This window comes from Vigna unguiculata, chromosome 7 (genome assembly GCF_004118075.2).
Source record: "Vigna unguiculata cultivar IT97K-499-35 chromosome 7, ASM411807v1, whole genome shotgun sequence".
NCBI lineage: Eukaryota > Viridiplantae > Streptophyta > Magnoliopsida > Fabales > Fabaceae > Vigna > Vigna unguiculata.
The window spans coordinates 25723105-25845316 of NC_040285.1; the positions used below are offsets into that span (position 1 = coordinate 25723105).

At 30.9% G+C, this 122212-nt stretch overlaps 13 protein-coding genes across 24 annotated transcripts; 4 read left to right on the plus strand and 9 right to left on the minus strand.

Moving 5' to 3' along the window:
• Window positions 1–3334: 3334 nt before the first annotated feature.
• On the plus strand, window positions 3335–13024 carry LOC114190712 (sucrose nonfermenting 4-like protein). Of its 2 annotated transcripts, none has more exons than XM_028079693.1 (15): window positions 3335–3591; window positions 3702–3745; window positions 3821–3977; window positions 4227–4314; window positions 6843–7025; window positions 8705–8812; window positions 8930–8989; window positions 9100–9189; window positions 10397–10528; window positions 10859–11003; window positions 11070–11243; window positions 11780–11843; window positions 11961–12030; window positions 12507–12624; window positions 12711–13024. In XM_028079693.1, the coding sequence occupies exons 3-15, from the start codon at window positions 3853–3855 to the stop codon at window positions 12803–12805; spliced, it is 1452 nt and encodes a 483-aa protein (XP_027935494.1). In that variant the 5' UTR covers window positions 3335–3591; window positions 3702–3745; window positions 3821–3852; the 3' UTR covers window positions 12806–13024. The 2 variants fall into 2 exon arrangements, with proteins under 2 accessions (XP_027935494.1, XP_027935493.1); XM_028079692.1 differs by having other exon boundaries at window positions 3839–3977.
• Window positions 13025–17709: 4685 nt separating this feature from the next.
• Window positions 17710–31418, minus strand: LOC114191618 (protein ALWAYS EARLY 2). Of its 6 annotated transcripts, none has more exons than XM_028080911.1 (20): window positions 31169–31418; window positions 30213–30323; window positions 29750–29845; window positions 29527–29589; window positions 29019–29096; window positions 28519–28681; window positions 27601–27863; window positions 27054–27426; window positions 26822–26899; window positions 25414–25673; window positions 23380–23430; window positions 21648–21929; window positions 21364–21542; window positions 20984–21266; window positions 20240–20434; window positions 19436–19567; window positions 19159–19299; window positions 18861–19073; window positions 18249–18542; window positions 17710–18119 (listed from the first exon to the last, which is right to left on the minus strand). In XM_028080911.1, the coding sequence occupies exons 1-20, from the start codon at window positions 31175–31177 to the stop codon at window positions 17955–17957; spliced, it is 3429 nt and encodes a 1142-aa protein (XP_027936712.1). In that variant the 5' UTR covers window positions 31178–31418; the 3' UTR covers window positions 17710–17954. The 6 variants fall into 6 exon arrangements, with proteins under 6 accessions (XP_027936712.1, XP_027936711.1, XP_027936715.1 ...); XM_028080910.1 differs by having other exon boundaries at window positions 27054–27423; window positions 29750–29848; XM_028080914.1 differs by having other exon boundaries at window positions 19192–19299; window positions 20279–20434; window positions 29750–29848.
• A 2635-nt stretch (window positions 31419–34053) lies between these two features.
• LOC114191620 (probable linoleate 9S-lipoxygenase 5) lies at window positions 34054–39398 on the minus strand. Its single transcript, XM_028080915.1, has 9 exons — window positions 39107–39398; window positions 37003–37298; window positions 36666–36906; window positions 36189–36527; window positions 35980–36065; window positions 35722–35829; window positions 35317–35621; window positions 34962–35225; window positions 34054–34884 (listed from the first exon to the last, which is right to left on the minus strand). The coding sequence occupies exons 1-9, from the start codon at window positions 39297–39299 to the stop codon at window positions 34131–34133; spliced, it is 2586 nt and encodes an 861-aa protein (XP_027936716.1). The 5' UTR covers window positions 39300–39398; the 3' UTR covers window positions 34054–34130.
• Window positions 39399–47691: 8293 nt separating this feature from the next.
• Window positions 47692–50651, minus strand: LOC114192353 (F-box protein At1g55000). 2 transcript variants are annotated; one of them, XR_003606097.1, is made up of 3 exons: window positions 50115–50651; window positions 48215–49141; window positions 47739–48140 (listed from the first exon to the last, which is right to left on the minus strand). XR_003606097.1 is itself a non-coding variant. In XM_028082051.1 (2 exons), exons 1-2 carry the CDS (start codon window positions 50538–50540, stop codon window positions 48767–48769), a joined length of 801 nt encoding a protein of 266 aa, XP_027937852.1. In that variant the 5' UTR covers window positions 50541–50651; the 3' UTR covers window positions 47692–48766. The 2 variants fall into 2 exon arrangements, 1 of the variants encoding a protein (XP_027937852.1); XM_028082051.1 differs by having other exon boundaries at window positions 47692–49141.
• Window positions 50652–51037: 386 nt separating this feature from the next.
• On the minus strand, window positions 51038–53079 carry LOC114190527 (microtubule-binding protein TANGLED-like). The gene is made up of 4 exons (XM_028079451.1): window positions 52725–53079; window positions 52495–52637; window positions 52213–52268; window positions 51038–52094 (listed from the first exon to the last, which is right to left on the minus strand). The coding sequence occupies exons 1-4, from the start codon at window positions 52803–52805 to the stop codon at window positions 51217–51219; spliced, it is 1158 nt and encodes a 385-aa protein (XP_027935252.1). The 5' UTR covers window positions 52806–53079; the 3' UTR covers window positions 51038–51216.
• Window positions 53080–54462: 1383 nt separating this feature from the next.
• Window positions 54463–58772, minus strand: LOC114190177 (kinesin-like protein KIN-14S). Its single transcript, XM_028078971.1, has 12 exons — window positions 58619–58772; window positions 58470–58544; window positions 58183–58325; window positions 57956–58052; window positions 57570–57833; window positions 57193–57472; window positions 56688–56849; window positions 56191–56406; window positions 56070–56107; window positions 55790–55953; window positions 55595–55708; window positions 54463–55502 (listed from the first exon to the last, which is right to left on the minus strand). The coding sequence occupies exons 1-12, from the start codon at window positions 58623–58625 to the stop codon at window positions 54702–54704; spliced, it is 2361 nt and encodes a 786-aa protein (XP_027934772.1). The 5' UTR covers window positions 58626–58772; the 3' UTR covers window positions 54463–54701.
• Window positions 58773–61067: 2295 nt separating this feature from the next.
• LOC114191122 lies at window positions 61068–64372 on the plus strand. The gene is made up of 9 exons (XM_028080305.1): window positions 61068–61483; window positions 61820–61907; window positions 62242–62355; window positions 62582–62664; window positions 62843–62957; window positions 63234–63325; window positions 63490–63555; window positions 63775–63868; window positions 64033–64372. The coding sequence occupies exons 1-9, from the start codon at window positions 61218–61220 to the stop codon at window positions 64135–64137; spliced, it is 1023 nt and encodes a 340-aa protein (XP_027936106.1). The 5' UTR covers window positions 61068–61217; the 3' UTR covers window positions 64138–64372.
• A 139-nt stretch (window positions 64373–64511) lies between these two features.
• Window positions 64512–70059, minus strand: LOC114191121 (mannosylglycoprotein endo-beta-mannosidase-like). Its single transcript, XM_028080304.1, has 11 exons — window positions 69830–70059; window positions 69590–69728; window positions 69225–69452; window positions 68960–69018; window positions 68425–68473; window positions 67792–68022; window positions 67267–67436; window positions 66961–67165; window positions 66017–66688; window positions 65686–65913; window positions 64512–65513 (listed from the first exon to the last, which is right to left on the minus strand). Exons 1-11 carry the CDS (start codon window positions 69964–69966, stop codon window positions 64707–64709), a joined length of 2925 nt encoding a protein of 974 aa, XP_027936105.1. The 5' UTR covers window positions 69967–70059; the 3' UTR covers window positions 64512–64706.
• Window positions 70060–82910: 12851 nt separating this feature from the next.
• Window positions 82911–85481, minus strand: LOC114192715 (probable rRNA-processing protein EBP2 homolog). Its single transcript, XM_028082507.1, has 2 exons — window positions 85376–85481; window positions 82911–84117 (listed from the first exon to the last, which is right to left on the minus strand). The coding sequence occupies exon 2, from the start codon at window positions 84110–84112 to the stop codon at window positions 83243–83245; it is 870 nt and encodes a 289-aa protein (XP_027938308.1). The 5' UTR covers window positions 84113–84117; window positions 85376–85481; the 3' UTR covers window positions 82911–83242.
• A 3638-nt stretch (window positions 85482–89119) lies between these two features.
• Window positions 89120–97643, minus strand: LOC114191573 (mitochondrial Rho GTPase 1). Of its 2 annotated transcripts, XM_028080820.1 has the most exons (15): window positions 97465–97643; window positions 97143–97382; window positions 96452–96584; window positions 96034–96183; window positions 95738–95914; window positions 95324–95572; window positions 95135–95203; window positions 94969–95024; window positions 93338–93419; window positions 92652–92863; window positions 92497–92566; window positions 92227–92339; window positions 91470–91620; window positions 90889–91075; window positions 89120–89518 (listed from the first exon to the last, which is right to left on the minus strand). In XM_028080820.1, the coding sequence occupies exons 2-15, from the start codon at window positions 97358–97360 to the stop codon at window positions 89445–89447; spliced, it is 1941 nt and encodes a 646-aa protein (XP_027936621.1). In that variant the 5' UTR covers window positions 97361–97382; window positions 97465–97643; the 3' UTR covers window positions 89120–89444. The 2 variants fall into 2 exon arrangements, with proteins under 2 accessions (XP_027936621.1, XP_027936620.1); XM_028080819.1 differs by having other exon boundaries at window positions 97143–97625.
• A 4030-nt stretch (window positions 97644–101673) lies between these two features.
• Window positions 101674–105435, plus strand: LOC114189912. 2 transcript variants are annotated; one of them, XR_003605746.1, is made up of 10 exons: window positions 101674–101780; window positions 101956–102159; window positions 102248–102340; window positions 102418–102510; window positions 102602–103277; window positions 103377–103466; window positions 103546–103603; window positions 103680–104237; window positions 104343–104403; window positions 105127–105435. XR_003605746.1 is itself a non-coding variant. In XM_028078638.1 (9 exons), the coding sequence occupies exons 2-6, from the start codon at window positions 102064–102066 to the stop codon at window positions 103257–103259; spliced, it is 867 nt and encodes a 288-aa protein (XP_027934439.1). In that variant the 5' UTR covers window positions 101684–101780; window positions 101956–102063; the 3' UTR covers window positions 103260–103277; window positions 103377–103466; window positions 103546–103603; window positions 103680–104212. The 2 variants fall into 2 exon arrangements, 1 of the variants encoding a protein (XP_027934439.1); XM_028078638.1 differs by lacking the exons at window positions 104343–104403; window positions 105127–105435 and having other exon boundaries at window positions 101684–101780; window positions 102602–103076; window positions 103150–103277; window positions 103680–104212.
• A 7664-nt stretch (window positions 105436–113099) lies between these two features.
• LOC114189562 (protein YIPF1 homolog) lies at window positions 113100–114964 on the plus strand. Its single transcript, XM_028078160.1, has 6 exons — window positions 113100–113156; window positions 113256–113289; window positions 113495–113581; window positions 113679–113865; window positions 114326–114593; window positions 114689–114964. The coding sequence occupies exons 1-6, from the start codon at window positions 113100–113102 to the stop codon at window positions 114893–114895; spliced, it is 840 nt and encodes a 279-aa protein (XP_027933961.1). The 3' UTR covers window positions 114896–114964.
• A 1346-nt stretch (window positions 114965–116310) lies between these two features.
• On the minus strand, window positions 116311–121074 carry LOC114191661 (serine--tRNA ligase). 3 transcript variants are annotated; one of them, XM_028080983.1, is made up of 10 exons: window positions 120833–121074; window positions 120675–120745; window positions 120423–120584; window positions 120220–120325; window positions 119653–119846; window positions 119048–119151; window positions 118778–118961; window positions 118172–118351; window positions 117196–117386; window positions 116311–116681 (listed from the first exon to the last, which is right to left on the minus strand). In XM_028080983.1, the coding sequence occupies exons 1-10, from the start codon at window positions 120963–120965 to the stop codon at window positions 116555–116557; spliced, it is 1452 nt and encodes a 483-aa protein (XP_027936784.1). In that variant the 5' UTR covers window positions 120966–121074; the 3' UTR covers window positions 116311–116554. The 3 variants fall into 3 exon arrangements, with proteins under 3 accessions (XP_027936784.1, XP_027936786.1, XP_027936785.1); XM_028080985.1 differs by having other exon boundaries at window positions 117166–117386; XM_028080984.1 differs by lacking the exon at window positions 116311–116681 and having other exon boundaries at window positions 116896–117386.
• Window positions 121075–122212: the final 1138 nt, after the last annotated feature.

Consider the following 122212-nt stretch of genomic DNA (forward strand, 5'->3'; position numbering starts at 1 on the left):
ATAAAAATTATATTATAATCCATGCTTATCTACATATTATTTATTGAAAATAAAATTTTATATAATTTTTATAAAATACAAAACTATATAGATAATATTTTATAATTTTAAAAATAATATTTTTATACTATTTTTAATAATTAATATGTAAATAACAGATTATAATATAATTTTTATATGTTATTTTACATAATTTTTTTATAAAATATAGTTTCTAAAATAATTTAATGAAATATTTATCCTTTATGAAGACTTTACCTTCCATTTATCTTCTGCTCATATAAAAAACGACAACAAAGGCACGATTCCATTCTCTTATGATTCTTCATTCAAACCACATCAAATACATTAATAATCCAAACACTCTCAACTCATATTTCCTTTATGCACAAATAATACATCTTAAAAAAAAAAACGTGTAAATGTTAGAATCACAAAACTTAACTTTAAGAGTAATAGTTGAACATTATATATATTATATATACTAATAATCATAATCGCTCAAAACAAGAAAATTACATCATCATTAATGGCTGAATCACATGCATCCAATAAAAGTAAAAGAAAAAAAAATCTTTTTTATTTTTATATCTACCCTAAGAGCTAGAAACTATAACTATACCAGTGTGACCAAATCAAATACTCTGCGTCATAAAGCAATGAAAGGACTAACAACAACAAAATAATAATAATAATAAATAAATAAATAAATTTTATCTAAATCTTCATCTTTTGATTTAGGCAATCCCTTCATGAAAGACTATGCGTACTAAATTTATAAGTTGCATAATCTATTTATTATAATAAACATTAGTAATATAATATATGAAATCTCCACCAAAAAATATTACATTTAAATTTAAACAAAAACTCTGCATTAGCCATTATGAAATTAACAAAATTTATAGACACTCTTGTACTCAAGGTTGAATAGATAGTGTGCATGGGTGCCAGCGTGAGCATGCATGTACTATGTATGTATTAGCACCATTGGTAATTGTAAATTTAGTTAAAATAAACTGCATCAGAAAAAATAAGTCAGTTATTGATGAAGTGTTAAATGTTACTGTACAAAAATTAATTATTCAGTGCTACAACAAAATGAATTATTCCATGTTATATAAAAATTAATTGTTAAATTAGAAGGTTGGTAGTGCATAGTTATTTAAACGAGTTACTTATTTTAATTTATAAGTATTATGAATGCTGATTTAAATAATTTATATAAAATTTATTACAATGTTAAGGTTGTTAAAGTGAATGTTTAAATTACTTTTGCATATCTTTGCATTAATATGTAATGTTTAAATTATTACTATTATTTTTTAAAATATTTACTTTAAAAAAATGTCCTTCAATAATGTTTATACAATTAATAACATCTTAATATTTAAAATACTATTTTCTTGTTGTTTGTATTCCATAGTAAACATTTGATTTGAAAGATCTGTTATAAATCACAGCATTAAATTTTAGCTTACATAAAAGTAATGCTAATTCTACCAAACTTTTACACCAATACTTATATATATATATATATATATATATATATATATATATATATATATATATATATATATATATATATATATATATATATATATAATCTCATCACATATTTTTTCGATCTTAACTTATTTTTTACTTTTATAATATTTTTCTATCTTTCTTTTTGTTTTTTCAATTTAGGAGTGAATCTTTTCATTTTTTTTAATAAGTTACAATAAATGGTTGTATGTTATGGACCCCGAAATTTTTATGTTGAAACATCATGAGATGACATAAAATTTAATATTGAAGATTTTTTTGAACAAGATCTTGAATCATAGTAATAAAATAATATATTTCTATCTTAAAAAATATAGTTGTATTAAAGAAGTATTAATGAAGTGTAAGTTTTGTAAAAAATTTGTAGTAAAAGTTAGAGAACAGTTAAAAAATAATAACAGAATATATTAACATTTAAAGTTAACATGTTGATTTAATAACTAAAAAGTCTTGTTTATATTGAAAAGTAATTATAGAGAAGAATTCAAAATTACAAAACAGTCATAACAAGGGTTTGTCTAGAATAATTCATAGTTATTTTTAAAATAAAGAAAGAAAACATGACATTAATTTTTTTTATAAAATAAAACTATTTGATGCATGAAATAATTTGTAGAAATTATTCATATTAGCTTCTATTAAACTTGTTTTTTAATTTATATAAAAAGTAGTTCAAATTTATAATTTATTTTTTTCATTATTTCTTCCATAAGAGTATTATAGGGATAATTTTTCCATATCCTAAGTCATTAATCTCATTAATATTAAGTTTAGATTTTTGTTAGTAATATTTTAATTTTGAAGTGGTGAATGAAAAATAAACATAACTAAAAAAAGCTATCCAATGTAATGGGTTAATTCTCCATAATAGAAAAAAAAAAAAAAAGACAATAAAGCTACATAAACTTTTAGCTAAAGATAACTTGGTACCAAATTTGAAGAGAAAACGGTTAAAAAAAACAGTACTATTTAGCAAAAACGAAGTAAGTTATATTCATTGTCAGAGTTAAGTACACCAGCTATCTATCCAATCCAACATATACTATCAAGACCTGCAAAAAATGTAGTTTTTAGTTATTAGCAATTATGACTAATCAAGCATTGAGATGATAACTAATTTATGATTTACTTTTTTTGATGGGTTTAAAGTATAGTTTGTTTCTGACATTAAATTAGACAACCTTTCATTTTCTAAAACTTTGTTGTGAGACATTAAACATGATTCTATACTCAGTGTTGTTATGTTTTGTTGTTAGAGAGAAAAAGCAAACCACAAAACTAGAATTCTCTTATTTGAGGGAAATAAAAAAGAAACTGAATTGTGCCATTGAAGGAATCCCCAAGGTGGTCACGAGAAAAGAACTTGCAGCAGAGGTCTGTGGGGGACGCCATGAACATACCGAGCTGTAATGGTGGTCACATTACAAACGCACGTACTCCAAAATAATAACTTCATACTTTGAAGAAACAAAACTCTGATACGTTTGAATTAAAAAATAATATGAGCAAATGCAGACGAACACATAATTAAATTGAAGTTATTAGTGTTAACAGGAACACCAATGATTAAAAAGCTCTCATTAGATGGCAATAGCAACAGGAATAGCATGAATCCGACGACGGTTAGGCGTTTTTGTTTTCATGTTTGAATTGTAGTTTTCCGTTTTAAGAACGGTGGCCTGACAGTGGCACGCAATTCTGGCATTGGCACGCAATTTAACTAAGGACTGTGTTTTTTTCTCTGTTTCCTACTCTGTCCCTTTATTCTCTCCCCATTTTATGGTGTTTGCCCTTGTGATTGTATTTTCTTCATCATTACTATTTTCAATTTTATTTGGCCCGTCACGTTTTTCTACTCTCTTTCTTCTTCTATTCTTCAGTATTTAACCAACACACAATCCACAATGCATTCCCATCTTCTTCAACCTCTCTCTCTATATATACCAAGGCCTTGTGATCTAAACTAAATTCAATCCAACTTTAACATGCTTTAGTTGATTGCTGCATTATTTGTTTAGTTCGATTCAGTTTTTTCTTTTACTGGTAATATAATTTTTTCTTTTCGGTTGTTTATTCTGTGAGAGTGAAGTTGTCTGTATCTATTTTCGTGTCTGTGTTGCTTGTTTGATGGCACTGAGTTTTGTTGATTTCAGGTACTGAGTTGTCGTTTTTGTGATTTTTGATCGCGGCGGAGAAGGTATGCTGCACTGCATGCGTTAGTGTTGAGGTCGTTTCTGCTCTGCTTTGGTATATATATTGTTCCGATTGTTAGTGTTGGTTGAGTTTGCAGGTTTTGGTGTGGAAATGTTCGGGGCTGGGACGAGTAGAGGGCAGGGGAGCGGTGAGCCGGTGGGACCCGTTTTGGTTTCGAGGCGTTTTGTTTGGCCTCACGGTGGAAGAATGGTGTTTCTAACAGGTTCCTTCACGAGGTAACGACTTGAGTTATTGAATTGTTTATTGCCACGGTGGTTCTGTTGTAGCCGTTTTGATCTTTTAGATACGCGTGTGTGCGTTATTAAACATGGGGAAGTGTGACCGTGCGATGGTGTGTGTGTGTGTCACTGAATGTCACTTTGATTGCTTTTTTTTTTTGGCTGTTTTCTAACTTTTTGGTAGTTCGTTTTTTTTTTAACTGCAGAATATAATTAATTTAAATACTTCCCCTTTTTTGTACTCAGATGGCAGGCAATTGTACCTATGTCACCCAGGGAAGGATGTCCGACTGAATTTGAAGTTATTTGCGCCTTAACGCCTGGATATCATAAGGTTGTTTGGCTTGGCCTCTATGAATTTTCGAAAACCTGAGGAAACTAACTTATAATAAAAAGAATTGTCTTGTTCCCATATATGGTCAATGTTTTAGGTCAGAATGCACCTCTTTCTCTTTATCAGAGTTGGGGATCGGGAGGTCACTGTCACTCACAGAGAAAGGATAAACAAGGAGCTTGCTTGTGAACTAATTGCGTTAAACAACTGAGATTTTAATGTGATAGAATAGTCAAAGAAACAAGTAAACAACTTCATGATGATATTTATCTTTCTTAACCAGTTTGTTTAACTTATAGTCTCATTTTTATTTTTATGCTGTAAATATGATTTCAAAATTAAATGTCAATGGTTGAAATTTAAAATCAAGTACTTTTTGGTAATTTGCATCATTCAAGAAAGTCATATATGCAATTTTTTCACAGACAACATGACCATCTAGATTGTAGGTTAGATTAAAAGGTATTGTTGATGTTATCATGTAATGCTTAAAGTTCTGTGTCTTTGTGCTTAGTCCAGATGGAAGATTAGACCACCTTCTATCTAAAACTTTAATAATATGACTATGGAGAAAGACACATTGCTGTTCAAGCAACCCATTTAACAAAATCTTTTATCATGTCATGTTGATTCACATCAATTAAAAACTTGTATTAATTTTTTTCTTACTGCATGTCATCCGATAAAAGGAAGAATTAAAATAAATAATCATGCCCTTTTTAAAGACACATTGAGGGTGCAAGTACTTGAGTGGCCTATTGGACGATTGAACCAGATGGTATATAATTTCAGTGAGAATTAAACCTTTTTTTGTATTAAATTTGATTCATTTGAAGGTGCAATTTCTGATGCGATTAATTTTTCTAAAACTTTGTTTTGCTGATGCTTTGGCCTAGCTTATGTAAAACTTCTATTCAATCCCTTATAAAGCAAAAAAAAAAAAGGAGAGTAAGCTTTATGAGATTTTCTACGAATTGACACGGGTAAATATACACTCTTGATCAGGTATACAATTTTTCAGTAACATATAGCTTTATTATGATCTTTCTATTTATATTCTTTCTTTGCTTGAGAATCAGTTTCTTTATTGTTGGTGTAAACATTTTTATAGTTACATTTATGGACTGTTAGAATGTAAGAAGAATATGTAATAGTATCTTGATTGTTCTTAGCATAATTTAGCGCATCTTTGATTATCTTGAAGATTAGTTTAATATTTCCCTGTTATATGATGATTTGTTTCCTGATATAATTAACATTATGATCTAGTATTACGGTATTAGTATAAATAAGTGTGCTTTATATTTTATATCATCCCGTAACTCATTAAAATTCACCAGATTTTTATTCAAACTTGCTATTCTGTCAACTTTCTCCTTCAATAATTAAAAACTTACAGTTTCAATATGATATCAGAGTGGCAATATCCTCCTTGACTGGTCATGTCACTATAGTATTCTGCGGTGGCGTTCCCATAAAATCTGACTACTCCCTTTTACCATTGTTGTTTGCCACTGCCGGCAAGTTTTCCTGTGGCCGCAAATTTTTTTTCTGAGATGTAACTCAAGCTTCATTCTTAGTCCTTGTCATTGGCCATGGTCACTTTTGTTTCTATCCTAAACCATCTGATGTTCGTCATGATGTTTTATGTTCACTGCTGATTGTCTGGGTAATTTAGTTTTTCCAATGAGTTAGTGATAGACTGACTGATTCATACCAGCCTCTTACTGAATCATTCTGATGGCGATTTCTCGAGTCTGACTGATAAGTCATGCACCTGGTCATGCAACATTCCAGCTAACTCTCTAGGATGATGATCATTCCAGATATGATAGAGCCCATGTTATATTGAAAGAATTTATTTGTAACAACCATAAAGCTTACAAGCTAAACTTGAGTGGGTGTTAGAGTATATATGAAAATATCCAATAAGCTTTGGATTATTAACCTCAGTAATCTTTAACTGCAGGGTGAGTAATAGAATATATGAAAATTTACCATTAGTGTCTTGATTTATCTTGGAAGAATTAGGAGTATCCTAAATCATCTCTTCGGATTAGTTTCCGTTTTCTTTATTTAGCTTTAGGACTATGATCAGTTATCGGTATAAAGAAGGGTCAGCACTTTGTGCTCTGTAAAAATATTGAACACATCAAATATTTCATAATTCGATTCTAAATGACCATTCATCCTCAATACCTTAAGCCCTATATGTTCAACAAGGACATTAGTAGATTTGGTTCTTATAATTTAAACAGGATTACAAATTTAAGTCATTGCATATTTGGTATGAATATTTAAATTTTGATAACATGTTTGTTCTACATGATGACATAGTTTGTAGCTTTGCTTTTGCTTTTTCTTTGACGTTTTTTACATTTTGGCCTGTAATAATCACTAATTTGTTGCTATTGTTTAATATAATACAACTGTCTTGCACAGTAACTGATATTTACGGGAAAATTGTGATATGGAAAGTGTATTTCTTTCATTATTACGTTTATAACATTGTTTCCACTTTTGTGCAGTACAAATTTAATGTAGATGGTGAGTGGCGGCATGATGCGCATCAGCCATTTGTATATGGGGACGATGGGATATTTAATATTTTTTATGTAGGGAGACAACCAGTTATTTTTCCTCCTATCTTAAGTGCTGAAACACCTGGTCGATCCCACATGGAGGTTGACAACGATGTCGTTGGGCATGTGGTAAGTTTTTTCTCCAATACGATCTTTATCGCCTTGACTGTTGCATATATGTGTTTGGATAGTATTCTAAAGAATATAGAGTATTACAAGTGAATGAAACTTACAGCTATCGTTATCCTTAAAGTATATTTTCTTCTGTTAACTTAAACTAGCATGCATGCATTTTAGTCCTACTTGGACATTTTTATCATGTGTGTGTGAAACTACCTATGTAGCTGACGTTTCTGATTTTGATGAAAGGCAAGAAGATGCTGATGTGATATAACTTAAGATATTAAATGATAAATTCATGACTACTCTCATTTTTCCACAAATCCACCCAAAAAAGTGCAAGAACCTTCTTTGCTTGCTTACCTGGAAGTGGATAGGAATTTTGAGCTTACTTGTAACGCCATGTATGTGACAGTTGTTGCTGCTAGGGTCAAGACAATTTGTTGCTAACAGGGTCATGTCATGGCAGTAGTAAATCCCATTTCCTTAAATGACCGAACTTAGAATTTAAGATGAGAATCATATATTGATTAGAAGAAATAATGAAGATTTATTTACTTTAAGGCGACTTCTTTTCCTTTTATGATGATATAGAAGCAATCTTCAGCCTTCATCTTTCATAAGCGTTTGGAATAATTGGTATTTGACATGGTATCAAAGCCTCTTATGAGTTTTGACCAAGTGGTTGGGATTTCAATCCTTCACACCCTCACTTTTCAAAATAAAAAGTTCAATGTCAGCAAACAGTAGAGTAGACTGATGCATGTCAGCATTTCAAGCTCAAAGGGCACTTGTGTAAGGGAGTTGTAGCAGTAAAAAACTATAAAAACAAATTAAGACTAAAAATCTAGGTAAGAGTCTTGTTCAGCACTCTATGTACCCAATCTTAAGCATTAAGTTAATAACCTAAGTTTTTGGAACAATTAATATTTGACGGCCTTGTTCCTCTTACCACAGTGACACAGCAAAAGGAAATCATTAGAAGAAACTTATTCTTAAAGGATTATTTTAATAACTTTCAAGGTCAAATGTGTTTACCTGATTCCCTTAAGGAGTTTCCTTTTCTCGGTGAGAGATAATTTTTGTGGACATTCCCTTGCCCATTTTGTGGAACAATGTCTTTTGTTTAGCTTCAAAGGCTATGGACTGAGTAGGGAAAGTCTCTATAGTGATGCACTGGCTATGCTGTTCTATGTCATGTCTGGCTCGAGAGATATGTTGTATGTTCAAGAACTCTCTTCTAAGCCTCTAGATCTAACAAGGGACTGTCATTTTTCTGGCATCTCTTTTGGGTAAAACCTATAATCTATTTAACTGATTCTTTATCACATATGTACAAAGGGGTTGGAGAACCTTATTCTATTGACAATTTTGTTTTTGTTTTTCTTGTTTCTTGTTTCTTTCTTATATAAGATGTTGTTAACTTGTACTCTCTCTCTGGGGTGTGTGTGTGTGCACACTTTCTTTCTTTCCTGTAGTAATATTTCTTTTTTACTCAAATAAAAAAATTATGCTGGAAATTCTTGAATCCTTTAAGCATTAATGTTTGCTCGAAAGAAAGAAAGAAATTTTTTGTATTCTATATCCTTTTCTTAAAATGGCGTCAGAATTAGTTTGGTTCCATAATCCTTTTCGTCCTGAAATTATGTTAAACTAAAAAATCTACCTTGACATTGAAACTTTTTCAGGAAGCTAAACCCAGGATGTCAGAGTCTGATCTGCAGGTCTCACAACATCGTATTTCGGTTTTCTTGTCTACACATACTGCTTATGAGTTGCTTCCCGAGTCAGGCAAGGTATGAATACTTCTTCTCTCCTAATCTTTTAATGTGTCCAACTGGCCATTCAATAATAGTTTCTGTTCTTATGTGGAGCTCAACATCAGCTATAGATTTGATTTATTGAAATTTCAGGTTGTTGCCTTGGATACAACTTTACCAGTTAAGCAAGCATTCCATACTCTTTATCAAGAAGTATGTTTTTTTCTTCCACTCTTAAAACTAATAATGAATAGGTGTTTATCTCTTTTTTTTCAAATCAGAGAATACACCCACACTCGTTATGTATGTTTATCTGCTTTCAGGGAATATCTACAGCTCCTGTGTGGGATTCTAGCAAGTGCCAGTTTGTTGGAATGCTTAGTGCTATGGACTTCATTTTAATACTAAAAGAGGTTTGTCAGGAATAACATTTTATTAAAACATCCTGTGTCAGGTTCTAGTGTAAGTAACTAAAAAAGAAAACTTGTCAAATGGTAATTAATGACAAAAAATGAAATTTCCAAAATGTATATCTTGAACTATGCTTAGACTATTGTGAAGTTGAAAGAAATCACAAGGAACGTGATAATACTTGATCTATTCTTTGGTTTATTCATGGCATACATTAATGTTGCAAATCTTAGTTGTACTTTGCCATCACTGGTAAACATGTATTTTGGTCCAATTACCAATCATTTTGGCTTTACATGCGACTAGTTAATCTCATGAAATATTTTAGTGAATTTTCTAAGGAGAACATTGAATATGTGCCTGCTGGATCCTTGATGCTTTGTTCTTGTGAAACTTTTAATTCTTTTTCCCCTCTCCTCACTGTGTCCTTGTTGCAGCAGCAGTTGTATATCTTTTCTTGCTTCTGTTCTGTCCTATTTGTCACTTTTGATGCCAAACAAAACCATAAGTTCTTCCTAAATTCTTTAACTTAACACGGTATTGGAGCTGAAATTGATGCCCTCTCCGTAGTTCCCAGTGGTTTTTTTCGCAGTCAAATTCAAACCTTTATTCTTTTTTCCCTCTCCTTCTCATTGTCCTTGTTCTAGCAGTAATTTTCCTATAGATATTTCTGGACTGCATCCTGGCTGCTGTTCTATTCTATTTTCTGTTGTTGACGATCAAGAAAACCCTAATTTCTTCAACAAAATCTTGGTTCTATTGTGACCCTATAGAGCTTTTATTAATGGAATTGTTTTCATCTTCACAAACGGCGTGCTTTGTTTAGTCACTTGATGGTTTTCTGACAACCTGGGTGTAATGCTAGATATCTACCATCCTAAGTTATTATAGTGTATACCTGTCCAGAAGATTTTCCATTCTCTGATTGCTCTGATTTTCTTTCTCCTAGAAAGCCCTCATGAGCAAATCAATGGAATCTGTCATGCCTTGCCCTGTTGGCATGTGAAGATCGTTACTGGCCCTATACTGGTCTACACTTCTCGTGATTCAGTTACACGGATAAATTTTTTCTCTAAAATACCATCTGATTCAACATCTTTGATTTTTATAGCACTCTTATAGAGAAATACACAGCTATATCACTCTTATAGAGAAATACACGGCACGTTTCTGTAAATTCTGTGGCTCATCTAACATGCTTAATTTCAGTTGGGGATTCATGAAACAAACATGACTGAAGAACAACTTGAGACACATACTATAGCAGCATGGAGAGAGGCAAAGGAACAAGAAGGCGCAATTGATAGCAGAGGGAAAAAATACCCTCAACATTTAGTTCATGTAAGTGCTTCTGAGCAGTTGCGACAAATATTCCACGTATCAAATTTATTTTCCAATTTCATATATTCGTGATATTGTTTACATTTTAGGTAAGTTCAAAAGGTCGTATGCTCTAGAAATAGGGAATTAATCCGGGATTCCACTACATATGATTGACTAAAATTATATTTATTAATCGATAGATAGATAGATAGATAAATTAAATGTGATTTCAACATTATAACTTTGATGGGATTGCTTGTTAGTCATGTATTTCCTGCTGATTGTGATTTCATGTTATCTTTTATGATTGTATAGTATTTCATTGCTATGTTTATACATATTCTGCAGGCTGGGCCCCTTGAGTGTCTAAAAGATGTTGCTTTAAAAATTTTGCAAAACAAGGTGGCAACAGTTCCTATTATCCATTCCTCTTCAGAGGATGGTTCATTTCCTCAGCTGCTACACCTTGCTTCCCTCTCAGAAATACTAAAATGTAAGCTTCTAGATTTATTGGCTAAGCATAAATGGTTTGGAACTAAAGTATGGACTTACTTTTCAGGTATATGCAGGCATTTTAAGCACTCTTGGGATTCCTTGCCAATTCTTCAGCTACCAATTAGTATGTTACCTATAGGTACATGGGTGTCAAAATTGGGGGAATCCAATAAACAGCCACTTGCTATGCTATGGCCACATGCTTCTCTTAGTGAAGCTCTGTCTCTGTTGATTCAAGGTGACTATTCTTCTCTTTCAAAGCAGGTCAAGTCTTTTGTTCTGGCTAGATGTTGAATGGTCATTAAGTTTGTTTCCTCAAGTTACAGTTATTTTTCCTCCTCAACAAAAGGAATTCTTTCAAAGCCTTATATTTAAAAAGTGTGTATCACTAAAGGAAGGGAACAGAAAATCAAAGATAGATTTTTGGATAGATGCATCTGATGCACCATTATGCACCGAGTGTCTAAACCTATAGAAACAAGTAGTGAGTTGGTCAAAACAGCATGATGGGACTCAAATCCGAAAATATCATGTCAATTGTCTGTTTTTATTATCCAGCTTACAGAGAAAATGATATACCACTTCTACCTTGGTATTTTCAAATTTGGAGTTTTTCATTCTTTGATACGGGAATAATTTTCCCCTTGCAATAGGAACTAAGAACTTCATAATTCTTGATTTATTATATAGTAGTGGTATTAATGTTAGAAGCAAAATAAATCCATATTAATTATTCTGTATCTTGTGGTATCTTATGTTTGCTGTCGTTTGCAGCTGGAATTAGCTCCATACCAATTGTGGATATTAATTATTCATTACAAGATATCTATTCTAGAAGGTAGAAAATCTCATTTTTTTCCTGTGTTCACATTTGTGATTCTCACTTTTATGCTTAAAAGGAGATGTTCCATAAAAATAAGCATCTATGTGATTTGTATTGATATTTTCTTCTCAGGGACATTATTGCCTTGGTTAGAGATAAAATTTATGCAAGGATAGATCTGCATGGGTTTAGTATCCATCAGGTAATTCCTCTCTCTCTCTCTCTCTAAATTCGTGTGACTCTATTGGTAACTTATCCTTAATTATTGTATTTTTTGTAATGAAAGCTAATCAATAATGTAATCTTTTGTTTTGATGACTCTCAAAGGTCACCGCAGCCTTTAGTCCTCTACATCTAAAAGTGAATCATTCCTAACCCACTAGCAATGATCATATTTTAATGAACTGTATCTCTTGTGTGTTTTTCTTTCCTCCTAATCACTAGTTGCACACGTATCTTGTGGTATTTGAACCTGAACCATATAACATGCCACTTCTACTTCAACCTGAGACTGAGTCAGCATGAATGTTGTTTAGTTGAGCATTCTTGTATTGAAAATATACCTAAGGTTTGGACTCTAGTTTTGGCTTATTTTAGAGTGTGCTTAATTGATGCCAAAAGAAAAAAAAATCGTTTATTGTGTGATGAACTTGTATAAATTGGGCTTTATGGTTGCAGGCATTGCTTTTGGGACGAGATGCAGGTTTTCCCAGCGGGCTCCCGAATGGGCCGAGATGTCATATGTGTTTGAGATCTGATTCATTATACCAAGTGATGGAGCGGTTGACAGACCCTGGTATTTCTTCTGCACTCACAAACAATCCCCTCCCTCCCCCTTTCTTCATCAAAAACAAAAAACCAATAAATAGATTCTCTTTACAGGTGTTAGAAGACTGGTGGTTGTGGAGGCGGGTACCCTGCGTGTGGAAGGTATCATTTCCATTGGTGACATCTTCAGATTCTTGTTATGCTGCTAGTTGGGGAGATATAGCTATCATTTTGAATAAAGGGAATAATTGCAGTGCAAGCCCCGGAAAGTACTTGTTCTATCAAAACTATTTATTTTATCTCAGTTATTTATGAACCTGCCATCGTTATTTGCTTCATTTTGGTCTTTGGTTACTTACACGGGCACCTTCAGCTGTGACCCGAAAACTACTCTAAATTCAGGGATTAGTTATTTATCCTTTAAACAACTTCACAGTGTCATGATTTTCTCCTTCGTGCTGTGCTAACAGAAATCAAGGACGAACAAAAAAAGAAAGGACCTGTAATAGGGTAAATATTTTGCTGGCACATCACTGGCTGGCTGATCCTATGCGACTAGGATTAAAAGTGGATTAAAAAGGTTTTTAGCCTCTAAACATTGACCTCAAATTTGAATTGAATCTCAAACCAGATTTTGATATAATTTAATTTCTAAATTTTAAAAAGTAAATTAAAATATTCTGACCAGGTTAAATTTTTTGTTTTGACGTGTAAAATATTATTTTAGACTGATGTTTGAGCTATCACAACCGTTCGACACTTTTTAAGTCAAATACTAAGATATAACACTATTTAACATGAAAAACTTAAAGTTTGGGTGAAGAAAGTTATATCTATCTAGTTTCAAAGTTTGAGAATAGATGAGTTTTATAGACCACGAACATGTTTAACTACAATAATGAATTTTAATTTGATATCAAATTTAGAAACCACGAACATATTTAACTACAGTTATATCTTATATGTCATTCATGGTTCTGAAAAGTCATTCTCTTAAAAGAAATCCTCAAGCTCAAAGTTGAATGATTCTTTCTCTGTTAATATTTAGCACACACCATAAGCCTGTTACTTTGGTGCATTTTTTTTTTTTTTACTTAGTGCAGGTGGTGATTGAAACTAGGCAATTACTTTCTCACTTTCATGATTCCTTCTTTAACTATACTTTTTCAAAATTCTTACATTTTTTTTCTTAAAGAAACTATCTGTAATATAGTTAAAAGTTCATAAATAGAACTTTTAAAGGTATTTCAGAAAGTTTTATTTGAAAATTTGGAATAAATTGTATACTATAGAATCTGAAATTAACATTTAACAATTTTAAGGTGAACATTAACATTACAGAATTTATTTATAAAGTGAAGTTCATAATTTCATATTTTTTATGTATAAATTATAATTTAGTTTATTTTTAGTTAAATATTTTTCAAAAGTAATGATTTTAGAATATTGTTTTCCTGGAGCAAGTAAAACATGGGTGAGAAAAGAATTGGTGTGACATACACAGGTTGAAGTCCCGCGAACTCTTTGAATGGATTAATTCAGAGTCCAAAATTTCTAATGATGTTTTTGGTGTTGATTTTTATTGAACATTAAAAATATATCGTATTAATATTTTAAATATTTTTTTAATATATTTTAAAACGTTAAAATTAATAATAATCAATATATTATAAAAATACAATAAAGAAACAGTAAAAAAAAAATAGCATAGAGAATTCAAATTCGTAAATTCAATTTGGTCCAATGAATGGAGTTTACATGACTTCTTAATGGCGACTATTTTGATTTTTGTCTTTTGTCAAGATCGTATTTTGATTCAAAAGTTTTGAATCTTGTCTCCTAAAAAGTCGTAATATACAAATGTAACAAGTTTTGATTAGAAATAATTGAAAACGCGAAGGTCTTTGATCAGTTGTTAAAATATTTAGTCTATACAACCTATATTGTGTTATCGGTTGATAAATGATCTAATTGAATTCCATGAATAAAAACTCTCTTTTTAATGCTTCTTCCTAAAATGCTTCCTGTTTTTTTCTCAAATTATTATTGAAATAGTATTTTTGTGATGTTATCTAATAGTAATTAGTGTTGGTTTTTAATGTATTAGATCTTAATCTTTAGAGGAAAACTTTTTTTTTTAGCATTGAAGACATTTTTCTTAATTTTCTTCAAATTCTTAAGAAAATGTGATTAGATATAGAAGAGTAATGAGATACAAGGAAGATAGTATGGAACAAGTGCAAATAGAATACCTCAGCTGTTGGCTAAGGCTAGTCACCTCAAATGAGTGAATTTTCCTTTTTCATATGAATTAAAAATTTTATTTAATTTCTTTACATTTTTATTTATAATTTGTGTATAAAAAAATAATTTTATTTTTTATTTATATTCTTCGTCCTATAAATATTTTTAAAAACTGTTTGTTCAAAAACATATCTCAAAGTTAAGTAACTTAAGTAGTTACTTAGGTCTTGTTTGTTTCCAACGACGGAAACACGTTGATCACAGAAATGCGATAATTTTGATTAGATCGATGCAGATATTCAAGGAAAAAGTTGTGTAGAGTTTTTTTTTTGCTGGTAAGGTGAAAAATACGAAGTTAGTGAGTTATTTAAATGTTATATTAATTTTTATTTATAAAATAATTTTATATTCAATTAAAAATAATAAACAAATAAAATTTTTATTTATAAAATAATTTTATATTCAATTTAAATGTAGTGGTTGTTATGTTAATCTCTTATCTTCTTTCCCTTAATTCAAACACTCTTACATTCATCTCATTTTCTCTTCAAATTTACTTAAATCCAGTCTTTCAAATCCATATTCAAATCTATATAGTGTTTTATGCTGTGTTTGGATTAGGGTGTGAATTTGGGAGAGTGAATTTGCGTTGATTTACAAGTAAATATGAGATTGTTTGAATTAAAGGAAAGATGATATGATTTGAGTGGATATAAGTGAAAAGTTTATGAAAGTTTATGTATGACGTGATTGATAAAATTTAATAAATAATAATTATTAAGAGAATAAATTGTATGATTATCATTTTATCCTTCAATATAAATAGAAGAAAAGATATTTAAATAAAATTAAAAATGTTATTTAAAATTACAAAAATAATATTTATCCATATTATAACCAATAACTTAGAATAATTATTATTATTCTCAATTATAACTTCAAATAATTTATAATATAGGTAGTTTAATTTTAACTCCACATTTATTTAAATATATTTTATTTTATACAATTAATTCATTTACAAAATATATTTATTTAAATAATAATAATATTATTATTATATAATACTAATTATTATAATAATTAAAATTAAAATTATATATATAATAATAATAATATACAGTGTTATTAATATCTATATAATTATTATATATATTATTTATTATATAATACTAATTATTGTAATAATTATAATTATAATAATAATAATTGTTATTATATATATATATATATATATGTATATTTGTTATAATATGTATATTTGGAAAAAAAGAAACTAATAAATATAATAAATATAAGTAAATTAAATTGTTAAAAGAGAGAGACAATAAAGTAATTTTAATACGATGATTTGGCTTTCTCCGCACTTCTCTTCATTTTAGAGAGTGTCAAAATTAGCAACTCACTTACAAATCCACACTCAAATCATCGCAAACAAACAGGTCCAAACACGTTTTGAAGTCACTTTCCATCCACATGAACAATATTCATGCGGATCCAAAGACAACATTAGTGATAATTTAAAGAATGATGAATTTTTATGATCACAAATTTAGTTTTCTTTAAGAGTTGAATTTTCAGATAATGATCTGTGTATCATTAACATACTATTTTTAAGTGTATATAAACTACAATAAAAATAATTTTATGATTATCAAATTGATAAAAATAATATATTAAAAAATGGCATTAAAATTATTATGGCTATAAGTGATTCAAGTTTAATTGACTTATTAATTTTAACCCAATCTAGTTAATATTATCTAAATTTATCTTCTATTTTAATTTAGCATCTTAATTATCATTAAGTTATGTTGGATTATTAGATTGAATGATCAAAAAAATGTCAGCTTTTATTAAAGTAACCTTTGCGCAAAAACATGTGTATTGTACTTGTTAATGTATGTAGACAACATCTTTATGGTAAATCAATATAAAGATGAAAAGGCTTAAAAGACCTCGGTGAAGTAAATACTTGGGATGAATTCATACAAATTAGATAATGAAAAAAATTACATTTATGTCACTAAGTTATTTGAAGGTGGATGAAAATTTAAGATGCATCAATCTAAATCAGTAAGTAACAATTCTTTGTTATCCAAATTTGTGGTTTTGAAACACGTGTGCACGAAAGATTATTATTACAAGTGACTTCAATTAGAATAAGATCTTTCAAAAGTCAGATTAATCAAAAAATTCGACGAGGATAAACTATAAATAAACCCATATAAGAATTTTTAACATCACACCCAATGTAAAATGTGAAAAGTTAATATTATATCTTGACCATTTTCTATTACATTTGAATATTATACAAAAGTTTTGTTTTGATAGTTTTATTATAAATAATTATCTGATGTGTAAGTGACTTTTTTTATTATAAGTGGTTATTTTAAGTTTAAAATAAATAACTATTTAAAGATAAAATTGAAAAAATTATATAAAATAAAAAAGTAGTTAAACATAAAATAATATGATTTCTAAATAAATAATAATATTTTGATTCATTTTAACCTGTCACTTTAATTACCCTTTAATTATCTATTTTAATTTCTTTTAAAAGTGTAATGTGATGATCTCAAAATGAATAATGAATTAAAAATAGATAAAAATAAATAAATCAAAATATCACCATCCTTTTTAAATACTCATCGCCAACCCCCAAAAATGTCTACTTTGACCACCGAAGGTTTATTTTTCCTCCGGCGCGCAGTTACAAAATAACCCATATCAAAGTTTAAAAGATCCAATTCCCATCAAACCGAAGCTTTACTAGCTTGTCTATCTGCAGATTAAGATGTTTCCCTAAAACAGATAAGAAAAAAGAAAAACATAGTGTTTTTTTATTAATTACTTAAAGAAAAGTAGATTTTGAAAATAATGAATAATTTTTATTGAATATTTTTTTATTAAGAAGCAGCATTTGACGCAAGATTAAAAAGACAGGGCAGTGAATTGCTTGCATGATTTCTACTACCACCGTTTGACCTATTGGTGTGGAGTAAAAGAAATTATTGTAGCTCAATAAAAAGACATGACAAAGTGGGCAAAGAACCCGTATGTGATCTGAACAATATTTCAGATCATATGTACATCAGCTACATTGGATACAAATCAAGTAGGAATCAGAGCTAAAATCTGTGTTTTGATTCTTCCCATGCACATTTGAATTTCTCTATAAATAGGAAGGTTTTGAGGACAGCATGGATGCAAGCTGCTAACTGCAGAATCTAATATCTGAGCCACGTCAGCTGGAGGGTATTGCCGTTCAGTACAAGTCTGCGAGTCAAAACAACATTCCTGTTTCGTTAACAAGATTTGTTCCATAAACTTGAAATCTTTAGAAAACAAGTTTGGCCGGATCAAAAATATATACAAAATAATCAGAGAAAAGAATACAAAAATTACCTGAATCATGATTAATGTAGCAACACATGAAGTGATAAGATCTGATGGAAGTTCAGTATCAAATTTGTCAGAATAATTATGTAGTTTTGCACCAGATGGATCATTAAGTATAGACTCTGATACACTGCAAGTTGAATTATTAACGTGATAGAAACTGCCATTTGCGTTCACTTGCTCTTGAGACCTGATCACAGGTAACCTAGACTTGGAGGCCAACTGCTGATGATTAATAGAATCCAATGCTTGCCCAATCTTCACGAAAGCATCTTCACCTTCCTTTGTCAAAGACAATGCCTGAATTATAGCATCCAAAAGGGTCAAAAGTTTTCACAAAAATTAGAGTTCGAGAAAATACTTGAACGATGCTCTATTGTATAACATGTTTCACTAGTCTAGAGCTACCATTACATCTGACTTTCATCAAATATGGTTTAAAGATCTGCGGCTAAGCCAAACAACAAATCATCGTTTGTAAATTTGTAACTAGTGATGCAATGCTGGATCAAGAATAGTGGGAGAAAACTTATACAATACATTTAATGTAAAGTTCATAACAATAAATACAAAAATATGGAGATGGGCAGCGGCAGAAGATCCATAGACAGGACATACCTTAAATGCAGCATCTACCATTGCATGTGCCCTTGACCTGGATCCTTTAATAATTTGAACAACAGTTGACCCAATCTCTTGTGTAAGAGAACCATCCAACATATTGGGAAGATCGTCATGAACACTAAAACCTGCTTGTGGCTTCATCCATGGTGGCAGAGAGTTTCCTCTGTAGGTATTGCGCTGCCTCAGTTGTAACATTGCATCAGAAACCTGTAAGTTACAACCAATCAAAATTTGGTTCAAGATTGATGCAGAACGTTGTAATGAAAGAAATAATCCATTGGAAGCCACATGCCTGCCCACTGGCTTCCTTTAGCTCTACCAGTACCGTGGCATAATGCTTCTTGAAAACCTCAGAATCGTTTAAGCATTCTATGCCATTTTGGTTTTCCAATATATCGCTATTTGAACTTCGAAGTTCCATCAACAATGTCTCCTGTAAGAGCAGCCAACAGAAAAGTAGGTGCAAGTTCACCCATAGCAATGTAAATTTACGTATAGGATAGACTAGCGCAATTAATATTAAGAAAATAACAAATTGATAATAATTGTCTACTTCAAAAAGTATAAACCTTTTTATCTAGAGCACGCTTTAGTTCAGAAAGTGCATGTATGTCAGCTTCCCTAGCTTGATGGTGTGTTACTTTACATGGTTGAACACAACCTGCTTGTGCACAGAAGTTATCGACGGTAGCAACCATAGCCTGGGCAAATAACATTATTAACAACGTGCAAATGAAAAAATAAATTCGTTTGCTTATTGGTTAAATGTTTCAAGCATCAATGTTTCACCCATTAGTGGTGAAATCTGGAGTGCCAATCCAAGCAAAACGGATGAAAATTTCAATAACCACTACAACACCTGTATTGTGAATTCCTTCAGCCAATTTTATTTTAACTTCAGAAAAGTATTAGGCAGGTAAATCCATCCAGTTAACCACAGAGCAGAACAACAGGAATATATGTGAATGTTTGTCCACTACTCAAAAAAGTCATAGTGAAATAACTGGCATCAATCATCAAAAGTAAAAACAATGAAGCTCTACCATCAACTGCTCAAGCTTATTTTATTTCAGATAAAAGGGCAGAAAAATATTATATTTCAATGAAAAAAATTAAGCGCTTAATTTTGATGCACTGTTATCTTAAATATTTTTAACACTACTATAAAGTGATCTGTTAACAGATGATTATATGTTGAACCTTTAGAGTAGCAAATATTACAGTTAAACTCCTTGAATAAGTGAAAATTCATGAAGATAGCTGAATCAAATTAAACCTAAATTCTAATGTCAGTATTTGAATGTATAAAATAAAAGGGTAAGCACCAAATTTAGGTTTAATATCAATACATTGATACGTGTTAGCAATCTAACCTTTCCATGCATTACTAAAGCACTTGATGAAGTATGTACCTTCAAAGGTGAGGAATGATTTTCGCACCCCCCAAAATTTGAATTTCCATTAATATGTGGCTCTATAGGCATAAAAGATCCTTTTCTGTCATCAATATGCCTCCTCAGAGCTTCTGGCATATTATCTAATGGATTGAAAGGCATACAATCAATGTCCTGAACCAAAAATCCACTCATCAAAAACAAGAAAACGAGAACCAAGTTCATGCTTCAAAATATCAAGCTAGTTTATTCATCTGGAACAAAAATCTTTAGTTAAGCCTTTCCTTATTTATTTACAGCATGTGGCACACGAAGACCATTTATATATTTTATAAATACCAAAACAATTTCCTTCATTTGGAGTTGCCAAAATGTGACCTGTAGAACACACTGTCTTGAAATCGACCTATTGAAAAATGCAAGGCTACCTTCAATACACACATTGGGTCCAACCTTTCCCTAGACACTCTGAATTGCAGGAGCCTTACAGCACAAGGTAGTTTTTTTTACTGTTTATTACAATGGCACGCATATGGTTCAACTTATTTTAAGGAAACAATGACTTTTCGGAATCAACCGAAGAAGCTTTTGGAAAAACAAAGTAAAAGCAAATTTTCCCCCACAATTAAACTGAAACAAATGTGCCACAAACTGATTGAAATGTCCTATGGAAGAATGGCCATAACATTTAAAAAGCAGCATGATAATAAGAAATGTCATTACCATTACAAACTCAACACCTAATTCAGGACGGTCAAACTGAATCCTGCACTTGTCATAATCAACAGTAAGCACGCTACCATCATGAATCTCTCTTGTTTTTGGATGAACAGCAATTACTCTCTGTCCAACACATAATGGTCTAGCTAAATCAGTTGGAAGTCCATCCCTAATACCAGTCCGCAGTTCAGCATAATGCTTTCTCACTGATTCCCGATACTCTGCAAGTTTTTGCCTTTCATCACGAAGAAAATGTTCAGAAAGCCGCCGAGGTTTGCCAAGGGAACTGCCAAAAACAAGTACAGTACGGCAATTTAAAATAAATCCTAAACTGTTCACAAGGTTTAGCAGAAGATCATAATAACCTTAACTGAATTTCATACCCTCTAACAACACTCCACTCAACACGAGTTAACCTTGGGATATTCCCTAGTCCGACATGATTTAAGTATTCCATCAATTCCCTTTTGGCAAACCATGGATAATCAATTGCACTATAAAACCATTCAAACATAAACCATCTGCGAACCATATTAGATGACAAGCAACTAGAAAGCTTTTCCTGCAAGTTATAAAAAAGATATTATTTAGACAAAAAATATTGAAGTCGCTCAAAGAATCAAAGCACACAATCAATTTAAATTTAAAAAAAAAAAAACTGCTGTACCTTTAGAGCAGAGTGCTTGTTAGCTTGACTTTTCAATATGGAATCAGAAGACTTTTCCTTAGCAGAGGAAGTTCTCTGTAAATTCATCTTCCGTCTACTTCGTTTAGTTGGTAAACTAACTTCGTTCAGAAGTGGAGTCTCCACCACTGGTACTGTCAAATCTTTCTGATCAATACACAAGGAACTCTCTGATGATTTAACGGTCTTCAATTGCTTTGGTAGGGTAAAAACCTGATCACCATGTTTTCCTTTAACTACTGGTTTTTTCTCGTCATCTAAAGCCTACAGGAACACAACTTTGATGAGTAGAATATTTCCCAGCATTTTCTAAGATCAGGAAATAAAATAACTTCTACAACAATTGGACACATTACTATATATTCAAAAAGAAAATACAAAAAATTGGATTTTCTAGCTTCACATGAATGTGATTTAATGTTTTCTTCAGATACTTTTCTGTATCTATATCAATATAAACAAGGTGAGCATATCTAACGATACCAAACTTAACGTGGCTATCCACCAATGGATTTCTTTAAATAACTAATTGTGCCTATACATCAATGAATTACAGGGCACAAGAAATGAACATCAAACTTAATGTGGCTTAACATACAACAAACTATAGACCTATATTAGTGGCCAAAACAGAGAAAATTCTTGTTGAAGCTAGCCAACAATTAAACCTCAATCCAAATGCACCCAAACACTTCATGTGACTGACTGGCTATTGATTTTATAACATATATATGTAGTGAATGTGATCCTGGAAATATTGGTATTTTCCCTTGTTTCGACTGCATAAACTCCTTAAAATTCCTAGCCAGGCCACACCTCAAGCATGCCCGATTAGATCACACTTCCAGCCACACCCAAATTAAATACAATGCCGCTTTACAGAATTAGAAAAAAGTTGAGTTGAATGTTTTATCAACTGAAAACTTAAATGGCGTTTTAATCAAGAATTCCAGATCATCTGTCACAGACCCAGTAACTAAAGTGATCTCCCATTCACATATGAAACTTTCCTGTCATGCTTTGGAGGGTGGGGAATGAGGGATTTATGCCATGAAAACGTAGGCAGGAAATAAAATTGAAACTCAAATAGAATGAACATGTTAGGAAACAACCCATTAATAAGGTCTATATTAGAAAATGGCATAGGCATTTAATAACTAATGTAACAGACTGAACTGCATAGCTACAAGTGATTTACAAAAGGAAAATTGAGTGATTTATCCAAACCAATAAAAGGAAATCATGGACGAAAGTTGACCTATATAGTTACAACAAAGGAGTTAGGAAGAAGAAAAACATGTACGAAAAGTTGAGAAGCCAGCGAGGGTCTCCCAAACACCCTGTACTACCTTTCGTGTATGTACTTTTGGTTCTGGTACTGCCATCAATTGGTACCAGAATTAAAATAAGAATAAGAAAAATTACCCCAGTGCAGAGTGTTTTGATCCAGTCTCTAACAAAACATACTTTGATGTGAAGTTAAATCTGACCAGAATTAAATTAAACTATAGTTTTAAACATTTGTAAACCTTTAACAGATAGAATGCACAATTCCTGAAACTATTTTTTAAAATTGACTAGGCTATCCACACTATATTAATAGTCAAGCTCCACTTCTATCTCTTGAAAGGGAAAACTAAAATTTTAATAACATTAAACTTCGAAACTGCAGAGGTTTACATATATAGTCCAGAAAAAAAAATGACTTGCATACCTCATCTTTCAAGGGACCAGTTGGACAAGAATCAAGCTTTGCATTTGCAACCTACAGCCAAACAAAACCTTCCCTCACTAATTGAGTTGTTACAAAATGTTATGAAATTAAATTGACAATTTGAATTCATTGGATACATAGAAAAACAGACCAGAATTAATTGGATCAGAAAAAAAAATTGAGAATGCATAGAAAAACTATCATGACGGTCAGAATACATTATTCCGCAATGCAATAACAATATGAAAAGTGTCGTGGCAACTATCACTTGCATACATACACATGATTGGCCTTGTAAGAGACAAGGCCTAATCAGCCAAAAAAATCATCACAGCAAGACTATCAGACACCCACACATGTTTATAGCAATCTTCAACCTTAGTTAGCTTTAGCTTAAGGGGAAGAGTTGAAATATCTCTAATGTCAATATTATATTAAAGTTATCATAGGATTATTTCTTAAGATATTTTCTTAGTTTCCACATATTTTAGAAAGTACAGCATAATTTTGCACATGATATAGTGTTGATTGGGGAATCAAGAGGAGCGATTAACACTAAAATTGAGCTTTTGAGACAGACTCGGGAATCAAAGAGTTTTTCTTTTGTAAGAGTAACAGAGTATATGTATTGCAATTTCAATAAGAAACAAGAGAATGACTCGAATGTAAAAATAGGAGAAAATGTCTGTTAGTAACAGGTCTCACATTAGGAGTTTATGTAAGAAGATTTAGGAAGGAATTGGGCCCAAAAAGCTCAAAGTTCAGTAATTAGTGAAGTCCATAGTATACAGTAAGAAGGAGGAGAAGATATGATATTATGAGGGTTTGATCAGGCTCTTGAATTCCAGTAAAACATTCTTCAATCATTTTACTGCAGTAGGGATATTATGTTCCCAAGTAAGTGAATAAAATAAAGATCTGTTATTTCTTCTATACTTTCTATTATATTCAATCCTTTCTATACCACAAGTTTTTAAAAGTTATCAAAGATCAAAATTCAAAACTTAAAGGAAAATTATCTAGTTGTCACATAAGAAACAAACTAGAAAGTTAAAATGGAGAGTAAAGGAAACAAGGATTATTTGTGATTGCAAAGTACCTACCAAGCACAAAGGAAAGTTTATTATAGTGATATGCATCCAGTATTTCTCTATGATAATGAATGTTGAACTTTAAAGGAACAAGATAAAAAGGAAGGAGTAGCATAAATGAGAATTTTAAGGTGGGTGCATGGCCTTCATGAAAGAACAAGATACAAAAAGATGTATATACTGGTCTAACACCGAGGTAAAGATAATAGAAAAAATAAAAACTAAGGTGGGTCTGCAAATGTAATGTAAGCTACTACCAGAACCAGTGAGGAGAGTACAAATAATGTGCTATTTCTAGTTTTATGAAAACGAAAAGGGAAAGATCAAGTAGGGCATTGGTGGCAGCTTGCTAAGAGGACTTTTGTAGTGAGTAATATCTCAGAATTTGATATTTAATGAAGTCCTACGGTATTGCGATCCTTGTAATCAACCTCCCTTAGTACAATAAGGATTTTGTTTTTGTTGTTTTTCATGTCTTCTAATATTTTGTGATTTGCTTTTAATTTTATTGGGATAATTAGTATCAACAAGGATGAGTTTATTAACACATTATGTTTATTGAGGGTACAATGGCATTTATTTCCAAAACTTCTAAAATAATTTTAAACAATCACTTTCAGGAATATTTTTGTCAAAAAGCTAGAGCACCAGAATTTTTTGCTAGAATTGTTTGGCATGCTTGTTGACACCTAGTAAGGTGATTGATCCCTGGCGCTAACCCAATATCCATAGCAGGGTGATATAACAATACTATTTGTTTTAAGGCTAGAAGTTGATATTATTCAAAAAGCAATTAAGTTTCTGCAACAACATTTATTTTATTAATCCAAGTTGTTCAAGAGAAAATATTTTCTTGACTAGAAAGCTGTTTTGAAAAGAAAACAAAAAACAAAAAGACTCTATATAAAATATGTTCAAAAAAGCATACAAAAGATGTATTTACCTTCGAAACCACAGACTTCCGTTTTCTTTTCCATGTTGCATCAGCAAAAGGAAGTTGTTCTTTTGATTCAGAAAGCACGCTAGTATCCTTTGTTGATTCCTTTCCAAGCTTGGACTTTTTGGAGGTTGAAACCTCAATTTCAGGCACTACACTGTGTTTATGTTTATGTCTCTTATGGCTTGTTAATGTTCCTTCAGGTAGAGCAGACTTACCATCTTTATCAGTAGAAATCCTGTCTCCCTTCAATTGGATAGATGATTCTAGATGGGCAAGGGGGAAACAACAAAAAGAAAAGAAAAAAAAGACCTTAGATTTGTCTGATAAAGAACTGATTTTTTTGTTAAATCTCACTAATGACTACAACAACAAACATGATCGAGGGCAGAAACAAAAAGTAGACCCCAGGCTGAGCGTTTGAGTTGAATAAGGGAAAAAGGCAGTTCAAATAACACTTTTTACATTTCTTTTTGAAGTGTCATTTAAGGTTCTTTTGGAAAAAGCAATAAACTTTCTTGATCTTAGTACAATATTTGTAAGAATTTTTTTAGTTTACCACTTTCATTTCTATATCACAATAAATGCATATATACAATATAATATGAGAGTAGGTGAAAAGTAAAGGTATAGATGAAAAGAGTTATTAATGTTATCTTGAACTTCGAAAAATGACAGTAAAACAAAAACAAAAGTCTTTCAAAAATTCAACAGTCAAAGAGAAACAGAGGAATATGAAGTGAGGAGTTAACTTAAAAGTGCAGCTAATAACATTCAAGGAAGATGAACCAAAATAAGGTAAATCAATCTCAACTAGTACTGAACACAGAGAGAAAGAAAAACTGTATGATTGAATTTTTGAATATTGAAATGTGAATACTAGTCAGTTTGTATAGTTTATAGATGCCTTTTGTACAACTGTAGGTTTACCTGTAAACTACTTAACTACTTTGTACAGCTGTAAGTTCCTATACAGCTACTGGTGAATCACATCTATAAATACATGTTCTACTCATCTTTTTAAAAGTGTGATACAAAATAAAAATATTCAGTTCATGTTTGATTCTCTCTCTCTCTATTTTCTAATCAGCTTCTCTAAGAGAATGATTACAAAAAAGGGCACTAAGCTTCAGTGCACCAGAAATATATTTGAAGTGTCTAGCAGAAAACTATATCTCCATGAGGTGACAACTGTGACGGTTATTACCGTCAAAATGCCAGTTACAATTGTCCGACAGAACTAAACAAAAAAGAATGACATAATATCCTACAATTGTGCAATAGTGTTGAATGTGAAAACAATAAAGTTTGGATTTTTTTTTTGTCTGGTTTAGATATTGCTCTGTGGCACATGCATGCAAAAGCCTCTTACAATTACATTTTATTGAAGATAAATATATCACTTTATACTTACCAGAATCTATTGTAGATATTGGCATCATTAGAGACAGGTCTGCCAAAGTTTGCAACGCATTCAAGGCAGGGGTTTCATCTGTCAAATGAAGTAATTAAATATTGTAAGTACAAAGATGAAAAGGAAAAGTCAATTTCACAGAAGTCCAACCTCACCTTGACCAAAGGCTAAGGGGGGGAAGGAACTAAAAGTGGCACAAACAATTTGCATACATGTCTAGTGACAGAATTACCTCCAAAGAAGAGTTTCTTGTTCCGTTTCCTCCCACCTTTTGGAGAGATTTTTTCAAGCTTTTCATTAGTAACCTCAATATCAACCATTTCCTTTAGTGAACAACTAAGCCCTTCTTCAGTGCCGCTGCATGCTTCCCCGCCATCATCAAGCTGATGGTTTCCAACATTTTTCACTCTCTCTTTCTTTCTGTAAATTTTCCCCCCTTTCTGAAGAACTTCAACTGTTCCTGTGCCCTCCATATCTATCAATGAACTATTATCTCTTGCATATTCTCCATTGTCAGCTCCCCTGCTTTCTATACTACCGTCTAATAACTCTTCATCCACTGAAAGATTGTGTAACTTGGCACGAGCTGTCTCTGACAGTTGCTGCTAGTTGACAAATTGTAAAATAATAACATTATCAAAATAGAATGTATCGAACACAAGCATATCATTCACAAAGATTACCATTCCATTGTATTGTAACATGCAAAGTTTGAAGTAATAATAATACAGCCAACAAATACAAGATAATGGAAGAAATGGGCATTGAACAGTTAATACCTTTCTTTCCCAACGCTGGACAGGTGAGGGTTTTTTTTCTGCTCTTCTACATGGTGATTGAGAAACTTGGGGAGACCCTCCTCTCTGTGCAGCCTCAGTTAAGGCCAAAGCTACAACATGTGCAACTTCATCATCATTAGCATCAGTAGTTGACTTTAGGCTTCTTCTATAAGGCGAAACATAATTTTCTGTATAATCTTTCTTATAAGAATAAGAAACTGGGACGCGAGGAGTCCTTTTACCAACAGCATGAGGCACAATACCTGATTAATTGATTAATCGTTAATACTGCAATCCAGTGCAGAATATTTTGCATAACATGATTACAAGGAATGTGGGCAAGATTAACAATTTAGAATAATCAATAATGTTACTATATAAATATTTGGGTTTAAAGAAGTTGAAATACGATAATATTCTTCCTGTGCATTTTGTACCATTAGAAATGAACTGGAAAAAGGAGGGGTAGTTCAGGAAAGGTTTAAAAGCATTATCTGAAATTCAATTTAGATGAATGACAGCAGCAAGGATTGAACACTTGGCTACTTGGTTGTAAAAGGCTTTGATAACACGTTATAGATCAACTCTCCTTAAAACTTAAGCTATTACGTAAAGAAACTATTTGATGAATTTAATATCTTGCAAGTGACCTTCTACTAGCATAAAAATAAAGTCCAAAAACATATATTAAATCTGTCATAAGAATCCTTATTGGAGTTTTTGTATAATATGAAAGAACTTTGCTGGTATCCATTTGTTACATAACCACTAGTCTACTACTTTCCGGTTGCAAGGATAAAAACCACAGTAACGTCTGTCACCTGGGTGGAATAAAAGCAATTTGTAGAAAGGCAAACCAAAAATGGTTCTCTGGATGAGGAAAGAACAGAGGAAGTGGTACCACAATGGGTATTTTACCATCTAAGCGTCTCTTCTTCAATAAAGAGAGGCAACCATCACTGGCAGCAATTGAATGAGACTGATCTTTAGAGACACTAAGCTGAACTTTTTCCCGCTTTCGTTTTACAAATTTCCGAGATCCTAGTGCATCATTGCTCTCCATTTCACTGTCACTCTCTTCCTGTCAAATTTGAGTCCAGAAAATGACAACTCACAAATGCATAGTCAAAGCCAATATAACATACCATGAGGAAGGGAGCAAGAAAAAAGGATGTAACTAGACAGAGAAGAACACAGCTTACACAAATACTAATATGTTCCAATAAATATAAAGACAAATGCAAATCCAAAAGTGAGCATGAAATACATCAATTGTAATGTCGCGATGGAAAAAGAAATTGAAAAGATTATAATATAACAAGAGATGCCATGGCAAATAATGAGAACAGAATTTTGATTAAGTTTTCACCTTCTTTCTAGCAAAACATATCTACTAAAAAAATCAACTTTTAACTTACCAGGACATTGTAGTGATCAGTCATCATTGCTATGAGGCCAACAACAGAAGCCGTGCCCTCTGGCAGAGAGAGGTATGCCTGTAGATTACAACTTGTAGTTTCAATGACACTTACAACAAAATCTACACAAAATTAATAAATCAATTTGTGATAGCTAGAAGCAAGAACTTGTACATAAGCAAGGACCTAAACATGTCAACTAGCCTTATGGGAGCATAACCATTACAATTTCATGGACTGAAAGCCATAGCTTGATATCACATAATGTCCCAGTTAAAAATGGTTATGAAGAAAATAAGGGTAGAGTAAGATGGAGCAAAAGAAGAGGAAGAACAAAAGTTTTAAGTTCCATTGGCAGATTCAACATATATTGTCATCTAGGCTTTTAGTCAACTCAGTTACACCAAAAAAAGCATGCACACAAAGGAAAAATGTCAAACAAAAGGTAGAATGTTCAAAAGAAAAATAAATTACTACTATAGATTAAGGCTCAATAATATTGATTTACCCTATTCATATTGTAAAGAGCTTCTACCGTTTCAGTGGTTCTATTTCGTACAACACTAGCCACCTGCAAATCGAAATAAATAAGAACAGAGAACAGTAACAAAAACTCTACCTGTAATTGACATGATAATGATAGGAGAAAAGGAAAGAACAAACCCAATTGTCCTCAAATATCCTAATAAACAAGTATGATGGTGAGAAAAAAGACCACAACAAAAGCACACCTTCTTCCAGTCTTTCCCATACATTCTATATGCTTCATAAAATCTCTCTAATTCTTCCTTGCTCCACTGAGATCCCAGTTTATCAGTCAACTTTTTCTTCTGTGCAAATGACACACATTAACAAGGATTCAAAATTTCAAGACTAAAATGATAAATGAAATCAAAAATAAATTTGTATTTCATATAATATATGCAGCATCTCATGTCATAATTTTCAAAAGATATAATTATATCTGTGTATCAAGTCTTATCATTGGTACCTGTGCAACATAGTTCACAACTTTTCAAGTTAAATGCAAAAATACTGACACCAATATTCTGAAACTCAAAAACTGCCACTTTAGCATGTTTGTAAAACTATTCTAAAAAATAAGCAAGATGCAGTATTGTATTCATATATTTTAATTTTTGTGTCCTACTACATCTAGTTTCAGAATGAAAAAGTCATCTGATCATGACATACCCGTTGCTTGTTTTTGTTTGAACTAACTCCATCTTTCTCAGGAGAAAGATCATTTGAACTTGAAATCCGCTTATTAACACTTCTAGATTTCCTTGTTGGTGCCATTGAGCCCTTATGTCGTTGAACCCAAAAACAAAGCCACAATCAACAATGTTAAGTTCAAACTCCGCTAATGAACTAATCAATAATGCAATAGAAACAACAATAATTCAAGGCAATATAGAAGCATAGACAAGAGCTAAGTTCTTTTTTGTGGACCAATGAACATCAACTCCCCAGCTGACAATTAGGCATTCAAACTTTTCAAAAAAAAATCAAAAAAATACAGACACTTAGATCATATTGCTACTCTTTTTAATTAAGGCAGCAAATTCCAAACCAAATTAGGAAATTACAGTTATTTACCCCCCACCACCCAAGAGAGCCGAGCATCAGTTAAGTCTATACTGACAGCAAACTAACATATATGCGGCAAATTCAGAATGCACCTGAAACATTTTCAAACTGTCAGGACAGACAGCAAATTGAAATAGTTGCAAGCTACACACAACTACCTGACAACAAAGATCCGCATCTTCCAAACTGAACTCACAATCACATTGAATTTACTAATTAACAACATGCTTCACAACATTGAAATCTCCACCGGTTAAAACATAAAACCTTCACCATGGACCACCTCAAATATTTTCTAAATGATCGAAATAGAAGGCAGATTCAAAATTTAGAAAGAAACAAATTCAATCATCACACGACCGGCTCCAACCAGCTTGTTTCTTCAGAAAAAGAGACAAAAGAAAAGCAAAGAAGCAAGCAAGAACAAAAACTACCAATAGCGAATGTAAGCGGACAAATTACTTCTAATTAACAAAAAGATTAACCAAATTGTATTTTCCTTTCCGAATTCAAACCCTAGATTACAGATCGGAATGAGGAGATGGTGACGTGACACTCACCCCTCTCATAGGGTTCCGATACCCGTTGAAGCACGATGCAAGAAGAGAAAAACGGGAGTGCCAGGGTTTACACGGAAAGAGATAAAGAGTAACGCATTGCCGCGAAACTTGAATAAAACGAGGGCATTAACCAATGGGATTTTTTGCTCTCCGCATCGTCCACAGCACGGTCGAGGAGGGAGAATACGGATCCGTGTTATCATATCACTCACCCTACACGTCAGTAGCTACCTCCCATCAATGATCAACATTGTGCGTCTCAATGGGGATGCATAGTTTCGTTCGTACAGGATTATATTTGAAATTTTGGAAGAGAATCTTGCACATGTTTCCCGTCATTTTCTGTAAATTTGAATTGAGTTTTAATTTATGGTTGGTGTAAAAAGAGTAAAAAGAGTAAAAAGATGTTATTGTTATTTATTATACTATAAAGGGAATTTTTCTTCTGCTATATATATATTTTTTAATTTTATTTACTAACTAATATTTTTAAATTAAAAAAATATATTTTACTAATTTTGTTTTTAAACTAATATTTTAGAAATTTAATTATTTTTATTTGACTATTGTTTTAAATTAAAATAATTATATATAAAAATGTATTTGTAAATTATTTAATGAAATAAGGAAAATAATTTATTTATTTTTATAATTAAAATAATAAATTTATTATTTATTATTTATTATAAAGAAATAAATTCACGTGCATGTACATATTTTCAATGATTTATAATAACAATAATTTATTTTATTTTATCTTATTATTCAATATCATATCTATAGAAGAATATTACTAAAAAAATAATATTGATTAAGGGATTATTAAATTATACCAACCGATCACAGGTTGTGTTTGCTTTTTTAATGTTATTAATAGCAACTTATTTGCAAATATATAATGTAATCTTTTTTTAAAATAAAAAATATTAAAATAGTTTAAGAAAGTGATTCTTGTTAAATAACTAAAAGATTGTTGAAAAAACAAGGATCAATTTGAAAATTTTAGGACTAATATAATAATTTATAGTTAAGAAATTAATTGTAAATTTTTGCATGGTTATTTACAGTTTGCATAAGAAATTTATATTTTATTTTTGGTTGATAAATTTTCAAACAATATTTTTTATTCCAATATTTTCTGGAAAAAAAAAATTCTAAAAACTGTATTTTCCTGCGTAGTAAAATATAGGTAAATATTTTGCATACTTTTTTTTTACAAATAATATGTTACATTTAAGGAAATAGAGGGAATAGTAATATCAAATTAAATATTTTATAGCATTTACATTAAATCATTTAAACTCCTTCTTTAATGTTGTTTTTATTGCTTATTATTTTATCACTTGAAATTTTAAAAATGTTTAATTACCGATTACTGTTGAGTAAATTTTTAATTTAATAGATAATCAAACATGTCATATACAGCTAAGATGATGTTGTCAGTTCAAAACGACATCATGCGGGGACACATCATCTTGGAACACACATATAGATTGTGACAATTCATCAATTTATAATGACATTATATCGATAGACACATTTCAGACATAGGAATAGCACGTATCTCAATCCTGTTAAGTGACACAAATATTAGAACATGAGATGAAATGGTAAAATCTTAAGCAGCCTAAGAAAGATAACCACCTAGTTGACTTAGGTGAGCGGATAAAAAGTTGATGAAATTATTATAAATAACATTGTTCATCAGGTCATTATTATGAATTCATTATAACATTACGCACAAGTCAGATTACACTAATGATTGAGAAAGTACATCTCAGTCTCGAAACATAGAAAAAGTCATAAGTATTTTATGGGAATCGTCAAAGTTATATTTCAATCCTACAAAAACATCAAAATAGTTTATATACTTTTTTTTATTTAAAAAAAAAGTTTTTTACTATCTCTTTAGAGTTTGATATTCAAAATCTTGAAAACATTTTTCTCTCTCAATGTTCTCAAAAGTATAATATGTTATACTTATCATGAAATTTTAGTTACATTTAATTGTTTACTCTCGTATATAAAGTTAAATAAATTATTTAATTCCAACATTTGATTAATTTTTCAATGCAATTGTGATAATTTTAAAACTTTTTATTTAATCTCTAACTTAATTCAAATAAGTCAACATGATCCATTTTATTATATTCATGTGGAGTGAACACAACTTGTAATAAAGTGATGACGTGAGGCTATAAACATCAAATGAGAGGAATAAATAACTAAAATTATTAAAAATGCATCAGTTTTTGCTGTATATCCTTCTGATTACTTGAAATTCAACTCGTTACACTTATAACCTCTCATTTCATTACCTTTATATTCAATAAAACAAACATGTTTAAGATGACTTATAAGTTATTTACACTTTTATATTCAATAAAACAAACATGTTTAACGAGTCTATACAAATTAATGTCATTAGGTTAAAAAGACTATATTCAATTATTTTTATATTTAATTATTTCTGAAGTTTTAAATCAAGATATATCAAAATTTGAAACAATGACAAATTTTAATTTCATATTTAAATTTGAGACTAAAAATCTATTTAAGCTTTTATTTTATTTATAATGAGATTTGAATATCAAACTTTTAAATATGCAAATTTCAAAGGAGCAAGGAGATTCCGTGTAGACAAATCTATGGGGGAACATCGTGAAGATAGTCCCGAGTGAGGTTAGTTACATTATACTACAAATACTAAACCTAACTACCATTCTGTTTATAAGAAAGAAAAAAAGAAACGAAAGTTAAAAGGTTCATATGTCAATGAGAATGAGCGTTAGAGTGTTCATCTTTTTCTTTATTTCCCGAATGCAGTTTGCCTAAGTCCAAATAATTAAAAAGTTCACGGAGCCAAAGAAAAAGGCGAAACAATCTACAACATAAATCATGATTCAAATTAAGCAAGCCCCGAAAGTTCATTATTATTTATCACAACTAAAGACAAGACCCTTCAGATTGAGATACTATTAGGAACCCCCATGCCAGTTAGTCCACCTTTACTTGTTGGATAAAGCAAAGTGTATGGCATCTTAACCGGACCAAACCGATTTCTGAATTTCTCATCACTGTTCATTCTCAAGATCCTTTCCTCAATGCTCGCGAGTTTTTGGCCAAATTTCTCAAACGCCTGCAATGGCTCTGCATCAGATGACCAATCTGGAGTCTCTCTCTGCCCAAGGTAAACCTCATCACTAGAATGTTTGGACAAGATTTCTACAAGTGAAATGCCAAGAACAGCCTGAAACTGTGAACTGATTGTTTTCAGATAACCCTTCACAGGATCTGCCACCAGTTCATCGTATTCTGGAGTTCCTTTTTCTGGCATGAATCGCCGGCTTATAGCTGGGCGACTTGGTGGGAAACCCCCAAATGGATACTGTCCGAAGTTGATTGCAGCATGGAGAGCTGAGGCAACCCATATGAGAATAGTGCAGGTCTGAATCAGATCTTCACATGTCTGCATCTTTGGCCACCAAGGTTCATTTTTCTTGTCTCCATGACCCACCTCTCTTATTTCCTTCCACCAAGATTGAAGTTCATTATCTTTCTTCACTGCGTCATCCTCCCTGTAGTAAAAGGAGCAGTAGTCCTGAACCCATGTTCTGATAGCAAACCAAATCTCTAACCCATCAACCGCAAAAGGGTAATCCTCAATCAGTAACCGAAGACCATATTGGGAAGTTGGGTCCTCCACAGCCACTCCTCTGAAAGAAGCAAATATTCAGAAAATGAAAAACAATTGATGATTCTAAAGGGTGTTTTGCTTGAATGGTTTAGTTACCTCTTGAGAAGATCTTCAGGCAGTGCCTGCTCAGGGAAAACCCAGTCCTTGTAAAGAACAGATGAAAACTCCATAGAATACCTAGAGGGGCAAACCGTTGATTCTAGAGCACCACCTGCATTAATGAGAATCTGTCTTCCTAGTGCATTTATATTCATGGTGTCACGAAAGTGAGGCTGCAGTAGTTTATGAATAGGGTGAAGCACACTAAGCTGTCTATTTGTTGCTAGAATGAATGGCTCAATGACTGCATGAGTATGCAACCTGTGACAGTGACACAGGTGTGACATCTAGAGTTAATTTCAATAGTACACAAACTAAGATTGTATTTAGTTTTTCTCTGATAGAGTTATACCAGTGGCTGATAAGTTGATGATAGCCTGAGTCCACTACCACTACATAAGCTTTGGCTAATTGCCAGAACGATTTTTCCACGCCTTGCTCCTCTGGAGTGTAAACTTTGCTGATTGCACCATATTGATCTCCTTCAGGATGAGGCAAACTCAACTCAATGGCTAGGGGCTTTAAAATTCCATTTTTTTGCAAGAACAGAATTGTCCTGCTGGCATATGTCTTTGTAGAAGTAGAGTTTATCCTTCTAATGTATGGTATCACTGCGTCATGGAGATCTAAAATGAACAATCTCCTTTCTTTAATTGCCTATTCAGCCAAATGCAAATAATTAGTATGCATCTCAACATTGGCTAAGAGTAAAAAACTATGTTTTAACAACATCTTAATGTGAAGACTGAAAAATTACCTCATCTACAGTGAGCCCTTCCAGGTTACTTTCGATGTGTTCCTTGGTTATTGTACTGGTTTGATTACCATAGAGTTTAGGATCTAACTTGCTTGCAGGTGGGAACTCCTGCAGTTATTTAGGATGACAGTGAGTGGGACAATTCTTAATTGGATACTGATTCTGAAATACATTAGAAATGGTAGATTTGACAATCATGACAAAGATCCTATTCTTTATACCAATCATTAACAATTAATTGAAAACACTTGGACTTACATGGAGACCACGAATTATGACAGGATTTATACCAGCCAGCATTTCCCTAGCAAATTCTTCATCTGTTTGCCATGCAGATTTATCCACTGTTCCAAAAACCCACATCATAAGAACACCACTTTTAAATAGTATTGGTTTGCAAAATGCATGATTTGGTTTGTTTTTACTTGCAAAAAACATGCTATATTATCCATTTATTTGTACTACACCTGCAATCACTTGAGGCACGGGAAATTTGAGGAACCTTTCGCCATCAGATCGGAAAATTTCCTTAAGCATCTCTGCCGGGATGTTATCCCTAACTTCAGTAAGTATACCCTCGGGCACCTCAATCCCTCCTTCATAGAGTTTGAATACATCTTCAAAACTGTCAAACTCATTAGGGGTGCTGTCAAATAGAGATTCCAACTCCGGTTTCAGAACTTGAACAATGGATTTCAGTGCATAGGCAAGAAAATCTGCCATTTTCAAGTGACCGAATCTTTCATCCCTAGGAACATAGACGTCTAAGCTTGACGCAATATTCAGCCTACTCTCACATTTAGGATCTGCCAAGAAAACAACAAAAGAAATTGACATCTCTATATACAATATTTGAAAGTTACAACAAATGAGTCCCTTTTAAGATATGACAGTGGTTAATAAATATTCAATGAATAAGAAAACAACAAAAATAAAAGCCTTACCTGATTTTGTTGGTGGTCTACCAGTTCTTCCCCTACGAGGGTAGGGGTATTCGTTAGACCCTCCTAGAGTAGGACGAGCATGTTGTGGACCCTTATCTGGATTTCCCAAATCATTGTAAACATCATAATCATAGACCCTGTCCCATTCTTGGAGCTGTCCCTTCCCGTTACCTCTTAAATTCTCCAGCTCTTCCTCTCTGTACTTAAGTAGTGGCACTGGTGTTTCACTCGGAAGATATGCCTGCAATAGGTACAAAATATGTAACTTGCAACAAGTCCCATAATGAACTACAATGATTACTAATAAAAATGTGACATGCTGTGTTTGTAAGTGTACCTTGTTGGAGAAGAAAATGCGATCCTTTTCATATTTATCAGCAGGGTATACCCAAGAGTTACAGATAAAGCGAATGACACCTTGGCCAGGAACATTTTCAAGTGTGAGACTTTTGAGGTAGAACTCACTGTGATGATTGTTCCTTATAATAAAGGCTCCTGGTGTTCCTATCTCCTCGTCCCACTCAAATGTAACCTTGAATGCTGTTTCTCCCACAGTCAAAGGTGCTAGTGTTGTAATCCAGTCTTCTAGAAAAGCAGGTTTCCCAAGTTTACCCTTCAAGCCATTGCTATTCCCTACAAATTATTCATAAATAACATTTCAACTTTGGAATAAATTTGTGATAAATGATAGGAGTTAAATATGATTTTATACTATAGGAGAGAGTTAATCCTTAAAAAGAGAATGATAGAAAAGTTTTACTTTTTATGGTGTAGAAGATGTAAACTGACTAAACAATATAAGATAATATCCTATCAGGTTGTTTGATATAAAAAGACAAACAATGGTTTTAGTCGGTGGGAAGTAGGATGTCATGTTCCATGGCCCAGGTCTTGACAAATGACCCTTGAGATTTCATGCTATGGAACTTAATAGATGACAACAAAGTTAACCAACAAATTAAATTATACGTGACAAAAGAATGTAAACTCGGCAAAACCAGTAGAATAGGATAGAACAAATTAATGTAAAGTTTATATGAAAAAGAGAGATAACAGAGAACAGAAACACTGCAGTAGTATTCTTGTTTTTTCTTTTTTTCTTTACTTTTTTGTCAACTTGGTGGCATTATTCTGAAAGTAATTTTCTTTCGGTCTACGTCACTAATCACAAATCCACTGTTTTATATTTTTCTTATTTTACGTTGTTTTTGCTTCCGGAAAAAGAAAAAAAAAAGAGTAACTTTGGAAACCCTATGAGATCATAGACACATATTGATATAATATTTCCCACCGTACACCGACGAATAAATAAATTTAGAAGCATATTTATTTACACCTTGTCATTGACAGCTAGGCTAGGTATATGCAAAGTTTCTAAACAAGTATTTTCAGAAAATAATCTTATTCAAACTTAAAGATTTTACTATGTTTTATTCTTTTATTTTTTCGCCTCTAAGCTAAACAATTATAAACAAGCAATTATTATTTGGTTTAAGATGAACTGAAATTGAAATATTTATAATGATATTATTAAGCACAAGATAAATTGTTATATAAAGCCATTGGCTGAAGACTACGGAAGTTAACCAGCACTACGAATCATTCTTTATTCCAGAGTCCAGCAAAATCCCAAATCCCATGCAAGCCAAACATTTTGTGATAAAGAATTATATTATTATATTTTCAGGAACTATATTATAAAAATAGTATATTTTAAGATATTATTTTCGTATAAACATACTTGTTTGGTTATTAATATACTTTCAGAGAAAATAAAAAGTGAAGAAAAGGTATTAAAAAATAAGTAATAATGTATAATTATATTATTCAAACCGTGTACTTATCCTATATGGATCTGATCTAGTGCGACCCTCTTTTCTTTAGGTAAATAATATTTTAGTTCGTTTAAAAAATTAATGTAAAAAATAAGAATTAAGTTAACAAACCTAATATTTTTTTTATAAAGATATTTGATGTCACTGAAATCGAAAAAGAATTTTTCAGTTTTTAAAATAAATATCCAGAATATTTAAAGTTTCTCTTCCTTCCTCTGAATTTCTTTCACTCGTGTTCATGCATGTACCCCACCACCACACCTAGTCATCTTTCAAATCTATAATATCTTTTATCATCTAATTCTTTTTAGAAATATTTGTAAAACATAAACACACAATCAAACCTAAGTTCCACTCACAATTTCAGAGTTTTAAACGAAAAGTTTGTTAAAAAACAGTACTATGTTAGAAACTCTGTCATCACTTGAAAAGTATAGAGCTAGTACGAGATGTGTGTGGTGGTTCATCGAAGCTTGTGATTAAATGATTTTGTAAAAGAAAAGAAAAAGCTACACAAGATGTTTTGAAGATGAAAAGAGTAAAATTTGAAGTTAGAGATGAGGGAAATGAAGAGATCCAAGTCAAGCAGAGAGGAAGTGAACTGACCAGGGTCGACGTTGACGGCACTTACGAGCTGAAGAGAAACTCGTTTACCCACAAACTCGTGAAGACGATCGAGGAAGGAGGCACTGAAATCGTTGAAGTCCAACACATTCTTCTTCATCAGCACCACCGTTCCTTTCACCCGGTGCCGGAGTTTGTCTTCGCCGGCGAAGACTTTCACGATATTCTGAAACATTATGCGGAATCGAACTCCAAAACTAACACAAAGAAACAGTAACCTTGGAGGTAGATGTTTTGTGAATGAGTAATAATAAGTGATGTTTGCCTTTTATAGACACAGTGTTAACAAAATTAACCCACAGTGTCTGTGCTCAGAGACCATGTTCTGTCTGTTGTACAAGTTAACTTTCTTGACTCGCTAATTCACTGCTTTATTTGCCAATTATATCTATGAATAAGTGGTTTTCTGCAATTTTACCACTAAAGTTTCTATTTCTGTGAATCAATTAAAAGTACCTCTTGTATATTTTTTTAAAGTCTTACATTTTTTTTTACCTAAAATTTTAATGAAAATTTTAATTAATTCATTTTTAAAATTTTGATTCGATTTAATTCTCGAACTTTAAGACAGTGAATTTAGTATTTTTAATCAAATTTTATTAAATTTATTTAACGTTTCAAATATGTTTCATAATAGTTTTTTAGTTAAAATTGAAGTAAAAATGTGTTAAACGGAATAAACAACTCAAATGATATCATAAAATATGTTTGACATATCAAATAAACTTAACAAAAGTTAGTTGAAAGGATTAAATTCACGCAATTCTAAAATTGGGGGATTAAATTGAATCAAAATTTTGAAGAAGGATTAATTCCAATTCTCATTAAAAGTTGAAAACAAAAAACATATTTAATCATTTTTAAAATAGTTTCAGATTCCCTTTAAAAATTGTTTAAATATATTTCAAAATCGGTGATCATTAATATATTTTAAAGACACAAGAACCATACAAGAAAATCAAAAAAAAAAATCCAAATTCGAATTTATATACGGTAACATGCATAGATACACAGATAAAATCAAACGTTCTATAATCCATGAATTTATATTTTTTTTATGACTTTTTTTGTATTGTTTTCATGTTTTAATGATCATTAATTTTAAAATTTTAAAATGCATCAAAAAGATTTTTAAATTTTTTTTTAAAGTATTAATATAATATATCTTTAATGTTGAAGAGATGACAGTACCAAATAAATTCAGTAAAAATTCTGAACTCATAACTAATAACTAATGCTTTAAAATTTAAAATATCAGTACAAATATTAGTTTAATCACTTGCTTATCTTAATTTTTAACCTCGATTATAGCATTAATTAGTCTTGTTAAAAATAATATTTTTGTTGCAAAAATATACTGATTTAAAATAATCGCTTTGAAGCTTTAACCTGACATCACGTCTTTAAAATATAAACTTATTCTATAGCATGCATAATGCTGTGAAAATGCACAATGTTTTATGATAAAGAAACAATGAACATTAATTTTCCGGGCATTTTCCATAAAGTTAATGAATAGGGAGTAAATAAATTATAAATTTCAGAAGCGTACTATATAGTTTTTCCGGTTTTCGTGTTTTTTCTCCGAACCCATCAGCTAAAAAAGTTGCGATCGAGAAGCTACTAAAGAGTTACATCATGTTTAAGGACTTCAAGGCCTCCTCTGACCTTTCATTATTTATTTATAATATATATTATTTTCGAACTAAAAAGGTATTTCTATCTGAAAATAATAATGAGTTTATTAATGTATTTTTTTATATCTATATGATAGTTTAATAGCTAAAAACTATATATTAACTTTGTTTAATCATTACAAAATTTACGTAATTATTCACAAAATTTTAAGAAAAAAAAAATTCGTTGACGAATTTAATCATCATTTTTTGCAATTTATATTATAGAAATTGTTAAATTATTTTTTTTGTCTCTCTATTTGTCATAAAATTTTATTTTGGTCCTCAAAATTTCCGTTGTCTCAATTTGGTCCTCATTTTCTTAAAAATGACTCAATTTGGTCCTTACCGTTAACTTTGACCAGACGGTGTTAAGTCAACGACACATGTTAATTTCTGATTTTTTTGAATTTTTTTAATATTTTTTGAATTTTTGTTTAATATTTTTTTTTTATTTTTGACACGTGTCACTTCACAATTGTGTCACATGTCAAAGTGACTCAATTTGGTCCATATATTTGTTTTTAATTTCAATTTAGTCACAATTTTTGTAAAAATGAAGCAATATTGTCCTCCTTGAGACTCAATTTAATATTTGTATACAATATTCTTAATAAAATTGATATTTTTATTAAATATTTTTAAATAAGTTCTTTTTTTAGTTTTATTATTAAACAAAGTTAAACCCCAAACTTAATTTCAAAAGTTAACAATTTTGTCGTCATATATAAAGACATCAAGTGTATCATATTATACAAACTTAGTAAAAATTAAAAATCAAATAATTTGTCACAGATAAGTTTAAGAACTAAATTTCAAGTTCAAAACAAAATCAAAGTATAATGTTTTGTGTAGAATTTAAAGTTAATTTAAAATAGCTATAGAAATATTTAATAAAACATTAATTTTAGTAAGAATATTACCATAAAATTTATAAAAAAGTAAATTTAGTGTCAATTTAAGGAAGGACAATATTGCTTCATTTTTACAAAAATTGGGACTAAATTGAAACTAAAAACAAATATAGGGACCAAATTGAGTCACTTTGACACGTGACACAATTGTGAAGTGACATGTGTCAAAAATTAAAAAAATAAATAAAAAATTTAAAAAATTAAAAAATATTAAAAAAAAAAACAAAAATTGACATGTGGCATTGACTTTAACACTGTTTGGTCAAAGTTAACGGTGAGGACCAAATTGAGTCATGTTTAAGAAAATAAGGACCAAATTGAGATAACGAAAAACTTGAAGACCAAAATGAAAGTTCATGACAAATAGATGAACTAAAAGAGTAATTTAACCTATAGAAAAAATATCTATTGATTATGAATTTATCGAAATTTTTTTGATAAAATAAGCTGGTAAACTATAATTTTTGTGTACAATGTCTGATAATAAAATTTATAGGTAATTTATAGTCTTTATTTTTGAAAAACATTTTTAACAAATTTTATGTCAAGGTATATATATATATATATATATATATATATATATATATATATATATATATATATATATATATTTCTTTTTATATTAAAAGGTGTTTGACCAGAATAAGAAGAGAAGGAAGAAAAAGTGGGAGAGATACCAAAGTTCTTGGCAATGACGATAATATAGAGACTCACAAGCAAAAGAAAGAACAAAAAGTAGAAGAAAAAAAAAGAACTAAATTATAACATTTATTAACAGATTTTATCTACGATTAGAATTTATCAATAATTACTGATTGATTTATTATTATTGATAATTATTAAAAAAAATTATCATGGATAATTATTAATGAATTTTGCATTTTATCAATAAATTTTTTTATTATCGATATAATCTATCAGTAAACTTAAATTATTGACAAATTTTTTCTATTGTCGATAAATTGTATCTAATTATAATTAACAATTTCTTAGTGAATATTCATGTAAATATTTTTGAAAATTTTCATATCAATAATGCTACTGTTTATTTTATTTTCTCTTTCTTCTTTGTATTTTTGGTGTAAATTCTAATGCTTTAAGATTTAAGTGTGATGGTTTAGTTGTTACAAAAAGAAATAACACAATTTATTTGATTTAATTTATTTTTAAAGCTTAACTTTCAAGTTTACGAGTTTATGTTAATTTATTTTTTACTGTATATCTATGAACAAATTTTGTAACATGTGAAACTAATAATTGATTAACTTACTGCATTTACATGTTATATATATATATATATATATATATATATATATATATATATATATATATATATATATATATATATATATTCTTATATTATTTTAAATATTAATTAGATCTTTTTTATAAGATAAATATAAATAACAGTAAATAGTAAATAATATGATATTAGTAAGGATTCAATGATAAAATAACATATATTTCTTTCTTCCCATGAAATATTAAGGAGTAAATTTACATAAAATTAAAATAAAATATACATAATATTAAATAATTATAAAAATATAATCAATTACATATAATTAAAGTTTTATAATAATTAAAACATAGAGAATTCTGAGTGAAATTTGTAGATGTTGAATGAATTAAATCATTGAAAGAGACAAATGAAAAATGATGTAATAAAAAAATATTCTTCAAGTGGAACGAACTAATAAAAAGAAAAGAAAACAAAATACAAATTTCTTAAATTATTTAATAAACTAATAATTTATGTAATATAATGCTGAAAATTCAAAAACAAACAGTAAATAATATAAATAATTTGATATAGTAAAATTGAGGTTTATATTTTTTAAATATAATATATCTTTTTAGTGGAACTGCATGAAATATAGAATTGAGATTGTGATGAGAAAGAAAGTACTTTTGAGAAATTTAGTATATTTGATGAATATCATAAATATTAAATAAGTTGAGTAATTTAAATAAAATAAAAAACGTGTTGAAATAAAGATTCTTTATAGTATAATAATATTAAAATTATCAAAAGAATTTCTTTTAAATTACCAAATTAACTAAAGTAAAAAATAAATACCGCTTTCTCTCTGAGTAACAATGATAACCTTATCCACGAAATTTACTCTCACATAATTGGTTTTCAATAACCCAACTCACTAACAAACGAAAATTTCCTGAAATATCATAATTTCGGTAAATTTAGTATTTCTAATAACAAATTACCAAATAAACTAGAGTTAAAAATCAAAATACTACTTATATTTAACATTACCGAAAGTGGAAATTGAGTTGTTTTTTCTATATATGTTCCACTATGATAATTAAATACGAAAATGTGAGAGCAAAGACACTTAGTTTTGTAACTTGTGGTGTAAGTTTTGTAGAATTAAAATTTGTTTTTGGTTCTTCTATGATGTTCCCACTTCTCTCTCCTTTACAATATTCTCAAGTGCTACTTTTTGTGCAACTCTTTAATCTTTTGTTTTTACTCTTTAATCGTTAATCTTCGGTGCTTCACTTCACAATATCCAACACTTTGCCTCTTTACAATATTCTCATCTCATACTTTTCATTTTCTGTAGTACTCATCTTCGCACTTTACAATGTTCCACGCTCTTTAGCAATGTTCTTTTCATAGTGGAATTAATTCTGGAATTAAATTCTCACTCTTTCTAAATATTGGAGCTTAAGATTTTTGTAAATTTCTCTGCTTCACCACTAAATGGTAACTGGCAGAAACATTACCACCCAAAAAGAACGAGCATAATTTCGAAGGAAATTTCAATCAATGGATTCTTTTTGCTTTTTTGAGTAAGTTTATTTATAATAGGTCTATTTAGCATTGATTACGAAAGTACTTGGAATAATTAATTCTTACGAAATTTCTAGTGAGGTTCAAATATGAATCAAGTTGATGGTCATCTTACGAGTTAGTCAACTCAACGTTCATTCCTAAGACTTTCGTTTGTAGTTATCAACCTAAACAATACTTCTTCATGTTCAGCTATTGATTCATGCAGCAAACATGAAAAAAAAAATGTAGGGTCTAAGTAGGATCAACACTTGACTCTCGAGTACTCTAAGTTTTATTTACACTAAGTAAATATTAAAAAGTTGAAAGATAATCTTTCATCCTTCTTACTTTTTCATGCATGATTAATAGATAAAAAATTAAGAAACGTCTCATTTATTAACTTTTAATACTTGATTGATTTTTTTTAATCTTGATTTACTTGTTTTTATTTGATTTTATATTTTTTTTTAGTCCCTCACTATTATAAATTCTCATATTACATTTCTTGCAAAATTGTTAAAAAAATTTACAAGAATTTTTTTTTTCTGTCATTTTTTTTAAGAATTTTAATTGATAGGTAATTCTTTTGTGGGTAATCATTTCCTACAAAATTATAAAATTTATAAGTATTTCCTACAAAATTTGTTGCAAAAAGTGTTTTATACAAAATATTTTACAAGAAAATTGGTAGCAATTTCTTGCAATTTTTTTTTCTCAACAAAATTTGTAAGTATTTTTTACGAAAATTTTTTCAAAACAAAATTAACGGAAAATACGAATTTTTTTAGAAATATCTGATCTTGATCATAAAAGAAATGGCATACCAGAAATGGAAAACAAAATTGATGTTTCCTAAATAAAAGAAACTAAACTTCATTAGAATTAAGACAATAATACAGGATTACAGAAAAAAACAACGTATACCAAAAGCAGAAAAAAGGACTAAGGAGACAAAGCGAAAAAAAAAAAGTTTTACAAAACCTAAAACTGTGTTGGAGAAGATACAAACTTCACTTACTACATTAGAGCCTGACAATTGGTCCTACTTTTCTACTTTTGAGTTGATTAGTACTAAAAGAAGACACGTAGTGCTTTGGTGAATTTATAAGGCTATGGTAGTTGTTAGAAGGTATAAATGAGTTAGTTGAGTATAAAGAATATATAAATTTGGTTGCCTTGGTTGTCACACGTAAGTGTGAAGTGAAGTTGATTATTAATGGTGTATTGAAGGATTGTAAGCCATAAACTTATAAATTCTCATATGTTTATGAGGATAACATATGGGAGATTAACAACCATAAGCAATTGAAAGGTTGTGAAAAGGTTTATGAGAATCACACCAAACAACATGAAAAGATTATTTTATCAATCAGAATATGATCTGACGTGGGAACCTAGAAAGATCAGAGTGAAGTTGAAGTTTCACTTATTCACTATATAAAAAAAAGGGTCAATAGTGTTTTTTCTCTACACATTTATATAACAAATAAATTATTAGATTGTAGTACAAATATTATGTCCTACTTTGCATAATTTAAACACCACCCATAAAGGGAATGAGAAAGGAGATTAAGTATCAATACTTAGTGAATTTTATTTGTGTTTATGAGATAATAATTATTCATAATTTGAGAGTTATTGAACCTAAACATATGTTTCGGAGTCTTGAGATAAATAAAGTTATTTGATCTTATTTTGTTGTGTGCAAATTTCATGTAATCAAATTTGAGAAAAGAATAATCTTTACCATATTTTTTCTTAAGCAAAAACAATTTAGATCAAGCGATAATTGACTAAACCGACATGTTTTACCAATAGGCATTACTCAAACCAAAATAATCTAATTCAAGCGAGAATTGGAAAAGATGATTGTTGCTTTTAATGAGATTTTCACTCAAAAAAAAAAATAGTGTAACTCAAACGAGAATTGTATAGAGAAAAAGAATTTTTTTTAACAATATTCTTACTCAAACAAAATGGATTCGTTTAAGTGAGAAGACATTTCTTCATATTGAAACACTCTCCTTGCTTGAGTGAGAATGAACTGACTCAAGCGAGAATTCATCAATCTAGTGAAAAATAAGATCAATATAAAAGGAGATACCAAAGAAAAAAAAATCAATAAGAAACACTTCATATTAAATATACTAGAAGTAGTGAAAAAATTGGATATTGAGATGCCTTGTCACAATAAGTTACCAACTTAAAAAACTTAATGTGATACTTCAACAATGTATTTTTTTTTTTCATGTTGTGACTATTTTTAATAATTGATCTTTATCATTATGGATACTTGAATGGTGCTTTTTTTTTTGTCATTTTCCTTTTTGTATTTTGCTTTAATTGTTGTTTTCAAATTTTTCTCAAATTCTTCATTTCCATTCACATATGCTCCACATTGTGCATTACCATTTGAAATCAACGTTTTCAACTCCTTAACTCTAACCCCAATCTGTTTTATCTCACAAATAAAAGCAGTTCATCTATTCTTTCGTTTTCTTCCTTTAGTGAAAACTTCTACAAAATCTTTATCCCAAATGAAGACATTACACTTCTTATTTGATACCAAATAAAAGAAAATCATATTAAAAAACTTTAAATAAATCACCAGAAAAAAGATAATTTTGTTACTGTGTAGTACCACATTAGTGAGATTAGTATTATAAGTGCAGTTCCACATCCACAAATTGTGTTGACACTGTAAATTGACACCGAAAAAGCACCTGCAGAGGCTATCCTCGCCTTCTCTTCGCTCTTTCAGTTTTCTTGCAGCAATGAACAAAAACTATCTGCTAATAGAAAATAATCAATTGCTAATATAGAAGAAGCAACTCCTTCGAGGGATACCATTTGATCAAAATCACAATGTTAACAATTCTTATATTGAAAGAAAATTAACCTTAAATAGATTTCACATCAAGCCAAAAAGTGGTTAGATGATGTGCCAACGTAAAACTCACGTTACTGTCTTATTGAAAACTCACTTTACTGATAGTTAATAAAAATTCAAATGTATTGGAACTCGACAAAGTATGAGAAAGACCTAAGAAATTTTGAACTAGAGCTCAAAGTCCAACACTCATTGAAGTTGGAGCTAAAGACGCCATTAACCTGTACGCATAAATATACAAAATAAACAAAGAAGAGTTGAGAAATATTGTTTTTAAAAAGCCCTTCAAATGTTTTTAACTTTCAAGAAATAAAACTAAGATGTACACTGCATGCTCTAAATCATTCAAAGATTAATGTACTATTAAAGAAAAACAGTCCACCTGTTTCTTCAAGTTACACACACCTTTTCCCTTGCCGCTTGCTGACAATCTCTCCATCCCATTAAAATTGCAAAATAATAGCATGAATACTTTCAGTTCAAAAGTTCCAACATTTTCACCGTCGACCAATCAAGAAAGATGGAAGCTTTCTATGTTCATCTCATGGACATTCCTTGGTTACCAGTCGTACTACAATAGCAGGTAGGGTGGCTGACTTGAAATCAATCAAATCAAATCACCATTTTGATATTGGAGGATACAAGTTAACAGTACCACCGATTCAACATTCTCCATTCAAAGGTTCTTGCAACTGACAGCACAAGGCTTTAGAAAAGGCAGTAATTCATAAAGGCATAACTGTTACAAAAAGACAGGATGAGAATATAATATCAAACATTCGTTTCACAAATAGATTCTGATTCCTCACACACCCTTATCTATTAAGTCATTGGGTAGTATCAATTTAGCTTCTGAAAGGCTCGAAGTCTGCACTGGTAGGAAAAGGGAAAACAGGTCATCCTCGTATCCACTTTTTGTTCGAACAGCTTATTCTTGGCATAAAATTCTGCTCTGGAGTGGTAAATGTGAATGCTTACAAATGTGAACAAAATCAAACCTTTCCGCGCCAAGCATATAATGACTAGACTAAAATAATGCATCACTTTCTGTTATAAAAGAGTAATAATAAATTTTACACATATTCTGAACACACTTCACCACATGAGTGGCTGAAATCTTTTACACACGGCAACAGTATATGACTGTAGTTTTATAAGCAAATATGACAATCTATTTAGAACTCAAGCAGTATTCAATCAGAGGAGAATGAACAGATTTTTTAAGAGGCAACCTACTGAAGCATATACTTGCCTGCAACACATTTTTTTTAACTATTTATCTATTTACCTGCCAAGCAACCTCTTAAATAATTTGTTTTCCACTTGCCATCAACCTCTCAAATAACAAGGTAACCTTAAGAAAGACTATGAATGCCCTGCTTGCCTATCCCAGTTAAGGTCTGCAGAAAATTCGGCAAATGCCGCTCGTGGATCACCATTTGAAACAGACCAGTAATATTGAGCTGTTTCATTATCAACATGCATGCTTCTCTTCAAGGAATCAACCACCCTTTTGTTGCTTTCTTCTGAGGAAATTCTGTTTGACACATAGGTAGTCCTCGTGTCTGGTACATCATTAGGATACAGCACTGCTACTTCTCGTTTTGCATAGACATCCAGCTCAATAAAGCATGTTCTGTTGATCAGAATATCAGGATTACTAATAGGGATCAATAACCTTTCCCTTGAGTATATGCCATGGTCGCTTATCATGTTGTTCAGGCGCTTTATGCCCATTACCTATCAAAACATAAAAATATCATCCAATGTCAATGTAAACACAAGTTCCTTTTCTTTTTATTAATGGCATGTACAATCTCTGCTGTGTTTGAAGGAATTGTCCTAGTTCTAGAATGGGGGTTTTTGGGTCTGGTGTGGTGGGTTGTTGCGTCAAGATGATATTTCTTTTAGGATTCGTGACCGATGGTTTCTTGAATTTTTCTTTGAATCTGGCTAGTTTGCTGAAGTGGGGTGGCTGTTGTTTTTCTCGGAGCTGTTTTGTCATTTACTTGTTGCTGAAATGTGTTCACTTATAGTAGCAGATATTACTATTATTTGCCTTCCAGAAAAAAAACGTTTTTTTTTCACACTTTCACTCAATCAGAAATCATAACATGCTAGATATCACTTTTAAGATAACTATTGTGAAACTCAATAAGGTACTCTATATCTGATTCGATGATGTTTTATAATTTTTACCTTAGACGGCAAAAATGGTTTTTAAGAAAACTTCGAAAATACGATTTGTCTTTTACCCGTATAATTATTGTAAAGTTAAAAGAAAGATAAAGTATATATGTCAACTTGCGATTAGATGATAATGTAAAAACCTTTTACCCTACTACTAGATAGACTAATACTTTTCTATTTCACTGCAAAAATGGTCTCTAAGAAAACTATAAAAATAGGATTTGGCTTTTTACAAGCTTATATATAAACTTTGATTGAAAAATCAAGGGAATCATTGTTTAAATTAAGTAAATTGCTTTGCAAAAATGCTCCATAAAGTGAATGTGAAAATATACCAGCCTCAAAAGTCGCATACAATAACTGTGATTCCCGTAATTCAGTTAATAAATGAAAACCTAGCAACTTAGGATTACAGCATAATATGGGTGAATTTAGTGTTGTGGAAACTACTAAAAAATTTGATCCAATATTATTTTACTAAGTCAGGAAAGATGATAAACCCTTGTTTACAGGTGGCACGGACCTGAACAGAGTACTTGACGGCGAGGCTAGCGACGGTGTCGCCGCGCCAAATGTGATGGGAGATGGCGAATTTGGCTAGAGAATTGTCTCTCCAGAAGCTTCCAGAGAGCGGGTCGCCGATAACGTCATTCAATTTCCAAGGGGCGACGAAGGCTCTGGTGAGCATCTCCCTCTGGGAGGCGACGGAGTTCCAGAGACGGCAGACGCAGCTGGCACGGGCGAGATCGGGGATCGGAAGGTTCTGGAAGATGAGGCGGAGGATGTCGGTGGAGGAGAGTGCCGGGAAATGGGAATTCATGGGGGAGATCACAGTGGTGGCAGTGGTGGTGACGGTGACGGTAGCGGTGGATGAGGACGAAGAGGAGAAATTGGAATTGATGAGTTGCCGGAAAATGTCACCGTCGTCTTCGTCGCAACAACAACCCATTAATTGGAGTGAAATTGAGATATAAAAAGATGGCGTATGTGTAGGGGATGAAAGGGCACGTCTTATCTCACTGCCACAATCACAAACCCTTCATCGACTTGTCCACAAAGAATGACCCTAGATTTTTTATATCATCATTATTGCTTTTTAAAAAAACATCTTAATTCTATTTTATTGAAATTCACAAGACCATTTTCATAAAAAATCTTTATGACCCCTCTACAATTGCATGTCTTAATTGATTATTTTTTTTTTCCATAAATATCCTTAATTAGTTATACTAAATTTTAACTAAAAGGTTGAAGATTTATTTTCTTTCTCTTATTCATATCTAGTCGCTAATTACATAATCATTATTATCTCTACATATATTAATTAATTATACAATTTAACTAGAATGACAAAGATGATTAATTTATAGGTATTATAGAGTTTCTTTCTGTAAGAAAATATAAAAGCTATTTTATAAGAATAATATATGAATTGTTATAAAAAAATTTATACAAAGGGATGGAGTGACATTAAAGAAATGGTATGAACAACCATTAAAGAAAAATCCTTGCACCTTCTGTGAAAGCCAAAGAGGAAAAACCATAAGAGCACAAACAATTATGGACATAAAGAATTGACATGGTGATAAACAAGTACAAGAAAGTAGCCAGAAAACAGCGAGTTCTTAAATTCCTCTAACAGGGAATTGCATCGACGAGGCTGGGCGCTGTTTGAGTCCACTTACAATCCCATCATTTTTCTGTACAGTTTTCCTGCTCCTCAACGGTGAAAGTGAAACCAATCTGGAAGCAATTCTTGAAGGAGAGAAAGATCGACGGAATTTAGATGCAGTGGATGATGATGATGGTCTCTTGGGAGGACTCAATCTGCTCAATCTTACAGGTCTTGTGGGTGAAATAGACAGAGTTGGTGGGCCTTTGGAAGCTGACGATGGAGACTTGATCAAAAACTTGTGAGGCGTTCCACCCCTGTTTCTTGATACGCCAGGGGACTTGGTTTTGCAAGATTGTTGCTGTTTTTGTGGTGGTGAAGGTGGAGACTTGATAAGAAATTTGTGTGATGTAGTTGCTCTATTTCTTGAAATGATGGGTGACCTTGTCTTGCAAAACTGTTGCTGTTGTGACTGTGAAGAGGAGTGAGTGGAAAGGAACAGAGGGTTGGGGAAAAGAACTGTTTTTCTTGCCCATGGCCTATTCCTGGGAGACACCCTATTTGCCATATACCTGTTGCTTTCTTTATCAAATTCTCTGACCTTTGGAGGAGAAACCTTAAAGTTAATTCTGGAGCGAGCCCTTTGAAGTGGCGGGGTACCATCATTCTGAGCTCTTGTTTGCTTCTCTTTCTTCCTTCTGATCCTGAGCTGTGTGTTTTCAAGTTCTACTTTCTTGTTGCTTCGTTCAGACATTGGAGTTTTTGGGTCATCTGGGACAGTTTTCTTACCCACTGCTGAGACTATTTCCCTGGCAAACTGACTTGCCTGCAAAATTTCTCCGACAGTTTCGCCTACAAGCATTGCTGGCAGTGACATTCTTTTCCATTCACCTGCATAAGGGTTCACATAAACGATCACAATAATTAAAGATATCCATGTTGTCCTTCATCATGCCCAAGACCAAGTAAAGATTTCTCTTTGCAACTGAACAGAGAGAACAAACAAAACCTGTGTTTGCTGGAAACTTTCCCACTGGAGATTTCCTCGATGCACCATTCTTGATCCTTCATGACGGCAATAATACACAAAATTACAAATTGCAGCAACAAATGGCAAAACGTTTAAGAATAGTGATACATGTCATTCAAGCACAAAGTACCACATATGTGAAGTCTGTTAACTTAACACCGTTCACAGTGACTACCAAAGATGACTTTTTTTGATTGATTGTTACATGGAAACTAAAAATCAAAGTGTAAAGCTGCAATATGAAGAAAATCAAAAGCATACCTGAGTGACTCTTGCTTGCATCTGAGACTTGTTCTGAGATAACCTCTTGTGCTGCGAGGGCTGAGAGTCACCCCCGACACCACCTTCGTTCCACCGGTCACAGTGTACTGAAGTTCCTGCAGCCGAGCGACGCATTGATCCACCTTCAAACACCCACAACAATTTACTCACAAAGATTCAAAATTTATCTGGTGTCATCAGGGAACATCACTGGCATTAGCATGCATTACCTTGTTTAAGGTTTCTTTAATCAGAACAGGATTGAGAGCAGCCAAAAGCTTCTTCTGTTTTGGTGGGGTTCTTGCAACCATCTTCGGAATATCCGAGGAATGAAATCAAACACACACACAAGGTGGGTCTCAAGAATTTCACTCAGACAAACAATCTCTCCAACTTGTACCTAGTGCCCACCCAACCAAAGATTGGATCTCAATCTCTCTCTCACTCTATCACTCTCTCACTCTCTCTCTAATAGGAAGACACGGTCCCAAACCCTTTTGCTTTTGGTTGCAGGGTTTGGCTCCTAGGTGTTGTTGACGTTGAACAAACACGAACTCTCTGTAACGTTTGTTTTCCAACGGTCGACTAAATCTATGTATGTCTATCATTCTATCTAAGGAAGCTAATTCAACGCCAACGGCTATATGCAACTATTTTTTGTCCCTATTTTGGTTGGGCCCACGGGTGCTTACGTGGGACTGCTTCCATTAGTCAACAGTAAAGCTTCATAATACAACGTTATAAAGCTGACTCTAGAAAAAGTTTAAAAGTTAATTTCCTTTCGATACAAATTAAACAATATATATTGAAATATTAAATAAACTTTGAAATGTTACAGTTTTAAATTTCATATGCCGTGGGTAGAAAATTATTTACATTGTCAAGAAATGTTTTTAAAATTATTATTATTATACAATAATAATACTTAATTATGTCGTAATTTATTGTTATTAATAATAGTTTTTAAAATATAAATATGACTTGAAGTGTATTTTAATTAAATTCGATGTTAGAACTTTGCTTGATGGATCCACGTTTAAATGTGATAAAGATTTACTTATAATTAACAATTCTCCTTACAATACCCACACAGTACACATGTAAAAGTATGTGAATTACAAAATAGGATTATTTTTTATCGTAATTGGTTAAAAGTAAATGAATCTGATTGGATAAATAAAAAGGATATTTGGTAGAAGAATTCTCTTAGTTTATGGAGAATTCGAATTCAAAAAACATTGTTTCATGTTTTGTTTATCTTTTAAAAAATAACATTTAATTTAAAAAATGATTTTTAGTCATGCTTTTTTTTTTTGCAAATATAATTTCTTATGGAAGATGTGGGAACTTAACTTCGTAAGTTAAAAAGTTTTTTTGTTAGAAATAATACAAATTACTCTTGTCAAATTATTTAAGGTGATAACGAATTAAAGATTTTAGTAAAAATAGCCCTGCTTTCTTATTTCTAACAAAATTATAAGTATTATCCAAATAAAAATTGTTCAATAATTATCAGAAGATTTATGGGCATTAAACTAGTACCGTTATAAGATTATTGACATTTGACAATGATTAATTGTGTTTCATAATAAAAGTATATAAACGTGTTTATATAATTACTAATACATATTCGTAAACTTTTAATAATTAAATAAATCTCTGCACTGCAGACAATCCCTCCCATATCAATTCTAAACAAGTTAACTCATTAGGGCAAGTTAGTTAAATACCTTTAGATATTGGTAGTTCAGTTAATTTAAGGTTTAATAGTTTTTTTTCTAATATTTTTTAATTATTCAATACGATTATTTAATCTTTTTCCATCTTAATTCAATGTAATTTTTATTCTCCTTGTTAGGTTAGTGTTTATACTATTTTAAGAGTGGAAAAATTACAAAAAAAAAAAAGACCACGAGTAAAGAAAAGAATTTGACACTTAAACGGGGGATCACATGCACAACAAACACCACGAGCCATTTGGCTTGAAATAAGATCACATGCATTATAATTTGTTCAAAGAGCAAGAATTTGAAACTTAAATGTGAGATCAGAAATTTGATCGAACAACATACACAAGAGTATTGCATGACATGTTTTTGAGAAAAATTTAATTGAATCTCGGTTGATTCATAAACCAAACGCAGCACACTAATTTATACATGTTGGCTAAAAAACTCCACTGTTTCACATTGTTTGAGAAAACAATGTTACTGCATTTGGGTTGGGCGATACGGCAGGAGTGATGTCTTTCTGTTCATGGTTCTTAGCTTAAGAGGACTCCAGACCACAGGTTTACGTTGTAGAGCAAGACCAGGTTGATTCCTAGTGGGCCCCATCATTCTGGAACTTTCCTGTGTTGGACTGTTCATCATAAACTTGCTGCTGCTGCTCCTTACAGACATTGGTGTTGTCAAGACTGATTCTCTCAACTCTGGCAATGGGGCAAACAAACTTGAATACCTATCTTTCCTTTGGCCTCTTATCCGTGATTGCTGTGATTGCTGACTGTTTCCACCGGTAACTCGGAATGCTGAGGTACGAAGTGGAGTTGAAATGCCAGAAGTTGTGTGAGGAGGTAGTGTGGCAATGGAGACCCTCCTCCTTGGCTGAATGACCGGCGCTGTTGATGTTGAAGGTGGTGGTGGTCTCATGGCAATGGACACCCGCCTCCTTGCCTGAAAGAACTGCCCTGTTGTTGGTGGCGCAGCTTGCCTCACGGAATTGGTCGCCATTGAAGCCCTTCTCACAGAGTTTTCCTTCCCGTTCGTGAATGTGGTGTAATTCTTTGATCTTAGAGGAGACTGTGGAGGCAAGGAATTGGTTATTTTTCTCAGTGGTTGTCTGAATTTGGAAGGATTCAGTGGTGGCTTCTTGTCAGTCATTGTTTTCTGAGCTGTTGTATGTTGTGATGAAAATGAAGGTTGAGCCGAAGCAGCAGCAAGTGCTCTACTTTCTTGCTTTAGTCTGTGCTTTCTTTCTTCAGAGATCTGGTTCTCCAGGTCCCGAACCTGTCACGAAGTATATAAAATTATGAATCACTTTGAATAGAAAAAAGGCACTGATCATCTTGTCTGAGTAAACTTGCTTCTGAAGAATATACCTTTTCCTGAAGGGATCTACAATGGTGTTCTCTTGCAGCAAGCCTGAGTTGAACGATTTGCAAGTTATCCTGTAATTTCTTTGTTTCCTTCTCGTCTTGTTTGAGCTTTTCTACCTTTAATTATACAAAATTTCTGAGTTTCAGGAATTGAAAAATCACGGTTGTGTATATTAGAACAATTTCATGCTAGCTTACCATTTGTTTGTACTTAAACAGCTCAGTGTGGTCTACTTGCTTGCGAGCTGGGCCACCCTCGATTCCACGGACTCGGGTGGCGAAATTCAGTGAGCAAAGTGTCTCTCCCAAGTCTGCTGCGCTTGGACTTACCTGCACAAACATTAAGGTTTTGCAGTCTCCACCTGCATTTCAGCCACATATCAAACATTAACAGTCATATAAAACTGCAGGCATGAAAGAACATCGCAGTCATTTTCAAAGGATTGGATAAATTCTTGATGTTGAAGTCGAGTCTTACCTAACGAGCTTTGCAGCATATGAGTGAGTTTTGAGTTCCTGTCAAAACCAGAGTATACAGATAATAATTAGAAAAAGCATAATTCAGTTCTAGTTTATTTAAGAGAGGAAAAGAGACTTGCCTGTAAGGAATGTGGGCTGATTTAGAAGCAAGGGCAGAAATAACATCACCAAGCGCCGAAAGAGACTTATTTATGAATTGAGATTCCTTCAGTCTTTCTCCTTCAGCTTCAGTTTTTCCCACTCGCTCACTGCCAGCTAAGTCTACTAGCCAAAGGTGACTCTTTGTTCTCTGGCCATTAATTAAATTTTCCCCCATTACAGTTACTCGCAACAAGCTGCATGTAAAAGCACCTCATGATCATTTGTCTATAATTTTTAATAACTTCTGCCAAAATCGTGAGTGTCATTGACAAAATTATATTACACTCTACTGCAAAAAGAAAGTAACTGCCTCAGCTTAAAACATGATCTATTCACGGAAAATAGCTAATATTTAGTTTAATATGATTAAAATATTTAAGAATTAAGGTCTTCAAAGGTATAGAATACAAATAAGTTTAGAAGTAAATATGAAGTACAAGCAAGAATTAGTCTATCTGTAAGAATGTAGCTGTACCAGTGAGAACGGCTACTAAGCTCATTAGCGCTGGTGGATCCAACTGATCTGACTCGATTTCCAGTCTTAAGCATTTCCCACACATCTTCTGTTCCATAAACACGAGCTTCAATAAGTCCAGGGACATCTTGGGTTCCTTCGGCAGCTTGCTTTATCTCCAATCTAAAGTTTAGAAATTTGTTTTCTTCGTCAGTTACCAACATTTTATACAACAAAATTCTGTGCATCTAGTTGGGTAGAGTGTGAAGGAAAACTGGAAACTACATTAATTAGTTTATTAGCTAGTTTAAGATGGTTAGAAAACTATGCATATCAAAAGAGTGCCTTGTAGAACCACAAAACTACAGTGTCATTTTTCTATCCTTTCACACTCTTCATTCAGCACAGCAATGTGTCAAACGAATTCTCATATTAGCACATTAACATCATATACGAATTGACAGCTAAATTATTTTAAAGAGCAACAGACAACAACACTAATTACTCGGGGGATCTAAGCACTCACTTCTTTGTAGGTTGAGTTGAATTTTCCACCAACAGATCTCTTATCTTCTCATTGTAAACCTCCAGCATGCTGACAGATAATTCATACTTCATTGTGCCATTTCTCTCTTCAGTTATCCGAAATAACTCTTCCAGGGTTCGGTAGTTAACTCCCCTGTGTTCTGGTGTTCCTTCCATAGTGAATGTTTTCCCAGTTCCAGTTTGCCCATAGGCAAAGATGCAGACATTGTACCCATCCAATACTGATGTAACAATGGGTTTGGTCTGTTGAAAAACAGCCTCTGCATAACAAAAAAATGCATTCAGTTTCAATACTTTTTCATAAAAAAAAAAACTTTCTTCATTGCAAAACCAACAAAAGATGCAACTTCTCGTTACCTTGGTTATCTTCTGGCCCAAATACATGGTCGAATTTAAATTGCTTTTTAGAAGATTCTGCACAAATGACTTGAAGCTCATTATCTGAAGACGACTCAAAATTGACAACAGAAGCAGACCCATTAGCAATTTCACTCTCATTTAATGGTCTGCATCTGCAGAAAACTCTAATATTCCCCTTGAGTTCAATTACTTCATTGTAAAGCCGCCTTCGCTCAGAGGACTCGTCCAGGTACTTTCTTTTCAAGAGTTCATATTCAGCACCTGATACCATAAGAAAATCCCAAAACCTATTAAAATTATAATTAAATTAACCCTGGACAGAGAGAGTGAGAGAGAGTATTCAAATTTTCATGTATTTTTGTAGTTTTCTACTAGAAGCATACCGAGAAGCTGCACGGACTTCAAAACATCAGTGCCCGGAAAAGATTCAACCGTGAGCTTCACTTCATCAGACAGTGCTATATGATGCTTCTTCAAATCCTAATGCATGAACCATAAAACCCCGGTAAAATAAAGTTTGCGAAAGATAAACAGAATGCGAGCGAACAGTAAATCCAGAAATTTAAGGAAAAGAAAGAGACAGAATTCATTGTGGATTTTAAAGATTTACCTGAATTTTAGTGTCGAGATCAAGTATTTTCTTCAATATGGGAAGTGTGTGACCCTTATCCGGAGAAACTTCGTGGATTCCCTGTGAGATAGTGTTTTCATCCATGGAGTCTGAGTTCTCGTTCGCTTGCTTCGATACATCCTCTGTTGAAATTCCACAAATCGAAAAACCATCCAACGTCAGAATTAACAACGTATTTTTGGCTGAGATTAAGATCATTAATTTTCTTTTGGTCGATCCAAATCGAAAAGGGAAATTGAATAGAGAGTAAAGAATAGAAAAGGAACCTGGCTCAGAAGGAACGTAGTCAAGAACAAAGCGGTGGAATTTTTCAGCGAGCATTTGGATTTGAATGGATTGATCTGCAAGAACGGGTGCTTTGTGTTAAAGAAGAAGTGGTTAATTCAATTGGTTAGTAGAGAGAAAGTGAGATTACCGTTCATGGTTCTCTGATTCCAAGATCCAACTTCCTGAGCAACAGAGCAAGAGAGCAATGGAGCGCAAGAGAGTAACGTTTTTTTCTTTCTGAGATTTAGCAATACAGCGCAAGAGAGGAATAGAGTACTGTTTTTTTCTTTCTGAGATTTCAAAGTTTGAAATCACAACGGCTAAATGCCAATATCAAATTCTCAAGAGCGTCTACCACACCGTCTTCTATTTTGGGCCTTGAAATTTCAAAGCCCAACCTTTTCGTGGGAATGGGCTAGGCTGCTTTTATTAAACACCTGTTAAAATATATTAAAATATGTTTCAAATTTTCGTTATATATAAAAATTATGAACTGAAAATAGTATATATTAAATTTCGAAAACAGTTAAAGTATTAAAATATTAAATTCATAAATAAATGCAATAATTCGAAATATCTTCTTTCCTTTTAAATTTAGGGTTACAGAATCTCCTTTTGAGCGCGTCAATTTATCTAAAACATTTTTTCCTATAAAACCTCCACATTTACATGTCAAACTTCAACTTCAAACAAGTTAAAGATTTGGAGATTTGACGTTATATAACTCATAATTTGAAAATTGATAAAGTCTATGATGTGTTCCTTAAAAAATGTCTGAGGTATGACTTAATATTAATATCTTTTATCTCAAAACCTTGATTCCTCTTTTTGAAAATTTACAGATTTTAAAATAAGATATCACAATTGCCAATAAAAAACAGTAAATTTGTATTTTGAAATACATGTTACTATAAAACACATGTAATGTCCAAATTCTTATATATACACAAGCGAATACATAGACACGTATATGTGTTCGCATTTTTTAATTTTTAAGAAATTTAAGTTAAGATTAATAACAAATATATAATTTTTAAAATAGTTGTTAAATATAAAATTAAAAAAAAAATATGTAAAAAAAAATTTAAATAATAATTTAAGATAAAAGAGATTTCTAGAAAAATGATTAAAAGTAAATTATTTATAAAATAATTAATTTTTAAAATAATTAAAGGTAAAACGGATATTATGAAATGTGGATACAAAAAGAGTAATCCTCTTTATTGTTAAACAGTTGGAAATCTTTTCTTTCTACTGGCGAATATACAGGCGCGACAGCGCCTGTTCGTATTTTTTAATTTTCAAAAAATTTAAGTTAAGATCAATAACAAATATATAATTTTTAAAATAGTGGTTAAATAATATATATATATATATATATATATATATATATAAAATTAAATAATGATTTAAGACAAAAGAGATTTCTAGAAAAATAATTAAAAATAAATTATTTATAAAATAATTAATTTTTAAAATAATTAAGAGTAAAACGAGTATTATGAAATATGTACACAGAAATAGGAATCCTGTATATATTTTAGGTTAAAATACTTCATTGATCCATGTTTTTGTTGAAAAATCTCAAATAGGTCCTAAGATTTTTTTTAGTCTCAATTAGGTCCATATTTTTTAAAATGTGTAACAATTAGGCCCATTCGGTGTTAACGGTGTTAAGGATGTGCCACAGCTTCTCATTTTTTTAAATTTTTAATTTTTTTTTTTTTGAAAATTATTCATGCCACGTGTCACATCACTATTGTGCCATGTGTCAAGTCAGTAAGATGACACATGTCAAGTCATTGTTTGAATCTCAATTTGGTCCATATATTTGTTATTTTAATTATATTTCAATCCATTTTTTTTTTAATTTTCAATTTCATCCTCTCCAGATTGATATCAAATTTAACTTTTTTTATATACATTTTATAATGATATTTTTATTAAATATTTTAATAATATTAAGTTTATTTTATATTTTGTTTTAAAATTTTAAAATATTTATTTTAACTTGTTATAAAATTGTTTTAAATAATTTATATACAAATGTTAGAGTTGGTTTAAAATTAACAATTTTATAAATTTAAATATAAAATTTTAAAACAATTTTTTAAAAAGTTAAAATAAATATATTTAAAAAATTTTAAAAAAATGGACTGAAATGTAATAAAAATAACAAATATATGGACCAAATTGAGATTCAGACAATGATTTGACACGTGTCATCTTACTGACTTGACACGTGGTACAATACTCACGTGACATGTGGCATGAATAATTTTCAAAAAAAAAATTAAAAAATTAAAAAAATTATTCAAAAATATTCAAAAAAATTTTAAAAAATATGGAGCTGACACGTGGCACATCTTTAACACCTTTAACTTTATACTAACGAAATGAGCCTAATTATTACACATTTTCAAAAATATGATTTAATTGTGACTAAAAAAAATCTTAAAACCTATTTGAGATCTTTTAACAAAAACACGAATAAGGTTGTATTTTAACCTATATTTTATTTAAACACCAATATTCTACTTACTGTTGCTTCTACAAGTGAAAAATAGGATTTAAAATGTAAAATGATCAGTCAAATAAATATCTGGTTTTGTAATGGAGTAAGGATGAGGCTATCGAGTCTGAAGGCATGGAGCAAAACTGTAATTGTGGTTGATCATACCAAGTTGGAAGCAATTTGCAATATTGATGAAATTATCCATGGCCTTTGGGCAATGAACGACACATAAATGGCTTCTTCAACCATAGCCTGCAACTTCCGCTGTAACTACCATCCTTCAATACCCCCTCAAACCTCAGCCACTCCTTTTTCCTTATCTTTTTCACACCCTCTACTTTGCTCTTACAATGGCCTTTCCCTTCGCCCTTCAACCTCCACCTTCAGAGTTTTTGCCAAGTTTGAGAAGTTCCAAACCGAATCCCCAGAGCCTGACCCACCATCCCCATTAGAAGAAAATACTGTGACTTCTGTTAAGGTTGATGAGGAAGATGACAGGTATTACTACTTTACAATTTGGACTGTGTAGATTATTATTTTTGTCGCAATTTATATTTTTTGTAAATCTCAGGCAACAGTGGATGGATACTGTCAATATTTTCCATACATAGGACTCTTGTCTTTGTGAAGGATGTTTTGTTTAGTTCTGGGTTGTGTTCTACCAACTCAGACAACATGTCTCCCATGCTTAGGCCATTTAAGTGTGTCCATCAATTTTGAGCCACACCATATTTTGAATCACATAGGGATATAGGAAAAAGGTAGGTTGATGAAGTTAGATATAAATTCCAATGGGTGTATAAAAGTTGTTCACTTTTTTGCTTTCTGTTTCAGTTGCTTGCCTTCAGACTTGGAGGGTGCAGTGAGGCAATCTGGCGAGGCCGCAGGCTTGTTTGTATCTACAGGAGGGATGAGAGCCACAGTATGTAGTAGAATTTTGTTTTTCTTCCTGTCTTTATTTCACAAAAGATTGTCATTTGTTCCAAATTCTGCTCTGATAGTTTAGGTCACGCAGCAGTTCCAAATTCAAAACATATTTCTTTTATATTTTTTTGGAGGATGAGGATTTTATATTTTTTTCATCACTTTTCATCTGATGTAACTAAATGTTTAAGCCGAGACAGCTTGAAAATGCTGCTATGGAGAATGCTGTTTACTGAGCTGTTGCTTTGTCAATCAAAGTTAATAATTGTTTTCTTTCAGTTTCTTAGCGCCATATGCATCTTGCTCTAAAAGTATTTTTAACTGTCTTACAGGTTGAACTTTTAATCCCGCAACTGCAATTTTTAGATGACGAAGGTGCGCAGGTTGAACTCTGGGACTTGTCAAAGATTTTTTTGGATACACTCATTGAGAAAACAAAATCCCAGGTTGGTGGAATGTATTCCGGTAGTTGCAAACTTATAACACATGAAATTATTAAGGAATGTTTGAATTTGAAATGTTTTTCTATTCTCTATTGTTGATTGCAGTATGACATATGGCTAAAATAGAATATTTTAGTGGTTATGAATTCAACAAAGTTTTATGGTATGTGTAGTATTTATTTTGGAAGTTGTAAACTAGGTTGATAAGCTTCACGAATTTGATTGTTAGAGAGTTAAAGCCATATTTCCAGATGCTGGTGCAGCAGCCCTTCTGAAGTTTCGGTGGAAAGATGCTATATTTAGATTTGCAAGGTAAGTTTCAGAGCTTAGATTAACGTTTTGTGTTTTTTTCTGCTGGAAAAATTTTCGTAGGGTGTACCATCATGTATAAGATTCTGACTTTTGCATTACACTTAGCTGCTAAAGTACTTGTTGGCTATGCGGTTGTAGTTTCGTCCATAACATTTGAGTTCTTTTGCTATTTATCCAGCTTGAGTGACCGGAAGCCTGTGGAAGGCGATGATGAGATTGTGGTTATGGTTGTTCCAGATTATCAGATGTTAGAGTATGTGGAGAGAATTGCATCCAATCTCTCAAATGATCCAGTAAATCCCTTGACTTTCATGATCTTTTGAAATTTAAACATCCAACTGCTGAAAAATTTGATAAACTTTCCTCATCATGAGGTGAAGCAGTATGTGAAAGCTGCTTTTATGACAAGGGTTTGGTACTTCTCATATATGCCTTTCTAGAGAGCTATCATAGACTGGGAGAAAGATAGCCACCTCACTGCCATTTCAGCAACTTGCATTTAGTTTAGAAATTGTCATGTATGTTTGTATTATTTACAATTTTCTTTCGAACTACACATATAATGGCAGCCTAGACCCCTCATCATGTGGAATCCACGCCTGATTAGTGAGGATGTTGGAGTTGGCTTTAATGTCCGGAAATTAAGGCGCTTCTTTCTAAGGTACCATTTCTGAACCATCACATGGTTCACTACTTAGGCTTCAAATAAACTGCAAATGGCATTTGCATCAACTTGGTTTTTTCTACTATTATGTGTATTAGGTTCCTTGAGTGCTTTTCATTCTTAATACAAGACTGCTAAGCCCTGGTCTTTTTATTGTACAGTACTTTTACAACTGTCTATTTTATGAGACCTATGCCATTTGGAGCAATCTTCAGGTGTTATCCAGGGTAAGGTCTTTCATCCCATCTCATAAGGCTATTGTTATATAAATATTGTTCTTGTTGACATTCTATCTCGATTTATAAAGAAATAACTTTTGAGTTTAGAAGTGGATTATCTGGTTCACTTGAAACCATACAATGTTAATTGGCTCCTTGACATATTAATTGGAAAGCTGAAATTATTTATGATTTTTTGTTTGCTTCCTGTTCTGTTGATGTACTCAGAGAGTGGAAAGTGTTCAGTGATGACAAGGAAAGGCCAAATAGATATTTGCTTGCCAAGGAATTCGAGAGCCGTCCTGATGCTGAAGACATTGAGGTTAATAGCTTCAATTCTAGACTACCTTACCTGATCCAACCATTTTCTAAAAAAAGAAATTGAATTGAATGAAAATATCATTGGAAAAAGGAAAGAGAGCATATTTGTTTGGTCCAACTCCTAGTGATAATCAATATAACAATATATTTTCCTTCATGTTGCAGATTCTATTTGCCGAAGAAGAACAGAAGTCAGAGCAAGGACAAGGTTTGCTTGACAAAGCTGCGGGCATATTCTCTTCAATTAGCCGGATGATGAAGTCTATATGATGATTGATGATCTTGCATGCTAGTTCTCTTCATACCACATCCACACCCATTCATTTCAATTACATGTTTGATCCTTCAAAGTTAATTTTAGAAACCTTGCAACTTTCATTACCATATACTATGATGCAAGTTTACATGTTGTGATGTATTCTAATTTGTGCCAGACCACCACTTTTGTAGCTCAAGTGTTTATCCATCCCTACTCTGTATAGAAGAAATGTTTTTGTTTTTCCTAGTTCTTTAACACGATTGGCTAGAAGCATAAGACAATTGCCAAATTTGAATCGTTATTAAATTACAAGCCATAAAATGATCGAGGCATAACCTTCACTCCATTCCGAGGAGCAGCCTTAGCTTTCAAAAGATTATTCTCATTGAGACAATTTCCCCTTTGCTTTTTATTGCAAAATTTAATAAACAAAGTACTAGAAATATTGATCTTAGCAACATAAGGTGGGAAATATGAATTCCCGAATGTTGTATTAGAATGCCAACTTTGGCAGGTTAAAGGAAGAAAGTGATAAGCTCATGAAGTTCTCTCGTCATGCATTTGAAATACTCAGAATTGATCAATTCACAAGGTTGCCTGTGACATCACTGAAAACCTTCAAGGATGGCTTGTCGTCAAAATTCCAGCCATGCAGAGAAACTCGAGGACTGACACCTGGAGGGACCTCAAAAGAAATTTTAACAGTCATGGTCTCTCCTGGCACAAGTGAAAAATAGTTATCTGAGTAATGAACAGGGAGAATTCGTGTGTCTTCCCCTTCCTTGTGGTCTTTATTCGAAGCATGGACAGAAAAATGTAGAAAGAATGCAACACCTATATCTTGCCCATTAATTTCAGAAACCTTCAAACCATCACTTTTCCCTGCAAAGCATTTGTGTATCCTTGTAAACCAACCAACTTCTTGCTCTTTTCCCTTCACATTGTCTACGGTTCCCGGTTTTTGTCTAGCCGTTGAACCGTGTTCCAATGTCAAACTGTTAGAGTCTGGTTTCTTAGATGTGTTTTGCACATGCATTCTAAGTTTGTAGGTAGATCCTTGAATGAAAACCTCGGATGTTATCTTGAGGGGTATTTTCTTCTCCCTATACGGCTCTAGTAGTTTATAATCTCCACCAGGAAGATGCAACCAATAAAAGTTTCTAGATAAAATTTTATTATCTGACATGTTGAAGAGTTTGAGAAGAAGAAAGTAGACTGGCTTAGGATTTTTTGACTTAGGATACTTCATCTCAACAATAGGTGTTACATTTTTTGGCAGTGCAGTGAGATTGTCATGAACTTTGTAGTGTGGACATGTGCCTTCGAGGTCCCACACTGAAACTTCCATAGCTACATTAGACAATTCTTCTGATGTAGTATTCACCACCTGTTTAAAGAAGAAAAGTAAAATGATATAAAACCTTGAAGAAACAATTCACCATTGGATCATCAAATAATTTGCAGAGGAAATTGTGATTATTCCAAGTTTCTCATTGTCAAATGATATTTCTATTTATATTCCCGATTCATAAAAATAGAAGTTCAATGTCGATGCTTACCTCTATAAAATATGTAGCCAGATTAAGCTGTACATGAATTGGCTCTGCAGCGGAACGACAACCAAAGAAACCTGCAGTTTGGTCAAGAAGATGATCATAAAATTGGCCTCTCAGACCAGTCCAAGGATTTTGTGTCTTCCAAATTAAGACTCCTGTATATTTTTTCCACATGTGAGAGGTCCATCCCTCCAGAAGAGCTCTATATTGTATGTAGTTAACTAGTTGAGCCTGGGAAGATTATAGTATAAAAAATAGAGTTAGCAACAGAACAACAAATGTAAGAGGATTGAAAGTGTATAAATAATGATCCACCTGGATAAAGTTTTCACACCTTCAAACAAAAATCATCAAGATCTTTCACATCACCATAAAGCTGAATTTGATCAGGAACCTTCTTGGTTGGATTTGAATATGGAATGTATTTATGGTATTTCCACAAGGGGTTAGGAACTTCTTCTACATAACCACTGGAAAGTTTCTTAAACAGTGGTATTTGCCATCCTTCTGAAGGCATTGTTGCTCTTATGGTAGCAGCAACTGGCATTCCTACAGAACCAACCTCAGGGTTGAATCCATACTTGTAAAAATCATCCTTGAAGAAATCTTCAGGATTTTGAATTTCATAAGGTCCATCAGTGAAGCCCCCTTTCCCATCTGCAAACCCATCCCATAATGATCCTTCTATGTAAATTCGTGTGCCATCAAGATATTGGCTAGGATCGCCCAACCTTTCGGACAAGCCACCGACAGGTTTTTCCTTTTCTTCTGCATGTCTGAAATAAGGATGAAGTTTCAGATCATTTTTCAGCGCTTTATTTATATCATCCGGTGGAGTTTGTTCATTTCCACCCACCCAGAGGGCAAGACTAGGATGATTTCTCAGAAGCTTGACCGTGTCCCTTGCACAAAACAAGAAAAGGTCATGATCCAGGGGACCATTTGGATTTGATACTGGGATACCACGTCCATCCACATCCCCGGTAATCCAGAATTCTTGCCATACCTACACGATTAGCAGCAATATGATCAATTATCAAAGCTAAAACTGCCACTGATGTAAGTCAAGTTGTATAGAACCAAACAGTGGTAGAGACTGTGATTTGTGTTTATTTCTCTTTCTTAATTATTATGCAAATTGATCTAGCAAAAGGAAAGAAACACAAATAAACTACATAGGCACACAGAAAAACAGCAGCAACGCAGTAAGGCATAAAAAGTATAGCAGAATATTAAGAAGCATATATAAAATAAGAATGAGTGTCTAGTATATCTTACCAGAATACCATAATAATCACAGTAATGATAAAACTCTGGCCTTTCAGTGAGGCCACCAGCCCAGCAACGAATCATGTTAAAATTCATATCTGCATGAAACTTGATATCTGTTTGGTATCGCTTTTTTGAAAGTCGCAATAGCCCATCAGACAATATCCAGTTCCCCCCTCGTATAAAAATTGGTTCTCCGTTAACTTTGAACAATCTATGAAACCATCCATAATACATATACAAAAGAAGTTTAAAGTGTGAAATAATCCCATTGAGGAAAAAGTAAAATATTACATTGAAGGAACAGCATGATACCTTCCACCAGTAGCACCATCAATATTGCTTTCAATTTTGCGGAATCCAAAGTGATGGCTCCATGAATCAGATTCACCATATCCTTTTACATCAATGTTAATAATAACGTTGTACAAAGATTGCTTCCCCATTCCATTTGGCCACCATAAATTGGGCTTGTAGAAGAAGAGCTGCAAAAGCAAATCATTAGCCCTTTAAAAGAAGAGATAAAGCTTAAACCCCAAATTATACGAGTTTAACAGAGTCAATAGAAAATGACCCTCCAAAATATTATCAATCCAGGACTGCAAATTTCCTCAACTTCGAAAGAAAAAGGAAATTTATCTACTTTTTTCTCCAAAAATGTTCATAGAGAAATTTATTGAAATAGACCTCATGCAAACAAGTTTGCACAAAAGCAGCCCAAGATCCACCAATACCAACGAATGATACACATAACTAGACAATAAGTCCACTTTTTTCTAAGTGTATCACTAATGAATGATTAAGTTTTAAGGACAGTGGATTAAACTGTCTAAGACTGACCTCAGGAAATGTATATTGAACCCTTGATGTTGGAGGAATCGAAAGATTTTGAGTTTGAAGCTGCTCTACTGAATGAATGCCCCCTTCGAGTTCTGTTGTCACATGGATACTCAAAGAACACTCTGCAGTCCCAGAGCTCTTGTTTTCCAACTCAGTTGTGGCATGTAGATATACTCTCTTATAGTTGTCAAAGAACGATGACACCAAGTGGGGATCAATTATTTTTACTGGCTGCAGCAAACACAGACTCTAAATCATGCTTACTCTGATTGACAAAAATGTTTACAATGCATAAAATGCAAAAAACTAATAAAGCAATTCTTATGATGTGTTTAGCTCATGTGTCTAATCTCAGTGACTGCCCAAAAATGTATCTAATCATTGCCATATTCGGTTGCATCTAGAGAAGTTCAGATGTATTTAATCATGAATTGAATAGTATATGATTGAATAGTATATGAAAGACAGAACTCTCTTTCTTTGGGGTTAAGAGCAAAGGACAAAGACAGTAAATTGAAAAATAGAAAAAAGACGAAGATGAAACACAGGCTTTCATAATTGGAAAATTTTAAGTGCATGGGAAAAAAAAACGACATGTTTTTAAAAGGATCCAAAGCAATTAATACAACTCACCCCAGTAATCGAGATGGAAACCTCATCCCATATTCCGGTGTTCCTATCTCTGCAATCATATTTAACACTTGCATTGGTTATTCATATACAGTTTGTTCACAACACAAGCAATACCAAACTGCTCCAAATTTTGTTTCACTTTCTTTTCTTTTTCAGTGCATAGGAGGACATCATAAAGTCATCAAAGGAAAATATAAACAACATATCCAAAGGAAATTTCAGTGTCATATTAGATAAACATGCTACTATTTTGATGCCTTATTTTGCCTTTTCAGTCTAAATGCTCTTTTACATTAACTTGAATTGTGAATGCAACTAAGTGACAAAGTAAAAGTGTCTCCAGCTGTCTAAAAAACATAAACATTCTGATAATTCAATCACACAAAAAAAATATCAAATTCACTGATTATTAATTGATATCAGAATGACAAGGATATTGCTAGTTCATTACCATAACCCAGCTAACCAAAAGGAACTCTGGTAGTTTCCAACGAAAAGAGTAAACGAATTATCACAAGAGTAGTAACAATTTCACCTTATGGGAGCCATCCAATCCCAACCTTGAACATATTGTGTGGCCACATCCTTCCCTATCTACACAAAAAGAACAAAATAAAAGATGAACTGTATATTCCGCATACATCATTCATTCTTCTTTCCTAGTCTTAGTCTCTTAAAAAAATTCAATAAACTTTAGAAGTTATCGACCACTACAATTTAAGTTTGACACTATTACATAACAGGAAGTTAAATAATCAAAAAGGACAAAATTAACCTGATTTATAAATTTAGTTTCTAACCTCGTGATCACCACCTTGTCCTCCCTGTGGAGGAATGCTCCCAGGATGATCCGGGGGGTGAACAAGAACTGCAAGCAGGTTACTACCATCAGAATGAACAACATCAGTGACATCAAGAGAATGTCTCCGAAACATTCCTTTCGGAAGTACCATCTTGTGCCCATTTAAATAAACATCAGCGGAGTAATTCACTCCTCGGAAGTTCAGATCGCAGTGCTGATTCCCTGACTGTAAAAAAAAAAAAGAATAATCAAAACAGAAAGCATCATATCTTAACAGCACATTAAAATTGAAATACACATCAAAGCAGTTCTGGAATTTGAAATATAAAATTGCGTTATATGAGAGAAAAGAATAATCCTCACCAGCTTACACTGAAAGGTTGTAAAAAACCAGAAGGTGTAATACTCTCTTCCAGAGTCAGCAATATCCAAGATTGCCTCATTTCCTAGTCCATAAAAAGGATCAGGAACCACTTTGTTTTTCACCAAGGTTGCCAGAACGCTGTCAATCAATTTAGAGTTAAGAATCAGTTCCAGCAAGAAAAGACAATGTGCATGCATTGCATCCACAAAGAGAGAGAGAGAGAGAGAGAGAGAGATTACGTTCCAGGGACAATGGCTTCCATCCACGGTTCTGTGGAAGCGGAGGGAGGGTGCGTGGTGGTGAGTTGAGCGCCTGTGAAATGAACCTCGGTGGACCTAGCTGCAAGCCATTCCGAATGAAGAGTGATCTTCGCCATTGTTAACAGAAAAGGTTGGAATGGAAAAACTGACAAATATCAACACAACTTGACTTGACTCTTATCTTCTCATGTCACTGTGCTCTCACTTTCTTTGCAAATAATGACCCATCACTTCTAACGAATCTTTATTAACAAAAAGACATACGTTAAAGATAGTTTCTAACTCAAAACAGTTATATAATTAACAAAATTATTGATATACAACAAAAAAGTTTAATCAACACTTATGTATAAAAAAATTAATGAATTTTTAAATTGTATAATATGAAAAGAATAAGAAAATGTAAGAAACGCAAAAAAATAAAATAAAATGTAGAATATCATTACATTATAATTAATTAATATATTATTTATTTATTACATTAAAATCAGGTAAAAAGCTAGAGTTCGAGCTCAAGCTAGAAGTACAATTAGAACTAGTAACTTGTAACTACAACTAGATCTCCTAACTACTAGTACTAACTACTAACTACTAGTTCTAACTACTAACTACAAGCTTTAGCTATTAGCTCTAACTACAGTTAGACCTACTCACTATTAGCACAAACTACTAACTACAAGCTCTAGTTACTAGCTCTAACTACTAGCTACTAGATACTAGCTCTAGCTACTAACTACTAGTTACTAGCTCTAGTTACTAGCAACTACATACTAACTACTAGCAACTAGCAACTAGCTACTAGCTCCTAGCTACTAGCTCTAGCTACTAGTTCTACCTACTAATTCTGGTTACTAAGTTTAACTACTAGCTCTAGTTACTAGCTACTAGTTACTAGCTCCTTACTACTAGCTACTAGATACTAGCTACTAAATACTAGCTACTAGTATTGAATGACTGACTTAAAAAAAAAAGGACAAATTAGATAGACAAATAAGTGAGGCACAATGAACACATAAGTAGGGAATTACGTATTACTTTTCCTACAATTTTTTAAAATTTATTGATCAATATATTTTTCTCATGCAATGGGATGCAGTTCATGTGTACCATGAATTTGATTATAAGTTACACAAATAAACCCTTATTAGGTGGATGGCTTGACAAAAAATAAAAAGGTAAAATCATATCTGCAACATGAGTGGGAAAATTGAACAAATGAGTGGGGAACTGAATATTACTTTTTGTACAATTCTTTTAAACTTACTAATCAATCTTTTGTTTGTTATCCAAGTGGATGTACTTCTTGTGTACCACATATTTGATAACAAGTCACAAAAATCAATCCTTATTACTTGCATTGAATGACTGAGTTGAAAAAAATTGGTCAAACCAGCTAGGCAAATAAGTGAGGCACAATGAACATAAAAGTGGGGAGTTGCATATTACTTTTCGTATAATTTTTTAAAATTTACTGATCAATATATTTTTGTCATGCAATGGGATGCACTTCTTGTGTACCACGAATTTGATTATAAGTTACAAATCAATCCTTATTGCTTGCACTAGGTGGTTGACTTGAAGGAAAAAATAGGTCAAATCATATCTGCAACATAAGTGGGGAAAAGTGAACAAAAAAGTGGGGAATTGCATATTACTTTTTGTACAATTCTTTTAAACTTACTATCAATCTTTTGTTTGTTATCCAATTGGATGTACTTCTTATGTACCACATGTTTGATAATACGTCACAAAAATCAACCCTTATTGCTTGCATTGAATGACTAAATTGAAAAAAAATAGGCCAAACCAGCTAGGCAAATAAGTGGGGCACAATGAACATATAAGTGGAGAGTTGTGTATTACTTTACTTACAATTTTTTAAAATTTACTGATCAATATATATTTGTTCATGCAATGGGATGCACTTCTTGTGTACCATGAATGTGATTATAAGTTACAAATCAATCCTTATTGCTTGCACTAGGTGGCTGACTTAAAGGAAAAAATAGGTCAAATCATATATGCAACATAAGTGGGGAAAAGTGAAGAAATGAGTGAAGAACTGCATATTACCTTTTGGACAATTCTTTTAAAATTACTAATCAATCTTTTGTTTGTTATCCAATTGGATCTACTTCTTATGTACCACACATTTGATAACAAGTCAAAAGTATCAACCCTTATTGCTTGTATTGAATGACTGACTTGAAAAAAAAAGGCCAAACCAGATATGCAAATAAGTGGGTCACAATGAACAAATAAGTGGGAAACTACGTATTACTTTTCGTACAATTTCTTAAAATTTACTGATCAATCTTTTTTTTTATCATCCAAAGGGATGTACTACTTAAGTACCACAAATTTGATTATAAGTCACAAAAATCAACACTTATTGCTTGCATTGAATGACTGACTTAGAAAAAAAATGCCAAACAAGATAGGCCAATAAGTGGGGCACAATAAATAAATAAGTGGAGAGTTGTTTGATACTTCTCGTAGAACTTTTAAAATTCAATAATCAATCTTTTTTGGTCAGCCAATGAGATGTACTTCTTTCTTATGTACAAAGAATTTGATAACAAGTCACAAAAATCAACTCTCATTGCTTGCATTAAATGACTGACTTGAAAAATAAAATAGGCCAAATCAGATAGACAAATAAGTGGGGCACAATGAACAAATAAGTGAGGAGCTGCATATTACTTTTCGTAAAATTTTTTAAAATTTACTGATCAATCTTTTTTTGTCATCCAAAGAGATGTACTTCTTATGTACCACGAATTTGATTATAAGTTACACAAATTAACCCTTATTGCTTGCACTTGGCTTGAAGAAAGAAGTAGGTCAAATCATATTTGCACCATAAGTAGCGATCTTTTGTTTGTTATCCAATTGGATGTACTTCTTATGTACCATAAATTTGATAACAAGTCATAAAAATCAATATTTATTGCTTGCCTTTAATGACTAATTTGAAAGAAAAAAATAGGTCAAATCATATATGCAAGTAAGTGTGGCATAATGAACGAATACGTATGGAGCTATGTATTACTTTTCGTACAACTTTTTAAAATTTACTAATCAATCTTTTTTTTTTATCCTCTAGAGAGATGTCATTCTTATGTACCATAAATTTGATTACAAGTCATAAAAATCAACCCTTATTTCCTGCACTAGGTGGCTGGCTTGTAGAAAAAAATAGGTCAAACCAGATGGACAAATAAGTGGGGCGCATTGAACAAATATGTGGAAAGCTGCTTGTTGCGCTCAATTTTTTAAATTATACTAATCAATCTTTTTTTTATCATCCAAAGGGATGTACCACAAATTTTATAACAAGTTACAAAAATCAATTTACACTAGGTCAAACTAGATAGGCAAATAAGTGGGACATAATAAACAAATAAGTGGGGAGATGCATACTATTTTTCGTACAATTTTTTAAATTTTATTAATCAATCCTTTTTTTATCCTTCAAAGGGATGTCATTCTTATGTACCACAAATTTGATTACAAGTCACAAAAATCAATTCTTATTTTTTGCACTAGGTGACTATCATGAAAAAAAAAATAGGCCAAACCAGATAGACAAATAAGTGGGGCACATTAAACAAATATGTGGAAAGTTGTTTGTTACTTTGCATTAAATTTTTAATCAATCTTTTTTTATCATCCAAATGGATGTACTTCTTCTGTACTACAAATTTGATTACAAGTCACAAAAATCAACCCTTATTATTTGCACTAGGTGGTTGGCTTGAAGAAAAAAATAGGTCAAACCATATAAGCAAATAAGTGGGACAAAATAAACAAATAAGCGGGGAGATGCGTATTTCTTTTCGTACAATTTTTTAAATTTTATTAATCAATTTTGTTTTTTATCCTCTAGAGGGATGTCATTCTTATGTACCATCAATTTGATTACAAGTCACAAAAATGAACCCTTATTTCTTGAACTAGGTGGCTGGCTTTTAGAAAAAAATAGGTTAAACTAGATAGATAAATAAGTGGGGCACAATGAACAAATACGTGGAAAGCTGCGTTCAATTTTTTAAATTATACTAATCAAGTTTTTTTAATAAACAAAAAAGATGTAATTCTTATGTACTACAAATTTGATTACAAATCACAAAAATCAACCCTTATTTTTTGGACTAAGTGGTTGACTTTAGAGTTGTCAAGACGGGTAACAAATGTTAATATTAGATGGCGATTTAATAGTTGTGAATACATCATTTAGATCTATTTAATGTTTTAATTGTAACAGATGTTAATATTAATAAAAAATTAATCATAATATTACCAGTTTATTGGTGTTCATTTTTTTAACTTAGTAATTTAAAAGTATTGAAACATTCGGTTATTTTAATTAAATAATAATTCAATAATTTATTTTATTTGTCTTTGGCCCATATATCTACAAATAAAAAGGTATATTCTGTTGTTATAAAAATAAAATTCAAAATTACAACTTTTTGCATGCAATTGCTTTGTTCTGTACAGTATAGTGCAGACATTTATACTTTTTTCATTATATTTTCCTATTTTTATGTTAATTTGGATTCTTAGTTACTATTTTTCTTTTTCATCTTTCCATTTTAACATGCTTATTCATTAATAGGACATGATGGGACGAAAACCGAATAAATTTATTTGAAAAAGACATAATGAGTACATGCTATAGTATATTAAAAATATTATGAAAAATAAAATTGCATGTGAAATCAGGATTAAGTGAGCCACATGGGCTGAGAAAAGTATTAACAATACCAGCACCTATAACATTGTTTAGTTTATACAAATATTTACCAACTAATTTAAATATATATATAAATATATATATATATATATATATATAATTAATAACAAAACAAATAAAATTATATTTGTGATCCATTAATCTCCTAGTTGGATATATGAAAGAATTTTACGCTTGAAACTTTATGACATTATATGTATCTTTCGTTAGTTTGCACCGAATGACGGACTTGAAAAAATGTAGGACAAATTAAATAGGTAAATGAGTGGGGAGCTGCGTGTTATTTTTTTACAATTTTTTAAAATTTATTAATCAATTTTTTTTTTACATTCAAATGATGTACTTTTTAGTACTACAAATTTGATTACAAGTAAAAAAAATCAAAATTTATTGTTTGCACGAGGTGGCTGGTTTGAATAAAAAAATAGGTCAAACTAGGCAAATAAGTGGGCTACATTAAATAAATATGTGGAAAGCTGTTTTTTACTTTACGTACAATTTTTTAGATTTTACTAATCAATCAATCCTTTTTTAGCGTCCAAAGGAATGTCCTTCTTATGTACCACAAATTTAATTACAAGTTACAAAAATCAACCTTATTGTTTGCTTGTTTGCACTAGATGGCTGGCATGAAGAAAAAAAAAATAGGTCACACAAAATAGACAAATAACTGGGAAGATGCATATTACTTTTCGTACAATTTTTCAAATTTTATTAATCAATATCTTTTTTATCCTCCATAGGAATACCATTTTGATGTACAACAAATTTTATTACAAATCAGTAAATTCAACCCTTATTGTTTGCATTAGGTGGCTGGCATGAAGAAACAAATAGGTCAAACCATATAGGCAAATAAGTATGGCACATCGAACAAATATGTGAAAAAAGTATTTGTTACTTTGCGTACAATTTTTAAATTTTACTTTTCAATCTTTTTTTTTATCATCCAAAGGGATATACATCTTTTGTACCACAAATTTGATTACAAGTAACAAAAATCAACCCTTATTATTTGCACTAGGTGGCTGGCTTGAAGAAAAAATAAGCCAAACCCGACAGGCAAATAAGTGGGGAATAATAAACAAATAAGTGGAGAGATGCGTATTACTTTTCGTACAATTTTTTAAATTTTATTAATCAATCTTTTTTTTTTATCCTCTAAAGGGATGTCATTCTTATATACCATAAATTTGATTACAAGTCACAAAAATCGATCCTTATTTCTTGCACTCGGTGGCTAGTTTGAAGAAAAAAATAGACGAAAATAAGTGGGGCACATCGAACAAATATGTGAAAAGTTGTTTGTTACTTTGCGTTCAATTATTAAATTATACTAATCAATTTTTTTTTATCATCCAAATGGATGTACTTCTTGTGTACCACAAATTTGATTACAAGTCACAAAAATCAACCCTGATTGTTTGCATTAGGTGGCTGGCTTGAAGAAGAAAAATAGGCCAAACCAGATAGGCAAATCAGTGGGGCATAATAAACAAATAAGTGGACAGATGTGTATTACTTTTCGAACAATTTTTTAAATTGTATTAATCAATCTTTTTTTTATCCTCTAAAGGGATTTCATTCTTATGTACCACAAATTTGATTACAAGTCACAAAATTCAACCCTTATAGCTTGCACTAGGTGGCAGACTTGAAGAAAAGAATAGGCCAAACCATATAGACAATTAAGTGGGGCACATTGAACAAATATTTAGAAAACTACTTGTTACTTTGCGTTCAATTGTTTAAATTATACTAATCACTCTTTTCTTTTTATCATCCAAAGGGATGTACTTCTTATCTACCACAAATTTGATTAAGTCACAAAAATCAACCTTTATTGTTTGCACTATGTGGCTGACTTGAAGAAAAAAATAGGCCAAGCCAGATAAGCAAATAAATGGGGCACATTGAACAAATATGTAGAAAGCTGATTGTTATTTTGTGTACAATTTTTAAAATTTTACTAATCAATTTTTTTTATAATCAAAAGAGATGTATTTCTGATGTACCACAAATGTGATTAAAGTCACAAAAATCAACTCTTATTGTTTGCACTATTGGCTAGCTTGAAGAAAAAAATAGGCCAAACCAAATAGGAAAATAAGTGGGACATAATAAATAAATAAATAAGTGAGGAGATGCCCATTACTTTTGGTACAATTTTTTAAATTTTATTAATCAATCTTTTTTTTATACTCCAAAGGGATGTTATTCTCATGTACCACAAATTTGATTACAAGTCACAAAATTTAACATTTATTGTTTGCACTAGGTGGCTGATTGCTGACTTGAAGAAAAGAATAGGTCAAACCACATAGGCAAATAAGTGGTCACATTGAACAAATATATGAAAAAATGATTGTTACTTTGCGTTCTTATTTAAATTATACTAATCAATCTATTTTTATCATCCAAAGGATGTACTTCTTGTATACCACAAATTTGATTACAAGTCATAAAAATCAACCCTTATTGTTTGCACTAGGTGGCTGACTTGAAAAAAAAAAAGGGTCAAACAAGATAGGCAAATAAGTGGGGATAATAAACAAATAAGTGAGGAGATGGGTATTACTTTTCGTAATATTTTTTAAATTTTATTAATCAATATATTTTTTTTGTTATCCTCTAAAGGGATGTCATCCTTATGTACCATAAATTTGATTACAAGTCAAAAAAAATCAATCCTTATTTCCTGCACTAGGTGGCTGGCTTGAAGAAAAATTAGGCCAAACCATATAGACAAGTAAGTTTGGCACATTGAACAAATATGTGAAAAGTTGATTATTACCTTGCGTTCAATTTTTTAAATTATATTAATCAATCTTTTTTTTTATCATCCAAAGGGATGTACTTCTTATGTACCACAAAGTTGATTACAAGTCACAAAAATCAACCCTTATTGTTTGTACTAGGTGGCTGGCTTGAAGAAAAAAAATAGGTCAAACTAGATAGGCAAATAAGTGTGACACATTGAACAAATATGTGAAAAGTTTTTTGTTACTTTGAGTTCAATTTTTTAAATTATACTAATCAATCTTTTTTTATCATCCAAGGTAATGCACGGATTATTTTGGAAAAGATAAAATTTTCATTCATAATTCTAACATAATAAACTATCATACCATATGATGGTGGATACAAACACAAAAACATAAAAACAGAAACTGAATTGACAATATGAAGCTGGGTTAAATATATTTTTAGTTCTTAAACATTCACTTGTTGTCATATCCTAAACTTTGATATAATTTAATCTCAAACTTTAAAAATAAACAAATATAATCTTGAATACACAACTCCATTATTTTTTTTACATACTAAATGACATTTCAGATTGGTGTTTGAACTATTTATATCATTTGACATATTTTATTTGAAATGTCAGCTTACAAAGTTATTTAACACAAAAAAAGTTAACATCGTTAGGTTAGAAGAATTATATTCATTATTTCTAAAGTTTACAAGTCAAAATATATCAAAGTTTAAGATATAGATAAATTTCAATTTCTCATAATTTATAAAACTACAAACTTATTTAACCATTTAATAATTAGATAGCATTTTTTTCATAGATTTATAAAAATATTATATTGTAAGATGAAAACTCAATTTAAATATGATATGTAGATTTTTTTTTTTAATTTTACGAAATATTATATATTTGAAACTTTAGTTTTAATATTTGTTAAAGTAAAATATTATCATAATAGAATATTTATATATAAAATGTATGAATAAAAATTATAAAATAAATTTTATTTTCAATCTGGTCACGATGAAATAATTATAAAATATTTTTCAATATTATTTGCTAGATTCTTAAACTTCACATTCACAAAATATCGTTCATCATCTGAAAGTTTACAATTCTCTTTTATTGTATCGGAAGCTCAAATATTACTAATCTTTTCACTTCTGATTATATTCTTTACGTGACTCATGCAAATGAGTAATATTAGAGACAGAGCTGGATTTAAGTGTATTATTATTATTATTATTATTATTATTATTATTATTATTATTATTATTATTATTATTATTATTATTATTATTATTATATAAGAGACGTATTATAACAGTTTCACAATGTTACACTGATATTATCGCACACTTCTAGAGAAATTGTACACGTGTCACCTACTCTGCTCTTCATCTACATTAATTCCTTTCCCTCTTTTCACGTTTCAAGTCTTTCCTTTTGGTACCTCACCTTTCCTATTTGTATTTGGTTGATAATTTATGAGAATAATTTATTTATTTAATAAATTAAAGATATTTTTAGAAAATAAAATTTTTTATTTAAAGAATTAATAAAATATAAAATTAAATAATTTTAGGAACATGTTCTAAATTATTAAAATAATAAAATTTAATTTTCATAAAAGAAAGAAAAAGAAATTCAAATTTTACTCTTTTTTATACACATGTATGATGAAAAGAATAAACTATTGAATATCATTTGAATATTTAATTTTGAGTAATATTTTTCAGTAAAGTTTAATTTTAAAATCTACATTTTAAAATAAATATTTTTAAAAGAGAAATTCAATTATTTGATTCAAATAAAAAATTAATATAAATATTTTCTTTATTTTATTTAAAACGTTTAACGCAATTATTTAAATGTTTTAAATATTTGTATTTTAATTTTTTAAAATTACTGAAATTTATCTTCCAAACATAATATAACATATTACTAATTGCGAAGGAGAATCGGTTGATTCTGACTGGAACTAATGAGGAAGAATGATTCTTAAATTTCGCTACGGGTGTAACTTGCATATTTTTGTTACCTAAAATAGTAATATTTTATTTCCAGACAAAATGCATATATTTAATCTATAAATCATTATACTACTTACTTTACATAAATCGTTGCACTGATTTTGAGGGGAAAAAGCTGATTTGATAAAGCAACTATTCAATTAAAAATTAATAAAATTGGTAAATGACCAAAAAACACTAATTCCCAGCTGGGAATCAACAAAGAACAATGTAAAATATTTGTTATTTTTTTTTAACTAGTTTCGACGCGTGTGCAGGTTTTTGTTTTTTCAGATAATTTATTTATTTATAATATTTTTAATTAATTATTATTGTGTTGTTAGGTTAGGTTAATAGTCTTCGGTTCCTCTATTATTGTTTGGTTTTTTAAAATTAAATAAAAAATATGTCAAAATCAATATGTCTTTTCGGTTATCAGAATAAAAAATTTTCAGTTTTATAGACGTTTCCTTTCTCAATTTCACAAAGTAAAATAATATTTTTACTACTAGATTTTAACAATTTTTTCTTATAATTTTATATATCATTTTTTATGTTATTTTTATTTTTTATTTTGTCATTTTTAATATTCTAAAACTATTTAAAAGATACTACTTCATGTTGTGAAAAAAAATGTCAAAATATCATTGTCCTTTTATAAATACATTTATTAATATCCATTTTGGATATATTACACAGTAATAGTCTTTGTATTTCTTGGTTTTGATAGTTGATGTGAGAGAAATTAAAGTTGGTGTATTTTGTGCAACCCAAAAAAATTCGATTGATGAGATACATGTAGTGTGTTTGTTGACAGGTAATATTTTTTGAAATGCATAACACATATGTGTTTTTTTCGAAAAGATAGTTTATTTGTTTGGATGCATGTATACTTGTGTTTGTTTATATATGTGTGACAGGAGTTAATGGATTTTGAAGATTATATATGTGATCTTATTGTAATTTATTCACCAATATCTATTTATATTGTTAAAATTTAAATCCAAATAAAATTATACGTGTAATTTAAATTTGTGTATATTTAAATATTAAAGATATATAAAATCATATTATACTTTCAATTCTTAATATTATAAAATTATGAATTATCTTTTTTACATCAATGTATAGGTTATGTATATGTATATGTATATTTATTATTACTATTATAGTGATATTTGTTTAATCAAAGTTCAATTATTAAACTTTGTAATTATATCATAATTTGTTTACTTGGTTTAACCAGTTATCGGTGTTTGTCTTTTGTTTGTTTTCATCAATAGAAACACAAGACGCAAAGTCTGAAAAACGAGATGTTAAATAAGAAAATAAAAGAAAAATTTTATATTAGAAACTTTCTTTTCATATTAGAGTGGAATTGCGAAGGTAATTAATTACGATGAAAGTTGATTGTGTTAAATAAATAATTAATTATTTTAGAAATATTTTATTATCATATATGTTTACATATAAAAAATAGAATAATTATATTATTGACATTTTATGACATTATGTATTAAATATAAAAGTATAATTTTTTTTCTAATACTTTTATAATAAAATAAATATTAAAATAACATACTAAAGTAATAAATAAATTTAAATTTTTAATTTATTAAGATTTGATAATAATATTTTATTTTAATCTAAAGTTTAGTTTAACTATCTTTTATATTTTAAAAATTATTTTTTTAAATATATATATATTGTTAAAAAAACTCATCTTTTCTACCAATTTTGTTTTAAATTTTTTTTATAGAAAATACTTATAAATTTTGTTATAAAAATAAATTAGCAAGAAATTACTGTCAGTTAAAATTATTATAAAAAATAGTATGAAAAAATCTTTTCTTACAAATTGTTTTAACAAATTTACAAGAAAATTTTCGTATAATATAAGAATTTTTATATATATATATATATATATATATATATATATATTTCATTAAAAACTTAATTACTTACGAATTATTTCCTTCTATTCAAACAATCTCATTTTTTACACTTTTTTTTTCTTAATCCAAACATCACATATTTACTGTTTTTTCCTTCCTTTTTTTTCTTTTTTTTTTCTCACCTTCTGACAAAGGTTTTTCTTTCCAAATATTTTATGATCTCTAATAACACCCACAATTCCAATATGACCAAATCCATGTTTACCTAATGCCCATCACATATCAAATTCCATTTTTCATATCAAATTCTATTTTTCATATAAAAGATGACATTGGAGCTCCGTCTCCGATACCACACACAAATTACAATTAACAAAATAGCATCTTTATGTATCAATTTATCTATTGTCATCTCCAATTCCAAATATGCACTAGTTAAGGCAGTTTTGTGCAAATATTCCTTTCCTCTAAATAATTAAAAGACTAAAAAGGATAACTTGTTTTACAATGTTGATTCAAACTCTTGATGTATTTACCATAAATATACTAATACATCAGAAAGACCTTTTTTTATGAGCAAATGTTTTTGTTGTTAGTATACTTTTTAGTGGAGAGAATTTTGAATTCACAATCTTTTCCATAATTTTTTTCAAATCCTTCAAAAACAATTTTACAGTGAGTAAGTCAAACTCACAACCTCTCTCAAATTTCCTTTCAAATATTTCAAATCAATTTTTTCAAATCAATTTTATAACTCTTGTAACTTCGTATTAGAAAGTTCCTTCTGGACAAAAAATTCATTGTTCTAGACAAATTTAACTAAACAAAGTAAATAAAATACGCAAAAGGAGATAAAAAAATAAAAGATGTAGCCATCAAAATAGAAAGAGCAGATAATCATCACATCAAATATAAAACTTAAATACAAAAATCAAAGGAATTTATAAAGAATTTCTCTCACCAAAACTAAACTTCACTAAAAGTATGTTTGGTTTGACGTCAATCTAACTCATAATTGGTTTCAATGAAAAGCAAATAATATTTACTTCTCCGTCTAGAAGGAGTCTAGAAGGAATCGATTCAGATTCCGTTTTTTTGAACACATTTCCAAACACACACTAAGCCAAACACACACTAACACTCACTAAGTAGGCTCAACTTTAAGCTAAGACTTAAAAACTAATTCACTAAGTAGGCTCGGCTTTAAATAGTTTCTAGCAATGAAGATTCGTACAAACAAATAAAATGCCCAATAAAAACACAACACAAGAAATTACAGAAAAAAATTTATAAATTTTAATTCTGCTCTTGACCCTTCATTCTCTAATCAAACTACCGAGATCTTGTTTTGCTTTTTGTTATTATTTAAACAATGCATCTCTTGAAACCGCATTGACACTGATTGCCAGCCTTTTTTCCCTCCGGCACCCCTTCGATTAAAGGGCCAGATTAAGATCAAAGGATTGTTAATTTTAAAACCTGAAATCTCCAGCATGCACAATTAACTGCTTCAGCATTGGTCATCACGTCGAATCTCTCCCCATATAGAGACATAATTAAATGAAATTATCAACACTTAAGAAAACCGACTGTAAATACTCGATTAAACTAGTAAAATGAATGAAGTCAACAGGAATGGAATCCATATATGGTAGGATATCCTTAGTTTCTGACATTCCCAGGAATGAGTATCTGAAATAAAAATAAATAAATAGACAAACAAAACAGTACACCAAATATGTCTACTCTGGTTTACTCAATAACTACAACATAAAGAAACTAATCATTTAGAAAAACGTCAAAAACATTGAAGTAGACATTTTTAAGAATCTTCAGTTGTCGATAAAGCTTATCAAGTTAACATAAATTCATCCAAAATATAAAATTAAACTAGATGAAAATTCCTAGGTTTCGGTCATTGGCTCTTCCGAGACATCACTTCCTCAATACAACAAAAAAACACTGCATTTACCTCTTTCTCTTCTTGTTTACAGCAGCAGCACCCTTATTGAATTTACCATAATCATTCGTGGTCTCAGCTGTATTCTGCTTTTTCAACCCCTTTTTGCCTCCAAAACCAAATCTAGAATTCTTACCATCTCTTTTCTTTTGTTTCTGTCCTTTACCAAAGGCTTTCTTTGCCTTACCTCCTGACCGATCCCATGGAGCCACTCCTGGCCTTTTCTTATTTGACCTCTCAAATACTTTTCCATCCTCAAAGTCAAAAGCCGTATCTGCATCATCGCCATTGTCAGCAAACCCACTCTGTTGCCTCTGCTTCCTCCATTTCTTAACAGATTCTATATCTTGCTTTTTCTGCTTAGCCCTTTCTTTTAGTTTCTGAGCCTGAATCTCTTTAGACAATCTCTTGGCCTCCCTCGCCTTTCTTCTCTCTTCAGCCTCTTCCATCTTTCGTTTCTCTGTTAATAGCCTACCTTTAACCTTTTCCATGTGGACATCTGTCTTTACCATTTCAGCATAATAGTCTGCAGGTCTCAGAAAAGGTAGACCCATTGACTGAAGTTTCTCAAAGGCCTGCCTAGTTCCCTCCAATGCCTGTGTGTAAAATGCAAGTTCTCGCGCCAAATCATCATTCACATCTACTTCTTGCTCTTGATCAACATCAATGGATAGTTTGTGTATCCATTCCACATTCTCGGGCCAACTGATATCTCCAAGTTTATCTAATAGAGCATCTCTGTTATACACTGCATTTTTTGATGGTTCAGCTAACTTCACATCTTCTTCCTGTTCTGATTCAGACGATGACATTTCTTCACTCGTATCTTCACTTTCATTCTCAATCATTGTATCTTCATTTTCCGACGTCATCGCCATTAAACCTATACAAGCATTTAAAAATGAAAAGAAAGTTTGCAGTACACCAACACACTGTAGTTAGCATTTATAATATAACCAAAACAGAACATCATTTAAGATTTTAGGGACAAAGCTTTCACAAACAATAGGTGGAAAGGAGGCAATAAACTCAATTTGGGCCAAATGAACCATATTTAGGATATAATGCTATAAGCAGATCCTTAACATAATCAACATAATTACATACATGATAACATAAATAACTCACATAACACTATATCAACAATAACAAAATCAAAATTTTCCTCTTTCAACTCAAATAACCTGACATAATTATATGTCTAATGACAAACAAATAATAACAGACAACAGACACATCGAGCCGAGAAAGGAAATTATATCTCAAATTCTTCCAGTACAGAAAATCTCAATGCTCAGTCAAATATAGGTAGCAAAAGAAGTTTTAACATTTAACATAGTATTGAAAGCAATCACCTAAATGCCATGTTGACTTAATCTTAATCTGCTTTCACCGGCCTCTCACAACACGACTACTAAAATACTTCGCAAATTTGTTTTACAGGAGAGATAGAAATATAAGAACTAAGAACTTGGTAACACAAAACAAATTTGTTTTACAGGAGAGATAGAAATATAAGAAGAACTAAGAACTTGGCAACACAAGACGCAAGAGGAAAAGAGAAACAATAGTCCCTAGCATGTAATGGCTCAATTCAGCTCAATTCATGAACAGTGCAGGGTGGGATGGATTAAATTTTAGTAAATAATCCAACGAAGTAAAGCCAAAGATTTTCAAAAATAAAATCTCAATCAAGAATTCAGAAAAAGACTCCATTAAAAAGCTGATCCTTAGAAAAGAAGAACTGATGAGCTTCCTTCAAACTCCAAAACTAAAATTCAGTAATCACAAGCCCTGACCCCTCAGAAGAGAAACAAGAACAATACTACTTTTGCCCCCCTCTCCCCCAAAGCCTGAACTTTACTAACCCAAAAACAATCAGAATAAAACAACTGTAACCTTAATCTTGCTTTTTCAACAGAAAACACGTGTAAGATTGTGCTTTTGATCATTTAACCAGAAAAAAATAAAATACACATAGTCTGGGGGAAAACCACTCTAACCTCGCCATTGTTTGGTAACAATCTGGAAAACAGGAATAAGTTGAAAATGAAAAAAGAACAAATCCAATCCAGCGCAGAACATCAAAAGAAGAAGTGAGGCTTATGAACCAAAAGCAGAATCAGAAAGTGAAAACAAACCTAGGGATGCTGTGGAGAGATTGGGACGGCGGAGGAACTGGCCGAAGGTGAAGTTGAGGGGTTTTAGTTCAGGGTTTAGGTTAAAGTTGTGAATCAATTTTTTTTTTTTTTTGTTCTTTTAAATACTGCGAGTCTGAAAAAAAAAAACCGGGTCGGGTCAAACTTAACTGAACTCTCGGATCAGGCTTCATTCTTGTGGTATATGAATTCAGTTAACTGATTCTTCAAAATTTTAGATTTCAAATATTTTTAGTTCTGAAATATAACTATATTCAATTTTCTTTTTCTTCATTTTTTATTTATTTTTAACTCTTTCTATATAACCTTTTTTTAGCTTCTATAATATAAACCCTCTATTTTTAATTCTTATCAAATATTTAAAAATAATTTTGAAGAAACAAATCAGAAATCTTTCTTATGATAACAATAAGAAATAAAGAAATAAAAAACAATTATTTCATATAATAATTATTAAAATAAAATGAACTAATAAATTTATAAAAAATATTTGCGAACAAAAATTACAAAATAAATAATTTTATAATTATATCATACGATAATTTTTTATTGTATATAATTAATTAAGTTTAAAATAACAATCATCTAAAGATAAAATAGTAAGGATTTATTGTTCATTTGTGTACATTAAACAAACATAGATAACAAGGAGTATTTTTGTATCAGTATTATAGATTAATATAGTTACAAAATTAAATATTATAATAATTACTAAAATAAAAAATTATTATGAAACAAATTACAAACTAAATATTTTTGTTAATTTTATAATGTTATATTTATATAACATTTATTAATAGTTATTATTTATAATAAATAATGTTTATAAATAACGAAGTTAATAAATTAGTTATATTAATAAGAATGAGTATATTAAAATAACTAAATTTTGGAAAGAGGTCCTACATTTTATTTATTTTCCTCTTAATTTATATTTTTAAATGCATTTTGACAATATTTCCTATGTAACTAATATTTAAATATATTTCTAAAATCTAAATCTTGAGAATATTGTATTAATACATGTTCTTAAATAAAGTTTAAAAAGTGATATGCACATTTTCACATCTATTTTTCATATAATATATAAAAGTTAGATCATGCGGTTAATTCTTATAGATTCATCCAAATTTTTTTATCTTTTGGAATGGAATAGTTATAGAATCTCCATGAATAGGATCAAACTTTATTATGTGGTATTTACATAAAACTCTTTTCTCTTTTTCATTTTTAAACAAGTTTCCGAGAATGCTTAATTGATTCATGATTTATGTTTTATTTTTTATTTTCTTTTCATTTGTTTCGAGAGATATATTCATGAATTCCGATTCTTTTTCGATTGAGATATATAAATTCATGGGTATATATATATATATATATATATATATATATATATATATATATAAACATAATATTTTAATAGAGGAAAATTTATACTTTTAATTGGTTTATGTCTAGTAGAGGAGTTATCTAACTGTCTGTCACTATCCGTCGTCCTTAATCATTACCATTTATCTTGAAGTTTTGTATTCCGACACTTGGACCTAGTGCACCTTGATGAGCGTGACTCAATATCATGGTTGCACATCCAAATCTTAATCGACACACTATCATGTGTCGTCCAATTGTCGTGTTGTCAAAGTATTATAAGTTTATTTTCGCCCCTAGTTCTTTGTTCGGAGAGTATTTTGTGAGTCTTCTAGTGCTGAACACAATTTCTCCCTAGATTACCTTATGCTCTTTGTAGCATTACATGATGTTTTCTCGCTTCGACCTATTTCAACATGTCTTTAGGGACTATCTCATTTATCATAGTTTCTACTTGTAAAAAAGGATGTTGTAACCATAAAGGAGGGTACCCTAATGAACATATTATAAAAAAAATTGGTCATAGGTAAGGAATTTATTACTCTTTACATGACATTCTTAACAAAGATAATTGATTGAAACGTTTTTTTTATCATATTTCTTGTAATGCTTTATTATTTTTTTTTTCTATTTCTTGTCCAAAAAATCTTCATGTTATTACTCGATTCAATGGATCCAAAGTTTTTTCTCTAGTAAAATCTTCATTTTTTTCTTCTTACACCTAAAGCATGTTGTTATTATCCTTAATTGTCCTTTTAACCTAGTTTATTCAAGTTGATTAACCAAACCAATGAATTGTTTCATAAACTTTGATGACAATTCTTTTTGTCATACAAATCATGGTACAACTCAATTAATGGGCGAAGGACACGAATCTAAAGGATTTTACTACCTTGGTATTATATTGTTGATGTCTGGTTTAAAATTCTTATCTATAAAGCTTTTGCATGATTGATAAATATTCAATTTACTTATTATAAACGTGGTATATTTTCAAAAACTCAAATCTATATAAACTTAAAAATACAAAAGGAGTGAATAAAGAAAATTATTTAAAGTTATTGAGTTAAATTAGTGTTTTAATGCAAACAAATATGAGGATAAGCTAACACAATAAAGTATCAAAAGCTAGAGTTAAACAATTAAACAAGTTCAAATTCTCACCCTCACAATTACAAATTGATCAAAATTTTGAATAAATATTTTAATAGCATATTACACATTAAATACGACTTATTTTGAAATAATTTTATTGAAAGAGTTTTTAAACAACGCATTTAAAATATGAAAAATTGATTTCTATTTAAATATACTCCTATGACATAAAATTTAAGATTATTTTAAATAAAACAATGAATTACTTAACAAAGATAACAAGTTGTTTTCAAAAAGTCGAAGTATAAATAAATAAAATTTAGTTGTGAATTTCATAAGAAATTTGTATTAAAAATTATAATAAAGTCTTACAAAGTAAAAATAGAAAGATACACCTGAAGTTAAATAAAACTTCATATTATAACATTTGTCTAGAAGAAAAAATAGCTCAAAAGTCTTAAAAGATGAACCTAAAATCTAATAATTTATTACAAAAGTAATAAGGTAAATTAATAATGTGAAAAATTACTCTTAGAGTAGTAAAAGAAATACAATAGAAAAATTGAATATTTGTATATAATTTAAAACAACTAATGTTTACCTATATTTAGAAACAAAATTTTCATAGTTAGAAAATTAGTAATTAATTTAAAACTTAAAATAAAAATCATTTAGTTTACGTGTGACTTCTAATTAATTCCAATTTTTTACAAGTATTTACTAACAAACTTATCCAAACTAACTAATTTCTTTTTTAGTAAGAAACAAATAGAAAAAGCCTCAACTAAATTTATGTATATATTATGCAAGAACTTAACACTTAACAAATTATTCTTTAATTCCAAGGTTAGAAGCCATGAGTTGGCATGCCTATACATTACAACATCAGCCTAAGAAATTGACAAAACCTAAGGAAGGGCATTGGTTGGTTCACAACGCATTATAATAAATCAAACTATAGCAATTTGAAAGGAATAAACTAAACTCACCTTTTAATGGTAAGTCTATTTACCTCCTTAATTCATTTTTTTCCCCGTATGAATGATTATTAAAAAAATAACCAAACTATTTCTGTTTTGTTTTTGGTAAATTTTACTTCTAATTTTTATTGTAATCGTTTTTACACTAAATGTACATACTGTGAACGATGATTACACCGATTATAACCATGATTTTAGAATATTTGACAGGACCTGAAAAAGATAATTGCTGGTTCATACCACACCGAAAGAAAAAATAATTTAGAATCCCTACTGCACGAAGTAAAAGGATCTCAATTGCAATCTTAATACAGGATGCTTTCATTTTTTTGAAGTTTCCAGTGTTTAACTGGACCTGACAGGATATTCCATTATTGTGTACGTTACTACCACGAAGCCCCTAAGAAATAAAAAAGAAGCATACCGTAATTTGTAGAAAAAATGCTAAATTCCACCTCGGCAAATAAAAATTAAAGATAGTGATTTCATAAAAAGTAAAATAAAATAGCAAACTCTACAACAGGTGGCATAAAAAAGCCAACTGAATGTTGAACTTGACAAATCTAACCAGGAGCAGGCTGCATTGATGAAGGTAAATGGACTGTCCTTCAACCAGACGCGTTCTTCCTCGCAGAATATACCCTGTAGGCTGCAAGCCCAACTACGACCACTGCAGCTCCAACTGCAGTATGATGAATGATGAAAAATCATTAAATATTGAAACAAATGGAGGATGCATATCCAAAGATGATTGCTTGCTTATCAAATCAAAGCTCAAAATAAAGTAGATTCTACTTCATTATTTATAAGCTTTCAATAGTACCAAAACAGAAATTGTCAAAACAAGCTGAAACCAGAATCACAAAAACACGAAAGGAGCTCCAAAGACAGGAGCTTGTCATGTATGGATTCAGCGACTCCTTCACTACCATTGATTTTGATGATTCATTGGCTAATTCATCCCTAAATTCCAAGCAAAATCTACCCGACAAGAAACCGCTAACGCAAGAAGCACAACGAGATGAAAAAATTATAGTAATGATAATGGAAAACTACGACGCTCACAGTGGCTACCATTTCATTCTGTTCAATGATAATAATTCATTGCCAAACTAATCCCAAAGTTCCAAGAAACATCCAACAAACAAGAGACACAAACAAAGTAATGGACCAACTCAGGTGAAGGACAGAAAAAATGGAAATAATAGTTCTTAAAAAGAAACAGTTAAGAGACAAGACAAGCTTACGGAATTATGAGAGAACATAGGGAACATTACAATGAACAACTACACAACCACCCGGACCAACAAAACCTAAGGCTAAAATCCTATTTTGGTCCTCTAATACTTATGCAAAATTCAATTAGATCCCTAATTTTTATTTCATTCAATTTAGTCTTTTAGTTTTTAAAAATATCTAATTAAGTCTTCTTCGTTAGATTGACATTACTCCACCTAGAAGATAAAATTAATGTGAATATTTAAGTTTTACTCCACCTAGAATATAAAATTAATGTGAATATTTAAGTTTTTTAGATTGAGTGATTTGATATATAAATTCTATCACAAATCTAACATCGATCTAACAGGAAGGACCTAATTGGATAATTTTAAAAATTAGAGATTAAATTAAACCAAATAAAAATTAGGGATCTAATTGAATTTTATATGAATAAAAGGACCAAAATAAGATTTTAACCAACCTAAAATGATAAAAATATATTTATATTTATAGGAAGCTACGTGCGCTGCAACGCTCACAAAAAAACCTATAATAAAAAGCATTATACTCTTCATTCATTGATTGATATTGGTACCGAGGAGTGCATTCATTACCTAAAATATGTCCAGAAGTTAATAATGACCTTAAGTGTCTTAATCTAATTTTAGGACATTAAACTAAAAACCAAATAATATTCTAATTATATCCAATAAAATTCTTTCTTGTGGGCCACCATATAGCTTTTCTTTTAGTTAGGAAACAAGATTGAAGTTCAAACAACCTTAAAACATACTGTACGGAATAAATCTAGTCAACCTAAAGCTGACATACCTGAAACAGCCATTAGAGATCGATTAATAAGCCTGTGGTACTGCTTGCGGCTTCTTCCAGCTTCAGTTTCAGGAATGCTTAAATGAGGATGCTCAGCAGCGGTTACAATCTTACGGAACAGACCATTAAAATCGCCTAACTTGACACTGATTGGTATAGGAGCCTCTACTCCCATATCTTGACTAACCTACAAAACACATTGACATGTCAAAAGTGCCATTGCAGTTGATAAATCTATTGCTTTAAAATTTCTCAGCATGAAGCACACTTGTCACAATTACACATGCTAAGATAAAAAGAATACAATATTGACTAGATAATATGTTCAAACACTCGTGACTATGCTTATCCATCCATTACTTATAAAATTGTTGCCCATAAATAGAAAAGTTGTGCACTTGAATTATTGATGATCAAAGGATACGTATACAAAAGCCTATGTGGCATTTATGTTGCTTTTCAGAGGTTTATTGAAATCATAATTTCACAACATCTCATATTCCCTTCAAAAGTTTCTTGTCTAATAATTATGTATTGTAATATGCACACAATAATGCAAACGAACAAGTCAATAAAAATACCCTAGTTGACTCCTGGATAGCCATTGGAAATGAATCCAGATCATCTTTAGCTGCAACTATCAGGCAGGGCACCTCAAAGCCGGTATCTTCTCCATGACTAGCAATTTCAACCAGGAGTTCAGATGACGTTCTCCAGGAGGATTCATCAGACCTGAAATGAATATCTAGTCAGCTATATATACATTTTTGCAAGCATGAACTGAGTTGTCCACACCACCTGATCACAAAATGATAGTTAATTTAAAATACAGTTGACGAGTTGCCATTTTAAAAAGTGGTATTTATTTCAATACATAACATGCAATCTTGAGCATCTTACTTCTAAGTTGTTTAAAACTTATGCTTGAAAATCGCAAATGTTAATCTATAATGGGTCACCCAGAAATTACTTCCTTTTCAGCATACAATCTCTTTCACAAAGCTCATCCAAATGCACAGCAGATTTATTAGAAGCGCTTACGAATTATGATGCTGAAATAGTATATAAGCTAAAAATATTCAAACATACTACACAATCAATTAAAACATCCATTCACAGAAACGTGTAATGCCTGCGAATCTTTATGAGGCCTCTTCTAAATTAGTTATTTAACAGTGAAATTGATCCTCCACCGATGCATATACTAAAAGAGAACAGGAAATAGATATGTGGATCCATGAAACTTCACAAAAGTGACCTAAATATTTTTCATACTGGTTATGTAGCAAAGTTAATCCATGAATTTGATCATACAATGATCTCTGATATTAGAGTCACCTGTCATGAACAAAAACTGCAATGTCACATGATGCCAAAGACTCCTTATTGGACAGGAGCTTCCTAACTCCATCTTCAGGTATCTCTCTCAGCACAAGATATTTTTTGTTTTCCTGCAAAAGATACAATTTGCCAAGAGACGAAACAAAAGTTAAGACTTATAAAATGAATAAAATAGAAGCAGGGGCAGGTACTGAAACAGGTGAGCAAGACAAACTTTCCGCTCTGTAAGTAGTAGCTATTGAAAAATGTCAACCAGGTATCACTTACCATAGAAACATCAACTACATTTACACCATAACGATCTTCATTGGTTGGATTGTAACCTTCGGAATATGGCCTACATTATTGATTCAACAACAAGGTATAAGGTGTTGGAAATTATAATATCAATAAGCTTAAAGGTAATACAGAAAAGGAAAAACCTTCCAATAAAAGAATTCAATAATGCAGATTTCCCAGCCTTCCTAGGCCCAAAAACAAAGCACTGCAAAACGTTTCTGTCTGAATGTTGCTTCTTCCGATCCAAACGCCTCCTCCTAGTCACACGGATAGTAGATGATGGATCACCAGGATAACCAATGTAAATCAGATTCTCCATACTAAGAGTTGGGTTTAGAAGTGTCATAAGTGCCCACTGTCCAGAAAAAGTTAATTTTTGTTAAAACAAACAACAATCAATGTCAATAATAAAATGCTATCAGCAACTGTAAGACACACACACACCAAATATATAGTCATAGAATACATGTTTAAATGATATAAATTAAGGGAAGATGTAACAATAATGGAGCAAGTAAAACTATGCAACCTTGATTCTCGATGCATACAAGTTCAATGTCAGAACAAACAAACAACAATCAATGTCAATGCAAATAAAATGCTATCAGCAATTGTAAGACACCCCCCAAATATGCATAGAATACATGTTTAAATTATATAAATTAAGGGAACATGTAACAATAATGGAGCAAGTAAAACTATGCAACCTTGATTCTCGATGCATACAAATTCATGAGTGATAAAACTCCCAAGAGCAGCCAACAATTTTTTAAAACTAACATTCAACAATATGCAAGGTAGACAGATAAAGATAAAAACACTGGCTCACCTCTGACAAAAATGCATCCAGTGATAGTCCTCCAAAGGCATTTTTTTCTGCAGCATCTTCATATGGAATTCCAGTCCAAGGACTGCAATTCGAAACAATAAAATATCATATAGCACTGGAAGACTTAAAGTCCAATTTCTCTCAAGACTCCTGACCTGGTTTAACTGACTACACAAGTTGTTTTGAACAGCATTTTTATCAATGTCAAGTTATATAACCTGATTGTTGAGTGTTATAAGGTAAGATAACAGGTTCAAGATCAAATTCACAGGAAGAACATTTAAAGGAGAAAATTTAAATCAAACTCAAACCATTGAGATAACAGAAATAGACAGTGAATCAGGTAGACTCCAAAGAGGGTTCATGGTTGAGAAGATTAGAAATTGAAAACAAAATCATACTATGAACAATTCAGAAGTCTTCAAAAGTTCTGAACTAAATCAAGAAAATTTAGATAAAACTCCAACCATTACGACAACAGAAATATATATATATATATATATATATATATATCTCAAAATAAAATAAATAAATATATTTAGAAACAACATAATAACAACCTAAAACTTATAGCATTTATATAAGTCTTGTAATCTAATGATAGTCATCACGTATAATCTTTAACATAATTCATAAAACACTAATATCTCACTTCTGTCATTTTCTTTGACAGTTGCATAACGTTTACGTTGAAACACTTTAATTTGCCCAAATAGGTTAACTTATCTTTTGATCAACTCTGGGAAGGCTAAAAAGCTGTCTGTATCTACTCATTGTATCTCTAATAACGTAAGAACTCATACACACAAACAAATAAGCTGAGAGATAATTTTCTCTAAAACATCATTGCTCGTGTTTTCATTCCCAAATTAGTATCAAGGAGGGTATATCACATTCAGTTTGTCACTGTCCGTTGAGAAAACTGCCACTTGCCACTGCATATGATAATTTCCTTTCCCAAACTTTACAATTTAATCCAGAGAAATATATTAACTATTTATTAGGTAGCTCTCCTTGCTTGCTTTTCTGTTTGTATCTTGATACAACATTACTCTAAAGTGTGGGCTGACAAGGCAAACTGTAGTTTGTGTACCAGTCAACTTCTAAGGAAAAGCCCCGCCTGGTAGGTGGGGGTTGAACATAGCTCAGGTGGACAAGGGAGACTCAATATTAAAATCTTATAAGTATCTATCTTGTAACCTTTACTCTTCGTTGATAGAAAGGATATGCTGATCTAATTTTCTTATATCTGAGATAATTTGAAAATATTTCAAAGATCTCCTACAACATTGATTCAACTAAAATGCTATGTTTCAGAAATTTTGTTCCTTGATCATATTGTATACATGTATCCTAGGGTTCAGACTATTATAAATAGTAAATATACCATTCTAATTCAAAAACCTAAGAAGACTCCCAGCTTCTCAGTACTTAAGGTTGCAAGAAGCATAATACAGTTCCAGGTTGCTAAATTTACCTAGAGATACAATTTAACCCCACTTGTGATCAGTTCTGCATCTTAAGTAAGATGATTAATTCCACATCACAGTGCCCCATTACAAATTCAAGAAGAAACTAATGCAAAATAATCTATAATAGAACGGTAGATAATATGACAAAAAGCTGTCTACCTTTCAGGGGCAGTAGAAAACAATTCTTCAAGTTCACGAGGTCGTAACATCCCATCCTGGGGTAACAAAAAATATTGTCAAAATAAAAATAGAATTAGGAAAGTTACTACTTGAAACCTACATCATAATAGAATCATCTGAAAATAATTGAAAAGAATTAACATACCCTATCACCATCAAATGCATCAAAAATTGCCTTTAAAAATTCAATCGCTTCATTTGTCAGCTCTACACTCTGCAGACATTAAAATCAATCTTAATCAAAACAGGATAAAAAATACCCAGTCATCCACAAATTGATTTCAGACAGGTAGAACAAATAAACCAGGGTCACAATTCATCTCCAAAGAAATACCTGATCAGGGGCACGTTTTACAGGTGGAATTAGATCATCAGCAAGTTTGATATCATCATTATATCCAAACTTCCTTAGCACAGTCCATGTTGTCTCCAGACGCCCTTTTTCTATGAAAAGGGCATGAAGAAATAGGAATCCAGTCAAAGTAAGCCCACGATCATTCACCCCTTCAGACATTTTTTCTTGTACAACCTTCTTTACACCCACAATTTCAGATGGTTGCAAAGGGGCGTTGAAACATTTAACCTGTTGAATGTTTTGTTAGTTTTTTGATAATTCAAATATATAAACTATCTTGTCATAACATAACGGAAAAATGCTAACCAAACTATAAGGTGCAAACTATAATACTTGATAATAAATGACTCAATTTGTGTGCTTAATATTGCCATCTTAAAAGGGGAATCCAACCTGAAAATCATTCAGCTCAGCATCACTAAGGGCACCATCTCTGTCATGGTCACAGAGGATAAAAATACGCTTCAAGGCTCGCACACATCTAGGCTTTAGAGTTTGCGACTCTTGATCAAATAATGGAGCTGTTGGATGAAGAACAGCCTTTTGTGCATAGTAGAAAACTTCGGGGACCTTCAATAAGGAAATTTAATAGGCAATGTATGAAACGAAATCCAAATACAATTGATGATCAGCACCTTAATAGTATGATGTCAAACCACAAACCAATGGTTGGTATAAAAGATAGATACCTGAATATGCCTACATGCTGAACACTCAATACAAGTTTCAATCTCTCGAAACTGTTGCATTATGGGCGACATCACCTGTTCTAAGCTCACCTGCTGATTTTCATCCCTTAAATCAAGCTTACAACCAACTACTATAACTGGAACTTTCACCTGTTCATTAAATTCAAATATCAACATTCATGCATATATACACCAAAACTGAAAAGACATAATTATTATTAAGCTGTGAAATGGATAGATGTATGCAAGCATGTACAAGTTATGTTCTTTTCACACGAGAAAAGAACATATCTGGTTTTAACAATTTGCAATACTCTAGTTGGGTCATTCCCCATCCGTTCTTTATGAATATTTACTTCTCGCCCCCCTTTTTCCTCTAAACTTCTAAGAAGATAAAAAAAAATAAAAAGATCAGAACCTCTAATTTGCGAAGATGTGGAAGCCAAAATGCACTCAGATTTTCAAGTGTCTCAGGTCGATCACATGCATATGTAAGGACTACTGTGTCAGCTCGCTGCAATTCTTCAGCAACTTTATCACTATCCTCAGCACTGAAATAACAACAACAATACTAAAAACAAATAATAGAATAAACCAATGAAGACATTCAGACTTAGGGTCGACATCTACTCAACAGTAAATGAATTGTGCATGTTTTGCTGGAAACTATGAAAAATAATTGTTCTTTTATCTCGCTGGCCAATGTAAAAAAGGATATTAATATTTTGAAATAAACTGAACCCAAGACAAATCTATAAGCATAAGAGTGCATTTATTTGGATCATTACAATATAGCTCTTCGGTTTCAAGGAAGAAAATACAACAAAATACTACCAAAAGGTTTAAAAAATTTAAGAAAAAAAAATCCAATTAGAACAATATCAAGAAAACCTAGCGCCGCTAATCAAAGCGTTCCACTTCAACCAGCTGTTATAAGGCCTATGAATCTTAAATTAAAAAGGAGAAAACATCACTTCAATAATCTCTATATGATTTTCGGCTCTTAACTAGAGAAAGAATCAAACGAATCACACATAGGCTATCCCAATCCAAAACCGCGTCATCAGTTTACTTAAGAGAAAATCTGAGAAACAAAAAAGAGAACGTACCGGGAGGAGGTGTCGATGATGGTGATAGGTACTCGATCCGGATAGAGATCTTCCGGCAAACGTGTGGGAGGCAAAACCGGCGGCACATTGACTGGAAAGTTATCCGCCGCCGCGGTGATGATGAGGCTAGATTTTCCGGTGCCTTGGTCTCCAGCGACGACAATACGAACTCCGGTGCGGCTGTGAGGATTGACGGTTCCAGAAGAGGGTTTTGCCATGGGTGATGTGAGGAGCAAGAGTCTAAAATGGAGAAGGGAAAGAGTGAGAGATTGGCGTTGGAGTGAAAATAAAAACCCTAAAGAAGGAAAGTATGGTGGTGTACCCTAGAGTAGACGGTGCTTGTAGGTGGCCACTTCTTCAGCGGTTAATATTTGTAGCACCTTTACTTTTCTTGCACCTCAGACTACTGTACCACACTACCAACAGAATTGGCCTTTTCCATAAACGACTGTCGTCTAATAACTTTGTAGTCCTTCTACGCTAACTCTAACGGCCCTCTTCTCTCAACCCAGCTTCTAAATATACTATTTTCTATAACTATTTATGGAATAATTTTTTAATTAAATTTTTTTTATTTTATTTTTTTACTTGTTTTCTACTCCAAATCAATCACATAATCTTTATACTCAAAATAATCACCCAAAACAACTTACTATAAAGTGAATGTAAATATTTCCCAATATTAAATCTTTTTATTTTTCCACACAATCCTTGCAACAAAAAATTCTTATTATTTTGATAAAAAAATAAATTGGTAAGAACACAACTTTTCTGGTGGGTAAAACCTTCTAACCATAGAGTATCCAATATAATCATTCCATTTTGAAGTTAACATGATATTTCGCAATATCTTTCAAAATATTTTTGTTACGTAAATTATAAATCATATGATTTATTGTATAATATATATATATATATATATATATAATATATATATATATATATATATATATATATATATATATATATATATATATTTTGCACTTATTTGCCCAACAAACATGCTATAAAACATAATCCAACTAGGGATGACCATGGAAGAGAGCGGATATGAGTTTTGTTATCACATATCCACTTATGCAGAAAAAAAATTATCTTCATACATTAACGGATATCAAATTTTTGTCCCATCTCTATTCTCATCGAATAACGAGTATATTCTCGTACATGTTTTCTTATTATTTCAATATTAATTAATTAAATTTTATAAAATAATAAAAAATTATGGTAAAGGAAACATAATATTATCACATATTCAATATTAAGAGGAAGGTTGTTTATTCGGTATCAAATATTTAGAAAGAAATTATAATTGTATACATCTCAACTTAGAGTACCAAATCAAATTTTACGAGAACTAAAACATTTATTAAATCTGGAAACATTAATGAAACGTTGATAAAATTTTAAAATATCAAATATCGTTAAATATGTTATTGGTCTCTTAACTTTCAGTGAATTTTATAATTAGTCTATTTCGAAACTTTTGACCAATCTAGTCCTTCATCTTTTGAAATACTTTGAAATACGTGAATTTAGTCATTTTAATCAAATTTTGTTAGGTTTATTTGATGTTCCGTACGCATTTCAGGATTGTATTTGAGTTGTTTATATCGGTTGACATATTTTTGTTTTAATATTAAGTCAAATACTATTATGAAACGCGCTAAAGATGTCAGATAAATTAAAATGACTAAATCCACATATTTCAAAATATGGAAAACTAAATTGGTCTAAAGTTTCAAAATGGACTAATTTCAAAATTCACTGAAAGTTGAGAGACCAAAAACATATTTAACCCTTACAAATATTTTAAAAAATATATAAAAAGAAAACAAATAATCAAACAAAAATATATTTTAAATGTTTGTTTACTTCAATCTTTTAAATTCTAATGAATTTCTTGTTTATACATTGATAAAAGTTATAATACATCACTCGATCAAAATCACGCAAAGAACAAATATTAAACTAATAACAACAAAATTTTAACTTAGATCTTGTATCTTTTGAACTTCAATACATGTTGGATAATGATAAAAAATAATTTATAGCAGTTACATTAAATTTGTATATTATAGTAAATAAAATTTATTTATACAATTATAGTAACAAAATTACAGTATGACTAATAATAAGTAAGAAATAAAAAATAATTATGTAAAGTATATCAAAATAGTATTCTACATGATAAAAATAAACAACAAATAAAAATATTAAAAATTATAAAATGTGTGTCTTAAAAATAATTTAAGAAAATATTGAATAAAATCACACAAAGCAAGACAAACGTATAATTAAAGTTTTGATAAGATAAAAATACCTTAGAAATCTAAGAAAAATTTTCAAATATCACCACAGTCAATCGTTGAGAAATAACGAAAAAAAATTTAGCGAAACAAATAGTTATTCAAATGAAACAAAGAGTTTCTTTAAATGAAACAAAAATTAATAATAATAAAGTAAAGAAGATAATTTTTTTACATTACTTAGTAAATGAAATGTTTATGCTATTAAACACTTAAGTTGAGAGTGTTAAACATTTTCAAGTGAAAGACAAATATACAATAAATAAAAATATTAAAAAAAACAGAAATATTCTAATGTGAGACATAAAAAATATTAATTAATATACATCATTTGAACATAATTGCATAGAGATTATGATAAGATAAAAAATATATTGGAATTGCAAATGAATTTCACGACAAATCAAACAATTAAAAGGTTAAAATATATTTGAAAAAATGTGATATTTGACATATTGTTTCACATCTATAATATAAATAATCATTTAGGTTTGTTTGATGTTTCGTATACATATCAGGATTGTATTTCAATTGTTTATACTATTTGACACATTTTTGCTTTAATGTTAAGTCAAATACTATTATGAAACACGCTTGAAATGTCAAATAAACTTAACAAAATTTGATTAAAAGGACTAAATTCACGTATTTCAAAAGATGAATGACTAAATTGATACAAAGTTTCGAAATGAACTAATTTCAAAATTCACTGAAAGTTAAGAGACCAAAAACATATTTAACCCTTTGAGTTTAGTATTATTGTTTTTTTCAAATTTTCTTCTGGTGCTGCAACATGTAAAAAAACCTCCATTTGTGATCTTTTATTGTTTATATTATAGTTGTGAAATAATACGTCAAATATCACATATTACTCATGATAATAATACTTTTTTCAAACATTTACAAAATGAAAGAATTCAAACATATCACAAATATATTGAGAACAAAGGTCAAAAGATAAATAAAAAATATAATACATCAATTTATAATTATGGGTCATCATCTAAGACCAGGCTATTTGATGGCTTTGATTTCAAGTTGAAATCTTCATGATTTCTTTTGATGGTTGGAACCATCTTTTAATGCATAGGGATCCGGTGTATGGTAACATCTCTCCAAACATTTATATATTGTTGGAAGTCCTATATCGATTAAAAATAATATAATTTTATAACATATAAGTGGCTGCAAACCTAGTTGATTTTATGGGGTTGAGTTAGATTTAAAATTCACTTATTAACATATTATTTTATAACAGATCACCCATTAATTTCTAATCAATCAGAGATAAAATAATTTTATAATATATAAGTGGGTGCAAACCTCATCTTACATATCAATTTTGTGGGATTGAGTTAAACTTAAAATCTGCTTATTAACATATGTGTCATCTTTAATTGTCTTGTAGCTCTTACTCTTATTGTCTTGTAACTCAGCCTATGAGAGAAGTGTCAAAGTTTTTTTTAACCTCTCCAACCACTACAGCATTTAGTAGCTACTGCAACATTTACCTAGCTACATTTATTAAAAATGTTACTATTGATATAATATAGTTACATTTCCTTAAAATTATTACTATAAAGAATATTAATATTAATATTGTAACACCTTTTAAAAATGTTACTGTACATATTACACTTTTTTCTATTTTTATTAACATTTGCATAATCACATCTACTAAAAATGTTACTATATATATATATATATATATCCTAATATTGCAACATGTTTCAAAAATGTTACTGTAAATAAATAAATATACTAAATAAATAAATATATTAAATATATTGTATAATATCAGTATTATCAGAAATTAATTAAAAATAAAATAATAATATCGCATCGTTAAGAAGTAATTAAAAATTATTTTCTAGTCATTTTAAATTTATTTTAGAAACTAAATTTTAATCAATAAAAATAATCAAAATAGAAACTAACTTTTAGTTTTTAATTATTGTATTATTAAAAAATTGATTTTTTAATCTTTATTGTATAAATATTTTGTTGACATATCATTTGATGAATGATTTTTAAGATTTATATTTACAAGAAATAAATTTAATTAAAATGTATTATAATTATAATGTAATCGTTCGACCATGTATAATTAACTAATGTATTAAAGAGTATATAAAATAGAATATCATTTCTCTTTTATTATTATATTAAATAATAATTTTAGGTACTAAAATAACTCAATAATATTAAACGCAAGAAGCATCATCCCCCTTCACCACCATCGTCTGGATTCGATTTGGAGGGAGCTTCTTCTTGGATCTAGCCTCACCACCACCGTCTGTTTCTTCTACAACTCTTAAGTCCTCTCTCTGTAAGATTCTTCTCTTTTGGACTGTGACCGATTCGTTTTTGCCTCTCGCTTCTGATTACCTTTTGTTCAAGTTCTGGATCTGTTGCAAGTAAAATAGTTTCTCATTTCACTAACCTTTATCTTTGATTATATATTACCTAAATTCTAATACTTATTCATTGATTATGATATGCAGTCAAAATTTGATATTGAAGAACGTGCTAAAAAGTGGGTTTTAGGAAGCATATGTTCAAGTTGGAGGAACCACAAATGTCGATTGAAGACAAAGTATTTTTTTCCAAATATGCCACATGATTACAACTTCAAAAATCGACCCCCAAGTGTTCCACTTGAGCAGTGGAAAATTCTTATTAAATTTTGGAAATCTGACATAGCTAAGGTCTTATTTAAATGTTATTATATGTGGATTTGTACTTGTATATCTCAGTTGCTTATATCTTTTCTCATTTCATATTTTTATTATAAAGGTTCGCTGTGAGAAAAATAAAATAAGCAGAGCAAAATTTACTTCTGTACATACCACAGGAACAAAAACCTTTGCTGAAATACGATATGAAGAGGTTAGACTAATTACATAACTAATGTATTAATGGTTGTACCTTTTTTACACTAATATTTTTTCTTTTGTATGGTGTAGATGATGAAAAATATTGATGGAAGAGAGCCATCTCGTGCAGAAATGTTCATCATGACACATAAGCCTAAAAATGAGGAAACCAAAAAGATTATTGTATGATGATCTCATTCATTATATATATTTTTATAATTAATAGTTTTGTTTAATAACAAGTTTAACTTTGTTTTTTTCTTTCCTTTTTTAGTTAAAGCTTGAGGATGCAATTTCTTCGCATTCAATAGAACCAGAGAAAAACTCAACCCGAGATGATGTATTTTCCCAAGTCTTTGGAAAAGATCGACATGGTTATGTGCGCACATATGGAAAAGGGGTTTCACCTTCCGATCTATGGGGATCTAACTCCCGAGTTGGAATACAAAAATTAATTGATGAAGTTCAAAGGAATGCTCAGGTTGAACTACAAAGCATGAAAAACAGAATGCAAGAGGAAATGGAAATAAAGCTAAAAGAGCAAGTGAAGGAGCAAGTGGAAACCAAACTAAAAGAGCAACTAGAAGCAATGAAAGTTGAGCTTCTAAACAACTTCAAAATCGCTTTTACTCAAATCCCAAGTTATGCTCCAGAAGTAATGGTTTCAAATTTGAATAAAGAGGAGGTGGACATTGAAGATGATCCAACATTGAAGATGATGGATAATGATGACAACATCTCTCATAAAGGTTTATTTATTTCATAGTAGTAAATATTGATTTAGTATTAAATGTTTTGATCTTTGCATTGTTCCTTTGGTAGTTATTGAAGATCCTACAAGTGAGCTCGTAGAGAAAAATGCACATGCCTTGATCTTTCCATTCACTCATACTAGCCCCAGGAGAAAAAAAGGAAAAAGTGCAGAAAACTAACACCAAGTTAACTAAGAGGTTATTATCATATTTTTTCTTTATTTTTCTTTTATATTATCTATCAATTAATTTTGTTAATAATATTTTGGAACATATCTTACTATTTCTTTTATCCAGGAAATTAGAAGATCTTAATGTTGAAATTGTCACACTTGATAACGATCTTAGCATTCTCAAACATCCATCCAATGCCTTTGAGCTTTTCTTGTAAGATCTAGTTCTCTTACAATAAGCTTATAATTTTATTCTTTTCGGTTTATTGACTTATAAATGATCACTATTACAGGCAAGAATTTGCAAACAACTATAAAGAAACAAAAGTTGATTTAGACAATTTTGAAAGGGTATGTAAAGTTCAATACATTGATAAAGCTTCATTATTTGAATCACTTATTATTTAACATTTCATTTAAAAGATAGGTTAAGAAAAAAGTTGTTAAGGCATGGAACTCTCTGACAAATAAAGTAAGTCCAAGCCTTTTATTCATCCTTAAGAAATTTAATATTAATTGAGCTTCTTATTTATGATATTTGAATCAGGAATTAGAGTCTTATTTCAATGCAGCAACTAAACTCAAAAGAAAATTACATTTGAGTACATTAAAGGAAAGGTTCTTCTTCTTCTTCTTTATAACTTTAGTGTTGTTAACATTCTTGAATATCATGCCATAAGATGTTCTTATTATCCTCTTGAACATCATGCCAAAAGTAATTGTTGCAATCCATACATAGCCACTGCCCATCATTCCTAGCTTCTGAGCAATGGAAAAATGCTCAAACCAGTTTCAGGATTAACATCCCTCCATCTGTATAAGTAGTTTTTGTTTCCATTTTTGTTGTTATATTGATTGTTTGTTAATGAACTTTATCTAAGTAGTGTTATTGAAGGAAAAGAAATAGGAAAAAGAGAGCAGAAACCTAAAATTCATTTTGACGGGATTGACTTGAAAAAATTGAAACAAGAGAAATCCCACAAGTGTAAGTTTCCTCTAAGTCTTTTAGTAAATGATAGTAATAGTTTGATTAAAAACATTTATGTATTTGTTATACTAATTTATCAATTTTAATTATCTTTATATACAGTTGCTAAATGATGCACATACATTGTTACATGCAAATGAGCTGAAGAAGCGGCTTGAATAAGGTGTGAATGTTTTCTATTGGATACAATAAATTGTCACAGGATTCTGTTTTTTACAAATAGCTACTAGATCTGAAATAGGAAGAAACAAATTACAGTGTTGGATAAAAATGAACCAACTCTTCCTCGCCAACCTTGTCTTTTTGTCATTACTTTTATTATCTCATTGAAATATATTCCCCACTTTTAGTAATTAAACTAGTGGATAAATAATAATATTAATTGCAATAACTGAAATTGCTTTACTTGTTTATTTTGTGTGTGAAGCTTTCAAATTAATATGATTTTTTCTTTCATATCCATCAAAGTTCTCTGGTGCATAATGTGTAAACAGAAGTATATTGTTACAAGGGTGCACATTAACCCTAGTAGGCCATTAGTACTTATCACAGTTTCTGTTGAGTAGGCAGAGCAGCCAAACCTTCAAAAGAAATTAAAATGATTATACCATCCACTTGCATGAACACTTTAGAAGGAATTATCACTTGAATATCTTAAACTGTTCCACTTATTATTATTTATTAAACCAATATCACCAATTCTCTTCAAAATATGATCATATATTCGTATATATGATGAAACTGTGATACCAACCATAGCTTTCATTTTGCATGCATCATGCATGAATGAGACCATGTTCATAATAAAAGTTATTGAAAACTGATTTCAGTGCTCTCTGCAAAATTGTCTTGCTTTCAGTGCCTACTGATTTTAAGTCTTTAACAGGTAATGATCGTAGGAAGTTCAACATCAAAAGATTCTGAATCAGGAAGATGATGAAGAATAAGACTGAAATTAAAGCTAATTCAGTATCATATCTCCAAGAAATTCTGAACTGTCAAAATAAAAATCCATGCATTAGTAACAGAAGAAGAGAAGGACAGTTCAATTTATGTTGATGGTTATTAAGATCATATTTTAAACTTGAGATTTTCCATGTTTTAGTTGAGGTATATTCTTTGATGTATTTACTTTTATTTTTAATGCAGAACATGATGATGTTGAGAATCTTAAAACTCGGACAAAATTTAAACACTTCTTTCACCTGCTCTTAATTCTTGTTTATCTATTATGTTGAAATATAGTAAAAGATTTTTTTCGTTATAGAAGATGATATTTGCCTCTTTATACATATAGGAATTAATTTAGAAAAAGGACAAATTTTAATTTTACAAATTAAAAACGTAATTAATCCTACTGATCTGTAAAAATTAAAATCAAACTTTTTTAAGACTACAAGAGATCAATTGGTCAAAAGAAATGTTGGTGTGACTATTTATATTAGTGACATTTTTATAATGTTACCTTAAAAAAAAAAGTTATCACTAAATTTTTTAGTAACAATTTTAAAATGTCTCTTTATTTAAAAAAATGTTTGCAATGATTTTTAGTAACATTTTTATAATGTCACTCATTTATAAAAGAATTATAACTAAAAGAATTTAGTAACATTTTTTATAATGTTACATTTTTATTAAATAAATGTTACTAAAAGTATCTAGTAACATTTTTATAAATGTCTCAATTAATATGTAAAAATGTCACTAATATTTATTAGTAACATAGGGTATACGTAACATGTGGTATAATGTTACTAAATTATATTTGTAACATTTTTTACAATACAGTAACATTTTTTAAATGTTACTAAAGAATAAATATGTAGTAGTGAACTCTGGTTCATTCACTCAGCATGAAAATACAAGTACGCATCATCAAATGATGATATATTTTTCATTATAATATCAACACTATAACAACAATCAAATGGATACAAAGCACATAGGAAGAACCAGGAGTATCAAAACTAAAAAAATAAGAGTATGTTTGAAAGTCACATTTATCATAATCTTATGATTCATGTATCTTGCGGCACATGGATGAATGTACACAATTTCGTATTATGGATACGATACATTTATTCTTATATTTTTTATTTTTCACCGATTCTTATAAAAAAAATGGTAGAAAATGGTGTGAATGAACTAGAAAGAACACTTGGAAACTTATCATACTTGATTATTCCACCTTTGTTTGTCGTTCACGCATTCAATGCATTTGTTCCATACAGCTATTAAATTCTTTATACCAGAGAACTTTATACCTTTTAAATGATAAATGATTAGACTCTTTTTTAGTTGAGAAGTGCATGCTCCAATGAATACAAAGTAAAAAAATCATCTTAAAATAGAAATTTGAGAGAATTAGTTATAAATCACATAATACTCATCCTTATCTAGGTCTTTCATTGAGAATTTAATTTGGACGATAAATCAGTAACCTAAGTAGAAGCATGAAATAACAATATCAAATGCAACATCATGTTATTGATCAATGTTTACCAATATAGTTCAAGAACTTATTGATCATTCTAAACTTTTGAATAGGAAATCGCATTGCACTAAATAACACCAAAGTTATTTTGTGTGTTTTAGGATGAATGGTATATGTCAATATTAAGATGAATAAATATATCAAAATTGTTATGAATCTAACCAATCACAACTTTGTTCCCCAAAGAATGAATCACCATCACTAGTGCATTTTACGCTTTCTAACTCGGATTTTATGACTCGATTATAGTGGAAACGAGACATATAAACATGCAGTGGCAATTTTGTAATTTATGTAACATTTTATGTCCCAATTACTAGTTGACCCAAAGCAAAAACTAGTTTTATGCTACGGTTTTGAGAGACCCGAGGCCTAAAGCCTCTCCAAAATTTCTCCCTCTCGCCACTTGGATTTTTATATTTAAAATTGTTATGACAAGATGAAAAGAAATAGATTAAGAGAAAAAGAAGACACACAAATTTACGTGGTTCAGTCAATGTGACCTACGTCCATGGGGCATTTCAAGAGTTTCTTATTTCTGAATAATGATAGAGAGATACATTATACAAATGCCTTTTAGCCTTATAAAAGAGTAAAAAATAACAGCTCCTTTAAACCTCATTACAACCCATAACTATATCATAAATATATGAAGTAAGGAAGATAAAGGGACAACGTAACATTCAAGGCATCTTAACAAAAATAAAAGCTTTATGCACCGGTTGATACTGACCCGAGGCAATAAGGCTTATATGCCTCGGTTGTTTGAACCCAAGGCAGTACAACTAGGTAAAATGGCCAGCCTTAGGCCTAAATTCCTTTCTTCAATCCTTTGCAAGAAACCCTAAAGTCGCACCGCAGACGAACGTCTCCCCCACCAAACTTCTTCTTCATCCTTCCATGTGGGAATGTCTCCCCCACCAAGAACTATCGTCCTCTCCTTCGTCTTCACCACAAGCAACCACCTTTACAGGTGGGCGTCACTCCCCAACTCCACTTCCACCGTCAGCCCACTTTCATTCCTAGGTTTATGTTTTCACTCCGCTCCTCCTTTCTCTTGTTCGTTTTGCATTTCAAGAAGGGTTCGACAACGATGATTCAGGCACGTTCGACTTCGTTGCAAAGAGCTAGACAAAATCGTGAAAGGGGTGGAGGAGAGGCATTTATGCATCCCGGTGGCCATCAATCGCATGAAAGGGGTAAAGGAGAGGTGCTTCTTTGTTGCGGTGGTCATGAATCGTGAAAGGGGTGGAGGAGATGCGGTCCTACAACTGCGGTGCAATGGTCGTCAATGAAAGGTGTGGGGGAATAAGTTTTTCTTCCTCAATGGCAAGTGAGTGATGGGAGATCCCTAAAATTTTTTTAGGTTAAAAGTTTATGTCTTATTTGTTTTTTCTGTCTTCATTTGCAGTTGTGTGGAACCTACAATAGGTTTTTGGAATGGTGTGTTTGGGAAAGATTAATCCTCTGCAAGTCAAGAATCTAGTGGAAGAAGGGGTTGGGTCGTGGAGTTGTTGGGGATGACAGAGGAATGAAGAGAATTCCTAGAACCCCATTCAATTGTATCATTTCTGATTTTTTTTTTTAAATTTTGAACGTCTTAGGCCTCGGTTGCATAAGAACCGAGGCAGTAATAGAAAGATATGGCTTCGGTTCTCAGTAAAACCGAGACATGAAATGGGTTTTCTGCCTCGGGTAACACCTGAGGCCAAAAGCTAACCCTTTTTAGCCTCGGTTCTAAAACCATAGCAGAATAGCAAAAGTAACCACAACCAAATATTCTTCCTGCATTGGTGCATGTATGTATGACATCAATGATTGCATATAGTCTAACAAAAGATTAACATATGTCAAATATAATTTGGTTAAATCAAGTTACAAAGGTTAAAACATCTTAAGTATAATTTAGTTAAATCAAATTATAATGGTTAAGACATCTCAATCGACAAGTCTTTGTCAAAGAAACTAAATTTATCTCGTTAAAATATTACAACAACCTGAAAATTATAAAAAAATCTCTAAAGTCACAATAGAGATGAAAACTTTTATGTATGTAATGTAAATAAGTAATGACACTAGATCAAGCTGATGTATTAGATTGTTGAATAGTCTCTTGATTCATTATAAACTAAATAAACTTGGTCGTTCCTCCTTGTATCTCCAACAATTTTTTCAGCAACAATTTCCAAAACAATTTTTTGACTTTGACGCTAACTAACCTACACCCCTAACAGGATTTCGAAATTCGGTTAAAAAAATTACTTAACCAGATTTTGACATATGATATAACAATGTTTATAATAATTTAGCTTAAATTTACATGTTCATATTTTCATTATTTTTTTCAATTTAGTTTTCATTTTCGTTTTGCATTCAATGTCATTTTCGTCAAATTTTAATCAATTTAGTCATTTTTACTAACGATATTTAAATAGTTAACGTTTTTTAACTGTACATGTCACGTGTCAGCTTCTAGTGTTTTTTAATTTTTTTTTTAATTTTAAAAAAATTGTTCACATGTCAAGTCATAATTAGGGATGGCAATTAGGGTCTGGCCCGCGGGCCCGGCCCGTAGAAAAAACGCGGGGCGGGCCAAGATAGTGGGCCCACGCGGGCTTGGCCCGCATAGGCCCGCGGCCTGCGCGGGCCAGCCCGCAAGCCCGCATAAAATAAAATAAAATAAAAATTTGCACTTGTGTATATTAATTACTTCTTTTATGGACTCTTGCATTAACATTTCAAATTCTTGTATAACTGGAAAAGACAAGTATTATGTAACTTTTAATGTGCTAAAATTTAAAGAATACATTGTGTATGTCATAGTATGAATATGATGAAAATGTTGAATTATCAATTTATCATCTAATTCCCCAAAGTCTTTACTTAATTTTGTGAACTTCTTAAAGTTTCCCAATTTTTAAACATTGAAAGTTTTATCATAAAAATAAATAAATAAAAAAAAAAAAGCGGGCCGGCCTGCGGGCCCGCGGGTCAACATATATGCGGGGCGGGGCGGGGCGGCCCGCGGTGTGCGGGCCTTATGCGGGGCGGACCTAAACTGGGCGGGCCGGCCCGCATTGCCACCCCTAGTCATAATTGTGTCACATGTCAATGCTAGTGCCACATTTGAATTTGTGGTTATATCACTTTTTTTTGTTTAATTTAGTTTTTATATTTGTTATTTTTGTTAATTTTTGTTTTGATTTTGATTTAAATGAATCAATTTTGTCCATTTCAAATTCAAACCAAATTTAATATCTTTTATAAAAATTATACTGATATTTTTTTCTAAAACTGACATTTTTATTAATTATTTTTTAAATTCAATTATAAATTATTAAATTTAATTATAATTGATAATAATTCTTAGATTTAATTGTTAAATATAATACAATTATTTAAAAGATTATTATAATATAATTAATAAATTTTTTCTTCTAATATTTATATCTTAAAATACCGATACTTTTAAAATTAATATTTAAAAATATTACAAATATTATAAATATTTTAGAAAAGTAAATTAATATTTAACTATAAAATATTTTTGATTTTAATATCTAAAATGCAACAAAAATATTAAATATTTTGGATTTAAATGTCAAATTTAAAAATATTAATATATATTTTTAAATATTTAAATTATATTTATTTAATAATTGGATCTAAGAATTATATTTAATTGATTATTAAATATAATAATTTATACTTGAATTTAAAAAATAATTAATAATAATATATATTTTAAAAATAAATATATGATATTTATAAAAAATTAAATTTGGTTTTGAAAGTGAAAAAATTGTTCCTTTTTAACAAAAAGTGACACTAAATTGAAGAAAAATGACGAATATAGGAATTAAATTGAATAAAAATAACGAATATTGAAACTAAATTGAGCAAGAAAAAATAATACAATCACAAATTGACACATGAAACTGACACTGTGACTTGACATGTGAACAATATTTTTGTAATTAAAAAAAAAAATAGGAGCTGACACGTGACATGTACTATTCAAAAATGCTAAATATTTAAACACCCGTAGTAAAAATTACCAGATTGACCAAAATTTGACAACAATAAGAACCTAATTGAATATAAAAAAGTATAAAATTAAATAAACATAATAAAAATAGGAACCAAATATATATTTAACTCCAATAATTTTTTAATTATTAAATTTTACTAGTTAACTTTTTATTATCTTATCATTGACAGTTCATATATATATATATATATATATATATATATATATATATATATATATGTGTGTGTGTGTGTTATGTAGTTATGTTAGAATGAATTTTGTTTTTTTAAAATTAATATTGGTACTGAGAATAACAATCTTTAAGAATTTGGGGTACGCATTAATTTCATAACATATTTAAAAATATTGAGTACATATTTTCTCACAACGTAGTTTATTTCATATTATAAAATCATAATGATTCAAATATTATAGCACCTAAATGTAATAAGAGTTAAACGCTTTTAATTTGTAAACTTTATCGTAAAATTATAATTTGTCAATATTTTAAATTTTGGTACAATTTGATTATTAAATTTAAAAATAAATAAATGTAGTCATTCTAATCTAATTGAGTTAAATTTATTAAACATATCAAATGACATTTCAAATTGATATGTAATCTCTATATAATATTTGACACATTATAACTCAAATGTTAGTCTTTAACACCATTTAATATATAAAAGAATTAATTTTGTTAGATTAAAAAAACTATATTCATCCAATTTTAAATTCAGAATCAAAATATATCAAAATTTAATACATAAACAAATTCTAATTTTACTTCTAAATTTAAGAAATGTAAACATATATTTAAATTTAACCAATGGAATAATGATGTTTAACTTATTCAAACATGTAAATTAGATTCGATCGAGAGCAAAAGAAAAATTATTGACAAAAGAAAGAAAAAAAAAAGAAAATTTACTTTTTGATCATTGTTACCTCTTAAACGGTATATCTTCATTCACAGCCCCTAAGAAATCACGTTTCTATGATTTGTGTGTATTTATGAATAAATTTTGAAATGGCATAAATGTTGCTCATTTATAATTTGATGGGAAATATAAACAAATAATAAAAATGAATTTATGTCTTATATATTATGCTGAAAAAGAAAATAAATACATTACTAATGTAAAAAGATTTAACCTATGAAAATTAAGAAATATTTATTTTCAAAGGAATTATAAAATTATACTAATCTTCCAAAAATTTATAAAAAACGCGGTTAATGCTAAAAGATAAACACAACTATAACATAACCTTAAGTTACAAACAAAATTTAAGATGTAAAGCTGATCATTTTGAAATTACCTTGATTCTTAAAATTATTTTCGTTTTTTATTATCTCTTCATTTCTGAAAATTAACATCAAGCGTACCAAGATTATAATTAAAATGAAGCACAATGGTATGTGTAGAAGAAATCAATAAGCATTAGAACCTCATCACTCGTTTTACCCTATACCTCATTTAGACATATAATAAATGGATAAAAAAGCACAATAGTAAAATTTCAAATAAGAAAGACAAAAGAGCGTATTTAACTAACGACCCGCACCTCTATAAATTTCTACTTGCACCCCATATGAAATTAATTTATTTTTACTTTTTCAAATTCTATAATTTGAAAGTTAAAAATGACTTTTATATTATCTACTCTAACAATTAAAAAAAATTAAAAAAAATTGAAGAGGGTTAAAGAAAAAAAAAGAAAGCTTCGAAATTATATAATTTGAAATTAAAATAATACTCAGATTGTATAAATCAAAAGTCAAATGACTTTGAAATTGAAATTGTACAATTTAAAAGTTCTTTCAAGAAAATAATAGCTTACAGAATGTATATTTGGAAGTATTTTTTATTTTCAAATTACACAATTCGAAAAAATCAAAAATACTTTCAGATTATAGCGTCTGAAATTTCTTTTTTATTTTCAAATTATATAATCGAAAGTCTTTTTGTAAAGAAAAAAAAATGACTTTGGGATTGTACATATCGAAAGCCAACATTTCTTCGAAAGACAACTTTTAAATAATACAAATAAACAAAAATAGATTTTTTATTTGTTTTTTGTATATTTCAAATAAGCTCATCCTACGTCACTGCCAATGCCATAACATAATTTTTTTGTATTGGGTGCATGGGAAATTTATAGAGGTGCAGGAAGAATCTGCCAGTAATGAGTTATCATGACCCAATCCAATTGTGTAGGTGGGCCCAGCTACACATCCAGATTAACAAATTCACAGCAAGAACATAAGAAAAAAAAATGAACATGAACACAGAGTTAAACAAAGAAACTTTGGAGTGAAAGAAAAATATTAAAAATGATGTCAGGACATTACACCTCCATTGAAAATCAAAAGGTTTCAGGATCGGTACCTGTAAGTTACCATCATCATCATCATCATCAAATATTCTTGTAATTCAATTCATCTTCCATTTTTTTTTTATCATCACAATTCATTTTTAATTTCATGCAGGCCGTTACAGATCCCCCATCCTTCAAATTTTCAGGTTCATTCATTACGAAATCCACTTTCATTTTCATCTTTTGTCACTTATAAAATGTTGCCCTTGCCATTGAATAAATAAAATCATTAAATTACCTTACACGAACCTTAAACAAAGAAATAATGGATATATAACGTAAATTTTTCAGTGTCACGCATTGATTTTATAGTTTTTAGTTTGTAAGATATTTTTGTATTGATGGATGCAGATCCAAATCTTCAAACATTTCCTCCTTCTGCAGCACAGGGCAACATTGGTGGCAGTGGTGGCTCAAGGCCTCCACCTATTGTTGATGGTATTTTTATTTATTTATTTTCTGTATAACTGTGTTGCAATTTATCACTTGCATTGTAACGAGAGTTGTATAATTGTTTTTTATTTTCGTTATACAGATACATTTTCAAAACCAGTATCTGGGTCTGATGAATCCCAGCAACTTAGTTGGTTTCAGGTTTTTTCACTGTCCACTTACAAACCATACTTTGATATTGACACTATAGATGTTCTCGATCGAATTAAAGATTCACTCTATCCATTCAATGGGGCTTTTAAAGAAAAAACTTCTTCCAATCCTGATTTGTAAGTTTACTTTATTCTCTCTAATTGTTTCTTTAGTTACCAAATTACAGATCACTGGTTAGTAACCAACTTCACAGTTCTTTCATTAGTTACTCTTTTCTTAAGAATGAAAACCTAGGTTATGATAAGAACTTTTAGTACTCAGCAACTTTTAGTACTCAGCTTCAACTAATATTAGATCCACTTTTTATATTGAAATAGGATAAGACACTGTCAATCAATTTCATGTTCTCCAAACTGTAGAGGAAGAACAATATATAGTTATTAGATGAAATGGAATGCATTCAATTTCACTTAATTGTGTTACTTTTGCTTCATTTCTTATGTTATTTCACAGTAGTGTTTGTTGCTGCTTGATAGAACTTGGTAGAACAAGTACTTTTTTTTATCCATAGAAGGTATTATGTTATTTATATATGAGGAAACACACAATTTGAATTTCACCAGAAATGTGGAACAGGTATGGACCATTCTGGATTTGCACCACCTTAATATTTGTAGCGGCTTCTATTGGCACATTTGTGACATACATAGCTCACAAATTGAAGCATCAGGAATGGAACTATGACATAAATGTGGTGACTTGGTCTGCAGGCTTGTTTTATGGTTATGCCATTTTTGTTCCTCTTTGTTTGTATCTAATCCTCAAATACTTCTCTGTACCTTCTGGCCTTGTCCAACTACTTTGTCTTTATGGATATTCCCTGTTTGTCTTTATCCCAGCACTGGTAAGTGACTGCTATTCAAAATTTACCTCTCTCAAGAAAAATATGAAATTTGATATTTTTTCTTTGCATCTTCCAAACCCTTTTGTTTGGTGCAGTGTTTGTCTGTTGTGCCATGGGAGATATTCAGATGGGTGATTGCTGGGGTGGCTGGGTTCATGTCTGCAACTTTTGTAGCACTTAACCTTCGGGCACATATTATGTCAGCTGGAGAACGATGGGTTTTGATTGTTGCTGGCATTTTTCTATTACAGTTGGCTCTATCTGTTGCACTTAAGATCTACCTCTTCAAAATAACAGTATGAAAGGAAACTAGTATTGTTATCGATCAACATCAATGAAGTGTAAATAAAGAGAGTTTTTGTTGTTTTTAATTTCAGTGATACGATTTGTATGTTGAATAACTACTAGCAATTGCTTTGGTGTATTACATCTATAACATGTCTCTCTAGTAAGAACATTTAGACTTGAAATGGATACAAGCTCACCAATGTTGTGCCAGAATACCTGAGAAAAAAATTCAATACCAAAATGGTGGTGAAGTATTCTATAATTTGTTGTATAGAAAAACGTGGCAAACTTACATTACTATTGGGAGAGGAAGAGATGGACTAAAAAAGAAGTGAAGCAATTTAGTTGATATTTTAATATAATATTTTCCTAAAATACTATTTTTAAGAATAAGAATAGTAATGGAAAAAATATGTAAAATAAAAAAAATGGGATGAAAAATAAACTTTGCAGTGGTTACTTATTCTAAAATAAAAATATCCAATTAAAATTGTGCGTGAAAGTTGGATAGAATAGTTATAGATAAATTATAGATTTTTGTTAAATATTATTACTTTTGCCATCGAATTGTCATATTTATTTTAAGATTTAGTATTTTGAAGTCTTTTAGGGCATATTATTAGCCTTCTAAAGTTCCAAAAGAAAAAATGGATTCCTAGCTTGGCTAAAAATGATGTTAAAATTGGTAACAAGAGAGAATAGTTTTAAGGTGTAGTAGAGAGGAAAAAAGTGTGTAGGTGACAGAAAAGAATAAAAATAGGTGAAAAATGTAATAAAACTAGACATATTTGATCAAACTAAATACAAACAAAATATAAATGATTTTTTTTTTGAATAAGAATAAAAATACAATATTTTTTTGTAAATAATCAATATATTTAATCTGTGTGTGTGTTTGTTTTGCAACAATTTTCGTCTAATGATTATTCTTTTTCTGTTTTGCAAATTGTGAAGAAATGGGGTGTCTCTTTATTCTTACACTGGTATAATTTAGCAGTTCCTGTTTAAAGCAAGGAGCATTTTGGGAACAGAATACAAGCTAGATGTTCTTACAAGCTAGGTGATTAATTCAATTGGTTGAATCCTCTGACCTTACGAGAGGTTTTTCCTATCATAGTTCAAGTTTCAGAACTGTCGGTTTTACTACTATTTTATTTTCCCTTTCATTATCGAACAGTCTTAAAATATATTGCCAAAAAAAAAAAAAACTGAAGTTACCTTGTCATTTCAACTTTGGAAAGTGGAACTGTTCAAATTCTGTTTATTGAAATTAACTACGTTGACTTGTATTAAGGCTAATTCTGCCTTACAATACGCAGAAACATACCTGCTTGAAAAATTACAATACTATATGCTGTTTCTACCTTGTAGGAATCTCTCACCACTCTATGAGGATTATTTATATTGACGGAATCATGACTAAAGCGTATTGAAAGTTGAGACCCTCACTCTTCTGATAAAGAAAATTCCAATTACCACTGACAAATCCATGTCAGAACACAAGAATAAAAAAGGAATCCTAGTAGGTTCTGAAAATATTTTTCTATTAAACTATTTGACCGTCGAGCAATAGAGATTCAGAAACATTAGAATCATTCCACTGCGTAAAACCTATCAACGTAAAGGGGGGTAAAACAAGTCAGAGAAAACCCACAAAGTTCACCCTCCCCCCACTACAAGACTAGGTTAAAAACTCTAGCCCCCATTTTCCAGACCGCATTCCTCTTTCCCACGAAATTTGTAAATGAATTTAGTATATGAGCAGCTCGATTAAATTGAACGTGTTTCTGTTTCAATACCCTGCAAGACAAAACCAATACAGGCTTCAGAATTCTAATCCCATCACCCAGAATTTTCCTTGCACTTGTACAGAAATTGAGCTTGATATTCGTATTTCACAGGATTCTGGCACGGTGATCAAATTATTCCCGTGACCCCTATGGAAGAAAAAGATTTATGCTGAATCAAATAATAACCTCTACTCAAAATAACCAGACTTTGCAAGGAACGAAAATAAAAACATTCTGACGCGTTTAGAGCAAAACCACATCAGGACCTATATTTTTTAACCAGTTCGCAATGAATAAGAACATCAAAATGCAATTAAAAATGCACAAATATTTTAGAGTATGAAGTACAGAGTGTATTATGCTGTGTACTTTGACCAAAAATTTGTGCGTGCACCTAAAAATAAAAGATGGCAGTTGTAAACAGTGTGTGGTGGATAACAAAAGGGTCGTCATAACCTACAACTCTGAAAAAACTTTTCATAAATATCACTGACTTAAAATGCAATTAGGCCTTCGATTTCTTCCCTTTGGCTTCATTAGATGGTTGGTTCTTGAAAGGCAGGAAAGTCTTTCCTCCCATGAATGGCCTAAGGACTTCTGGTATCTCTACCCCATCTTCCTTCTGGTAGTTCTCTAGTATGCAGCAAATGGTCCTCTCAGTAGCCGTGAGAGTAGAGTTCAACAAATGAACATATTGCTTCATCTGCTCGTTGCTCTGAAACAGATAAACCGATGCAAAGTCCAATAGTTAAACTTTTGAAAGTATATTCATGCATAGGGGTATTGGAATAAGTTAAAGCTAAAATGAAACACTATTCACGGGAAATTCTCAGCATCACACGATGATCAATTCAAAGTTTAATTTTGGAACATCATAGGGTCTTAACACAAAGAAGTATCATCATCCCTCATGATTATTCTCAATATAAATCTTTACTTGTCTGCCAAATGAATTTCACCAAAAGCCTATACTGGCACGAAAAGTAAGAAATTGGAGATTTCCAGACAGAATGTGCTTCGTAGATATTAAAGAGCCAGAACCAACTATATGAAGAAAAGGTAATGAACAGTCGGTGAAAGGAGCAAGTCACTAATGATTTATTTCTGACTAATAACAAAAAAGGGCTATTGTGGAATGAACAACAGCCACAGAGCTGAGCTCCCACAGAGGGCTAATGCTCTCTGCCCATAACTAATTTGATTACCCTCAAAAGATACTCTTTCTCCTTATACCCAACCAATATAACAGAAACCCCCTCAATCAAATTATGTTATTCCAACTCTCTACCACGTCAACACTCTCTCCTTCCCCCTTTTGTTTCTCCTTACATACACTCCACCCCTTAAGCCTGGTCAGTCGACATATCTATTAATAAAAGAAGATTGAAAGATTTTACATAAAGAAAGGTCCCATTTTATAAATGGAAATGAAAATTTACGTGAAGTTAATAAATAATGTTTACTGAAGTCATTAACATAATGAAATTAGGTATTCCTAACCTTTTTCTGTCCATATCGAATCTCTAATCTTCTGGCCTGATAATCTGTACAGTTTGAACAGGACACTAGCTCTCTGTAAGCTTGAGAGGCTGGAAACCATGCTTCTAGATCATACTTCTTTGCTGCAGCATCATTCAAAGCACCAGATACAATGGAAACAACTTGATACGGAAGGTTTAACTGCAGTAAATAAAATTTAATCACATGAGAAACAAAAAAAAAATAATAAATTGGGGAAAGTAAGAAGTCAATTATAGTCAGACGACCAACCAAGACATCAATCTACATGCAATGATATCCATAAAAAGTAGAACGTGGTAAAATTAAGTCATCACTTGGCCAATACAGAGGGCAAACAATCATCCAAGTACAATGAAGTTGTAGATATAAAAAATTTAGAAAAAAAAAAACAAGGGGGATGCACTAAAGTTTCCCATGGTTAGATATATTTGGCATGTCAAACAACATATTTTCCCATTTATTAATGGTACCGTGGGATCACTGTTTCAAAATTGTATATTACATGTTTATTTGAAATTTGAACTCGTTCACAGAATTGCCTTGAACATTATTTGATTAATGATGAGAACTGTGGCTGTATCATACCGCTTTGTAGAATTCCTCGGAGTTCTTCAGCATTTCCTCATGCATGTTCCACGAATCATTGTCATTTGGGCTAGTGAGGCAAAATTGCTCAACTTTCTCAAATTGGTGAACTCGGAATATTCCTAAAGTGTCTCGACCATGAGATCCAGCTTCTTTGCGAAAGCATGATGAATACCCAGCATATCTGCAGAAAGCATATTTTCGGAGTTATAAAGGTAACATAGTCCTCTAGGTTCCAGTGTTAACATGTGGGAAAATAAATCATATTACCTTATTGGTAGCTGGGATGGGTGGATCCAATCCTCTAAGTGATACGCACAGAGCGGCTGCTCTGCTGTAGCAATCAGATATTTGTCATCTCCTTCACCGGTTACCTAACACAATAATCTTTTTGATGAACTCAAAAAACAGCTAAAGTGGCATTTGTTTTATATCTATTATCTATTATTATTTACCTTAATAACAACAACAAAAACACAGCATTTCTTTTACTGTGCTGCCTGATCTCAATGTTTTAAGAAGAAAATGATTTTGTTTTCTCCATTTTTCTTCAACTTTTTTTTCAAATGAAAATCGAATGAATACAAGGTGGCATTTTGTGATTATAAATTTAAACATTTCAACTGAAACGAAAAGGAGAAAAAACAGACCAAACCAAACATCATGTAAGCATTAAAACTTTAAACAATACAGTACAAAAGGGCTATTGACAGTTTGGCACTAAAAGATTATGGATATTATTCAACAAAGCAAATAGGCACATATTTATGTCATAAAATATAAAGATAAATTATATACAAAACTATTTATCAAGGTCTTAAAAATCACAAATTGCATTTGGATATAGGCAGATAATGAAACTTACTAAGTTTTACCTTATATAGTTCTTCGTCAAATTGGGCTAACTGAGCACACTTTGACATTATATCTTTTCTCATGAAGAAAGGAGTGTGCAATAAAGTATACTCCCTTTTGTCCAAAAAATCAAGCCCAAAGTTGATAAGAGCTTGATTAAGACGAACACCATCTCCTTTGAGATAGAAACCTCTACCTCCAGCTATATCAGCTCCTGTTATGTATCAAGCAAATTGAGATAAAAGATTAGGATGCATGTGAACAATAGGAGTAGAAACGCCCAAATTAGGGAAAGCATTGGCTACCACTGTTGAAATCTAACAGTGTTCGTAGTCTGCAGTATTAGATTTTTGTGCCACATGCAAAACGGTATTACAGACCAACAATACTCATAAGTTTCGCAATCAAGATGGTGTCAGCAAGACCAATCATACACACTGCTATAGTTCAGAAAGTAGATTACTAAGAGGAGAAAAGAGTTCGGGGACAACAATTACTTCAAAAAGTAAAACCAAAATGCTTGTCACCCCATAGAAATGAGTAGAACAGAAAGTCATCACTTAAACACCATATGAATAAATTCACACCTTTCTTTGTATCTGCTATCCCGAGAAGCTCAACTAGATCCACATGATTCTTTAGTTTAGGCTCCACTCTTTTCTCCCCCCACGATCTAACCACAGCATTGTTGGCCTAAAGCATAGAAGACTCCGGGATTTATTATGAGCATTAAAAACAAACAGAAGTAAAATAATACTAACAATTATAACAAAAGGGAAAAAAAAAAAACCTCATCGTTGCTGACTGGAACCGAATCGTGTACGAGATTTCCAATAGTTTCCAACTTGGAATTCAAGCGATTTAGAGTTTCCCGAACTTCAACCTCTTTCTCCGCTATCAATTTCTTGGTCTCCTCCGATTCACTAATGAACTTAGAAGCGTTCTCACCAGCCTAACATGCAGAACAGAATTAAAATGAAACCATTAAAATAAACATCTTAATTAAACGAAAAATATAGAAAAGCCGAATGAAGACACTTACACGCTTGAGTTTGGAGACTTCCTTATTGATCTTGTTAAATTCCTTGCGGAGATTCTCCAACTCGAATTGACCTGAAAAATCGCACATAAGATATGCCATTGGTGCGAGATTCGATAGGTTACAATGTTACTGTGAAGAGAGAGAGAGAGAGAGAGTACGCTTTCGCCATTCTTTGTCGAGATCGATGACCTCGTCGACGATTTCGACGGGAGCGAAACGACGGCGTTGCGATTCGCGGATGAGTTCAGGGTTATGACCCTTCTCCTCCCTGAATAGGTTGATGTCCAACATGCTTCTTCTCACGCCGCCACCACTGAATGTAAGAAATGAGAAGCAGGGTTTCACGACTTTAACCAAGAGGGTTTTTCTTTTCTAGTTTCTTCACTGCCAAAAGAACGTTATGTCATTACATTTTTTTTAATTCAAAATGTAAATGATTTTTTATTTCCAATTGTTAATAAAAATAATAATTGCGACTCCAGTTTTTTTTTTTTCTTTTTTAATTCGAAGTTCCATGGATATATGATTGGTAATAAAAGTAATCCCCCCATACATCTAATTTTTTTTTTTTCTAAAATCATATCAATATCTATACCTGCATATTTTGTTTTCATTTTCTAAAGAGAAAGTCCATAGCATTTATGACTCATTTTGTTTTTCATTTTCATTAAAATCAAATTTACGATCCTTTCAAGGTATACTTAATTAATTTAATTTATGCAGCTGGTAATTGGTTTTGGATTGAATTCATGGAGTTCTTTGATAAATTACATGTACAATAGAAAGCAAAGGTATATTTCTGTATATTAAACTTTGAGGTTTAATTCAATTGTTTTCTAATTCGTAATTTCAGCCCTCGTTATTTTTCTTGAATTTCTCCTAACCAACATGCGCGTAAGAGTTCTAAAAATTCACATTATATGATATAAATGTCAATTAAAATTTGATTAAGAAACTAAAAATAATGGAATTTTAGATAAACATAATTCATCATAATCCTTCTTGCCTTAACTCAATAAAGCACAAATATAAAAATATATATCATGCTAAAAATAACCATTAAGTTTAGTTTTTAAATTAAACATATATGTTTATTGCTTATATTAAGCTTAGGATTGATATATGAGAGAGAGAGAGAGAGAGAGAAAGAAGTAAAGAAAGTGAGAGAAAAAGAAGAGAAGGAATTTTATTAAAAAAATGTTTAAAAATAGATATTTAGTTTAAAAGAAATATGTGGAAAAAAAATCTTATTTAAAACTAATAAAATAATATATATATATATATATATATATATATATATAGATAGATAGAGAGAGATTAGAGATTATTCCTATAACTATGATAAAATTTATTATATTTATTAAGCAGAAACTTTTATTTTATTTATTTGATGCTATTAAACATAATGGATGTGTTTTATTAAAAAAAAATGTTTAAAAATAGAGATATTTAGTTTAAAAGAAATATGTGAAAAAAATTATTTAAAACTATTAAAATAAGATATTTTATAATAATATTTAAAGAGAGTGTTGAATATT

Bases quoted from the DNA above. Each gene is read 5' to 3' on its own strand.
- LOC114190712 (XM_028079693.1), top strand. From the start codon at position 3,853: ATGTTCGGGGCTGGGACGAGTAGAGGGCAGGGGAGCGGTGAGCCGGTG. The intron at 3,978-4,226 runs GTAACGACTTGA...TTTTGTACTCAG, and splicing joins CTAACAGGTTCCTTCACGAG to ATGGCAGGCAATTGTACCTA. The intron at 11,244-11,779 runs GTGACTATTCTT...TGTCGTTTGCAG, and splicing joins TCTGTCTCTGTTGATTCAAG to CTGGAATTAGCTCCATACCA.
- LOC114191122 (XM_028080305.1), top strand. From the start codon at position 61,218: ATGGCTTCTTCAACCATAGCCTGCAACTTCCGCTGTAACTACCATCCT. The intron at 62,356-62,581 runs GTTGGTGGAATG...TTTGATTGTTAG, and splicing joins TTGAGAAAACAAAATCCCAG to AGAGTTAAAGCCATATTTCC. The intron at 62,958-63,233 runs GTAAATCCCTTG...ATATAATGGCAG, and splicing joins CCAATCTCTCAAATGATCCA to CCTAGACCCCTCATCATGTG.
- LOC114191620 (XM_028080915.1), bottom strand. From the start codon at position 39,299: ATGTTTCAGAATATCGTGAAAGTCTTCGCCGGCGAAGACAAACTCCGG. The intron at 37,299-39,106 runs GTCAGTTCACTT...AATAATTTGTAG, and splicing joins TGCCGTCAACGTCGACCCTG to GGAATAGCAATGGCTTGAAG. The intron at 35,830-35,979 runs GTAAGTCCAAGT...AAATAACTGCAG, and splicing joins TCATAATTCGTGGTCTCCAT to GAGTTCCCACCTGCAAGCAA.
- LOC114190527 (XM_028079451.1), bottom strand. From the start codon at position 52,805: ATGGTTGCAAGAACCCCACCAAAACAGAAGAAGCTTTTGGCTGCTCTC. The intron at 52,638-52,724 runs GTAATGCATGCT...GGGTGTTTGAAG, and splicing joins TTAAAGAAACCTTAAACAAG to GTGGATCAATGCGTCGCTCG. The intron at 52,095-52,212 runs GTTTTGTTTGTT...ACCCTTATGCAG, and splicing joins AAAGTTTCCAGCAAACACAG to GTGAATGGAAAAGAATGTCA.
- LOC114191573 (XM_028080820.1), bottom strand. From the start codon at position 97,360: ATGGCAAAACCCTCTTCTGGAACCGTCAATCCTCACAGCCGCACCGGA. The intron at 95,915-96,033 runs GTATCTATCTTT...TCCTTATTGAAG, and splicing joins CAGCATGTAGGCATATTCAG to GTCCCCGAAGTTTTCTACTA. The intron at 92,864-93,337 runs GTGAGCCAGTGT...TTTTCTGGACAG, and splicing joins TGGATGCATTTTTGTCAGAG to TGGGCACTTATGACACTTCT.
- LOC114190177 (XM_028078971.1), bottom strand. The intron at 57,473-57,569 runs GTAACGAGAAGT...TTTGTTATGCAG, and splicing joins TGGGCCAGAAGATAACCAAG to AGGCTGTTTTTCAACAGACC. The intron at 56,108-56,190 runs GCAAGTCTCTTT...TGGTTTTGACAG, and splicing joins TCAGCCCACATTCCTTACAG to GAACTCAAAACTCACTCATA.
- LOC114192715 (XM_028082507.1), bottom strand. From the start codon at position 84,112: ATGGCGATGACGTCGGAAAATGAAGATACAATGATTGAGAATGAAAGT.
- LOC114189562 (XM_028078160.1), top strand. From the start codon at position 113,100: ATGATGTCAGGACATTACACCTCCATTGAAAATCAAAAGGTTTCAGGA. The intron at 113,866-114,325 runs GTAAGTTTACTT...AATGTGGAACAG, and splicing joins ACTTCTTCCAATCCTGATTT to GTATGGACCATTCTGGATTT. The intron at 114,594-114,688 runs GTAAGTGACTGC...TGTTTGGTGCAG, and splicing joins TTGTCTTTATCCCAGCACTG to TGTTTGTCTGTTGTGCCATG.
- LOC114192353 (XM_028082051.1), bottom strand. From the start codon at position 50,540: ATGGGTTGTTGTTGCGACGAAGACGACGGTGACATTTTCCGGCAACTC. The intron at 49,142-50,114 runs GTCCGTGCCACC...ATGTTTTGATAG, and splicing joins CCGTCAAGTACTCTGTTCAG to GTAATGGGCATAAAGCGCCT.
- LOC114191618 (XM_028080909.1), bottom strand. The intron at 29,849-30,212 runs GTATGTCATGAT...TCATTTGCACAG, and splicing joins CAAACAAAAACAAGCAACGG to AAGAAAAAGTTGACTGATAA. The intron at 21,267-21,363 runs GTATGAAATTCA...TGTTTTTGGCAG, and splicing joins GAGTGGAGTGTTGTTAGAGG to TTCCCTTGGCAAACCTCGGC.
- LOC114191661 (XM_028080983.1), bottom strand. From the start codon at position 120,965: ATGTTGGACATCAACCTATTCAGGGAGGAGAAGGGTCATAACCCTGAA. The intron at 120,326-120,422 runs GTTTTTTTTTTT...TCTATGCTTTAG, and splicing joins TTCCAGTCAGCAACGATGAG to GCCAACAATGCTGTGGTTAG. The intron at 118,352-118,777 runs GTATGATACAGC...TATTTACTGCAG, and splicing joins CCGAGGAATTCTACAAAGCG to TTAAACCTTCCGTATCAAGT.
- LOC114189912 (XM_028078638.1), top strand. From the start codon at position 102,064: ATGCCACATGATTACAACTTCAAAAATCGACCCCCAAGTGTTCCACTT. The intron at 102,341-102,417 runs GTTAGACTAATT...TGTATGGTGTAG, and splicing joins CTGAAATACGATATGAAGAG to ATGATGAAAAATATTGATGG. The intron at 103,077-103,149 runs GTTTATTTATTT...TTCCTTTGGTAG, and splicing joins TGACAACATCTCTCATAAAG to TTATTGAAGATCCTACAAGT.
- LOC114191121 (XM_028080304.1), bottom strand. From the start codon at position 69,966: ATGGCGAAGATCACTCTTCATTCGGAATGGCTTGCAGCTAGGTCCACC. The intron at 69,019-69,224 runs GTTAGAAACTAA...CTTTTTGTGTAG, and splicing joins GACAAGGTGGTGATCACGAG to ATAGGGAAGGATGTGGCCAC. The intron at 68,474-68,959 runs GTGAAATTGTTA...ATATGATTGCAG, and splicing joins GATTGGATGGCTCCCATAAG to AGATAGGAACACCGGAATAT.